The 144,179-nt window shown below is 40.1% G+C and overlaps 1 protein-coding gene and 1 pseudogene across 2 annotated transcripts; one reads left to right on the top strand and one right to left on the bottom strand.

The window, feature by feature from the left end:
- Positions 1–24,637: 24,637 nt before the first annotated feature.
- SDHAF3 (succinate dehydrogenase complex assembly factor 3) lies at positions 24,638–102,038 on the top strand. The gene is made up of 2 exons (XM_033193058.1): positions 24,638–24,903; positions 101,268–102,038. The coding sequence occupies exons 1-2, from the start codon at positions 24,730–24,732 to the stop codon at positions 101,469–101,471; spliced, it is 378 nt and encodes a 125-aa protein (XP_033048949.1). The 5' UTR covers positions 24,638–24,729; the 3' UTR covers positions 101,472–102,038.
- LOC117072683 lies at positions 50,075–51,091 on the bottom strand (annotated as a pseudogene). The gene has a single exon (XR_004432904.1). The product of XR_004432904.1 is annotated as a 40S ribosomal protein S3-like (transcript).
- Positions 102,039–144,179: the final 42,141 nt, after the last annotated feature.

The following is a 144,179-nucleotide window of genomic DNA, read 5'->3' on the forward strand; positions in this document are numbered from 1 at the left end:
CCCAGGCAAAATTGGGTAGTGGCCTCTGTACTTCTGGTGACTGTTCTGATTATCTAGGTTGTGAAGCAAACTACCCCAAAACTTAGGGACTTAAAACAATAACAGGTATTTCAGCATCTTTAATTATTTTTATGGGACTGCAATTCAGGAACAGCTCAGCTTGACAGTTTTAGCTCTGGCATTTCTCATCTGATTACAGTCAGAGAGTGGTTTGAGGTGGAGCAGGAGGGAAGCAAGGACAGCTGGGAGCTGGCTAGGCATCTCTCTTTATACAGCTCAGGGTCTTTCCATGTGGACTCTCTGTGGGGCTTGGTTTGGGCTTCCGCACAGCAAGGTAGCCGCAGGGTAAGAGGGCTTTTCACATTGGCGTCCTAGGGCTCACACAGGAGTGTTTCAGCAAGCAGAGGGAAGCTGTATCTGAAGTTGGGACTTAGAGAGATGCAGCTTTGGCTTCTCTAATTGGAATGCTCCTTTGTAGAACCCACTTAGGAATCCCCCCTATACAACTGCCTTTTAAATAGACTGTTTTTAGGCAGTTTTAGGTTCACAACAAAAGAGCAGAAAATACAGCGATTTCCACTATACTCCTGCCAACCCCCGACCTCTGAAATTGTTTAGCATTCCCCACTACCAACATCTGGCACCAGAGTGGCACATTTGTTACAGTCAATGAACCTACAAGGATATATCATTATCACCCAAAATCCATAGTTTATATTAGGATTCAGTATTATACATTTAATAGGTTTTGACAAATGTATAATGACATGTATTCACCATTATAGCACCATACAGAGTAGTTTCACTGCCATAAAAATCCTCTGTGCTCTATTCATCTCTCCCTTCCCCTAACCCCTGAAAATCACTAATGTTTTTACTGTCTCCAAAGTTTTGGCTTTTCCAGAGTGTCATATAGTTGGAATCATACAGTATATAGCCTTTCCATACTGGCTTCCTTCACTTAGTAATACACATTTAAGTTTCCTCCATGTTGTTTCATGGCTTGATAGCTCATTTCTTTCTGGTGCTGAATAATATTTCATTGTCTGAATATATCAGTTTATTTATTAATTCACCTACTGAAGGATATCTTGGTTGCTTCCAAGTTTTGGCAGTAATGAATAGAGTTGATAAAAACATACCACTGAGGGGTTTTGTGTGTACATAATTTTTAACACATTTGGGAGGGAGTGCAACTGCTGAATCATGTGGTAAGAGTACGTTTAACTTCATAAGACAGTTCCAAACTGTCTTCCAAAGTGGTCATACCATTTTGAATTCTCAACAGCAATAAACGAGAGTTAGGAGAGTTTCTGTTGCTCCACATCTCGCCAGTGTTTGTTATCAGTATTGTAGATTTCAGCTATTCTAACATGTGTATTAATTAATATACACCCAAACTATAAAAGGAGTCTGGCTAAGAATACATAGAGGGTGGAGCTGGAGAGCTGACCAGCTCCAGATTTATAAGATACATTTTTTGCTTTGAGGTATTTCTATGGGAACACTTTGTTATTGATAGTGTTGAATATGAAATACATCAACAAACACATATTTATTAAGCACCTAACATGTGAAAAGCATTGCACTGGGAGCTCTAAGAGATGAAAGAAGAATGAGATGGTCCTTGCCTCCAGAAAGTACAAAGTCTATTTGGATAGACTCAATCTTGAAAAGTTGAGCAATTATATCATTAAAAAATGATTTAATGTTTAATTACCTATTATGTACTCTGCAATACAAGAGGGGCTTATGGCTCATTGAAGACCTATCTAAGTTCTGTATTAGATTGGCTGGCTGTCTAATGGCTAAGACAGCAAAATCAAGGTGCCAGTACTGAATGGTAAGAAGCTAGAGAGAGAAGACACTCTTAAGAGTGTGCAGACTGCACCCCACTCAATTCAAACCATCTGCCTCTGTACACCTATTCATGGCCCAATGAAGCCCACAGAGAGAAGCACAGTGGAGTCCAAGGATGGAGACATGCTGGGGGTTGAAGTCCTCTCAGGAAGTTTCCTGAAGAAGTGAATGTTATCTATTATTGGATAATAGATAAAAGGGAGAAAAGAAAGGATGGCTTTTTGGATTAAGAGACAAAAATGGGAAAGCGGGAGGAACTTTCCAGGACTGGCTAGTTATCCCAGTTAACTGAAGTGAAAGTCTATGCAGGAATGAAGTGGGAGGAACAAAGCCTAGGATCAGTTTATCAAAAACCTTGAATATGCAGTCAAGGAACCTTTGAAATGTGCTGCCTATTGTGGAAAGCAATAGGATGGCTTGGCTGGAGATATTTTTAAATAACATGCTACACCTAGACATTGAAGAAGTACCACTTAGCTACATTAGAATTTAAATGTTAGATGGATGGAACTTGTTAATTACAGAGATTTCTTCTGGAACCTGGGGCATATACAAAAGTTCCATTATGAAGATCTATATTTAACTAGCTAAGCATCTTTTACAGACTTTGATCTTTGACTGTTTGATCACTTTTTGTTTATTCTGTTTGGTGAGCCTGGTCCCACACAGCTTTCTCTGGGGCTTCCTAAATACAGTATAAGTGTCTTCAGAAGGGAGAGGGAAGTGGGTCACTGCCACCTCCCCAGGCCTGTCCCTTCCTCAGAGGAGTGTGGGGCCTGCTCTTTCATTACAGGTTCTTGGCACAAAGCTCTGAAAAGATGGACACAAGACTTGCACATTTGTGTTTTCATGGTCGAAGGCAGTTACCATTAGGTGACATTTTTTTTTCACTCACGATAAAAACAAAGTGATAAAAAAGCATGCTTAGTCAGAATAATTTTACTCTCAGTTCCATTAAGGAAAGATAAAGAATAAGGGGTAATTTCGAAGAAGATCAGTGTACCTTGGAGCCTGCATTTCTAGTATCCTTCTGTAAGCCAATGGAGAGTATTTGGTAAAATATTTGATGAAAATATGTAATGTATGTATATTCATGCATTTGCAATGCCCGAGCACAGTGCCTGGTACATAGGAGATTATTAATAAATTGTGCTGAATGACTGAATTAAGTAATCTATGTAAAATAGTTGTGGAACAAATATCAAGAAAAATCATTAACATACTTCTGCTTGTAATACAGTATTTTTCATTTGTTTTTTTTTTTAAAGCACTTAGAAATTTTGGAAGGGGTGAGGAGAAGAAAAACAATTTTTTAAAATTAAAAACCACCTCTAATTTTACTTTTTAGATATAATCACTGTTAACATTTAGGTGTATTTCTTCCAGTGTTTTTTCTATGCATATCTTTGTTCATATATAAATTTTAATGTATTTAAACCAAGTACCTAACCTGAAGAAGAGAAGCTAAGTTAAAACATACTACATGGATTTACTAAACTTTTTTCCTTGATGTAGTCTTAGCACATAAAAGGGATATACAAATATATACCTATATTTTATATGAGTCATCATTAGCTTAATTACACATTTGGAGCCAGCTGTATCAACATACACAGGTCATATTATGCATATGCTACTTTTTGTTCTCAATTTTAGCAGCATTCAGTTATGGTTTAATTAATATTAAACTAAAAACAAAATTTAAAAAGGTAGATGAAAAACACACAGTTTTGAAACCATTCAGCTTTCTAATTTAAACAGCATTCAGTAGCGTGTGCCATTTGTCAACCCTGGCTTTCTTCACTAAGGCTTTAACAAAATAAGAGAGAAACCAGAGGCCTCTATGTTGCCCCATGTTAGTTATTTTGCTAGCACATGGTTTCAGCCCCGATCTAGGAGCCTCCAGTCCAGAGATCTATGCTGAAGATAGCACTTGGGCCAGCGGCATATTTTAATACATTTGCATTTTGTATTTGGACACTGTCCTTGTTTTCCATAAGCCTTGGAAAGCCATCCAGATACTTGGAGAAGTGAAAGCTTTCGAGTAGCGTCCCTCCTCCCACCATCAATGTGCTAGATAAAATAATGGGCTTTTCTTAAGCATGACAGGGGATTTATATGACAATCATCTATTGTTTGGTTGGGATGTCTTCCCCTCCAATTTCTTCTACTTTCCTATCTAGTTGTACAAGGGGTGTGATTAGGAGGGGTGAGGGGAGGCTGGTATGTGCTCTCCCAATCCTTCACCACAAACCCAGCTGCTAGAGCTGAAGCAGCCACACAGAGAGCTAAGGAAACTTAAAAAACTTAATTAAGGGGGAAAAAAAGCAAACAAAATAGTATTAAAGTGGATTTACTTAGTTCCTTAGCCTTGCCAGGGAAACCACAGAGTCTGCATTTATATATTTCTTATATAAGACATATCTAATTAAAACAGGGGACAACAAGCTTTCTTCCAAGTTCATTTATATACATGTTTATGTTGTGTTTAAATTCCTTGTGGGGTAATGTAATGATGATCCAACAGCATAAAAGCAATTAGATTAGGCAACTGTAGACTTTCATTAACACTTTTAGCTTTAGGTACTTAGGATTCAGTTGCCCTGCCATACCCTATATAAAAGCTATCTACCCTGGCTGGGCAGTCCCCAAACCTGAAGACCATGCTTCCAAGGTGAGACTGATTGGCCTTCACCCTTGTAGTATCCTTCTCCTACCTTAGCTCTTTAACTCCAAGAATATACTGGAGGCCAGGCGTGGTGGCTCATGCATGTAATCCTAGCACTTTGGGAGGCCAAGGCTGGCAGATCACTTAAGGCTAGGAGTTCGAGACCAGCCTGGCCAAAGTGGTGAAACCCTGCCTCTACAAAAAATGAAAACATTAGCCTGGTGTGTAGGCACAAGCTTGTAATGCCAGCTACTTGGAGGCTGAGGCATGAGAATCGCTTTTGGGAGGCGGAGGGTCTAGTGAGCTGAGATGGCACCACTACACTCCAGCCTGGCGATAGAGCGAGACTCTGTCTCAAAAACAAACAAACAAACAAACAACAACAAGAATATACTGAAGCTTTATTTTAGCTCCTTTGTTTAATGATTTTATTTTATTGTATTTGTTTTCTACATATTTTTTGAGATGGAGTCTTGCTCTGTCTCCCAGGCTGGAGTACAGTGGTGCGATCTTTGCTCAATGCAATCTTTGCCTCCTGGGTTCCAGCGATTCTTCCACCTCAGCCTCCCGAGTAGCTGGGATTATAGGCACGTGCCACCATACCCTGCTAAATTTTTAAAGTATTTTTAGTAGAGACGGGGTTTCACCATGTTGGCCAGGCTGATCTCGAACTCCTGACCTCAAGTGATCTGCCCGCCTCAGCCTCCCAAAGTGCTGGGATTACAGTTGTGAGCCATCACACCCGGCCTGTTTAATGATTTTAAATTACACGTCAGTTTAGAGAAATTATAATTGTTTACAAGTCACCTAAAGTATCTACATTATACAAACTATAATAAAAAGAATTTAATTGGAGGAAGCAAAATGTCATTCTGTTAGCTTATAAAACAGACTGTGTTTTAGGATTGTGCTTCTCAAAGTATGGTCTATGGTTCAGCGGCATGGGCATCACCTGAGAGCTTGTTAGAGATGTAAGATCTCAGTTTCCTCACTGAACCAACTGAATCTGCATCTGCATTTAAAGGAGATACCCAGATGACTGGTGAGCACATTACAGTTTGAGAAGCATCAATTCAGGGTGAAGGCATTCTAGGAAAATCCTTCTTTTCTCAGGCCATCTTCTTGAGACATTAGGTAGCTTCTCCAGTAGGAGTACTATGGAAAACATTCTGTGTGCTCAAGAATCCCTTAGGAATATTGGCAGCCCTTTTTGATCTGATGGGCTCATTAGGAGCCTGATAAAGAAATTAAAAATGAAGAATAGGCCTGGCGCGGTGGCTCACGCCTGTAATCCCAACACTTTGGGAGTCCAAGTCGGGCGGATCACGAGGTCAGGAGATTGAGATCATCCTGGCTAACACGGTGAAACCCAGTCTCTACTAAAAATACAAAAAATAAGCGGGGCGTGGTGGCGGGCGCCTGTAGTCCCAGCTACTCCGGAGGCTGAGGCAGGAGAATGGCGTGAACCTGGGAGGCGGAGCTTGCAGTGAGCCGAGATCGCGCCCGCTTCGGCTCACTGCACTCCAGCTTGGGCGACAGAGCGAGACTCTGTCCCCTCAAAGAAAATAATAATAAAAAATAAAATAAAATAAAATAAAAATGATAGTAGCGTATAGTAAATACATAAACCAGTAAGTCACTTATTATCATTATCAAGTATTATGCACTATACCTAACTGCATGTGCTGTATTTTTATAGGCCTGGCAGCACAATGGGTTTCTTTAGTAGAGACGGGGTTTCACCATGTTAGCCAGGATGGTCTTGAGCTCCTGACCTCGTGATCCGCCCATCTCAGCCTCCCAAAGTGCTGGGATTACAGGCTTGAGCCACCACGCCCGGCCCACAATGGGTTTCTTTACACGAGCATCACCACAAACAGGTGAGTAACATGTTACTCTATGATATTATGACTGCTACTATGCCACTAGGCAATAAGAATGTTTCAGCTCCATTATAATCTTTTAGGACCACTGTTGTATATGTGGCCCATTGTTGACTCAAAGATTGTTATGCAGGGCATGATTGTATTTAAATTTGGTACCTGTGAACAAAAAATTTTCTTTAATATTATATTCTTATATATGGCAAAATAGATTCTCTATAGACTGTTTATTCCGCTACAGTTATTGAAAAGGCTATAATTCCGTCATACATCCATAAAGGAAGAATACATCTGTGTTCTGTTTGTTTGTTTTTGTTAGTATAGATGGCATTTGACATAACTTTGAAATGTATATTTCATGACTGGATGCATATGTTGTGACATTGTTACATTTTAAAATAATCTCATCGATTAAGAACATTATTATACTATCCAAAAGGCCATTTGGAGTTCAAGTAAATAAGATAATTAAAATGAATGAAATAATTTTGCGATTTGCTCTAAGCATAATTCTAAGATCTGTGTTACATTTGCTAATATGTTTGTAAAGAAATACTATAGCCATTAATTGTCAAAGTCTTATTTTATTGGGGAGGAACAAGTGTTTGTTTGTTTAAACACTCTTAGCTCAGCCTTGAAAATATTTAAGGGCCGGGCACAGTGGCTTACATCTATAATCCCAGCACTTTGGGAGGCAAGGAGGGCAGATCACTTAAGGCTATGAGTTCAAGACCAGCCTGGCCAACATGGCGAAACCTCCTCTCTATTAAAAATACAAAAAATTAGCTGGGCATGGTGGCGCACACTTGTAATCCCAGCTACTCCAGAGCTGAGTTGGGAGGATTGCTTGAGCCCAGAGATGGAGGTTGCAGTGAGCAGAGATCATGCCACTGCACTCCAGCCTGGATGACAAAGTGAGAGACTATTAAAAAAAAAAATTTAGACAGCCATATACAGTTATATCATATCATTATTTCAGTTAATTTAAGTTGTATATATCTAACAATGTCATGGTCTAAAGTGAAAATTAGGTTTAAAAAACGTATTTTTTAAAAATAGTGGATAAAGTTTCTACTGACTACCAATTTATATCATCATGATCATCATCATCATTACCATTGTTAACTCGAATCATCACTTTTTATGTGCTAGTCCCTAACTATTCTCAATGTTTTGTTTTGTTTTGTTTTGTTTTTGTGATAGGGTCTCACTCCGTTTGCCCAGGTTGGGGTACAGTGGTACAATCTCAGTTCACTGCAGCCTCAATCTCTCTAGCTCAGGTGATCCTCCCACCTTAGGTTCCCAAGTAGCTGGGGTTACAGGCATGCACCACCAGGCCTGGCCAATTAAAAAATTTTTTTTGTAGAGATGGTGCCTTGCCATGTTGCCCAGGCTGGTCTCGAACTCCCAGGCTCAAGAGATCCTTCTGCTTTGACCCCCCAAAGTGCTGGGGTTACAGACATAAGCCACTATGCCTGGGCTTCTAAATGCTTTTTACATATTAAATAGCTAAATTCACAGACGCTTTTTTTTTTTTTTTTTTTTTGACAGTCTCGCTCTGTCGCCCAGGCTGGATTGCAGTGGCGAGATCTTGGCTCACTGCAACCTCCACCTCCTGGGTTCAAGTGATTCTCCTGCCTCAGCCTTCTGAGTAACTTGGGTTACAGGCGCCCACCACCACGCCTGGTTAATTTTTGTGTTTTTAGTAGAGATGAGGTTTTACCACGTTGGCCAGGATGGTCTCAAACTCCTGACCTCAGGTGATCCTTCCATCTCTGCCTCCCAAAGTGCTGGGATTACAGGCATGAGCCACCACGCCCAGTCTCAGACGCTTTGTAAGTACCTAACAACATTTTCATTTTAAGAGGAGGAAACTGAAGTCCAGAGAGGTTAAACAACTAGCCCAAGGCATAGGCTTCAAAAGTGGCAGAGCTGGAATCTAGCTGAATATGACTTAGTCACCCTAAATTTGTAATAATGAAGGATCGCTTCTCGGCCTTTTGGCTAAGATCAAGTGTAATAATGAAGGATAGATACTGTATTCTTATATAGACAAAACAGACTTCAAAGCAACAACAGTTTAAAAAGACAAAGAAGAACATTACATAATGATAAAAGGATTAGTCCAGCAGGAAAATATCACAATCCTAAATATATATGCACCTAACATGGGAGCTCCCAAATTTATAATACAAGTATTACTAGACATAAGAAATGAAATAGATGGCAACAAAATAATAGTGGGGAACTTCAGTACTATACTGACAGCACTAGACAGGTCATCAAGACAAAGTCAACAAAGAAACAATGAACTTAAATTAAACCCTAGAACAAATGGACTTAACAGATATTTACAGAACATTCTACCCAAGAACTGCAGAATATACATTCTTTTCATCAGCATACGGAACATTCTCCAAAACAGACCATATCATGGGCCACAAAACAAGTCTCAATAAATTTAAGAAAATTGAAATTATATCAAATAGCCTCTCAGACCACAGTGGAATAAAATTGGATATTAACTCCAAAAGAAATCCTCAAAACTATACAAATACATGGAAATTAAATAATTGCTCCTGAATGATCTTTGGATCAATAATGAAATCAAGATGGAAATTTTAAAATTCTTTGAGCTGAATGATAATAGTTACACAACTTATCAAAACCTCTGGGACACAGCAAAAACAGTGCTAAGAGGAAAGTTCATAGCATTAAATCCTTGCATCAAACAGCCTGAAAGAGCACAAATTGACAACCTAAGGTCACACCTCAAGGAACCAGAGAAACAAGAACCCAAACCCAGCAGCAGAAAATAAATAACAAAGATTAGAACAGAACTAAATGAAATTGAAACAAAAATAAAATACAAAAGATAAATGAAACAAAAAGCTGGTTCTTTGAAAAGATAAATAAAATCGATAAGCCAGTAGCGACAGTAACCAAGAAAAGAAGAGAGAAGATCCAAAGAAGCTCAATTAGAAATGAAATGTGAAATACTACAGCTGATACCACAGAAATACAAGAGATCATTCAAGGCTACTATGAACACCTTATGCACACAAACTAGAAAATCTAAAGGAGATGGATAAATTCCTGGGAATATACAACCCTCCTAAATTAAATCCGGGAGAAATAGAAACTCTGAATAGACCAGTAACAAGTAGTGATATTGAAACAGTAATAAAAAAAAATACCAATCAAAAAAAGTCCAGGACCAGTTGGATTCACAGCTGAATTCTATCAGCATTCAAAGAAGAGTTGGTACCTATCTTACGGAAACTATTTCACAAGATAAACAGGAATTCCTCCCTAAATCATTCTATGAAGTCAGTATCACCCTAATACCAAAGCCAGAAAATGACATAAGAAAAAAAGAAAACTACAGACCAATATCCCTGATGAACACAGATGCAAAAATCTTCAACAAAAATACTAGCTAATCAAATCCAATAGCATATCAAAAAGATAATACACCATGATCAAGTGGGTTTCATAACAGGGATGCAGGGATGGTTTAACATACACACGTCAATAAATGTGATACACTACACAAACAAAAACAAAAATCACATGTTCATCTCAATAGATGCAGAAAAAGCATCTGACAAAATTTGGCATCCCTTTATGATGAAAACCCTCAGCAAAATTGGCATAGAAGAGACATACCTTAAGGTAATAAAAGTCATCTATGACAAACCCACAGCCAACATTATACTGAATGGGGAAAAGTTGAAAGCATTCTCCCTGAGAACTGGAACAAGACAAGAATGCCCACCTTTACCACTGCTATTCAACATAGTGCTGGAAGTCTTAGTCAGAGCAATCAGACAAGAGAAAGAAACAAAAAGCATCCAAATCGGTAACGAGGAACTCAAACTGACACTGTTCGCCAATTACAAGATTGTATACCTAGAAAACCCAAAAAACTCATCCAGAAAGCTCCTAGATCTGATAAACGAATTCAGTAGTTTCAGGATACAAAATCAATGTACACAAATCAGTAGCACTGCTATACACCAACAATGACTAAGCTGAGAATCAAATCAAGAACTCAAACCCTTTTACAACAGGTGAAAAAAAAGAAATATTTAGGAATATTAGGAATAAGGAGATGAAAGCTCTCTAAAAGGAAAACTATAAAACACTGCTGAAAGAAATCACAGACGACACAAACAAATAGAAACACATCCCATGCTCATAGGTAGGTAGAATCAACATTGTGAAAATGATCATACTGCCAAAAGCAATCTACAAATTCAATGCAATTCCCATCAGAATACCACCATCATTCCTCACCGAACTAGAAAAAACAATCCTAAAATTCATATGGAACCCCCCAAAAAAGCCTGCATAGCCTAGCCAAAGCAAGACTAAGCAAGAAGAACAAATCTGGAGGCATCACATTACCCAACTTCAAACTATACAACAAGTCTATAGTTACCAAAAGCGCAAGGTACTGGTATAAAAATAGGCACACAGACCAATGGAACATAATACAGAACCCAGAAACAAAGTCAAATACTTATAGACAACTGACCTTTTTTTTTTTTTTTTTTTTTTTTGAGATGGAGTCTTGCTCTGTCACCCAGGCTGGAGTGCAGTGGCGCGATCTCGGCTCACTGCAAGCTCTGCCTCCCGGGTTCACGCAATTTTCCTGCTTCAGCTTCCTGAGTAGCTAGGACTACAGGCGCCCCCCGCCACACCCGGCTAATTTTTTGTATTTTTAGTAGAGACCGACTTTCACCGTGTTAGCCAGGATGGTCTCTATCTCCTGACCTCCTAATCCGCCGGCCTCGGCCTCCCAAAGTTCTGGGATTACAGGCATGAGCCACCGCGCCCGGCTGACAACTGACCTTTAACAAAGCAAACAAAAACATAAAGTGGGGAAAGGACCCTGTATTCAACAAATGATATTGGGGTACTTGGCAAGCCACATGTGGAAGAAGGAAGCTGGATCCTCATCTCTCACCTTATACAAAAATCAGCTCAAAATGGATCAAAGACTTAAATCTAAGACCTGAAACCATAAAAATTCTAGAAGATAACCTCAGAAAAACTCTTCTAGATATTGACTTAGGCAAAGACTTCATGACCAAGAACCCAAAAGCAAATGCAACAAAAAGAAATAGATGGGACCTAATTAAACTAAAAGGCTTCTGCACAGCAAAAGAAATAATCAGCAAACAGACAACCCACAGAGTGGGAGAGTATCTTTGCCAGCTATGTATCTGATGAAAGACTCATATCCAGAATCTACAAGGAATTCAAAAAAATCAGCAAGAAAGAAACAACCCCATTAAAAAGTGGGCAAAGGACGTGAATAGACAATTCTCCAAAGAAGATATACAAATGGCCAACAAACATGAAAAAATGCTCAACATCACTAATGATCAGGGAAATGCAGATCGAAACTGCAATGCAAAACCATCTTACTTCTGCAAGAATGGCCATAATTTTTTAAAAAATAAAAACAAATAAAAGATTTTGGCATGGATGTAGTAAAAAGGGAGCACTTTTACACTGCTTTTGGGAATGTAAACTAGTACAGCCACAATGGAAAACAGTATGGAGAGTCCTTAAAGAACTAAAAGTAGAACTACCACTTGATCCAGCAATCCTACTACTGAGTATTTACCCAGAGGAACAGAAGTCATCATCCAAAAAAGACACTTGCTCGTGCATGTTTATAGCAGCACAATCTGCAATTGCAAAAACATAGAACCAGCCTAAATGCCCTTCAATCAATGAGTGGATAAACTGTGGTGTATATATACACACACCTTGGTATTTTATATATGTATACATATATATATATAAATTGTATCAGTTTTCTCCAAAGACTTTTCCCTCTCCATGCATCTGTGACATGTTTCCTTCTCTTGATATATGTCATTGTCAAGGAATCCTTGTTTTGACACTTTTTTGTAAATCAGTTGCTTTTTCTCCTTGCCATTGCCTACCTGCTTAGACTCTGTATCTCTCAGTGAAAGGACTGCAACAGTCTTCTGATTGCATTTCCTTTCTTTAGCTTTTTTTCTACCTCCAATTAATAGGACATAACATATATAGTATTCCATGGAATACTACTCAGCCATAAAAAGGAACAAAATAATGGCATTCACAGCAACCTGGATAGAGTTGGTGATCATTATCTAAGTGAAGTAACTCAGGAATGGAAAACCAAACATCTTATGCTCTTACTTATAAGTGAGAGCTAAGCTATGAGGATACAAAGGCATAAGAATGATATAATAGACTTTGGGTACTCGAGTGGAGGGGTGGGAGGAGGGTGAAAAACAAAAGACTGCACATTGCATACAGTGTACACTGCTCAGGTGATGGGTGCACCAAATCTCAGAAATCACCACTAAAGATCTTTTTCGTGCAGCCAAACACCATTTGTCCCCCCAAAACTATTGAAATAAACAATAACAACAAAACAGAATAGATACTGTAAATTCATTCTAATTTGAGGAGGACAGAGAGAAGGCAGATAACGTCCCTTGTCAATTTTTTTGCATTTGTTTATATATTTACTGACTTTTGCTTTCTGTAGGTTAAATGACAATGGCATTCTGAAGTTGACATATTTGTCTGAATTATTATTTAAATTTTTTTTCTTCAATTTTAAGAGTGCTATGTACCATGAAAGTACAGTGCTATGAAAAAGTGAGTTAGTAATAGTGTGGCTGCCAGTGTTGCCTTTGATTACAATGTGACTTTATATCCTGGGGGCACAGGTTGTACTCTGAGGACAATGGGAAAGCTTTGGAAGATGGTGGGCTGTGGAAGACACCTGAGTGAAGCCATTTTTTTTTTTTTTTTTTTGAGACGGAGTCTCGCTCTGTCGCCGGGGCTGGAGTGCAGTGGCCGGATCTCAGCTCACTGCAAGCTCCGCCTCCCGGGTTTACGCCATTCTCCTGCCTCAGCCTCCCGAGTAGCTGGGACTACAGGCACCCGCCACGTCGCCCGGCTAGTTTTTTGTATTTTTTAGAAGAGACGGGGTTTCACTGTGTTAGCCAGGATGGTCTCGATCTCCTGACCTCGTGATCCGCCCGTCTCGGCCTCCCAAAGTGCTGGGATTACAGGCTTGAGCCACCGCGCCCGGCCAGTGAAGCCATTTTTTAAAAAGATCATTTTGAATATGTTATGTCCTATTAATTGGAGGTAGAAAAAAGCTAAAGAAAGGAAATGCAATTGGGAGATTGTTGAAATCCTTTAACGGAGAGATACAGAGTCTAGGCAGGTGGGGCAATGGCAAGGAGAAAAAGCAACTGATTTACAAAAGTAGCATCAAAACAAGGATTCCTCGACAATGACATGTATCAAGAGAAGGAAAGATGTCACAGGTGCGTGGAGACAGAAAAGCCTTTGGAGAAAACTGATGAGTTTAGCTTGGAACAGAGACACTGAAAGGATGACAGGACACCCAATTTGGACTTACCCCGTGGTTATATAGAGAGGAAGACTCTAAATGTGGAGAGGTCAGAGGTGTGTGTATGAGGCTTGGAACGGCTTTTTGAGAAGCTTTGCTGGCGGTTTTCCAGATAAGGGTCCAGTGAGGCCTTTGAAGTACTTACAATGGGCTTGGCCAGATGAGGGCAGCAGAGCATCAGTAATTGCTGGGGACAGCTGGCCAGGACAAGAGCGCTGACACGGAGTCATGTTTGGATTGAGCCTTCAAATGTGTTCACATTTGTGGGCTGGAAGAACTACAGCCAGTTAAGGAGACAGAGGGAGTGGGGTCCTGAAGGTAGGATCGCCTGGGCAGTACAAATGTGTGGAAGGCAAAGATGCAAAGGCTTCTAGGAAGTCAGGAGGGGGTAGGAGTGTGAACAGAAGCAAATGACTAGTGACTTTGAAGAAAGCGATTTCAGAGGAATAGTGAGGCCAACACCAGGTTAAAAGGGATCAAATGGGCTGGGCACGGTGGCTCAATGCCTGTAATCCCAACACTTTGGGAGGCCAAGGCGGGTGGATCACTTGAGGTCAGGAGTTCGGGACCAGCCTGGCCAATATGGTGAAATTCCGTCTCTACTAAAAATACAAAAAGTAGCCTGCAATCCGAGCTACTTGGGAGGCTGAGGCAGGAGAATCACTTGAACCTGGGGAGGCAGAGGTTGCAGTGAGCCGATACCGCACAACTGCACTCCAGCCTGGGCGACAAAGGCCAGACTCTGTCTCAAAAAAAAAAAAGGAGGTGGGGGATTAAGTGAGGAATAGGTATGGAGATGGAGAAAGTGGGAACAGGAATGTATATTTTCAAGTCAGTCAGTGAAAAAAAGCTGAGTAACAGGATGATCTTTTAAAGGGGAGGCAGAATAGACGAAGAGCTTTTCTTTTAACCTGAAGTATTCTCATGAGTGTTGATGAGCTCAATGAAATAATATCATGAAGAAAATAACTGAAAACGCCTGTGAGAGAAAGAACAAGGGAATGGTTATGAAGACACTCTTCAGAAGAGCTGGGATATAATCAAGAGTTCTGGTGGAAGGTTTGGGTTGAAGGAGAGTAGGAAGGAAGAAGATATAGATAATGGAGATCTTATGGATCAAAGATTGCCAACATTGTATAGTCAGCCCTTCATATCCATGTGTTCTGCATCATGGATTTAACCAACTCAGGATCGAAAATATTCAGAAAAACAATTGCATCTGTACTGACATATACAGACTTTTCTTTCTCATTATTCCCTAAACAATATAGTACAACAACTATTTACATAGCATTTATATTGTATTAGGTATTATAAGTAATCTAGAGATTATTTAAGGTATATGGGAGGATGTGTATAGGTTATATGCAAATAACTATGCCATTTCATATCACAGACTTGAACATTTGCAGATTTTGGTACCTGGGGAGCATAGGAGAAGCACTGGAACCAATTCCCCATGTATATCAAGAGATGATTGTATAAGTAAGCTGTATTCCAAATGTTCATTAGTTATCTGGAAAAGTTAAATCGTTTTCCCAGAGAAACATGTGGTATTGCTGATGTGGCATGTGGAAAGATTCTAGGGTGTGCTCTTCAGACCGTGACATTATAATCACCTCCCCCTACTTTATAAATGCAGATATAACTCAAAGTTATGTTTTTGCTGTTTTCACTTTGCTTTCTCCTCCTCAGAGAGAAGTTTCACTTTTATGGTTTAAAATATTGTTAACTATATAACAATATTTTCCCCCATTGTTGCAAAGACTCTTTAGTACAGAAAAGGCTGAACATTTAATAATTAGTTTTTAACACAGTGCCTTAATATCTTGTGTACTTTCCCAGAACTCAAATGTCTCCAAGATGGGAATTCAGATCACTGGTTCTGAATCCTGGCTCCACATTAGAATCACCTTGCCTGGAGCTTCTAAGCAATATCAATGTCTAAGCCCACCCTTGGAGGTTTGAATTGAGGTCTCATTCAAGCAGTTGAGAATGAGGCCTAAGAACCAGTATTTTTTTAACCCGTTTCACAGGTGAATGTAATATACAACAGATGTTGAGAGCCACTGACTTAGACCATTAAAGGAACTGCACTGACACTATTAGGTAAATTTTCAATGCATCATTTAGGGTAGGCTATCCCATTCAAACTCAGTGTGATTAAAGTAAAATGTATTTCCACAGCAGTTTTCTCTCCAGACTTTCTGTCTTCACTTGTACATCCACAAAGGAAAACATGAAGACCTCTTAGATTCAGCCTTTTTTCCATTTCCTCATATCCGGTCAGTCCTTAAATCCAATGTCCTTCATAGAAGTCTCATGCCCATGCTCCCAGAGCTCTGCCTGCCTCTAGGTTATGAACTCCTGGCAATCTCTTGCTGTCTTTTTTGGCTCAAGTGCAGACAGCTGAGTTAATCATGTTCTTCAGGCATGTTGTCATCATGGATTCATGCAAGGCCCTTTGTTTAAATGAAGGTATTTATTCGTTCAATAGTCTATTTTGCACATGGCTGCCAGATTGTTTTTAAAAGACTGCTTTCATCAATTCTCTTGGCTCACATCTCCCAGTAACTCCTCATTTCCTACTCTGTAAATGGTGAACTACTTTGTGTGCCTTTTAAGGCTTTGTATAATTGGTATTGAAACTCCAGGGATTCAGTCTAGGTCCTGCTGCTCACCACACAGGAAGCCACTCACTGAGAGAGTATTGCCAGGGAAGAAGGCTTTATTCAGGTGCTATAGCTGAGGAGATCAGAGATCAGTCTCAAATCCACCTGACCAACTAAAATTGAAAGTTTATATATTAGGAAAGAAAAGTAACTACGTGTGGGAAAACAGGACTTAGGGAGGGGTAAGGAAGAGAAATTGGTCAACAGGAAGCAGGTGGTCAGTTAGGCAATGATAATGGCTAAGGGATCTGGCATCTCATTGTCCAAATGCAGTGATTTAGTAAGTTTCAGTTCCTTGATACTATGTGGAAGGCCTGATGTTTGGTTTCCTGAGAAACTAACTCAGATAAGAAAAATGTAACTTTCTTAAGTCTTAAGAATCTCCCAGACATTTTTTTTCTTGCCATTATCCCTTAAGCAATATAGGGAATAACTAAAAAAGTCTTGTGAGGGTCAATTTCTATGTTTATTCAAAAGAAACCATAAACATCAGTTTTATGGGACAATTGGGCCAGTTACATAATCAACACCCATTCAACTTAGGATGTCGCTTAACTTCTCTGGCCCATTTTACCACCTGTAAAATTATACATTAATAAATATATAAAGACATGTAATTATATAATACTATATATTATACATGTATAATTCTTTTTGGATCCAAATAAATATTCCTATTTTTTAAAGGACTATTTTCTACTCTGCTTGCAATAGGCTATTCATTATTCTAATCAGTTTGGTTTCTTCACTGTTCTAACAACACAAGCTCAGTGTTGCTTTTCATGTTGTTTTTCTCTTTTGAAAAACCCTCAGGTCTTTTCTTAACCTGTCTATACGGTATCATTATTCAAGGCACAGCTTAGATTCCACTCATCTATAATGTCTTTCTAGATGAGTGCGTGAGTATATGATCACACAATTTGAAATATAATCCATTTTGTTTGTGTTGTTCCTAGTCCTTAAGTATCTCTTTTTAATATTTTCTAAATATTCTGTTTTTATGTTCCTTTTCTTTGTTCTAACATTTATGTAGAAGGATGCTTTAGAATTTTTGAGTGGTTGTACTTTTCTTTTGTGTTAAGTTTTAATTTTTGTGGGTACATAGTAAGCATTATGATTTTCTAATGTTGTGCATTGTGGTCAGAGAATAAGATCTGTAAAATTCCTGGTTTTTAAAAAATTCATTTACATTTTTCTTTGTGATATCATCTAATTTTTGATCAGCTTTTGTCAAGATTTTTATTGAAACTCGAAAGTAATATAAATTCTTTGTTTTCAAGTTTTTAAGCCAGTAATGTAAAATATCTTTTTACATGTAAAAGAGATATAACTTATTGTTCAAAATTGGGAACTACATCCATAATCTTACCAGTATTTTAGCATATTTGCTTCTAGAGTTTCTATTTTTAAAAAATGACTAAAATCCACATGTATTATATATATTTGTATCCTGCTCTTGGTTATTAACAATAATTTGATGTGTTTTGTCATTAAAATATCATAATTAACATCATTTTTAAAGCATATTTAATATTCTATTATATGGCTATATCATAATTTACTTAATTCCTTGGTTTTAGACATTTACATTTCATTCTTTTTTTTTGCAACTATAAATATCATTCTTCAAATGTTAAAATAAACACTGGAAACACACCTCAACCTCCCATTCCTACTAATCTTTAGAAATGAGATAATGTATATTTTATTTTATTTTATTTTATTTTTTTGAGACGGAGTCTTGCTCTCTCGCCCAGGCTGGAGTGCGGTGGCCGGATCTCGGCTCACTGCAAGCTCCGCCTCCCAGGTTTACGCCATTCTCCTGCCTCAGCCTCCTGAGTAGCTGGGACTACAGGCGCCGGCCACCTCGCCCGGCTAGTTTTTTTGTATTTTTTAGTAGAGACGGGGTTTCACCGTGTTAGCCAGGATGGTCTCGATCTCCTGACCTCGTGATCCGCCCGCCTCGGCCTCCCAAAGTGCTGGGATTACAGGCTTGAGCCACCGCGCCCGGCCGAGATAATGTGTATTTTAAAAAGCAGTAACTGGATTGGAAAAGATGGGGAATTTAATATTAATAATTTAATAGTAATTGAATTCTGTTTTAAACAGTTTTTAAACAAATTATGTAAAATATCTTTTTATATGTAAGAGATAACGTGTTGTTCACAATTGGGAACTACATTAGTAATCTTACGATAATAACAGTACTGTAAGAATTGAAACTTCAGAAACTGTGAAGATTCCCTGAGTGATGGAGAATAGATCTCATTGAAAAAGAAAGCTCAGCCCAAAAGGTGAGTACATGAGTACTGCTAGAAGCAGGTAAGAGTGATTACCAGAATGTACCACACCTGGAAGAGATAAACACTATGAGCAGGGAGGGTCTTGGCAGCCAACAGGGTGATTAATTAGGGTGCCACAGCAGGAGCAGCCAGGTGGCTGCCTTCAGGTGAAGGCAATAGGTATGGGAGATTGGGTCAGAGAGATGAGAATGCGCCCTTAAGTGGATGACAAGGGCACACAAGGGGATAGGAATTTCCACAAGTGTAAGACTAAGATACCCACTAAGATACTCAGACTGGCAAGGTATCCTAGTGGCACATTGTCTCTACTCCCTTACGCTTACTGAAAATTGACAGACATACAATCCTTGGTAGCCTGTCTTTCCCTTGAGAGAAGAGACACACGAATTGGGCATCTGAAATACAAAAGTAAGTACCTGGTCAGAATTGTTCATATTTGTGGAAAGCCAATACCAGGAAATACAATGAACTCAACGAATATAAGTACTCACACCTCAGGAAACAGTTAACAGAGCAAGCAGAACAGGATGAGAACAGAGGATAGTGTATCACTAACTACGATTAGGGAAACTAAATTTGAACAATAATCTGAACCTACAGTTGGAATTGACATCAATACAGGACACTGCAGAAGGCAGGCAGGGAGGGAAATAAAATCATGCTAATGTTCCTCTTATTTGGAGGAGCATATAGGAACTGATTAACCTTAGATATTGTTTGAATAATATGATATTATGGATACATGTTGAAAATGCAAGGGTGATGAGTAGAACAACAGAAATAGAATTTAAAAGTTTCCAACTGGTAGTTCAATAAAAGGCAATACAGTCGAAAAAAATCTGGAAATTGTGGTTAGTAGAAAACACAAAACATGACAGCAGGGAGTAATCCAAACAGACCATGAAACACAATAGGCTAAATTGATCAACTGAGAGACTGCATAAAACCCAGTTATAGTAAAGAGGAGAAAAACAAAATGACATATGATAGTTGAACATAAAAAAACAATTGAAGCAAATGCTAACAAAACAAAAGCAATTGTAACTATACTAATATCAGATAAAAAATAATTTTTTGTTTGTTTGTTTGAGATCGAGTCTCGCTCTGTCATCCAGGATGGAGTGCAGTGGCACGATCTTGACTCACTGCAACCTCCATCCCCCAGGTTCAAGCAATTCCCCTGCCTCGCCCTCCTGAGTAGTTGGAATTACAGGCAAGTGTCACCATACCCGGCTAATTTTTTGTATTTTTAGTAGAGATGGGGTTTCACCATGTTGGCCAGACTGGTCTGGAACTCCTGACCTTATGATCCGCCCACCTCGGACTCCCAAAGTGCTGGGATTACAGGCATGAGCCACCATGCCTGGCCAGATAAAATACAATTTATGACAAAAATACTGAAAGGAACTTGAACTATTTCATGTTATTGAAAGGTATAATAAAGTGTAACAATCATATACATAAGTCTTAATTTGTCTAACAACATAGTTCCCCAAACCACAAACCAAAAACAAATACATTCATGTGGAGAAACTGACAAATCCACAGTCATACTGGGTGAATCCAAAGCTCTACTTACTGAAATGAAAAGATCGAGGAGGCAAAAAAAAAAAAAAGAGAAAGTATAGAAAATTTGAATAATATAATCAACTGAACCAGATAATGCAGTTTTTAGTTTATTCTTTTTGCACAGCTAAGGAAATACAGTTGACCCTTGAACAACATGAGTTTGAACTGCACGGTCCACTTACATGTGGATTAAAAAGAAAATATATTGAAAAATTTTTGGAGATTTGTGACAGTGACAAAACTCACAAATTGCATAGCCTACAAATATTTTAAAAATTAAGAAAATGTGAGGTATGTCATAAATTCATAAAATACAATGCAAATACTAGTTTATTTTTATCATTTCTTACCATAAAATATATGCACATCTATTAGAAAAAGCTAAAATTTATCAAAACTGACACATACGAACGGACAGGATATGGGGCCATTCACAGTATAGAGAAATGTAAACAAAGGTGTAGTATTAAATCATAACTGCACAAAATTAATGGTGGTTCATACTGTTATACTGTAATAATTTCATAGCCACCTCCTGTTGCTATTTTGGTGAGCTCAGGTTTGCAAGTATCTGCTTAAAACACTGTGTGATGCTAGGACCAGGTGTAGTGGCTCATGCCTGTAATCCCAGCACTTGGGGAGGCCGAGGTGGGTGGATCACGTTGTCAGGAGATCAAGAACATCCTGGATAACACGGTGAAACCCCATCTCTACTAAAAATACAAAAATTAGCTGGGTGTGGTGGCACACGTCTGTAGTCCCAGCTACTGGGGAGGCTGAGGCAGGAGAATCGCTTGAACCCGGGAGGCGGAGATTGCAGTGAGCCGAGATCATGCCATTGGACTTCAGCCTGGGTGACAGAGGGAGACTCCATCTCAAAAAAACAGAAACAAAAAACAAACAAAAAAATCTCTGTGTGATGCTAATAATCTCTGTGTGAACAGTTCATCTCTCCAGTAAACTGCATATCCCAGTAAAAAAAGATTTGTCACAGTTCTTGCATATTTTTTTATTGCATCCAGTGCAGTACAGTAAACCTTGAATAACACCAAGGGACCCATGTGAAGTGCCACTAGCAATGCTGGAAGTACTCCCAAGAAGCAGAAAAAAGTCATGACATTAAAATAAAAAGTTAAATTGCTTGATATATACCATAGATTGAGGGCTGCACCTCTGGTTGCCAGCCATTTCTGACATACAATTCATCTTGGAAACAGATGACATAAACTTATGGTATTAATAAATATACTACAGTACTGTAAATATATTTTCTCTTCCTTGTGATTTTCTTAACATTTTCTTCTCTGTAGCTTACTTTATCATAAGAACACAGTATATAACACACATACAGTATGTGTTAATCAACTGTTTACGGAATTAATAAGGCTTCTGATCAACAGTGGGTGAATCCAAAGCTCTACTTACTGAAATGGAAAGATCGAGGAGGCAAAAGAGAAAGTATAGAAAATTTGAATAATATAATCAACTGAACAAGATAATGCAGTTTAAGTTTATCATTTTTGCACAGTAGTTATGTTTTGGGGGAGTCAGAAGTTATATGCGAATTTTTAACTGGCATCCCTAACCCTTGCATTCTTTAAGGGTCAGCTGTATATTGATTTTTTTTCCATTCCCTTTTAATACAAAATTTTGCCTGCTTTGTCAGATGTTTTTCTATCAACTAAGATGCTGGCTTTTGTGTTGCAGAATTCATTGATTTCTATTTTTTTACTATTATTATTATTCTTATTATTATTTTTGGAGACAGAGTCTTACTCTGTCGCCGGGGCTGGAGTGCAGTGGTGAGATCTTGGCTCATTGCAAGCTCCGCCTCCCAGATTCACGCCATTCTCTTGCCTCAGCCTCTCAAATAACTGGGACTACAGGTGCCCGCCACCACACCCGGCTAATTTTTTGTATTTTTAGTATAGACGGGGTTTCACTGTGTTAGCCAGGATGGTCTTGATCTCATGACCTCGTGATCCGCCCACCTCAGCCTCCCAAAGTGCTGGGATTACAGGTGTGAGCCACCGCGCCCGGCTATTATCATTATTTTAAAATCAGGAATGGGTGTTGAATTTGTCAAATGTTTTTCAACTTCTGAAGCAATGGTCATTTTTTTTCCTATAGTATATCATTAATACTTTAAATTATAACATTTTATTTGGACTTTCAGTTGATTTTCTGTTCTCAATAATCAACAATTATAAACATTTAAAAACATTCCTTATGGTTTGATTTTTCTCTCCAGATACAAACACATTAAGTTTCTCTTTGATATTTTTTATGTAACTTGTTTCAGAAATTCAGAAAAATACTAAAGACTATCATGCTTTCTAAATTGACTTTCAGAGAATGGACTTTCCATGAATGTATTTGCTTTTCTAATTCCTTGAACAGTATGTTTAAGCTTGAAATTTTGGTTTTAAGACTATCTTCTATCTTACCACTGCATTTCAATAATTAGACATATCAGATACCATATAAAAACGTTAAATAACACCTTCCTTTTATAGTTTTCATCGTCACACAATGATGTACCTAAAGCTGAGACTCCAAGGTAAGGTGGGAAATGAAAGACAATTTCTGGTGTTGTTTTGGGGGACTATGGGTAGTCACAATGGCTAGATCCAGTTTGTACATCTCTCTAGGCCTCTAAGCATGTGAGAGCTGTTTGGGTTAAAGATGTATCTTGTCCCAGACTTTTCATTGTTCTCAATAATTTAGAACTTGAAATTTGAGTAACTATAATTTGAAAACTGAGCCACTTATGCAACTGAATTCAAGACCATAAAAACGTTGTGTTCTTATCTAATGATGTAAAGCAGTTTCCAAATCTTTTGTTATCAGTTTCTCCCCCTCCCCACTCCTTTCTCACTTCCGTTTGAGAGAAAAATGCTTTAGCATTATTTGCAAGCAAGACTTATTTTCAACGTTTTAGTCAAGACAAGAGTATAATACAAAGTAACAAGTCAGTACACTATATGCAGGTGTTTCTTCTTCTTTAATTTACATTTCCTTATTTACCAATTCTCTCCATCTCTTTTGACCTCAAAATTCTTTATCTGCTTGTCAAAAATTGTCCCTAGCCGTCTCCTTCCATTTCTAGTTTTGTGTGAGGTAGTCCACAGAAGCAGTACGCTGAATAGTGCAGTTGCTGTGTTGATCATTCCTATGGCTATAGGTGGTTATTATATTTTGTGTGCCCTGAAAGGCTTAGGCGATGTGTTACATATATAATTTTAAGGCATTTACCCCACTTTTTTTAAACAAAAAATTTTAAAGCAATTATTTACGAGTGGATACATGTTCTCTTTCACTTTACAAAACATTTTGGAGGGAATCTGAGAGAAGTCATGGTTAGAGATTAGTAAAGTTGGAAAGCACTGCAAATTACCTAACCCAGCTCATTTACATGTGAGAAAATCTGGGCACAGAGCGGTTAAATCACTTGCAGAGTAACATATAAAAAAAAGAAACACATGAAGGAAGGATAAAGGAAAGGTCTGCATGAAGTGTAGTGATCTAGATTGGTGGCCAGAAATACAACTGTGATCTTATTTTCAGTTCATGGCTACACAAGAGCAACACCGATCAGCCTAAATTGGTCAGGGAAACAGAGGAAGTTTTGTCCTGAAAATGTAGCTCACTGTTCAGCTTGTAAAAAAATAAAATAAAGGTTAACTGTCATTATTCTCACTGTTATTGCTTGATTCCACTTTTCAAGGGCTAACCACTTGTCTTGGCTTCTCTTTCACCCATCATCTGCTATTTTTGAGCATTGATTATCCAATGCTTTGTGGACCCTTTCTACTCTCTTTTGGCTCAATTAATTCCTTTTTTAATTAATTCATTGGCAGAATGTTTTCTCACATTTCCACAAGTGTTGGCTCTTGAAAGAGGTATTTATTACACATGTTCCTTGACTCCAAAGGAAACGAGAAAAAAACAAACTGGAACAAGAAATTTGGTAGGAGGAACAGAAACGAAGTTGCATGAAAAAGACAGTGGAGTGGGACTGAGAAGTGACAACTGCCCACGACTGACCTCCCTCTTTCAAGGTCTGTGTTGCCAGGACGCTGCCCAGAAGAAGCCACAACGAGGCGCAGGCGCGATTCCACGAGGGCCACGCCCCTCCTAGAGAAGGACCGACCCGTTTTCCGCCCGCATCGGAGCTTGGGTTTCCGGAAGGACCTGATTCCGGAAGGGACCAAACCGGATAGAGGTCGCGCGCCCTCTTTCGTCTGCCTTCCGGTTCACTAATAAGCGATTTCGCAAAGGGCTGGAACGGCTCGTCCCTCTGCGCAGGCGCAGTCGTCGCTTGACCCGCGGCGCTATGCCGGGGCGGCACGTTTTTCGAGTCCGGGCATTGTACAAGCGCGTCTTGCAGCTGCACCGTGTTCTGCCTCCGGACCTCAAAGCCCTGGGCGACCAGTACGTGAAAGACGAATTTAGGAGACATAAGATCGTTGGTTCTGACGAGGCCCAGCGTTTCTTGCAGGAATGGGAGGCAAGTGACGCCCCCTTTTCTCTGCCCAAGACCTTTGGGGTCCCTCGGTGTCCAGGTTTCTCGTTCCAGTCCCCCATGCGGGGTTAAACAGAGCAGCAACCTGTTCTGTTTGAATTAAACAGCGTAATGCTGTTCGATAACACTTTCCAAAATTTCTCCCACGGGTGTCTCACTGGAGCATATCCTGTTACTTCAGCGTCCCCAATTCAGCTCAACTTTTCAGCTCCTGCAGATGCCAGGTGCTGGAAGGGTGAGGATAGGAGGTCACAAAAATGAGCAAGTCGTCGTTAAGTGCTCAAAGACTTCAGGAGCTTTTTGTTCTTTTAAGTGCCTTTGCACATAGTAAGCGCCCATTAATAAATTAGTGCTTCTCTTATTAGTTTTCAAATTTAAAGGCTTATTTCCGTAACTTATTATTTCTTTAATCTCAGCTGTTTTGGTTTGGTTTAAATAATTTTCTCACTTGGCTGATATAGAAATCAGTAACATGAAAAAGACCATAGATTACAAAAGGCAGGAGATTACAAACTGTGAAGGAGAAAAATGCGGGTGCCAGTTAAGTCAGGTGAAAGTTGTTTCCTCCGGGGCTCAAGTCAGTGTTACATCGCCCTGCACCATTGCGGTAAATGTTAAACAGACACATGCATTAGCAATAAGTCGTTTGACTTTTTTTTTGGTATTTTTGAGTGAAGGACAAAAGATATTCAGAGTATTTCGTGGGGCTCGGGGCCCTGCAGGATTGCCCCAAGTTTTCATTTGCAAATGTAAAGAAATGAATGGAATTAGAGATTGGAATGACAGCTCAGATATTTGAAAGCATGAGTTGGAGCTGGTATGAAAATAGAGGTAAGCGATTCTTCGGCCTAAAAAGTTGAAGGGGAGTTGACTAAAGTCTGCTTTTTTAAAAAAAATCAAAAGAATGGTTAGGGTGAGCACAAAATTTGCACTGATTTCCAGAATTCTTATTTGAATAATTATTGAAGCTTTTAAGAGCGACATTTAGAACAATCGGGAAATTTAGAACTTTCTTGAAAATCATGGTGTATTTGATGTAATTCGCTTGCCTGAAGCCAAGGAAGTTGAAGCTTTTCAGGTACAGAGCACTTTATTTTAATAAGGTAATTTGGTTTTGGAGCCTGAAGAACTGGATTCAGATTCAGTCTCTGACATTTATTAATATTAAGTGTCAATCACTTAATTTTTCTGGTCTTATTTTCTCATCTATAAAATAATAAGTGTTTATGCATCTCAAAATTTACGTATGTAAATGTATTTACAAGCACTTGTTTATTGCTAATTGTTACGAAGCTATAAGATACTGTATTAAAGTATTTTACATCTTCTAAGGTAGGTCATTTTGTGGCCGTACAGGAAGGAGAGTAGCTCTCTGTTGGGAGGAAATAAGGTTTTTTTGAGAAGTCTTAAAATGTAAGCACTTGGAAGCCTTTTAGGGAAAAAGTAGGAAAGAGTAGCAACTCAGAAAAAAATTTGATAAATAGGTTGTAGGAGAGAAAGAGGGTATAAAAAAGAACTGCATAAATAAAAAATGTGTTAGTTGACCTAGTAGGCTTGGTAACTGGAATTGAGCTTTTTAAAACTCTTGGAATAATTTTAAACATACAGGAGAGTTAGAAAGACAGTACAGAGTTCCCTACATCCTGTTTCCCCCTATGTTAGCATCTTACATTATCAGGGTACAGTGATCAAAAGCAAGAAATTAACATTGCTACAATATGCTGTTAACTACAGGCTTTATTTACAATTTGCCAGCCCTTTCACTAATGTCCTTTTTCTGTTCCAGGATCCAATGGGGATTCTACAATGCATTTAGTCATTCTTTTTCCTTAATCTCCATTCTGTGAGAGTTCCTCGTCTTCAAGACTATCTTTCATTACCTTGATAATTTTTTGAAAAGTACTGGTCTGTTAACTTTGTGGAATGCCTCTCAATTTGGGTTTGTCTGATGTTTTCTCATGGTTTAATTGATGTTACGCATTACTGAGAATACCACAGGGGCTGAAGTGTTCTTCTCAACACTTAATGTCAGAGGTCATGTGATATTAACATGACTTCTTACTGGTAACGATAACTGTGATCACTTGGTTAAAGTAATAGTCCGCCTGGTATCTCTACTGTAAACTTACTATTTCCCTTTTGAAATTAATACATATCTGGGGGTAGGTACTCTCAGGCTTTCAGATGACTACTAATCTTAGCATTCATTGATGGGTTTTGCCATTGGGTTCCCTCATTCCTTTTGGACTTATTAGTTGACATACGTCTGTAGAGAACAGTTTTCCTGTCTTCCCGGACCATTGTTGATCTACTGGAATTAATGAATTGGCAGCTGGGTAAAGAGAAATTTAAACATAGTGATCTCTTTGGATAACATAATTATCACAGTTGCAAGGCAGCTTAACCTAAGCCTGGGAGTTAGACGTGGTAGGTTGGATCCTACCAAGAAAGATACTTGAAGAACTAGTCTTTTTTCAAGAGTAGGGCTAGAGAAGAGCTAATGATTGGAGGGGGAAAAAAACCTGGCTAGAAAAGTTTTATCACCAGAGAGTAATATATTTAAGACTTCCAAGTCTTTTTTTCCCCCACATGTTCTTCAAAACATCTAATTTATGACTGTTATACTAGATACTGCTAGATATGACATGGATTTGTATGCCTTTATTTTTCAGTTAGTGCTTATTACAAACTTGGCACCTGTTGTTTGAATATTACTTAATGGTTACGTTTACATCAAACTAAGAGTAACTGTTGTGGATTTCTAACTTTATACGTTATGTAGAGTCTGGTCTACACAATCCCAATCCCTCACACATATCTCAACTTAATTGTGAACTTGAATGGATTCTGAATTTGTTTTACATCAGTGGGCAACGTTGGGTAAGTTACCACTGAAGAAAAGAAAGGGATCAAGAACACTAGAGGCCCCGTATTTGGAAGAGAGTTCTCTAGTTCCTTTCATTTGTGATCCTGGAAAACTGGCAATATAATAGTAGAGAGAATTCAGCTGGGGGAAGTTTTTGTTCAAGGACCAACTGGGGCAACGTGGAAGGAAAGTATTTTAAGTATATAAATGTAAAAGCATGTTTACAGAGTAAATAGTGAATTTGTATAATTTCTCTCCATAAGAGAAAAAATAAAGTTCAGGAAGAGTTTTTGGGAATCTATTCAGGGAGAGTGTACGATAACTGGTTTGTAAAATGTGCATTGTAATCTCAACTCTTAGGAGGTAACTATTAGAAGTGAAATTGAGACTCCATAGATCAGGGGTCTTACTATGGCATTTTAAAAGTTCTGACTGCTCAATTTTGAGGAATAGTTGATTTAAGTAAGGCTTTCTATTTTTCTCTCTGTGCCTACCACTTATTTTCTAGGAAATCAGAATAAGCATTGAAGATTAAATAGATAAAACATGTTGGTGAGAGAATATGAAACAAAGAGCACGCAAGAGTGTGCTCTCAGGAGCTACCTGAAGAGACTTCATGTGTTTAATTTTTCTTTTTCTGTCCCGTTTATTTTTCTCAGTTGCCTCTTGCCTAGTTCCTGTTGTTTTTCTTAAGTACCTGTTTTGTTCTGTGTCTGTTGGGGAATGTTTTTTAAGTGTTTTGTTTCTAGAAAAAGGCATAAACATTTTTCAGATAGTTTTGATCAATTGCTATTTCCAGACAATGTGCTAGGCATTTAGGACACAAAAATGAATAATAAATGTATTTTTACTTTCACAGTGTTCAAAGTTTAGTAGAAAAGGATAGACAATTGTAATATAGTATGAAAGAGAGTCTATTAAATGCTGTGGGATCAAGGAGGAATGGAGGAAGTCGAAAGCTATACAAGATGGTTAAGTCTTGAGTAGGTCAAATTTACCATGTCAAAAAGAGAACCTTTTAGAAAGAGGGAATAACATATGCAGAGGCATCGAGGTAAGAAACAGTATGACTTTTTTCCAGGAACTGCAGTATTGTGTTTGGGATTTAGTGTTTTACATGGAAGATGAGGAAGAAATAAAGCTAAAGAGGTGGCAGGAGACAGGATATTCTCCTAAGGGTTTTAAGTTTTTATTTTGAATCATTGAAAGCTTCTTAAATGGTGGAAATGATATAAATTGTATTCTAGAAAGATGATGTTGGCAGCAACATAGAGGAATAATTGAAGTAAAAGCCAGATTGAAAGTAGGGAGAACTGTTAGTAGATGGATGTAGTAATCCCAGTCTCAAATAGGTATATGCCTAAACCAAGACAGAGGCCTTGAAAATGGAGGATATAGATGTATGAAATTTTTTTTTTTTTCCTTTTAAAGTAGATTGGAACTTGACTTGTTGACTAATACAGTATTAGTGAAGGAGAAGAAAACAGAATGGATAACTCTCAGGTTTGGAGCATGATACCAGTAACCAGAATAGTCATATAGGAGGAACAGATTGGGAATGAGTTCAATTTGGTGTGCTTTGTGCTAAACATTCTCATGGAACAGTTACGTGAAGATGTTTAGAGAGATATATGTTGGTATGATACTCAGGAGACAGATTGTGGCTGGAGATACAGATTTGGAAGTTACTACCTGTAGTTGGTGGACCAAAGATGTGGGTGGAAGTGCCCCTTTTGGTTATAGTGTTGGGGAAGTTGGTCAAAGATAGAACATTAACATTTAGGAGTTAAGAGAATGAAAGTAGTCATATAGTGCTAGAATTTTTCTTTTTTATCTTTTATCTTTTTTTTTTCCATCTATATTTGTTCCTAGTTACTGCTACAAAGGAAGTACTTTTTTGCTTTTTTAAATTTTATTTTAAGTTCTGGGATACATGTGCTGAACGTGCAGGTTTGTTACATAGGTATACATGTACGATGGTGGTTTACTATACCTATCAACCCATCATGTGGGTTTTAAGCCCTGCATGCATTTGATATTTGTCCTAATGCTCCTACCTCCTCTTTTCCCCCACCCCCTGAAAGGCCTGGGTGTGTGATGTTCCCCTCCCTGTATCCATGTGTTCTCGTTGTTCAATTCTCACTTATGAGTGAGAACATGCGGTGTTAGTTTTCTGTTCTTGTATTAGTTTGCTGAGGATGATGGTTTCCAGCTTCATCCATGTCCCAGCAAAGGACATAAACTCATGCTTTTTTATGGCTGCATAGTATTCCATGATGTATATGTTCCACATTTTCTCTATCCAGCCTATCATTGATGGGCATTTGGGTTGGTTGCAAGTCTTTGCTATTGTAAATAGTGCTGCAGTAAACATATATGTGCATGTGTCTTTATAGTAGAATGATTTATAATCCTTTGGGTATATACCCAGTAGTGGAATTGCTGGGTCAAATGGTATTTCCGGTTCCAGATCCTTGAGGAATCACCACACTGTCTTCCACAATGGTTGAAGTAATTTACGCTCCCACCAGCAGTGTAAAAGTGTTTATATTTCTCCACATTCTCTCCAGCATCTGTTGTTTCCTGACTTTTTAATGACTGCCATTCTTTTTTTTGTTTTGTTTTGTTTTTTTGAGACGGAGTCTCGCTCTGTCACCCAGGCTGGAGTGCTGTGGCCGGATCTCAGCTCACTGCAAGCTCCATCTCCTGGGTTCACGCCATTCTCCTGCCTCAGCCTCCCGGGTAGCTGGGACTACAGGCGCCGCCACGTCACCCGGCTAGTTTTTTGTAGTTTTTAGTAGAGACGGGGTTTCACCGTGTTAGCCAGGATGGTCTCGATCTCCTGACCTCATGATCCGCCCGTCTCGGCCTCCCAAAGTGCTGGGATTACAGGCTTGAGCCACCGCGCCCGGCCAATGACTGCCATTCTAATTGGCATGAGATGGTATATCATTGTGGTTTTGATTTGCATTTCTCTAATGACCAGTGATGATGAGCTTTTTTTCATGTTTGTTGGCAGCATAAATGTCTTTTTTTTTGTGTGTGTGAAGTGTGTGTTCATATCCTTTGCCCACTTTTTGATGGTTTTTTTTTCTTGTAAATTTAAGTTCCTTTTGTAGATTCAGTATATTAGCCCTTTGTCAGATGGATATATTGCAAAAATTTTCTCCCATTCTGTAGGTTGCCTATTCACTCTGATGATAGTTTCTTTTGCTGAGCAGAAGCTCTTTAAGTAGATCCCATTTGTCAGTTTTGGTTTTTGTTACCATTGCTTTTGGTGTTTTAATCATGAAGTCTTTGCCCATGCCTGTGTCCTGAATGGTATTGCCTAGGTTTTCTTCTAGGGTTTTTTGATTTTAGGTTTTACATTTTAGTCTTTAATCCATCTTGAGTTGGTCGTAAGGCGTAAGGAAGGGGTCCAGTTTCTGTTTTCTGCATATGGCTAGCCAGTTTTCCCAGCACCATTTATTAAATAGGGAATCCTTCCCCCATTGCATGTTTTTGTCAGGTTTGTCAAAGATGAGATGGTTGTAGATGTGTGGTGTTATTTCTGAGGCCTCTGTTTTGTTCCATTCATCTATATGTCTGTTTTGGTACCAGTACCAAGCTCTTTTAGCCTTGTAGTGTAGTTTGAAGTCAGGTAGCGTGATGCCTTCAGGCTTGTTATTTTTGCTTAGGATTGTTTTGGCTATGTGGGCTCTTTCTTGGTTCCATATGAAATTTAAAGTAATTTTTTTTCTAGTTATATGAAGAAAGTCAATGGTAGCTTGATGGGAATAGCATTGAATGTATAAATTACTTTCAGCAGTATGGCCATTTTCACAATATTGATTATTCCAATCCATGAGCATGGAAGGTTTTTCCATTTGTTTTCTCTCTTACTTCTTTGAGCAGTGGTTTGTAGTTCTCCTTGAAGAGGTCCTTTGTGTCTCTTGTTTGTATTCCTAGGTATTTTATTTTCTTTGTAGCAATTGTGAATGGGAGTTCACTCCTGATTTGGCTCCCTGCTTATCTATTATTGGTGTATAGGAATGCTTGCAATTTTTGCACGTTGATTTCATATCCTGAGACTTTGCTAAAGTTGTTTATCAGCTTAAGGAGTTTTTGGGCTGAGATGGGATTTTCTAAATATACAATCATATCATTTACAAACAGACAATTTGACTTCCTCTCTTCCTATTTGGATACCCTTTATTTCTTTCTTTTGTTTGATTGCTCTGGCCAGAACTTCCAATACTACGTTGAATAGGAGTGGTGAGAGAGGTCATCGTTGTCTAGTACTGGTTTTCAAAGGGAATGCTTTATCATTTTTATTGTGTCTATTTGATTCTTCTCTTCTTCTTTGTTAGTCTGGTCAGCAGTCTATTTAATTAGTCTTTTCAAAAAATCAGCTCCAATTCATTGATTTTTTTTGAAGGGTTTTTCAGGTCTCTGTCTCCTTCAGTTCTGCTCTGATCTTAGTTATTTCTTGTCTTCTGCTAGCTTTTGAATTTGTTTGCTGTTGCTTCTCTAGTTCTTTTCATTGTGACAGTAGGGTGTTGATTTTAGGTCTTTCCCACTTTCTGATGTGGGCATTTAGTGCTATAAATTTCCCTCTAAACACTGCTTTAGCTGTGTCCCAGAGATTCCGGCACATTGTCTCCTTGTTCTCGTGGTTTCAAAGAAACCACTTTCAGGAACCTCAGTCAATCATAGTCTTGGTCTTGTCACATAGTCCCATATATTTCTTGAAGTCTTTGTTCATTCCTTTTCATTCTTTTTTCTCTAATATCGTCTCCACGCCTTATTTCAGTAAGTTGATCTTCAGTCTCTGATATCCTTTCTTACTCTTTATCGATTTGGCTCTTGATACTTGTGTATGCTTCATGAAGTTTTCGTGCTGTGTTTTTCATCTCCATCAGGTCATTTATGTTCTTCTCCAAACTGGTTGCTTTAGTTAGCAGTTCCTGTAACCTTTTGTCAGAGTTCTTAGCTTCCTTGCATTGGGTTAGAACATGCTCCTTTAGCCTAGAGGAGTTTGTTATTACCCACCTTCTGAAGCCTACTTATGTCAATTCATCAAAGTCATTCTCCATTCAGTTTTGTGTCCTTGCTGGAGAGGAGTTGCGATCGTTTGGAGGAGAAGAGGCATTCTGGTTTTTGAAATTTTCAGCATTTTTGTGCTGGTGTTTCCTCATCTTCATGGATTTACTTTGGATGGGGTTTTGTGTGAGGGTCTTTTTTGTTGATGTTCATGTTGCTGCCTTCTGTTTGTTAGTTTTTCTTCTAACAGGCCCCTCTTCTGCAGGTCTGCTGCAGTTTGCTGGAGGTCTACTCCAGACCCTATTTGCCTGGGTAAAACCAGCAGAGGTTGCAGAACAGCGAAGATTGCTGCCTGCTCCTTTCTCCTGAAGCTTCGTCCCAGAGGGGCACCAGCCTGATGCCAGCCAGAGCTCTCTTGTATGAGGTGTCTGTCAACCCTTGTTGGGAGGACTCTTCCAGTCAGGAGGCATGGAGGTCAGGGACCCAGTTGAGGAGGCAGTTTGTCCCTTAGTGGAGCTCAAACACCATCCTGGGAAAGCCCTCCTTGTCTGCATCCACTGCTCTCTTCAGAGCCGGCAGGCAGGAACGTTTAAGTCTGCTGAAGCTGTGCCCACAGGTGCTGCTTCCCCCAGGTGCTCTATCCCAGGGAGATGGGAGGTTTATCTGTAAGCCCCTGACTGGGGCTGCTGTCTTTCTTTCAGAGATGCCCTGCCCAGAGAGGAGGAATCTAGAGAGGCAGTCTGGCCACAGCCGCTTTGTTGCATTATGTTGAGTTCCTCCCAGTCCTTAGTACTGTCAGAGGAAAAGAGCCTACTTAAGCCTCAGTAATGGTGGATGCCCCTCCCCCCACCAAGCTCTGTTGGCCCAGGTCAACTTCAGACTTGTGCTGGCAGCGAGAATTTCAAGCCAGTGGTTCTTAGCTTGCTGGCCTTCATGGGAGTGGGACCTACTGAGCGAGACCACTTGGTTCCCTGGCTTCAGCCCCCTTTCCAGGCGAGTGAACGGTTCTGTCTCGCCCGGATTCCAGGCACCACTGGAGTACGGAAATAAAAAAACAAACCTGCAGCTAACTCGGTGTCTGCCTGAATAGTCGCCCAGCTTTGAGCTTGAAACCCAGGGCCTTGGTGGTGTAGGCACACGAGGGAATCTCCTAGTCTTCAGATTACAAAAAACCATGGGAAAAGCATAGTATCTGGGTCGGATAGCACAGTCCCTCATGGCTTCCCTTGACTGGGAAAGAGAGCCCCCTCACTTCTCCCCGCTCTTTGCACTTCCCTGGTGAGGCAACACCCCACCCTGCTTCTGCTTGCCCTACACACATGGGCTGCACCCACTGCCTAACCAGTCCCAGTGAGATGATTTCTACATTTCTACATTAGTTGGAAATGTAGAAATCACCTGCCTTCTGTGTTGGTCTCACTTGGAGCTGCCAACCGGAGCTGTACCTATTTGGCCATCTTGCCACATCCAAGAGAATCCATTTTCTTTTTCTTCCCTTCAAGTAAAGACAATGATCCCGGTATCATGGACTGACTGTAACTGCTCTTACTTGATTATGTTCAATTCTTTATATTTGTGTGATAATTTAGATATCATAACATTTTCTTTCTCATTTTATTTTGTCGCATTTGTTCGACAGGAGGAAATGCTTCAGACTTCAGGTAGCCATTCCTTTGTAACTCTCATGGGGTGTCTTTTTCTTATATATGATTTTGAAGTGGATCATCATTTGTATGTATGTATCACACATACAAATGTATTATTAAGTGGCATGTCACCTATATTTAGAGTTTTCTTAATATAATTAGGATTGGATGGATATTTGGCTAGTTTTTATAAATGTACGCTTCTCTTACCTAATTTGTGGACCTCATTTTGTTGCTTTTGAACATCTTGATTTATAGTTTTAGCTTGCAGGAAAAAAGGAATGAATTGCTTCTCTGTTTAGTGAATGGATTGGATGTGTCAGGGATATGTCTCTCAAGTATGAGTGGGTCATTTGGGTCTCAGTCAAATTGTTAATTCTGCATTTTACTCGTCGGTGTTTTTGTGATGGTTTATTCAATGGTGATTTGTCACACATACATGTTTTCTACATCAAGTTTTTTTTCTTTGTGAAAGGCTGAGTCTCCCTCTGTGGCCAAGACTGGAGTGCAGTGGCACTGTGTGGGCTCACTGAACCCTCCTTCTCCTGGGTTCAAGCAGTTCTCCTGCCTCAGCCTCCTGAGTAGCTGGGATTACAGGCATCCACCACCATACCCAGCTAGTTTTTATATTTTTAGTAAAGACGAGGTTTCACACACTGTAACGCCCCCTTTGGGGCTACACAGTTGCTGGCATCTCCAAGTTTTCAGGCACCACTGCCTTCCCCTCATCCTGATGCTGGCACCCAAGGTGAAAGCCACTGTAGTATGCCTGGTCCAGCCACAGCCTCGCACGAAGCCAGTGCCTGGAGCTGCCCACCCCACCACAGCAGCCGGCACACCTGGCTGTGCACCATGGCTGGATCCCACACTCGCTTGTTCACGTATCCCTTGCTGCTCTGTGCCTGGCTCGCCCTCAGTAGACATGGGATCCAGGCTGGCAGCGTGAACCGAGTGTAGCCTGCCAGCCTGGGTGGGCAGAGCAAGCCTAGTGGCCAGCTCAGAACTAAGTGAGGCCTGGGCAGGGGTGCTACCCGCCAGAGAAGATTTCCGGCTGGCAATAGGACACTAGAAAAATCCTGCATCAATATCAAACAAGTCATTTTACTTCCATAGGCCTTAGTTTCTTCATCTTTAACATGAAAGGATTTCCAAGTAAAGATGGCAGACTGGGGATATCACAAGAGCTTATTTTTTATCTCCTCTCCCTTCCAAAGCCAGACTAAACTAGTAGTAAAGCAATTTTTAAAAGGAATAATCCATAATGACTAGAGAACAAGAATGGAGCCAGCCATTAGCAGCCAAGCTATTTCAACAGATTTTCTGAAGATGGAAAGCAGAAGAACAGTGTAAATAATGAAGCAAAGCAGACAGAGGAGGCCACAGTTCAGAATACAGAGAATACACCTAAAGAGATAGCCAAGCTGCCAAAACCAAGTGAACTCAAACACCAGGTTAGGTAGGAAATCAGGAGCGGGAAGCAAATACAGGCAAGATTAACCCTAAAACTAATTTCCCAATCAACAAGCCTATCTATATGTATAGTTCTTGGTTAGTTTCTTATTGCTTTATTCATAAATGTGGACAGATAACCAAAATTCTCGAGACATTTGAAACATGAAAGAGACCAAAATAAAACAAAAAATGTCCCCAGAGGAGATACACAGAAAAGAGGACATTGCTTTTTATTATAAGCCCTTCTACACTGTTAGCCTGAAGTGCTAATTGCCTGATATTTCTATTTGAAAGATTGTTTTCAGTAATGAGATGAGAATGGAAATTGCTGGGCTGTAACTGTTAAACTTTCTTAATAATCAGGCACACACTCTTTTTTGAAAGGTTTCTTTGGGCCTTAGTTGTCTCAAGAGGGAAAATAATATTTTGCCTCTGAATTAGGGATGGACCAAAAGTTCCTTTTTACTAAACTCTTAAGATGTGATTATGTTATGAGGTGAGTTAAACTATTGAATCAAATGGCTTGGTTAAAGTATAAAGACAAATAGAATGTTTAGGATTAATATGTGATTGGCCACATTAATATGAAAAGAACTTATTTAGCTCAATAGGAAAAAACTTAAAGCTTTACTAAAAGAAATGGGCAAAAGAGACTCTTAGAGGTCATTCTGTGGTTTATGTACAAAGATGTTAAATTGCTGTGTTGCATATCTATAGTAAAGTGAGAATTTTAAATGACTGTAAATATCCAATGATAGAATAATGAAATTATAGCCACATGATGGATGGGTTAGTATGCAGTTATTAGAAATGGTGTTTCAGAAGAACTAATAACATGGAAAAACTGTAACGTAATTTCATATAAACTTTATCTTTGGATGATAAGATTAAGAATGATTGTAATTTTCTTCTGTGTACCTCAGATTTTCTTGATTCTCTGCAAATATCAGGTGTTACTTTAGTAATTATAAGAAAGTTATTAAGGACAATTTTTAAAATGCACTGAATATAGTTAATATTTTTACCAGTCGTATTTCACAGAGGACTTGAGGCAGACATGCTCAGTGAGTCAGCTACTAGCACCTTATATATACATTTCCTAATTTTGCTTTTAAAATTTTGTAGGTTCAACTCAGACTTCTTCATGTTTAATAAATGCTAATGTCATCTATATATTTTGTATGATTTCTTGTTGAGTTTTCTAAGTGAAATAAATGAAAATCTAAATGTGTAGATTCAAAATTTATCTAAATATTTCTTTTTTACTTAACCATTAGAAAAAATATTTGGAATCTTTAGGACTCTAAACCGAGATCAGAAAATCATCATGATTATCTATTTGGTACCTGTCATCAGTGTCATCTATCTGGTCTAGTATTATGTCTTGTTAAGCAACGTGAAGAATCTTACGTTTAATTTCTTAGAGATCATACTTAAATATTCAATGATTTTCCACTAACTTAATTTGATAAAAATTAAGTTACCAGGTAGTAACTGTATTCTATTTTAATTTTTTACCTTTTTCCCCTATGTTTTGTGGAAGGTGAATGAAGGCTGTCAGTGAGGTAGGATTGAGAGGGGATATAGATTAACTGTTGGTTTGTCTTCTGACACATCAGTCAGGGAGGGTGGAAGACAAACAGGCTTCCCTTGGCTTAGAAATCAGAAGGCTTCAGAAAGAGATTCTAGGTAGGTATGTGCCACCTTGATTGTGATCATATAGGGTCTGGTAATTGATCTTGTAGTCTGGAGTTGGGCTTTACCAACATAACCAGAAATGATCAGATTCTTGGCAGCAGACTCACATTACTTAAATTTATATAACATTGAAGTATAAAGAAGAATACTGATTTATTTTTTCTGCTGCTAGGGGACTGGGGGCTAGTGAAGAGGGCTCTCATTTCCAGGAGTTAGAATATTTATATTTACTTCCAGGGGTAGGGGGGACACCTTTTCAGATATGTCTCAGAATCACGTATTTGTTTAGATTTTAGAAAGTGAAGAAATAGTATTTAGTGAATTTTAAGAAACATCGAGTGGGATCTAGGGTGGTACTGTAATCAAATACATTAGTATATCTGCAGAAAAAATTTGAATATTCACAGTAAGTGGAGTAAATAAAGACTTCATGTACATTTATGTCAGGATTTGCTGCCAGATAAGTTCTGAAAGAGCTTTTGTTTTTAAGAACTTCTTTGACTTCAGGGAATTGTGGACCTCTATTAAGCTTTCTGGAAAACTGAATTAGTGTTTAGAAGGTTGCCTGGTAAACATGGAATTAAAATGACAGGGAGTGGGTAGGCATGAGAGCTTTTTTCATCAGGCCTCACTGTGTCTGCAGTAGAAAACATCCCTTTAGTGATTATTTTTGTGGGTTCTACAGCTTCATTGCCCTTTTTTCCTGAACAGTACTGAATGCATATTATAAGTTTGCCCTCAGTCCTTTATTTTTATGTTAACCACCTTCTTTCTGTTGAAGTATCATTGTTACTCTTACACATGTTAATGGATTAAACTACTTCTTGCTTTTTTTTCCTAGGCCCGAAAAATTTCAGATTCTTCTCTTTGTGTGTAAATTTAATTAGCTTAACCCCAGAGGAGGGAGAATGATATTTGCCTCACTTACAAGTTGTTGTTCTTTACTCCTAAGTCAGTGTAACTCAAAGCATTTCTAAAGTAAATTGCACTTTGCTTTCAGAGCTCTAAAACACTAAAATGTTCATGTTTTATTCAAAAAATTTAAAAATTATAGTATGGTTTATTTTCCTTTAAAAGACATTTCATTGTTATAAACACACAAAAACCTAAGACCAAAACCAGAGTATTATTGTACATATCAGAGGTTAAGTAGGAACGGTTTCTGGACTTTGGTGCAGTGACTCTTTACTGATGAAGAGGTCTATAGTTTGTTTAAAAACTATCCCACTTAAAAACAAATCCATACACTTTTCATGCAGCTGACTCCATGCCCCCTTTCCAAAGCTCAAAATGGCAGTAGATGATATAGCAAACACATACCTGCAGAAACAGCTACAGCAGCTACCTGGGTGAGATAGCTGCCAGCTGCAGCCTCAGCGGATCTGACTTCACAGCATATGCCTTGAATGTGGCCCCTCCAAAAAGTAACGTGTTTATTGCCTCACACTTCCAATCATAGGCCTCAAGAGTTTGTCTATGTGATTTATTTATTTTATAAGCTATAGATATATATAACTGATAACTGGATTACTGATGAATAACCAGAATGAACACCGTTTGAAAAGAAAAATGCTGTGAATATCATTAAATGCTTTTATAAGGCAAAGAGAAAGATGCATAGCGTGAAAAGAACTTCTTTTGTTTTTGAGGCAGAGTCTTGCTGTGTTGCCCAGGCTGGAGTGCAGTGGCATGATCTCGGCTCACTGCAACCTCCACCTCCCAGGTTCATGTGATTCTCCTGCCTCAGCCCTGCAAGTAGCTGGTATTACAAGTACCTGCCACCATGCCCGGCTAATTTTTGTATTTTTAGGAGACAGGGTTTCACCATGTTGGCCAGGCTGGTCTTGAATTCCTGACCTCAGATGACCCACCTGCCTTGGCCTCTCAAAGTGCTGGGATTACAAGTGTGAGCCACCTCACCCAGCTGAGAAGATGTTCTTACTTTAAAATGTTTGGAAATTTTTCCAAGTTTGATACAGTTTCTGGGTGCTTATAACACCCCTACTGTTTAATGTACATACTTTAGATTTTCAGAACACTTTTAGAAACTGCCATGTGATCATATTCTAATTTGTAATTAAATCTAGTAAGGGCAGAGACACATTCTCAGAGAGGTGTATTATGATGTTTTCCCTGCTCTGGAATTTACATGGAAAGAGATGCTCAGTTTTATTTCTTCTTCATATCCCCTTGCTTAAACCTTTCTTTCTCCTATCTGTCACCCTGTTCATCCTACTCCTCTTCTCCCCCGTCCCCCCAGGAACTTTTAGCTTTCTTCTTTGCACTGTCTAATTTTCCTGAAGTGGCTACATCCTTGTCATATTTCTCATTCAGCTTTACCCCCTTATTATTGTAAGGCTGCTTTTTGTTATCAGTAAGATTACTCTACATCATAGCTAATTTTGGTCTTCAGTTAAGAGGCCAGTGTTTGTGGATTTGTTCTTAGGATACAACTCTAGACAGAGCAAGAAGCTAGCCGGCAGTGATAGTTTGTGGACATTAGGATCCTTCTTCCTGCCTCTCTTAGCTGCTCCAAAATGCTTCATTTCCAGATCATCAAATTTAGATTTCCTTTCTTAGACGTAGTCTCCGACCTGTGAGAGCACTTCTTAAAAACCTGCAACAATTAGGCCAGGTGCGGTGGTTCACACCTGTAATCCCAGCACTTTGGGAGGTGGAGGCGGGTGAATCACGAGGTCAGGAGATCGAGACCATCCTGGGTAATACGTGAAACCCCGTCTCTACTAAAAATAGAAAAATTAGCTGGGCGTGGTGGCGGGCGCCTGTAGTCCCAGCTACTGGGGAGGCTGAGACAGGAGAATGGCATGAACCCAGGAGGCGGAGCTTGCAGTGAGCCAAGATTGCCACTGCACTCCAGCCTGGGCGACAGAGCGAGACTCCCTCTCAAAAAAAAAAAAAAAAAAATACCTGCAACACTAATGGGGATCTCTGGATTTTTCTTTTTGTACTTACGGCTTGTACAAAGAAGGGAAAGTAACTCTTAGCCCATTGGTTTCTTGGGGTCACCTTTAGTCATATTAACTGCATTATTTGCTAGTTCCTGTATATATGTGTGTGTGTGTGTGTGTATATATATATTTTTTTTGAGATGGAATCTCACTCTGTGGCTCAGACTGGAGTGCAGTGGCTCAATCTCGGCTCATGGCAAGCTCCGCCTCCCGGGTTCACACCATTCTCCTGCCTCAGCCTCCCGAGTAGCTGGGACTACAGGCGCCCGCCACCACGCCCGGCTAATTTTTTGTATTTTTAGTAGAGACGGGGTTTCACCATGTTACCCAGGATGGTCTCGATCTCCTGACCTCATGATCTGCCCGCCTCGGCCTCCCAAAGTGCTGGGATTACAGGCGTGAGCCACCTTGCCTGGCCTAGTCCCTGTGTGTATTTTTAAAGAAGAATTTGGTAGATTCATGATTGTTAGGATAGATATAAATGTATTTATCAGAGACTATCTTAAATATGCGTTTCTATGCCATTTTCAGTGAATGTATTTGGTTTCACCTGTCATAATTTGTCCAGCTATTGAGACAAAGACTGATAGGAGTTTCTGAAGCTTGATGCTCTTATGACTAACTGTAATTAATACCTTGAGTGTATTTCTGAAGAGTTGTTTATAAACTGATTTTTTTTTTAATATAACTTTTAGATATATTGGCAAACTTACTAATTAAAAGAGTTCTTTTGTGAATCCTTTTGAAAAGTGAATTATCAACCTGTAATTTGTTTCTTTGTATAAACCTGTATTTGCATAAATCAAATTTGTTTTAAATAGGGTATGTCTAGAAATCTTGATGCATGTATCTGAAAAGAAAATTTGTTTCATGTGAAGAATTCAGATTTGGTACATTCAATAAGTAAGACCTGCCATATTATTTTATTTTAGTTCCACTCTTTTTAACAAAATGCTATCAAAATATTTACAGCCTAAATTAAGGTGGTGGCAAGAGTTTGTGTAAGATTGAACTACAGTACATTTTTAAACTGTATTTTCTTAAATAGTAACAGGTAGTGTGAAGTTTTGCAAAGTTTAAAAAGTTATTCAGTATTTTTTTTCGCTTTTAAAAGCATAACTGGAATCTGAAATTATTTTGCTTTAGCTTAGTCTGTAGTTATAGAAGTAGATGTATATTGTGCATTTAAATATAATGTTTGTTCACTTACTACTTACTATAGTTTAATACCCAGCAATTTATTGCTCTGCTTAATACTTGGAAGATAGTAATGATAATTCATCTTAGTTTGAATGCTTGAATTAACCATAAACAGTGATCTAGTCCTTAATATAAAATGGTAGATTTATACTGAAAATATTAAATAGAATGTGATTCCTATTGTGTAATATTTAACTGCACCGTTTTCTTTAAATATAGGGTTTTTTGTTGTTGGTGGTGGTGGTTTGTTTTTCAGGGCTGTCTGGGAGCCTCACTACTATTTATTACATTCTTTCTTTGGGAAAGTATATACAAACTGAAGCTGAGAACATTGGGAACTTGTCTACATCTCTCATATCCTCTGCATAGCCTACTAGATTTAGATTGTCAGTCAAAGGAGAACCCTTTCATGATCTAACATGGTTCTGTTAGAGCCCATGGAAATTAAATCCTTTCCCTGATAACTGAGAAGGGAGTCTGTGGGTTAGGGAACTCTTGGAAATTTCCTAGGAACTAGGAGAAACACTTGTGATATAAATCAGGCCAGCTATATTTGTCCATGACCTTAACAAGTTGAGAGTCAAGGATAATGCACAGGACATTATTAAGTTCAAAACTAGAAAGGAAACAACAGGTCAGGAGCAGAGATTTCAGGATGAAGTTCAAGTCAAGGACATGGAGAAATTATTCAAAATGTAGGCCTTGAACTGTGTGAGGGTTTTCACACTATGTCGGAGAGGACTAGACAGAAGCAGCCCAACTGAGTTCAGTTGTTTGCTCAGTTATTCAATGTCTACTCTTTTTTAGGGGTTACAGATATTAATACAGTCAGGATCTTTAAGGACTTTGTGAGCCTGCCACATATCAATATATGAGAGGGTGAGACCCATTGTGTCTTAAAGAATAATTGTTGTGAATGCTGGTCTTTTGGCAATGTGACAGTGATTTGGAGTGTGAGCACAAGAGGGAAAGCATATCTTTTTCTTAGCTATTGAATTTATGATTATCTATTCACTATATCTACCATGTCACTTGCCATTCCTTCATATACCCTCATTCCATTTGCTTTTTTTTTTTTTTTTTTAATAGATGGAGTTTTGTTTTGTTGCCCAGGCTGGAGTGCAGTGGCGCCATCTTGGCTCACCACAACCTCTGTCTCCTGGCTCTGAGCAATTCTCCTGCCTCAGCCTCCCGAGTAGCTGGGATTACAGGCAAGTGGCACCACACCCAGCTCATTTTGTATTTTTAGTAGGTTTCACCGTGTTGGCCAGGCTAGTCGCGAACTCCTGACCTCAAGTGATCCACCTGCCTTGGCCTCCCGAAGTACAGGATCACAGGTGTGAGCCACTGTGCCAAGCCCCACTGGCTTTTTTTTTTTTTTTTTAATGGAGTCTTTCTTTGTTTCCCAGGCTGGAGTGCAGTGGCACGATCTCAGCTCACTGCAACATCTGCCTCCCAGGTTTAAGCAATTCTCCTGCCTCAGCCTCCTGAGTAGATGGGGTTATAGGTGCCTGCCACCACACCCAGCTAATTTTTTTTTGTATTTTTAGTAGAGATAGGGTTTCACCATGTTGACCAGGCTGGTTTCAAACTCCTCACCTCAGGTGATCCACCTGTCTTGGCCTCCCAAAGTTCTAGGATTACGGACATGAGCCACCACTGCCCAGCCCTCGTTGGCTTTTGAAGATCATTTTATCTTTGAGTTTATTTTAAAAATATGTATACCCATGTGAGATTACATTTTAAATTTAATATGACTAACACTTTTAATAATTATCTGACACTGGTTAGCATCTAGCCACTTACTCTGTGACCTTGGGTAATTTGATTAACCATTCTAAGCCTTGGTTTCCTCATCAGTAAAATGGGCATAGCAACAGTACTTACCTCTAAGGTTAAGGATTAAATAAGATAGTATATGCATAATAGTTGCCCAGTGCCTTACACATAGTAAGTGCTCAATAAATGTTAGATATTTTAGCTTTAATGTTGACACAGTATTTTTTTCGTGCTGCTTTGCCAGCTGGAGACCTCTGTGGCTAGCGACACCTGCATCTGGTCCTCGCTTATGCCCAGGCTCGCTGCAGGAGGCGCCTACCCACTAGGCCCATTGGACCACACCTGGCTTTCACTCCGGCCCAGATCCTGTGCTTGCCACAGGATCCACACTCAGCCTGTGTCTGGGCCAAGTGTTCCCCAGCCTGCCTGTGTTACAGCTCATTCAGTCCCACTGCCCTGCTCTGCCAGTGCCTCCGGGGCTGGCCTGGCCATGCCGCTGCTTCCCACTGCATGGGGTGGCTGCCCAGTGCCGGCTGAAGTTCACAGTGTTACAGCCTTTTTCCTACCTGTGTTCGGTGGTTCCTGAGTTCTTGTCCTGTGTCCAGGAAGAATGAGGTTACACTGACAACTAAAGGGTGAGAAGAGCAGAGAAGAGTTTTGTTGAACAACAGAACAGTTCTCAGCAGAGAGGGGACTCAAAGTGAGTGGTCCTCCACCTGAAGGTGGGTAGTCCCCGACACCTGGAGATGGGCATTTCCAAAATATGGCTGAGTCTGGGGCTTTTATGGGCTCAGAATGGGGGAGTGTATGCTGATTGGTTTGTGAGTATGCAAAAAAGGCTAAAACAAAGGCACCACTCTAAGGTAGGCCTGACAGTATAAAAAAAGCCAATTAGGGTAGGGTGGGTATATGTAAAATAGGTGAAGGGTAAGGATCAATCAGAGGAAAGGGCACCAGACAGGAAGAGAGGTTCTCAGTCTGGCCTGTAGATTTATCTGAGACTCATAGCTTGACTTTTAGGCTTTAAACTGTCTTTGGTTTGAAATTAAGGTTTCACTGTGGACCTGCCCCTATCTGCCTAGGCATTTGTCTGCCTCCTGCTGCTGTCAATGTGGGGTAGGAAGTAGGTTGACAGGAAGGAGACAAGAATTCCAGATAAGAGTGCTCTGAAAACAAATTTTGTAATTTTATTATTCTTAAGTCTTTCTTCTTTCTTCTGTATGCTGTTAGTTGCCAAATCCTGTTGATTCTGTTTTCCTTTACAGTATCAGAACTCTGACCTGTTATCTCCATTTCAGTGGTCAGTACCTCTGGATGTTTGTAGTTATTTCATAAATAATCTTGCCTTTAGTCTCTTTTAACTGTCACCTTATAAAGTACAACTTTGATCATTTTATTACCCTTGTCAAAACTGATCAGTGTTTTCCCATTGACCTCTCTTTAATGTGACATTCAAAACTGCAAAATCTGGCCTGAATGCATTTTTTCTACCTTTATCTCAATGTTCTTTGTCATGAGTTCTATGTTCTAGTCATTTAACTGAGCATTGCTCTCTGAAAGTGGCCTCAGGTTGTTTTGACTCTGACTGTTCATTTGGCTGAAATGTTTTACTGTCTTTTTCTGCATGGCCAAACCCTAAAGTGTCTTTCAAAACAACCTTCATATGGTGCTGTCAATTCTTAACTGATTAATTCTTCAAATGGAAAGAAATCTCTATGTCTTTTAATTTCCCTCAAATTGTATTTTTCTGTTTTGGTACTTTTTTTTTTTTTTTTTGAGACAGAGTCTTGCTATGTCACCCAGGCTAGAGGGCAGTGGCGCAATCTCAGCTCACTACCAGCTCCGCCTCCCGGGTTCACGCCATTCTGCTGCCTCAGCCTCCCGATTAGCTGAGACTACAGGTGCCTGCCACCATGCCTGGCTAACTTTTTGTATTTTTAATAGAGACATGGTTTCACCGTGTTAGCCAGGACGGTCTTGATTTCCCGCACTCGTGATCTGCCTGCCTCGGCCTCCCAAAGTGCTGGAATTAGTCTATTTTGGTACTTAATGTTATCTACATTATATTATAGTTACTTATGTACATCTTTTTGCCACTAGTTGATGGTAAGTTCATTGAGGACACAAACAATGTTCTACTTATCTTTGTAAAATTACTGGGAGAGTAGTATGTTATAACAGGTGTTCAGTAAGTCTTTTTCCCCCCAAAAGAAAAATGAGTGATTATTTTTTGACAAAGACCAAATATACTAATTACCACAGCTGGATAAAAACTTAAGCAAAGGCGGGGCGCGGTGGCTCAAGCCTGTAATCCCAACACTTTGGGAGGCCGAGATGGGCGGATCACGAGGTCAGGAGATCGAGACCATCCTGGCTAACACCGTGAAACCCCGTCTCTACTAAAAACTTACAAAAAAAACTAGCCGGGCGATGTGGCGGGCGCCTGTAGTCTTAGTTACTCGGGAGACTGAGGCAGGAGAATGGCGTAAACCCGGGAGGCGGAGCTTGCAGTGAGCCGAGATCACGCCACTGTACTCCAGCCTGGGTGACAGAGCGAGACTCCATCTCAAAAAAAAAGTTGAGCAATCAAATGTGTGAACTGTAGTCTTTTTTTTTTTTTTTGAGAGAGAATCTTGCACTATTGCCTGGGCTGGAGTGCAGTGGCGCTATCTCGGCTCACTCCAACCTCTGCCTCCCGAGTTCAAGTGATTCTCCTGCCTCAGCCTCCCGAGTAGCTGGGATTACAGGCGCATATCACCACGCCTGGCTAATTTTTTGTGTTTTTAGTAGAGATACTGTTTCACTATATTGGCCAGGCTGGTCTCAAGCTCCTGACCTCGTGATCCACCTATCTCGACCTCCTCAAGTGCTAGGATTACAGGCGTGAGCCACTGCGCCTGGCCCGAATTGTAGCGTTTATAAAGATTAATAATTTAAACAAAGTGTTAAATTCTGAAATTGTGTTTCATAAATATATGAGAATTTAGGGCATTAGGCTTATTCCAAGCACTTTAATTCATGTCTCTATGTAGATAATACTGTCAACCCATTAGGCATATATGATCGTATGCATAGCTGGTTCAGTTTTTACTGTTTTTTTTTTTTTGCTATTTGGCTATTAATAAGCTTTTTGTCTTTATAAAACTAGTATCAAGCATCTCTAGTTTCTAATTATTCAGGACAAGTTAAAGTAGCTTAATACTCCTGTTTCTTTTCCCATTTAATGTAGTGTTTTAAGTGCCTAAAGTAGGGGAGAGAAAAGGAGAGAGTATTTAAGGAATTTAAGATCTTGAAGTGGAAAAGACCTAGAAGAGTCGTAACTGCTGAGTCTTATAAAGAAAATGAAATGGAGTGTCTGCATGCAATTTCCTTAAGGTACAAATGAACACCTCTATCTTCTCTTAGGAAGAAGGAGCAACTTTTCAGAATTATTTTCTTCTTAAATTCTTTTTTTTTTTTTTTGGCAGAGCCTCACTGTCACCCAGGCTGGAGTGCAGTGGCATGATCTTAACTCACTGCTGCAAACTTTCCCTCCTGGGTTCAAGCGATTCTCCCACCTCAGTCTCCTGAGTAGCTGGGATTACAGGCGCACGCCACCACATCTGGCTAATTTTTGTATTTTTAGTAGAAAGGGGTTTCACCATGTTGACCAGGCTGGTCTTGAACTCCTGACCTCAAGTGATCCACCCACCTCGGCCTTCCAAAGTGCTGGGATTACAGGCATCGGCCACCGCTCCCGGCCCCTTCTTAAATTCTTCTAAGAATATTTACTTTGTTTAAAAACTGGATTAATCTTTTCAAATATTAGAGACTATTAGGGTAAACTAATATCCTAGTCTGATACTTTTTTTTTCTTTTTCCATAAGTTATTGATATACAGGTGGTATTTGGTTACATGAGTAAGTTCTTTAGTGGTGATTTGTCACATTTTGGTCCACCCATCACCCGAGCAGTATACACTGCACCATATTTGTAGTCTTTTATTCCTCACCCTCATCCCACTCTTTGCTGCAAGTCCCCCAAAGTCCATTGTATCATTCTTAGGCCTTTGCATCCTCACAGCTTAGCTCCTACATATCAGTGAGAACATACAATATTTGGTTTTCCATTTGTGAGTTACATCACTTGGTATGATAGTCTCCAGTCTCATCCAGGTCACTGCAAATGCTGTTAATTCATTCCTTTTTAGGGCTGAGAAGTGTTCCACTGTGTGTGTGTGTGTGTGTGTGTGTGTGTGTGTGTACACCAGTTTCTTTATCCACTCATTGATTGATGGCCATTTGGGTTGGTTCCATGATTTTGCAATTGTGAATTGTGCTGCTATAAACATGCGTGTGCAAGTATCTTCTTCAAATAATGAAAAAGATTTATCTTTTCCTCTGGGTAGGTACCCATTAGTACCTGGATCAAATGGTAGTTCTACTTTTAGTTCTTTAAGGAATCTCCACACTGTTTTTCGTAGTGGCCGTACTGGTTTACATTCCCACCAGCAGTGTAGAAGTGTCCCCTGAGCACTGCATCCACGCCAACATCTATTATTTATTTTTTTATTTTTTTATTATGGCCATTCCTGCAGGAGCAAGACAGTATCATGTTGTGGTTTTGATTTGCATTTCCCTGATCATTAGTGATGTTGAGCATTTTTTCATACGTTCATTGGACTTTTGTATTTCTTCTTTAGAGAATTGTCTACTTAGGTTCTTTGCCCACTTTTTGATGGGATCGTTTGTTTTTTCTTACTGATTTGTTTGAGTTCATTGTTGATTCTGGTTATTAGTCCTTTGTCAGATGTACAGATTGTGAAGATTTTCTCCCACTCTGTGTGTTGTCTGTTTACTCTGCTGACTGTCCTTTTCTCTTTAGTTTAATTCAGTCCCAGCTATTTATCTTTGTTCTTATTGCATTTGCTTTTGGGTTCTTGGTCATGAAATCCTTGCCGAAGCCAATGTCTAGAAAGGTTTTTCCAGTGTTGTCTTCTAGAGTTTTTGTAGTTTCAGGTCTTAGGTTTAAGTCCTTGATCCATCTTGAGTTGATTTTTATATTATGCGAGAGATGAGGATCCAGTTTCATTCTCTTACATGTGGCTACCCAATTATTCTAACACCGTTTGTTGAAAAGGTTGTCCTTTCCCCACTTTACTTTTTTGTTTGCTTTGTCAAAGATCAGTTGGCTCTAAGTATTTAGGTTTATTGCTGGGTTCCCTATTCTGTTCCATTGGTCTGTGTGCCTATTTTTATACCAGTGTCATGCTGTTTTGGTGACTATTGTCTTATAGTTTGAAATCAGGTAGTGTGATGCCTCCAGATTTGTTCTTTTTGCTTAGTTTACTTTGGCTTTGTGGGCTCTTCTTTGGTTTCATGTAGATTTTAGAATTGTTTTTTGTAATTCTATGAAGAATGATGCTGATATTTTGATGGGGATTGCACTGAATTTGTAGATTGCTTTTGGCAGTATGGTGATTTTCAAAATATTGATGTTACCCATCCATGTGCATGGGATGTGTTTCCATTTGTTTGTGTGATCTATGATTTCTTTCAGCAGTGTTTTGTAGTTTTCCTTGTAGAGGTCTTTCAACTCCTTGGTTAGGTATATTCCTAAGTATTTTATTTTTTTTGCAGCTGTTGTAAAAGGAGTTGAGTTCTTGATTTGATTCTCTGCTTGGTTGCTATTGGTGTATTGAAGAGCTACTGATTTGTGTACATTAATCTAGTATCTGGAAACTTGGCTGAATTCCTTTGTCAGTTCTAGGAGCTTGATAAAATTAATTTTGTGTGTATATACATGTAATTTCAGAAATTTCCACATGATGGCAGAAGATACTTATGTCTGAGAAGGCGTAACCAAATGAAAACTTTACATTTAAATTTTATCTGAAGTAATATTTGTCTTTTTACGTTCTAACTAGTGCATTTCATATTTGAATTGTCTGATACAAATTTGTTGCCACTTTAAATATTTTATATATGTTTTAACTAATTTTAAAAGGGAGTACATATTTTTTCTACTATATACAATGTTAATCCATTTTTGAAAGCTTCATGGGTAATCACTGAATAGTGTTTAAATAATTGGTTTGGTAAAAGTCATTTTTCTTAGTAAGTTTAGGGGATATTGAGGGCATTTATTTACCAGTTATAGATGAATATATGAAACCCAACATGTGAATTTTTTTTTTTTTTTTTTTTTTTTTTTTTGAGACGGAGTCTCGCTCTGTCACCCAGGCTGGACAGTGGCGGGATCTCGGCTCACTGCAAGCTCCCCCTCCCAGGTTAATGCCATTCTCCTGCCTCAGCCTCTGAGTAGCTGGAACTACAGGAGGCCACCATCATGCCCGGCTAATTTTTTTTTTGTATTTTTAGTGGAGATGGGGTTTCACTGCGTTAGCCATGATGGTCTTAATCTCCTGACCTTGTGATCCACCCGTCTCGGCCTCCCAAAGTGCTGGGATTACAGGCGTGAGCCACTGCGCCCGGCCTCAAATTGTATTTTTATTTTATTTATTTTTTATTTATTTATTTTTTGATTTTGTACAAGATTTTATTAAAGGTCTTTACAGAGCAACATCCAGATTCCAGAATACAGCTGCCAAGGAGACCCTGTTATGCTGTGGGGACTGACTGGGGCATGGCAGGTGGCTCTGGCTTCCCACCCTTCTGTTCTGAGATGGGAGTGGTGGGAAGTGTCTCATCTTTGGGTTCCAGGATGCTTCCTTTGTCAGGCAGGGGCTTCTTAGGGCCAGTCTTACCAGTTGGGTCCCAGGGCAGCATGATCTTCACCTTAATGCCCAGCACACCCTGTCTGAGCAACACATGGCGCACAGCAGCATCAATGTAGTAGTTAACAGGGTCTCTCCTGTGGATCATCAGGCCATGCACAAACTTCATGGATTTAAAGCCCTCTGTCCTCGGAGTTTCCCAGACACCACGACCTCGCAGCCTTTGGCCCCGCTCGCCATGATGAACCGCAGCACACCATAGCAAGCCCTCCGCACAGCAGGCCCTCCTAGGAGTTTGTAACGCAGAGACTGGGCAATGGCACACAGACCTCTAGTGGCCACCTTTTCAGCATAAAGCTCTACACTGCTCTCTGGAAAGCCAAACCTTTTCTGAACGACAGCAGTCAATTCCGGAATCCGCGGACCCTTCTCACCAAGAACATTTTGTGTTCTGGTGGCTAAGATAATGATTTCTGTCCTGGTTGGTGTAACTCACACCTCACTCCAGAGTAGCATTCTTCAGCCAGCTCCCGAGTAAGAAACTCATTCAGTTCAGCTTTGAAGATGCCATCAGCGACAAACTTCCTCTTCTTGGAAATTTGCACAGCCATCTTGCTGCTGCGCTCCACCGAAAGAAAAGCCAGAATATATTTTTAAAATGAGACTTGAAAGTCAAAATTACTTCTTGATCCATGGGGCTACATAATGGATGTTGTGTTAGTAGGCATGGAAACATTATTAATCTCCTTGTATAGCTCCATCAGAGCTCTTGGGTGACCAGGTGCATTGTCAGTGAGCAGTAATATTTTGAAAGGAATCCTTTTTTCTTTTTTTTTTTTTTTTGAGAAGGAGTCTCGCTCTGTCCCCTAGGCTGGAGTGCAGTGGCGCGATCTCCACTAACTGTAAGCTCTGCCTCCTGGGTTCACGCCATTCTCCTGCCTCAGCCTCCGGAGTAACTGGGACTACAGGCGCCTGCCACCACACCTGGCTAATTTTTTGTATTTTTAGTAGAGACGGGATTTCAACGTGTTAGCCAGGATGGTCTCGATATCCTGACCTCGTGATCTGCCCACTGTGGCCTCCCAAAGTGGTGGGATTACAGGCATGAGCCACCACACCCAGCCTAGGAATCTTTTTTTTCTGAGCAGTAGTCTGAGTAGTGGGGCTAAAATATTCAGTAGCTGGGACTACAGGCATGCACCACTGAGCCTGGCTGTCCGTTGTTTGTTTGACTTAATATTTTAAGATTAGTTTTAGGTTCATGGCAAAATTAAGAGGAAAGCACAGAGATTTTCCATACACCTTCTGCCCCAACATATGCATAGCCTCTCCCATTATTAGCATCCTCCACTGGAGTAGTACATTTGTTACAATAGATGAACAAACTGTAGGGGTGATGGAAACTTTTACTGCACCCTCTGAAGTTTCTGTAGTTGAATCTGTGATAAACTGAAAGCAGACAGATTAATAGGAGAAAGACATACAGATTTATTATGTGCATATACGTATACAAGAGTCTCACAAAATAAAAGACTCAGGCCAGATGATTGGAATTTTTATAGTATCTGTAGCTGCAGAAAGAAATAGGGGCTTGGGACTTCTAGGGAGTGGAGGTGCGGACAGACAGCTTTGGGAGGATGAGAGGAAGAAATCTAGTGAACAAAGGTTGTCTTGTTTTGTAGATTAAAATATCTTGGGGAGCAGCCCTCCAAAGAATGGGTAAAGCTTCTGTGGGTGAGGTTGTTAACCTTTAGTCTCTCTTTCCTGTGGTACGGTCTTTCCACATCCATCTTTAGGCAGATTAGGGGTCCTCAGAGAAAACCAGCTTGCATCCGCTGGTTCCCTGCTGTTCCCCAGTCAGGATACCAAAGAACCTTACTTTGGGGTATCATTTTCTGAGCCCCAACACTACATTGACACATTAAGATCACCCAGAGTTCATCGTTTACATGTAGGGTTTACTCTTGTTTTCTTACTTTCTATGACTTTAGACAAATGTGTAATGACATGTATCCATCTTTATGGTAGTATACAGTATATTTTCACTGCCCTAAAAATTCTCTCTGCCCTGCTGGTTCATCCCCCTCAGCAATCTCTCATAACCCACAACTGTAACCCCCAATGGGTTCTCCTTGCCTTCTGCCAGAGGAAGCCAATTTATCAAGACAAGGGAATTTTTTATAGAGAAACTGTTTAATACACATAGAGCCAATTAAATGGGAGACTGGAATTTTACTGTTACATCAGTCTGGCTGAAAATGTGGAAGCTAGGATTTTTAAAAGATAGTTTTGCAGGCATGGACTAGGGAATGGGGAATGCTGATTGGTTAAGTTAGGGATGAAATCATAGGGAGTTGAATCAGCCCTCTTGCATGGAGTCAGTTCCTGGGTGGGAGATCACAAGACCAGATGTCCCAGTTTATGGGTCTGGCCAGTGGATCCATTAGAATGAAGGGTCTGAAAAATATGTCAAACACCAGTCTTACGTTTTACAGTAGTAATGTTATCCATTGGAGCAATTGAGGAGGTTAGGAAGTTTATGGCCTCTGCATGACTTCTGAGCCATTATTTTATTTGTTTGTTTGTTTGTTTGTTTATTTTGCGATGAAGACTTGCTGTGTCGCCCAGGCTGCGATGCAATGGCACAGTATCGGGTCACTGCAACCCCTGTCTCCCAGGTTCAAGCAATCCTCGTGCCTCAGCCTCCTGAGTAGCTGGGACTACAGATGTGTGCCACCATGCCCAGCAAATTTTTGTAGGCATCGTGGTTTAGTAGAGACAGGGTTTTGCCATGTTGGGCAGTCTTGAACTCCTGACCTCAAGCGATCTGCCCATGATGGCCTCCCAAAGTGCTGGGATTACAGGCATGAACCACTGCTTCTGGCCCTGAGCCATTATTTCTAATTTTGTGGCAAATTTGTTACTTTTACAAAGGTGGTCTAGTCTCCAAGCAAGGAGGATGTTTGTTTTGGGGAGGGACTGTTATTGTCTTTGTTTCAAAGTTAAAAGTGTAAATTCCTCCCAAAGTTAGCTACACCTACTACACCCAGGAACGAACAAGGGCAGTTTGGGGGTTAAAGGCAAGATGGAGTTGGTTAGGTCATATCTCTTTCACTGTCATAATTTTCTTACTTATAATTTTTGCAAAGGTGGTTTCTCCACTGATTTGTGTACTCTTGCCCTAATTTTGCCTTTTCTGGCATGTTATACGTTGGACTCATACAGAATGTAGCCTTTTCAAATAGGCTTCTTGGCTCCTTTTATTTGGTAATATGCATTTAAGTTTCCTACAAGTCTTTTCATGGCTTGATCATTTCTTTTTAGCTCTGATTAATATTTCATTGTCTGGATCTACTACAGTTTGTCCATCTACCTACTGAAGGATATCCTGGTTGCTTCCAAGTTTTGTCAATTATGAATGAGTGCAGGTTTTTGAGTATACATAATTATTCAACTTCTTTGGATAAATACCAAGGAATGCAATTGCTGGATCATATGGTAAGAGTATGTTTAGTTTTGTAAGAAATTGTAAAGTGTCTTCCAAAGTGGCTGTACCATTTTACATTTCCACCAGCAGTGAATGAGGGTTTCTATAGCATATCCTTGCCAGCGTTTTGGTGGTTTCAGTGTTTTGGCTGTTGGCTGTTTTAGTTAAGGTGTATAGTGATACCTCATTGTGTTTTAATTCTCATTTTCCTAATTGTCACATGTGTCCGTGTGAAGAGACCACCAAACAGGCTTTGTGTGAGCAACAAGGCTGTTTATTTCACCTGGGTGCAGGCAGGCTGAGTCTGAAAAGAGTCAGCAAAGGGTAGTGGGATTATCATTAGTTCTTACAGGTTTTGGGATAGGCGTTGGAGTTAGGAGCAATGTTTCGCTGGCAGAGAGGGTGGATCTCCCGAAGTACATTCTCAAGGGTGGGGAGAATTACAAAGAACCTTCTTAAGGGTGGGGGAGATTACAAAGAACTTTCTTAAGGGTGGGAGAGATTACAAAGTACATCAGTTATGGTGGGGCAGAAACAAATCACAATGGTGGAATGTCATCAGTTAAGTCTATTTTCACTTTTGTGAATTTTCAGTTGCTTCAGGCCATCTGGATCTATAGGTGCATGTCACAGGGGATATGATGGTTTAGCTTGGGCTCAGAGGCCTGACATTCCTGTCTTCTTATATTAATAAGAAAAGCAGGTTGGGCGCGGTGTCTCATGCCTGTAATCCCAGCGCTTTGGGAGGCTGAGGTGGGCGGATCACAAGGTCAGGAGATCAAGACCATCCTGGCTGACACGGTGAAACCCCATCTCTACTAAAAATACAAAAAAATTAGCCAGGCGTGGTGGTGGGCACCTGTAGTCCCAGCTACTCGGGAAGCTGAAGCAGGAGAATGGTGTGAACCTAGGAGGCGGAACTTGGAGTGAACTGAAATCGCACCACTGCACTCCAGCCCGGGCAACACAGCGAGACGCTTGTTAAAAAAAAAAAAAAAAAAAAACCCAGAAAAAGGAAAGCAAAACAAAATAGTGGTGAAGTGTTAGAGCAGCAAAAAATTTGGGGGATGGTATGGAGAGATAATGGGCAATGTTTCTCAGGGCTGCTTCGAGTGGGATTAGGGGCAGCGTGGTAACCTACAATGGGAGAGATTCAACTGAAGAAAGATTTCGGGGTAACGGGTGATATTGTGAGGTTTTTAGAAGGAGCATTTGTCATATAGAATTATTGGTGATGGCCTGGATATGGTTTTATATGAATTGAGAAACTAAGTGAAAGACACAAGGTCTGAATAAAAGAGGGAGAAAAATAGGGATTAAAGGACTAAGAATTAGGAGTACCCAGGACATCCAATTAGAGAGTGTCCAAGGGGGTTCAACATTATTTTTTGCTTGGTTGGCGAGTTTTTGGGCTCTATCCTTGAGTTTTTTTATGTTGTCATATAACAGGCCAGATTGATTTAGGTAAAAACAACACTCTTCATTTAAAAATATACAGAGTCGGCCGGGCGCGGTGGCTCAAGCCTGTAATCCTAGCACGTTGGGAGGCCGAGACGGGCGGATCACGAGGTCAGGAGATCGAGACCATCCTGACTAACACGGTGAAACCCCGTCTCTACTAAAAACTACAAAAAACTAGCCGGGCGAGGTGGCGGCGCCTGTAGTCCCAGCTACTCGGGAGGCTGAGGCAGGAGAATGGCGTGAACCGGGAGGCGGAGCTTGCAGTGAGCTGAGATCCGGCCACAGCACTCCAGCCTGGGTGACAGCGCGAGACTCCGTCTCAAAAAAAAAAAAAAAAAAAAAAAAAAATATATATATATATATACAGAGTCCTCCTTTTTCAGCAGTGAGTAAATTGAGGTCCCAGCGGTTCTGGAGGACAACTGCAACTAAAGAGTCAACCTGGATTTGGAGAACAGATAAAGTTTGTGATATGTCTGTAATGCTAGCAGAGAAGTCGTTAGGCTGCGAAATGTTGTGACAGAGGTTGAGACGCCTGCTATTCCAGTTCCAAGTGCAAGAGTGGAGGCAGAAAGTCCTAGACCCACAAGTAAAGGGATTGGTGGGATGACTCTTTTTTTGTCATGTTGGTGTCATGAGGGGGACAAGCAGTTGTTCATTCCCATCTGCAAACTGGATTTGGGGGGTAAGGAAGACTAGAGTACATGTGCCCATCCAGTTGGCAGGTAGGCACATGTAGGTGGAAGAGACACATAAAAAGAAGAGACCTTGTATCAGGCAGAACTGGAAATGTCAAGTGAAAAGGTGAGAGGGTGTACTGAAAGAGGAATCCTGCACCCAAAATCCTAGAGATCCAGCAAGGGCAGCAGCCATTAGAGGTTGTGATGGGCATTGATGGTGCAAGTGCATAGTGGGAGGGGTTCGTCTTTCGTGGTATATGAGAAAGCGCGTAGTGTCTACAAGTAACCTTGCACTGCTATTCATGGGGCTGGGTGTAAGCAAGCAAGAGGAGGGGCTAGGAGGAGATTCAGATCAGCAGGAGGAGGGTAGCCAAGGATGGAGTGAGATGAGGGTAGGTGTCTTCCTAAACCATAGTGACTGCCAGTGTTTTTTAGTTTGTCAGAAATGATAGGAGGCTTATCAGTAACGCGAAGTTGGAATACTCCTATCTGTTTGGTCATGTGTGTGGCTGGGTTCTGGAGATAAAGAGTAAAGGAACATTTGGACAGTGGAAGGTTGCCTAAAGGTTTGCCTTGTGTGAGATTCCAGTAGGCTGTTGTCGGGGGATGCATAAAGGAGCGGCAACAGGGATAGCTGTTTGTGTGGTTAGGGGTCCAAATATGGGGGGTGGGGTGGAATTGACATAAGGAGAAAGGTACCATAAGTAGATGCAGAGAAGTGTGGCAGCTTGTTGGTGTGAAATGTCTGGGGAATTCTCATCAAATTTGTCTAGAAAGTAACAGATATTCCTCAGGCGGGTAAAGATGAGGGCTATTAAAGGAGGTTCTGAGGTGCAGGGAGATGGGAGAGGTAGCCCAGTTGGCCTGTAGAGCGGAGATGGCTGTGTAAGAGCAGGAAGAAAGGGAAACGCATAGCTAACAATTCTTTGCTAGAGAAGGATTGGAGGCAGTGAGGAGAGAGTGGGTGAGATTGATAGTATGCTGGAGGTAACTAGGGAGAGGTAGAGAGTGGCATAAGAATGGGAATGAGATTAAGAGTGAGTATAAAAGTAAAGAATAGAACTTCATCAGGGTGGAAGTATTGGAGGGTGCCCTGTCAGCAAAGATCATCTATCCACTCCAAGAGGGAGTCAAGAGTGGAAGTTAGGGGATAGCCAGGAGAGATCAGCTGTGATGACTTGGAGAAACAATGTAAACCGGCAATGTAAACAAGAGCAGGTCATTTATGAGTAGTTGAGAATGGTGAATAGGAGTATGACTAGACAGAATATGGCAGGGATGACAAGTTTTTGGGGCGCAGTCCAAGTAGTGGGGGTGACTGCATAAAGCCCTGTTGCAACAAGTAGGGCAAGGATGGATAGACCTAATAGAATGAAAAGATATATTATGCTCGTAAGGGTTATTGTTCTTCAGAAATGTGAATGAGTTTAAGGGAAGTAGGGGAGAGTACTTGCAACTTCCAGGAGGAAGAGGAAATATCAGGCTGACTGTCTGATGGAGACAGCTTTATTCTGGAACAGCGAACCCAGTGGGGAGGGTCCTGCAGGCGGACGGCGGTTGGGGTACTCTAGATGATTAAGTAGGGTTCATTCCATCTAGGTTGTAGAGTTTAAGGGGTCAGATTCTTCTTCTTTTTTTTTTTTGAGACAGAGTCTCGCTCTGTAGCCCAGGCTGGAGTGCAGTGGCGCAATCTCGGCTCACTGCAAGCTCTGCCTCCTGGTTTCACGCCATTCTCCTGCCTCAGTCTCCCGAGTAGCTGGGACTACAGGCTCCCGCCAGCACGCCCAGCTAATTTTTTTTTTATTTTTAGTAGAGACGGGGTTTCACTGTGTTTGCCAGGATGATCTCAATCTCCTGACCGCGTGATCTGCCCACCTCAGCTTCCCAAAGCGCTGGAATTATAGGCGTGAGCCACCGCTCCCGGCCGAGGGGTCAGATTCTTAACAAGAACTGATCATCTAGCCAGGGTATCTTCATATGGCTGGGAATATGGAGTGTGCAAGAGAAGATTAGCAGCCTGGCAAATTTCCTGTCTAGCCTGCTGGAGGACTGGAAGATAGTCACCTAGAGGGCTGGTGTCTGGGACGAGGTTGGGGCTGAGTAAGAAAGTGCATCCATATAAAAGTTCAAATGGACTGTAACCTGTAGCATCTTGAGGACAGGCTCTAATTCTGAGAAGGGCAAGAGGTAAAAATACTGTCTAATCCTTTTTAAGTTGGAGGCTGAGCTTGGTGAGGGTTGTCTTTAAAAAAGACCATTAGTCCGTTTTACCTTCCCTGAAGATTGAGGATGGTAAGGGGTATGAAGGTTTCACTGAATGCCAAGAGCCTGAGAAACTGCTTGGGTGATTTAACTAATAAAGGCCAGTCCGTTATTGGACTGTATAGAGGTGGGAAGGCCAAACCAAGGAATTATGTCTGACAAAAGAGAAGAAATGACCAAGTGGCCTTCTCAGACCCTGTGGGAAAGGCCTCTACCCATCCAATGAAAGTGTCTACCCAGGCCAAGAGGTATTTTAGTTTCCTGACTTGGGGCATGTGAGTAAAGTCAATTTGCCAGTCCTGGGCAGGGGCAAATCCCCGAGCTTGATGTGTAGGGAAGGGAGGGGGTCTGAACAATCCCTGAGGAGTAGTAGAATAGCAGATGGAACACTGAGAAGTGATTTCCTTGAGAATAGATTTCCACGATGGAAAGGAAATGAGAGGTTCTAAAAGGCGGGCTAGGGGTTTGTAACCTACATGGAAGAGATTATGAAATGACGATAGAATAGAATTGGCCTGTGAGGCTGAAAGGAGATATTTTCCTTGTCCAAGAACCATTTGCCTTGTGTGGGAAGAGATTGGTAGGTGGAAGTTTCAGTGGGAGAGTAGTTGGGAGTGACCAATGATAAGGAGAAAAACTGGCCATGAGGGACAGAAGTTGGAATGCTAGCATGCAGCATAAGTGTTGCCCTGAGCGATGGGATCTGATGCCTTTTGATGACCCTTGCAGTGTATGACTCCAGCTTCCTTTGGAAGTAAAGCAGCCTTGAGAAGAGTTTTTATTAAAGAGGCATTAATGATGGAGGACCTTGCGTAGTGAGGAAACTTCTTTCAGCCTGTATAACAGCATGGTGGTACAGGATATGGAAGGCATATTTAGAGTCAGCATAAATATTGACGTGTAATTCCTTTGCAAGAGTGAGGGCTTGAGTTAAAGCAATGAGTTTGGCTTGCTGAAAGGTAGTGGTGGGGGGGCAGAGTGGTAGCCTCAATGATAGATGTGGAGGATACTATAGTACAGCCTGCCTTTGCTGGTGTATGGTGATTAGGCCTGGTGGAACTGCCATCAATAAACCAGGTGTGATCAGGGTGAGGAACAGGAAAGAAGGAAATATGGGGAAATGGAGTGAATGCCAGGTGTATAAGAGAGATACAATCATAGGGGTCAGGTGTGGTATCAGGAATAATGTGGAAGGACGGATTGAAGTCTGGGCCAGGAACAGTGGTAACTGTGGGAGACTCAATAAAGAGTGAGTACAGCTGAAGGAGCTGGGAAGCAGAATGCATTTGTGTCAGGTGTGAGGAAGAAAATCGATTTTGGAAGTTTTGAAAACTGTAGAGAGTGAGTTGAGCATAGTTTGTGATTTTGAAGGCCTCTAAAAGTATCAGGGCGGTGGCAGCCACCACATGGAGACATGATGGCCAGCCTAAAACAGTAAGGTCAAGTTGTTTAGACAAAAAGGCTACAGGGCACGGTCCCGGTCTTTGTGTAAGAATTCCAACTGCATGACCCTGCACTTCGGCTGTGTGTAATGAAAAGGGTTGGGATGAGTCAGGGAGAGCTAGTGTGGGAGCAGTCGCTAAAGCTGTCTTCAAGGAACGGAAAGAGGAGTGGGGAAAGGATTTAGGATCTATGGGGTCAGCTAGATTTCCTTTTGTGAGTTTATATAATGGTTTTGTTAGGATGGCAAAACCAGGTATCTAAAGGGGAAAGTATCCAGCCATGCCTAGGAAGGAAAGGAGTGTGTTTTGTAGAAGGGGTTGGGGTTTGAGAGATCAGTCAGACACGATTGGCAGGGAGAGCACATGTGTTTTTATGAAGAATTATGCTGAGGTAGTTAATGGATGGAGAAGAAATTTGAGCTTTGGAGGGGGATAACCAATATCCGTTGGAGAATAAATGTTGAAGGAGCAGGAGGGTGTCTTGTTGAGAAGATTCCAAGGAGGGGCTACAAAGTAGAAGGTCATCAATATATTGAATAAGGTAAGAAGCACAGGGGTGGAAAGAAAGTAAATCATGAGAAAGAGCTTGGCTGAAGTAATGAGGGCTGTCCCTGAAGCCTTGCAGCAGTCCGCCCAGGTAAGCTGCTGGGACTCATGGGTGTCAGGGTCAGTCCAGGTAAAAGCAAAGAGAGATTGGGATGAGGGGTGTAGGGGAATAGTGAAAAAAGCATCTTTAAGATCAAGAATAGAATAGTGAGTTGTGGAGGAAGGTATTGAGGACAAAAGAGTGTACGGGTTGGGCACCACAGGGTGGATAGGCAAAACAATTTGGTTGATAAGATGCAGATCCTGAACTAACCTGTAAGACTTGTCCAGTTTTTGGACAGGTAAAATGGGAGAATTGCAACGAGAATTTGTAGGTTTTAGAAGCCCATGCTGTAGCAGGCAAGTGATAGGAGGCTTTAATCCCCTTAAAGCCTGTTGTGGGATGGGATACTGGCGTTGAGCAGGGTAAGGGTGATTAGGTTTTAATGGGATAGTAATGGGCGTGTGATTGGTTGCCAGGGGGTGAGCGGAGGTGTCCCATTCTTGTGGGTTAAGGTGGGGGAATACGAGAGGAAGACACAAAGGAGGCTTTTGGTTGGGAAGAAAGGTGGCAATGAGATGTGGCTGTAGTCCAGGAATAATCAGGGAAGCAGATAATTTGGTTAAAATGTCTCAGCCTAATAAGGGAACTGGGCAGGTGGGGATAGCTAAAGAGTGCATAAAAGAATATTGTCCACGTTGGCACCAGAGTGGGGGAGTTTTAATGGGTTTTGAAGCTTGGCTATCAATACCCACAACAGTTATGGGGGCAAGGGAAACAGGCCCTTGAAAAGAAGGTCATATGGAGTGGGTAGCCCCCATATCGATTGAACAGGGGACGGACTTACCCTTCATTGTAAGAGTGACCCGAATCTCGGTGTCCGTGATAGTCCAGGGGGCTTCCAAGGCAATCGGGCAGCATCAGTCTTCAGCTGCTAAGCCGAGGAGATCTGGGAAGGAGTCGGCCAAGGAATGTTGGGTTGGGGCTTCAGGGGCTTTAGGAGCAGTGGCAGTGTAAGTTGGATAGTCCGACCTCCAGTGAGGGCCCGCACAGATGAGGCATGGCTTAGGAGGAATCCCGGGCCGCAGGCATTCTGAGGCCCAGTGGCCAGGCTTTTGGCATTTGAAGCAAGGTCCATGAGGATGTTTTGAAGGAGCCCCTGGGAGCTGTGGCTTGGACGTTCTGAAGTTCTTGTATGCTGGAGACGTGGTTGTGGGTTGTCTTACAGCGGAGGCAAGTAGGTGTAACTCAGAAGTGCGATGGTGTCTGCCTACCTCCTCTGTATTATTGTACACCTTGAAGGCGAGGTTGATTAATTCCTGTTGTGGGGTTTGAGGGCCACATTCCAATTTTTGAAGCTTTTTTTCTAATATCAGGAGCTGACTGGCTGATAAAATGCATGTTAAGAATAAGGCGGCCTTCTGGCCCCTCTGGGTCTAGGGCGGTAAAGTGTCTTAAGGTTTGCTGCTAAGCGGGCCATGAACTGGGCTGGGTTTTCATCTTTACCTTGGGTAGTTTAATTTTGTCATAATTAACAGCTTTGTAAGCTGCCTTTTTAAGCCCTTCAACTAGGCAGGAAACCATGTAATCTCGCCTAGCTCTACCTGTGGAATCTGCCTGATAGTTACATTGGGGATCTTCTCGGGGAACTGCTCTAATGCTTTCCTGGAGGTCTAGCTTCTGAAGCCGGCAGTTAATCTTTGCGAGACTGGGCTAGAGAAGAAACTCTTTCCCATTCATCTGGGAAGAGGATAGAAGTTAGCATGACCTTTAAGTCACTCTGGGTTAAATTGTAGGACAGAGTTAGATATCGGAATTCTTGTATATATTTAGTGAGGTCTGATGAGAAAGAGCCCAATGCTGGCTGATTTGGGAAAGGTCTGATAGAGAAAAAGGCCTATGTACCCTGACTATGCCTTCAGCTGCAGCCACCTCTCTGTAAGAGGAAATTGTTGGGCAGGTGGGGGAGAGCTAGTCGCAGAACGAAACTGTAAACCAGACCAGGTGTGGGGAGGGGAGGTAATAGAAGGGTTACAGAGGGGGGGAGCAGAGGCTGAAGAAGAGTTGGAGCCTGATTCAGCCTGGCGGGGAGCAACCTGAGGAGGAGCAGTCTGGGGAGGAGGTGAGAGGTCAGATGGATCAGTAGAAAAGGAAGACACAAGACTCAGCGACACTTGGGGTTGGGACCGAAGGGACAGGCAGGAGGGAAAGAAGAAGGATGTGGGATGAGTCACATTGGGAACAGATACTAGGGAGGGACTGAAGTGTGAAAAATGCTTGGACGTAAGTCACCTCAGACCATTTGCCCATTTTTCAACAAAAATTATCTAGGTCTCTTGGGATGGAGAAATCAAAAGTGCTATTTTCTGGCCATTTAGAACCATTGTGGAGTTTGTATTGGGGCCAAGCAGTGTTGCAGAAGAAAATCAGATGCTTAGATTTTAGGTCAGGTGAGAGTTGAAGAGGTTTTAAGTTCTTGAGAACACAGGCTAAGGGAGAAGAAGGAGGAATGGAGGGTGGAAGGTTGCTCATAGTAAAGGAAGCAAGTTTAAAGAGAAGGGTAGAGACACAGAGAAGGGGGTGGGGAGCAGCCAAAGGAGATGTCCCCACAGTTGACTTGCCACCAAGGGAATGTGGGTGAATAATCAGGCAGGCATCCCCGCAGTGATTAAACACCAAGGGAAGACTGTCTTCCCGAGTTCCTGACTGGTGCCGGAGTTTTGGGTCCACAGATAAACTGTGTCTCCTTTGTCTCTACTAGAGAGGAAAAAGAACTGGAATTGGAAGGACAGGGAGATTGACAGGTAGCGAGAGAGTCTGGAGAAGAGAGTGAAAAGACCGCTTACACGATTTGAAATTGGTGAGATGTTCCTTGGGCTGGTGGGTCTGAGAACCCGAGGTCGTAGGTGGATCTTTTCACGGAATGAGGGTGAGGACAGGGGACCGGTCTCCCGAAGGAGTCCCTCTGACCCGGGTGTTCGGCACCAATTGTCACACAAGTCCGTGTGAAGAGACCACCAAACAGGCTTTGTGTGAGCAACAAGGCTGTTTATTTCACCTGGGTGCTGGCAGGCTGAGTCCGAAAAGAGAGTCAACAAAGGATGGTGGGATTATCATTAGTTCTTACAGGTTTTGGGATTGGCGATGGAGTTAGGAGCAAATTTTTGCAGGCAGGATGTGGATCTCCCAAAGTACATTCTCAAGGGTGGAGAGAATTACAAAGAACCTTCTTAAGGGTGGGGGAGATTACAAAGTACATTGATGAGTGAGGGTGGGACAGAAACAAATCACAATGGTGGATTGTCATCAGTTAAGGCTATTTTCACTTCTTTTGTGGATCTTCAGTTGCTTCAGGCCATCCAGATGTATACATGCAGGTCACAGGGGATATGGTGGCTTAGCTTGGGTGAAGAGGACTGACACTAATGACTACAGTTGAGGATGAACATCTTGTGCTTATTTTTCACCTTTATATTGTCTTTGGTGAAATGTCTGCTCATTTTGCCCATTTTCCAATTGGATTTTTTTTTTTCCTATTTTGAGAATTTTTGATACATTCTAAATACTAGTCCTTTGTCAGTTATGTGGTTTGCAAATATTTTCTCCTAGTCTGTAGTTTTGTTGTTGTTGTTGTTGTTTTTATCCTTTTAAGTCTTTTTCAGAGCAGAAGTTTTAAATTTTGATGAAACGCAGTTTATCGTTTTTTCCTTTTTGGGGTTATTCTTTTGGTGTCAAGTATAAGAACTCTTTACCTACTTCTAGGTCCTGAAGATTTGCTCCTGTTTTGTTTTTTGTTTTGTTTTAATTTTTGATAATTTTATGTTTTACCTTTAAGCCCACGATCTATTTTGAATTAACTTTTCCACATGATTCGAAGTTTTAGGTCAAGGTTTGTTTATTTATTTAGTTTTGCTTAGGGATATCCAGTTGCTTCAGCATAATTTGTTAAAAGACTATTTCTCCTGCATTTAATTACTTGGGTACCTTAGTAAAAAATCAGTTAGGCGTATTTGTCAGCCTAGTGTTTTCTTTCTATTCCATGTCTATTAGCTGTCACACTGTCTTGTTTCCTGTGGCAATACATTAATCCTTAACATCAGAGTTACTCCTTTCACTTAATTCATCTATTTCAGAATTGTTTTGGCTATATTAGAACCTTTATTTTCCACTATATATTTTATAATAAGCTTGTCTTTATCTACAAAAAACATATCTGGGATTTTGATTGGAATTAAACTATAGAGGTCAATTTGGGGAGCATTAATATATTTTCTGTGCTGAATTGCTTCAGTTTTAAAATTTAAATTTAAATTAACATGAAATCAAATCAAGAATTGAGTTCCTCGTTCAGTCTCAGTAATCATGTTTCAAGTGCTCAGTAGTCATCTTGGTTTGTGGTTTCTCCATTGGACAGTGTAGCTCTGGACTCCTGTGCCTACTGGTCCTTGTTTCTTGAACACCTTCCTTTGATTTAGCTTGGCCAACTTCTTATCCTTTTAGACTCAGCTTAGATGGCACATTTTCCTGGAAACCTGTTCTGCCCCATGCCTCATTTCTCAGCCCAAGTGCTCCCATTGAACTCTGTTCATTTCTATTTGTGGCAGTTATTATGCACTTGCTGCTCTTCATTATGTTGTGTGGTGATTAACTACCTTATTACTTGTGTGTTTTTCCACTAAATTATAAGCTACTTTAAATCAGAAATTGTGAGATCGTCTTTATTTCCCAGCACTTGATATTTAGTGTATATACAATAAGTAACTGGGGATATATGGACACAGTAGTATCACATCTAGTTATTTATATGGTGACTACTTATTTTCTAGAATTGTAGTCTCTAAACTTTTGGAGCATATATTATTCATGTGTATATTATAAATTCTGAACTGTCTTATCATTAGCTGATATCTGAAGCATGATACATTACCTAGTGGGGAGTATTCATTAATAACAGTAGATATCAGTTTGCATTCCAAGTAGTCTTCTTGATATTTTTGAAAGTTTTAGGTTGTTTTTAGACTTAATTATATTGCCACTTTTTTAAAAAGTATGGTACATTTGTCATAACTAATGGACTAATATTGACACATTATTACTAACTGAAGTCCATTCTTGTTCACATTTAGTCTTTTATTCACATTAACTTAGGTCATTAGCCTAATGACCTTTTTCTGTTCCCAGATTCCACCCAGGAGATCACATTATATTTAGTTGTCATGTCACCTTAGCCCTCTAGGCAGTGACAGTTTCTCAGTCTTTCCCTGTTTTTGATGACCTTGACAGTTTTGAAGGTACACATAGTATTTTGTAGAATGTCCCCCAATTGGGATTTGTCTAATGTCTTTCTCATGAAAAAATTGGGGTTATAAATTGTTGGGAGGAAAACCATAGAGGTAAAGTGCCATTCCCACCATATCAGGTGTACATGATTGCCATTGTTTTTACCTCATTAATGTGGCTGATGCGCTTGCACTAATAGTTGGAAAAGTATTCTCCACTATTTTCTTCTTTTGCTTGTGCTTGCATTATTAATATTGTCTTCAGAACATTCCTTATGGGCATCTTTTGAAGTTATCTGTCCATTTTAGGGGTCAGTTTAATTAAACTAGATAATATAAAGTTAAATCCATTTAACCGACATATCAAACAGTAGCACATATAAATACCATACATCAAAAGCAAATACAGGGGTATAGGTGGAGGTTTCTTCAGTGCAGGGGAACAGGAGAACTTCTGTTCTTCCCTCATACTATTTATTGCATGTATTCTACATGACCTAGACGGTATGTTACACAGTCATAAGGATGTTAAAGATAATCTATAAATATTAATAGAAATTCCTCTTTTTTAATGTTGTTTATATATACATATATTTTGGAGTGAATTTTTTTAAAATTATACTTTAAGTTCTGGAGCACATGCACACAACATGCAGGTTTGTTACATAGGTATACATGTGCCATGTTGATTTGTTGTGCCCATCAACTCATCATTTACATTAGGTATTTCTCTTAATGCCATCCCTCCCCCATCCCCCCACCCCCCAGCAGGCCCCTCCCTGTGTCCATGTGTTCTCATTGTTCACCTCCCACTTTTAAGTGAGAACATTCAGTGTTTGGTTTTCTAACCAGAAATTTTAAATAGGAATTCTATTATTTTTCCCCTTACCCTAGTGGATTGCCTTGCTGTATGTAATCTCTATCCCTGGGGTACTGACATTTGACTCTGGACACTAATTGTCTAGTAGAGAACTAGAAGAATTTCAAAAGTCATCATTTTCCTAGCTTCCTAAGTTGATTATTTTTACATTCTCTAGACTTTTTCAAGTTAGACTTCTGTACATGGTATCCTTGCTATGACAGTTCCCTTCTATTTCCTGACAAACAAGATGGGTTGTATATTGGGGTTCTGACCTTGTAGTTAGTCAGAACCCTGGGAATCCTTATAGAAATACAACCATTGCTAGGTTACTTGTCTTAAAATTTTCTTTTGGGGGCTAGGTTAATTGAGAGAGCGCTTTTAGCAGGCTAACAGTTTTATTTCCACAAATATAGAATATAAAAGCTTTTACCCATGAACCTTTTTTGTTGTTGTTTAATGTTTCTATTTCTTCTGATCCTATAAACATCTTAGTTTCCCCATGTTTTTTGTTTGTTTTTTGAGACGAAGTCTCACTCTGTTGCCCAGGTTGGAGTGCAGTGGCGCAATCTTGGCTCACTGCAGTCTTTGTCTCCCGGGTTCAAGCGATTCTCGTGCCCCAGCCTCCTGAGTAGCTAGGATTACAGGCACCTGCCACCACGCCTGGCTAATTTTTGTATTTTTAATAGAGATGGGGTTTCACCATGTTGGCCAGGCTAGTCTCAGACTGACCTCGGGTGATCTACCCGCCTCAGCCTCTCAAAGTGCTGGGATTACAGATGTGAGCCACTGCACCCAGCGAGTTTCCCCATGTTTATGAGTAATTCTTTGAAATGGAAATATACATGACCAATGTCATTGGAAAAAATGATTAAAAAATAATATAGACCAGGATCACTATAAGAAACCCAGTGTATAGAATATGACCTTAAACTGTGATAAAATAGAACTAATAGGAGATTTTTAACTTTAGCAGGCTTTTTAGGAATAAACTATTTCATTCTGTAGTTAATTTAAAATACTTCAACTTATAAAAATTTGATTCGTGCAGCTTTAAAATTATTACAGTGTAAGGCTCAAAGTAAATTATTGAAAAATATATACACATATGTAAACAACCTGCTTTTTTTCTTTTTTCTGTTTACTGTTGTTAGCAATTCAATGATATAAGGAAAGTATACTTGCTGAGATCCTAATTGAACAGAACATAGTATAAAGTTACACGTTTTTCTTTAAATAAGTTCCCTATTATTTTCCAGCAAAATGGCATACATGTCTTTTAGATTGCTTCAAGTCTGTATTATTCATGTAATTAGTGGCAGCTTCTATAACAAATAATTCCAAAGTCTTAGTGGCTTAATATAAAAATGTATGTCTTGTTCTTAAAACATAGTTTGTAGATGTTCCTGTTGAGGCAGCTCTCCTGGGGGGAATTTCCTCTAAGCAGTGAGGCTAGAATCTCAACTTCCTTAACATTGTAGACATGTAGCCGTGTGTATGACTTTAGATTTCCAGAAATATGTGGGTGCTTTTCAAAGCCCTTATTTGCCAGAGCATCTTATTCACCAGGCCTTCCTCCCAGATCTTTTGGTTAGTCTGTTGTTTTCCCCCATTATCCCTTGCCCCAGGCAGCACTGACTAATGTATTTGCCTTACATATTTTTGTTGAAGTTTCCCAAATAGCCCCCTCAGCACTGGGAGAGTTCTGAGTCAAGCAGGAGAAAGGCAGTCCCTTTGAGCTGTTCCTCCAGGAAATCACCAAATCAGTCATAACAAACAACCCCAATTTTTTTTTTCTTTTTATTAAAGAATAAGGCCTATTCAGTTCCCTCTGGTACTGAGTATGTCTACCAAGAGTATGGGCTGATGTCTTCAAGGCCCCTGCCAGGCCCTTTGAGCTGTCCCTCCAGGAAAGCACCAAATAAGTCATAACAACCCCATTTTGTTTTAATTTTTATTAAGGAATAAGGCCTATTCAGTTCCCTCTGGTACTGAGTATGTCTACCAGGAGTATGGGCTGATGTCTTCAAGAGCACTGCTCATCTGGGGAACATGGAAGTAGATAAGAGTGAGTTAAAAAGCCACAAGTTCTTTTCTTGGCTAAACATTTACCTGGTTGCTGTAAGCGTTCCATTAGTTTCTGGAGTTTCAAGAAAGTTGATTCTGACAATTTTTGCTAGTTTATTTGTTGCTTTTTGGAGAGTTAGACCATTGGCGTTCTCTACTCTGTCATATTTGCTGCCATCTGATTTCTATGATTGTTGTCTGAGGATGGTAGTATCCTGATGACATTAGGAAAGGAAAGATAATGACAAGCATTTGTTAAGAATAGACCAATGGAAAAGTGTCCAGATGGAGATGCGCTGTAGGCAATTGTAAATATGTGACTGTGGTGAAAGGCAGAGGTGGTCAGACTTGAGATTAGGTTTTGAATTTGGCAATGCTGAAGCTCTGAAACATAGAGTATTTGTGGAAGGAATGACAAATGGCTGCTGAAGTCTGAGCTTTGGAGAACAGTCAGTGTAGGTGCAATAAGACTTCTCTTTTTTTTAAGTAGGAAAATTATTTTTGGAATTTAGTATAAACATGAATTTCTGCTTGTTTCAATTTCTTCGTCATCTCTTTTTAAAAAAAGGACAGATGGTCCCCCACTTCATGATGGTTGGACTTAAGATATGTTTACTTTTACAGGGGTGCAAAAGTGAAACACATTTAGTAGAAACTGTGCTTTGCATTGTAATGTTTTCCTAGGCTAGTGATATACAGTGCGATAGCCTCTTGTGATGCTGGGCAGTGGCTGGGTCCCAGTCAGCCACTCAGTCACAGTACTCTACAGTATACTGTGTTGCCAGTGTTTATTTTGTTTGTCTGTAGGCTAATGTGAGTGTTCTGAGTATGTTTAAGGTAGGATAGGCTAAGCTATGATCTTGGGTAGGTGAAGTGTATTAAATTATTTTCCACTAATGGTATTTTTACCTTACAATGGATTTGTCAAGACGCTACCCCATAGTAAGTCAGCGAGCATCTATATAGCCTATGGGACTTGACTTCACAATTAGCTGCTGTTTGGTTGGGATTACATGAAGAATGATTACAACAATAAGTTTCTCTGCTAGTTTCTTATTTACTTATTTATTTTATTATACTTTAAGTTCTGGGGTACATGTGCAGAATGTGCAGTTTTGTTACATAGGTATACACGTGCCATGGTGGTTTACTGCACCCATCAGCACGTCACCTACATTAGGTATTTCTCCTAATGCTATTCCTCCCCTAGCCACCCACTCTCCAACAGGCCCCGGTGTGTGCTGTTCCCCTCCATTTGTCCATGTGTTCTCCTTGTTCAGCTCCCACTTATGAGTGAGAACATGCAGTGTTTGGTTTTCTGTTCTTGTGTTAATTTGCTGAGAATGATGGTTTCCAGCTTCATGTCACTACAAAGGACATGAACTCATCCTTTGATATGACTGCATAGTATTCCATGGTGTATATGTGCCACATTTTCTTTATCCAGTGTATCATTGATGGACATTTGGGTTGGTTCCAAGTCTTTGCTATTGTGAATAGTGCTGCAGTAAACATACATGTGCATGTGTCTTTATAGTAGCATGATTTATAATCCTTTGGGTATATACCCAGTAATAGGATTGCTGAGTCAAATGGTATTTCTAGTTCTAGATCCTTGAGGACTTGCTACACTGTCTTCCACAATAGTTGAACTAGTTTACACTCCCACCAACAGTGTAAAAGTGTTCCTATTTCTCCACACATCCTCTCCAGCATCTATTGTTTCCTGACTTTTTAATGATTGTCATTCCAACTGGCATGAGATGGTGTCTCATTGTGGTTTTGATTTGCATTTCTCTAATGACCAGTGATGATGAGCATTTTTTCATAGTCTTTTGGCTGCATAAATGTCTTCTTTTGAGAAGTATGTGTTCATATCCTTTGCCCACTTTTTGATGGGGTTGTTTTTTTCTTGTAAATGTGTTTAAGTTCTTTGTAGATTCTGGATATTAGCCCTTTGTCAGATGGATAGATTGCAAAAGTTTTCTCCTATTCTATAGGTTGCCTATTCACTCTGATGGTGGTTTCTTTTGCTATCCTGAAGCTCTTTCGTTTAATTAGATCCCATTTGTCAATCTTGGCTTTTGTTGCCATTGCTTTTGGTGTTTTAGACATGAAGTGCTTGCTTATGCCTATGTCCTGAATGGTATTGCCCAGGTTTTCTTCTAGGATTCTTTATGGTTTTGGGTCTTAGTTTAAGTCTTTAATCCATCTTTAATTGATTTTTGTATAAGGTGTAAGGAAAGGGTCCAGTTTCACTTTTCTGTATATGGCTAGCCAGTTTTCCTAACACCATTTATTAAATAGGGAATCTTTTCCCCATTGCTTGTTTGTGTCAGGTTTGTCAGAGATCAGATGGTTGTAGATGTGTAGTGTTATTTCTGAGGCCTCTGTTCTGTTCCATTCGTCTATGTATCTGTTTTGGTACCAGTACCATGCTGTTTTGGTTGCTGTAGCCTTGTAGTATAGTTTGAAGTTAGGTAGTTTGATGTCTCCAGCTTTGTTCTTTTTACTTAAGATGGTCTTTGCTATAACGGCTCTTTTTTGGTTCCATATGAAGCTTAAAGTAGTTTTTTCGAATTCTGTGAAGAAAGTCAGTGGTAGCTTGATGGGGATAGCATTGAATCTGTAAATTACTTTGGGCAGTATGGCCATTTTCATGGTATTGATTCTTCCTATCTATGAGCATGGAATGTTTTTCCATTTGTTTATGTCCTCTCTTATTTCCTTGAGCAGTGGTTTGTAGTTCTCCTTAAAGAGGTCCTTCACATCCCTTGTAAGTTGGATTCCTAGGTATTTTATTCTCTTTGTAGCAGTTGTGAATGGGAGTTCATTCATGATTTGACTCTCTGTTTGTTACTGGTGTATAGGAATGCTTATGATTTTTGCACACTGATTCTGTATCATGAGACTTTGCTGAAGTTGCTTATCAGCTTAAGGAGATTTTGGGCTGAGACGATGGGGTTTTCTCAATATACAATCATCTCATCTGCAGACAGGGACAATTTGACTTTCTCTTTTCCTGTTTGAATACTCTATTTCTTCCTCTTGCCTGATTGCCCTGACCAGAACTTCCAATACTGTGTTGAACAGGAGTGGTGAGAGAGGGCATCCTTGTCTTGTGCTGGTTTTTGAAGGGAATGCTTCCAGGTTTTGCCCACTCAGTATGATACTGGCTGTGGGTTTGTCATAAATAGCTCTTATTATTTTGAGATACATTTCATCGATACCTAGTTTATTGAGAGTTTTTAGCATGAAGAGGTGTTGAATTTTGTCAAAGGCCTTTTTTTGCAGCTATTGAGATAATCATGTGGTTTTTGTCATTGGTTATGTTTATGTGATGGAATCCACTTATTGATTTGCATATGTTGAGCCAGCCCTGCATTCCAGGTATAAAGCTGACTTGATCTTGCTGGATAAGCTTTTTGATGTGCTGCTTGATTCGGTTTCCCAGTATTTTATTGGGTGTTTTGCATCGATGTTTGTCAGGGATATTGGCCTGAAATTTTCTTTTTTTGTTGTGTCTCTGCCAGGTTTTGGTGTCAGGATGATGCTGGCCTCATAAAATGAGTTAGGGAGGATTCCCACTTCTTCTGTTGTTTGGAATAGTTTCAGAAGCATTGGTACCAGCTCGTTTTTGTACCTCTGGTAGAATTCGGCTGTGAATCCCTCTGGTCCTAGACATTTTTTGGTTGGCAGGCTGTTAATAACTGCCTCAATTTCAGAACTTATTATTGGTGTATTCAGGAATTTGACTGCTTCCTGGTTTAGACTTGGGAGGGTGGATGTGTCCAGGAATGGATCCATTTCTTCTAGATTTTCTAGTTTGTGTAGCGGTGTTTATAGTATTCACTGATGCTAGTTGGTATTTCTGTGGGATTAGTGGTGTAATCCCCTTTATCTTTTTTTTTTTTTTGCACCCATTTGACTCTTTTATCCTTTCTTCTTTAGTAGTCTAGCTAGTGGCCTGTTTTGTTGATCTTTTCAAAAAACCAGCTCCTAGCTTCATTGATTTTTTTGAAGTGTTTTTTGTGTCTCTATCTCCTTCAGTTCTGCTTTGATCTTAGTTATTTCTTGTCTTCTGCTAGCTTTCAAATTTGTTTGCTGTTGCTTCCCTAGTTCTTTTAATTTTGATAATAGGGTGTCAATTTTATATCTTTCCTGCTTTCTTTTTTGGGCATTTAGTGCCATAAATTTCCCTCTACACACTGCTTTAAATGTGGTCCAGAGATTCTGGGACATTGTGTCTTCGTTCTCATTGGTTTCAAAGAACATATTTATTTCTGCCTTCATTTTATTTACCCAGTAGTCATTCCAGCAGCAAGTTGTTCAGTTTCCATGTAGTTGTGCGGTTTTGAGTGAGTTTCTTAATCCTGAGTTCTAATTTGATTGCACTGTGGTCTGAGAGACTGTTATGATTTCCATTCTTTTGCATTTACTGAGGAGGGTTTTACTTCCAATTATGTGGTCAATTTTAGAATAATTGTGATGAGGTGCTCTGAAAAATGTATATTGTGTTGATTTGGGGGTGGAGAGTTCTGTAGATGTTTATTAGATCTTCTTGGTGCAGAGCTGAGTTCAAGTCCTGAATATCCTTGTTAATTTTCTGTTTCATTGATCTGTCCAATATTGACAGTGGGGAGTTAAAGTCTCCCACTATTATTGTGTGGGAGTCTAAGTCTCTTTATAGGTCTCTGACAACTTGCTTTATGAATTTGGGTGCTCCTGTATTGAGTGCATATATATTTAAGATAATCAGCTCTTCTTGCTGCATTGATCCCTTTACCATTATGTAATGACCTTCTTTGTCTCTTTTGACCTTTGTTGGTTTAAAAGTCTTGTTTTTTTTTTTTTAATTTTTAGTGCAGTGCAGTCTCGGCTCACTGCAACCTCAGCCTTCCGGTTTCAAGCGATTCTCCTGCCTCAGCCTCCTGAGTAGCTGGGATTACAGGTGCCCGCCACCATGCCCAGCTAATTTTCGTGTTTTTAGTAGAGATAGGGTTTCACCATATTGGCCATGCTGGTCTCAAACTCCTGACCTTGTGATCCACCTGCCTCGGCCTCCCAACGTGCTAGGATAACAGGCGTGAGCCATGGTGCCCGGCCTAAAGTCTGTTTTATAAGAGATTAAGATTGCAACTGCTTTTTTTTTGCTTCCCATTTCCTTGATAAATATTCCTCCATCCCTTTATTTTGAGCTTATGTGTGTCTTTGCATGTGAGATGGATTTCCTGAATACAACACACTGATGGGTCTTGACTCTTTGTCCAATCTGCCAGTCTGTGTCTTTTAACCGGGCCATTTAGCCCATTAACATTTGAGGTTAATATATTTGTGTGTTAATTTAATCCTGTCATTATTACACTAGCTGGTTATTTTGCCCGTTAGTTGATGCAGTTTCTTCATAGTGTTGATGTTCTTTACAATTTAGTATGTTTTTTCAGTGGCTGGTACCAATTGTTCCTTTCCATGTTATGTTTAGTGCTTCCTTTGGGAGCTCTCATAAAGCAGGCCTGGTGGTGACAGAATCTCTCAGCATTTGGTTGTCTGTAAGGATTTTATTTCTCCTCTGCTTACAAAGCTTAGTTTGGCTGTATATGAAATTCAGGGTTGAAAATTATTTTTTTTTGATACACGGTCTTGCTCTGTTGCCAGGCTGGAATGCAGTGGCGTGATCTCAGGTCACTGCAACCTCCGCCTCCCGGGTTCAAGCAGTTGCCCTGCTTCAGCCTCCCAAGTAGCTGGGATTATAGGCATGTGCCACCACCGGGCTGTTTTGTTTTTTTTTTTAATTTTAGTGGAGACGAGGTTTCACCATGTTGGCCAAGATGGTCTCAAGCTCCTCGCCCGCCTCAGCCTCCCAAAGTGCTGGGATCATAGGGATGAGCCCCTGCACAAGGCAAGGCCCCCCCCTTTTTTTTTTTTTGGAGACAGAGTGTTGCTCTGTCACCCAGGCTGGAGTGCTGTGGCGCCATCTCGGCTCACTGCAACCTCCACCTCCCGAGTTCAAGGAATTCTCCTGCCTCAGCCTCCCGAGTAGGTGAGATTACAAGCAAGCGCCACCACACCCGGCTGATTTTTTTGTATTTTTAGTGGAGACTGGGTTTGACCGTTTAGCCAGGATGGTCTTGACCTCCTGACCTCGTGATCCGCCTGCCTTAGCCTCCCAAAGTGCTGGGATTACAGGCATGAGCCACCGCACCCGGCCCGGCCTCTTTTCTTTAAGAATATTGAATATTGTCCCCTACTCACTTCGGCTTGTAGGGTTTCTGCAGAGAGATCTGCTCTTCGTCTCATAGGCTTCCCTTTGTGGGTAACCTTACCTTTGTCTCTGACTGCCCTGAACATTTTTTCCTTCGTTTCAGCCTTGGTGAATCTGACAATTATGTGTCTTGGGGTTGTTCTTCTTGAGGAATATCTTTGTGGTGTTCTCTGTATTTCCTGAATTTGAATGTTGACCTGTCTTGCTAGGTTGGCGAAGTTCTCCTGGATAATATCGTGAAGAGTGTTTTCCAACTTGGTTCCATTCTCGCCATCACTTTCAAGTACACCAAACGTAGGTTTGGTATTTTCACATAGTCCTTTATTTATTGGAGGCTTTGTTTGTTCCTTTTTATTCTTTGTTTTCTAATCTTGTCTTACTTTATTTCATTAAGTTGATCTTCAGTCTCTGATATCCCTTCTTCTGCTTGATCAATTCAGCTATTGATACTTGTGTATGCTTCACGAAATTCTCATGCAGTTTTCAGTTCCATCAGGTCATTTATTTTCTTCTCTAAACTGGTTATTCTAGTTAGCAATTCATCCAACCTTTTCTCAAGGTTCTTAGCTTCCTTGCATTGGGTTAGAACATGCTCCTTTAGCTCAGAAGAGTTTGTTATTACCCACCTTCTGAAGCCTATTTCTGATTCATCAAACTCGTTCTCTGTCCAGTTTTGTTCCCTTGCTGGCGAGGAGTTGTGATCCTTTGGAGGAGAAGAGGCTTTCTGGTTTTTGCAATGTTCAGCCTTTTTGCGCTTGTTTCTCCCCATCTTCCTGGGCTATTGTAAATCTGATTTTAACAGTTTTGATTTAAAATATATTTGATTTTAAAAAACAATTTAAAAATAATCCTTAGAAGCTTTGTTTTGATTTATTAGTGTTTATGGACATGTACCACAGAAAGCCTTCTGTGGTTTTATTTGATTGTAAGAATTAAGAGAGCATGAATCAAAGCAGTCAAAAGTGAGTGGTATTGTAAGTACACCCATCTTTTTAGTGTTAAGATAGATATCTTTGTTTTACCTTGCAGGTAAGAAAGAGAATGATTCTTATTTGTTGAAAAGGACTCAGGGACATCCCTTCCGCGCTATTTCTTTTCATTAACCACTTAAAACATTTCAGATTTGTTATTAAACATCTAGAAATTCATGGCATTTGAGAGCAGAACAAAGAGTAGTGTTTATGATAATTGCCCCCTTTCCCCAGGCATTTATGGTATTTATTTTACACAGACTGTATCTTCTGCATGGGCTCTGCACTTTCATAGGTGTTTGTGTGGAAATTGAGAGGATGTAGCCTTTGTGGAAGAAATCAGGAAAAGAAGAATGTTAAACCATTATAGCAGTAGTTCTCAAATTTTAAGTTACACCAGAAAAATCTGGAGAGCTTCTAATAACACAGATTCCTGGCCCCCCAATCCTATTGTCTCATTCAGTAGATCTCAAGATGAAACCTGAGAATATGCATTTCTTGCAAATTCCAGGTAATGCTGATACTGACTGACTTCTCTCTTAGAAAGTTAAACAGCAGAGATAAGGATGAACCAAGAAAACCAGAAGAAAGACTTCATCAGGAGGTGAAGGCAGGTTAGAAATGTATGAAACAGGGAATAGGACCCTGGCAAAATGGGGCCTAGTTCAGGAACTCCTATCCTACCTCCCAAAAAATACAATCATAAAGCATTCTTTTTAATTTTTTTTAAGTTTTATGTTTACATAGTCTCAAAAATCAGGTTGTATCAAAGCATTAAAAGCATCATTGCCTTGTCTCATCCCTTCCCATTTTTGTGTGTTTGCTTCCCAGAGGCAGTCATTTTATAAAACTAAGTCTTAAATCCCATGTTCAGGCCGGGCGCGGTGGCTCAAGCCTGTAATCCCAGCACTTTGGGAGGCCGAGACGGGCGGATCACGCGGTCAGGAGATCGAGACCATCCTGGCTAACACGGTGAAACCCCGTCTCTACTAAAAAAAATACAAAAAACTAGCCGGGCGAGGTGGCGGGCGCCTGCAGTCCCAGCTACTCCGGAGGCTGAGGCAGGAGAATGGCATAAACCTGGGAGGCGGAGCTTGCAGTGAGCTGAGATCCGGCCACTGCACTCCAGCCTGGGCGACAGAGCAAGACTCTGTCTCAAAAAAAAAAAAAAAAATCCCATGTTCAGATATTCAGGTGGGTACATCAGACACAGGAAGTATTTGGGCATGGTGGCATGTTAGCTGCTTGTGATTGGTTAAAGCTTGACTGTGATTGGTTGAAACTGCTATTTGTTACAAAATTAGCTTGCAGTTTGTTACTTAGGACAGCCTCAGGCTAATGGCCTCCTGCTTATTTAACAGACTATGTGGTGGCAAGGTAATTATTATCTCTGAACTAAAGGTGTATTGGTTCATAGTTACTTTTTTTTTTTTTTTTTTTTTTTTGAGATGGAGTCTTGCTCTGTCGCCCAGGCTGGAGTGCAGTGGCCGGATCTCAGCTCACTGCAAGTTCCGCCTCCCGGGTTCACGCCATTCTCCTGCCTCAGCCTCCCGAGTAGCTGGGACTACAGGCGCCCGCCACCACGCCCGGCTAGATTTTTGTATTTTTAGTAGAGACGGGGTTTCACCGTGTTAGCCAGGATGGTCTCTCGATCTCCTGACCTCGTGATCCACCCGTCTCGGCCTCCCAAAGTGCTGGGATTACAGGCTTGAGCCACCGCACCCGGCCTGGTTCCTAGTTCTTAGAGGTGTATGGTTCTTTTTTTTTTAGGTGTAATAATTCATTTTTTTTTTTTTTTGGAGATGGAGTTTCACTCTTGTTGCCCAGGCTGGAGTGCTATGGCGCAATCTCAGCTCACCACAACCTCCACCTCCTGGATTTAAGCGATTCTCCTGCCTCTGCCTCCTGGGTAGCTGAGATTACAGGTGTGCACCACCACACCCAGCTAATTTTGTATTTTTAGTAGAGACGGGGATTTCTCCATGTTGATCAGGCTGGTCTCGAACTCCCAACCCCAGGTGATCCACCCCTCTCGGCCTCCCAAAGTGCTGGGATTACAGGCATGAGCCACTGCGCCTGGCCGGTTCATAGTTCTTTTATACAGCTATGATACATTCATGCCCCAAGTCATCTTGAATAGTTGTGTGAACCGCGCACACATCACAGACACAGTGAATAACTAGTGGTAGAGATTTGAAGTGAAACTGATCTACCAATGTGGGGATGGAGGGATGATAGACTAACGTAATTTCTCATCATTTGCCACATAATTGATTTGTTTTTCTAAAACCAGCCGAGAGGGCACAAAAGAACCAGCGGGTAGGCAAGGGTAGGAGCAAAACTGCAAATTTATTTTGGTCACCTAGCTTCAGGGAAGTAGGTGGGTAGGGAGAGGTCTGTCGGCCTCCGGCAAAGAAGGCCGACAGAGTCCCCCGGTGGGGCTCTCGGGCGGGGTTCCTGATACAGTCCCGGCATCCCGACAGGAGTGGGGCTGGGAAGTCCGCACGTGGCATCCGTCCGGAGTGGCTTTTCTAGGAGTGGGAGGGCAATAGGCGGGGCACGGGCGTGTCGGGGGGCGTTCTGCAGGTGCAACCAGGTAAATCTTAGTCTCTTCGGATTGACGTCACCTGGCGCATGCCCAATTGGTCTGCACCTTCCTGGGCGCCGACTGCATTTTCGCACACGTGGGAAAAGTTGGTGATGAAGAACCCGGAAGTGCGCCATCTTGCCTCCGTTCGTCCAAACAGTCCAACCTTTTATTGATAATAGTGATAAGGGGCGCCGTGGTCTGTCTGGCTACTTCCTGCTGTTAAGGGGCATCGTTAAGGTCGGGGCCCATGGTTGGCATTTGGACGTACAGAATCTTGGCATGGAGAAATTTGATCAAAATGGGGACAAAACATAAAATAAGGCACAGTATTAATATAAGAATGAAGAATGGAAGCATTGTTGGAATATGGGCAAAACCCAGAAGGATGGTCCTGGCAAGGCTGGGGAGTATGAGAGAGTTAAGAAAATTTAGTAAGTTTGAGGCGAGTGGGGGAAAGTTGAACTGATTTCTCGGCCTAGTAAGGGGATAGGGCATGAGGGTATAATGAGGAACGAGTGTGCAAAGTAGTTGTTGGCCAGGCAGCAATTAAGGAGTGGAGTTTTTCATGGAGTGGATGGCTTTCCGCTTACTCCTACTACAGAGATATTGGATGGAAGGCTAGGTCCAGAGAAGGACGGCAAAACAGGATAGGTAGCCTCGCTGTTGATTAAAAAATTAATTGTCTTACCCGCTACCAGGACAGTTACCCGCGGCTCGGCGAGGGTGATGGGGGTCCCTGAGTCTCGGCACCTTCAGTTGTCGTCGTCCAGATGTAGAGCTGGAAGGAGCTCCCAGGATCCTGGGAAAGGGGGTCACGTGGAGGCACGGCACCTGTTCTCAGGGTGGGGCAATCAGACTTCCAGTGTCCTCCCTGCTGGCAAGCAGGGCAGGGGGTTGCTGGTGGACGAGGGTTAGGACATTCACTGGCCCAATGTCCTGATGCCTTGCACTTACAGCAAGGCTGCATTGGGGCTCGGGGACCTTGCGGACACCTGTTGGCATAGTGTCCTGCCTTGCCACACTTATAGCAGGCTCCTTTTGTAGCCTTGGAGTCTGCGGGGTGCGTGCTCTCTGGCCTGGGGTTACGACTGGGCTGTAAAGCCGCTGCTAGGAGCTGTAACTTCTGTTCGAGGCGAGCCTGCCGTCTCCTTTCTGGAGTTATAGACCTTAAAGGCTAATTTAACTAGGTCTTGTATTGGTGCCTGAGGACCATCCTCTACCTTTTGAAGTTTTTTACGAATGTCAGGAGCTGATTGAGAAATGAAATAAGATGCCAAAATGGTGGCCCCTGTGGGGGAGGCCGGATCTAACCGGGTATATTGGGTTAGAACCTCAGTCAGCCTATTTAAGAATGTGGCTGGATTTTCTTCTGGATTTTGAACTAAATTCCTTTATGTATATGGTAGGATTAGCTGAGAAATCACCTAAACGCTTCTCAATTTTGGAAAGATCGGCCAGTGAAAAAGGGACATGTACTCTGACTACCCCCTCCGCCCCAGCTACCTCTCGCAAAGTCGCTAACACTGTAGGAGGGTGTGGGCAGAGATAGGGGACTCTAGGTGGCCGGCTGAGGACATGGAAGGGGGCACGGGTGCGAGCGGGCTACCAGTTGATGAGGAGCAAGGAGGAGGAGTCTGGGCAGGAAGGGAGGGGGTGGAGGGAGTGGGGAGAGAAGGAGGAGCATAGGGCAGATCGGGACGAGAGCGTAAGGCCCAAAAGCCTTGTATGTAATTAATTTCAGACCACTTGCCTAGCCACTGGCAGAAATTGCTGAGGTCGATCACGCCACAGTGGAAAGGAAAATTAACCTCTTCCTCCTAAGGTCTTGTTCGAGCTGTAAGGTTTTCAAATTGGCTAGGAGGCACCCTAAGGGGGTGCTCTTTGGAAATTTGGACTGGGGGGTTTCCCATTTGTTTCCTGTTTACTTATACAATGGACACAATGGAAATGGAAGTGGATCTCTGCCTGGCTTCAAAGTGTCCTTTGGAACCAGCAGAGACAGACTGGAGGCTCATGGAGCCAAAGTGGAGATTACCTTCAGGCGGGCGTCTCTGTCCTGAACGGGTCTCCCGAGCCACTTGGTGGCTCAAAAGTGGACCTCGGACCTGCGCAGGATTTTTGGCCGAGGGAGGTAAAGAGGAGACAAGGGCACTTACCCCAGAGAGGCCGTGAGAGTGAGGGAAGCGGGTCTCAGGTCCTGGTCCGTCTGCAGCGTGGGAGCAGAAGGAGGTTCCTCAACCCTTAGAGGCCTGAGGAGGGGGTCTCCTCCCGGGTTTCGGCACCAACTGATTTGTTTTTCTAAAACCAGCCGAGAGGGCACAAAAGAACCAGTGGGTAGGCAAGGGTAGGAGCAAAACTGCAAATTTATTTTGGTCACCTAGCTTCAGGGAAGTAGGTGGGTAGGGAGAGGTCTGTCGGCCTCCGGCAAAGAAAGCCGACAGAGTCCCCCGGTGGGGCTCTCGGGCGGGGTTCCTGATACAGTCCCGGCATCCCGACAGGAGTGGGGCTGGGAAGTCCGCGCATGGTGTCTGTCCCAAGTGGCTTTTCTAGGAGTGGGAGGGCAATAGGCGGGGCACGGGCGTGTCGGGGGGCGTTCCACAGGTGCGACCAGGCAAATCTTAGTCTCTTCAGGATTGACATCACCTGGCGCATGCCCGGTTGGTCTGCACCTTCCCGGGTGCCAGCTGCATTTTCGCGCGCGCGGGAAAAGTTGGTGATGAACCCGGAAGTGCGCCATCTTACCTCCGTTCGTCCAAACAATAATGAAGCAATATTTATTATATAAACAAAATTACATAGTGAACTGAAACTATAGGAAAGATGGCAAGATAAACCTATTAGGGAACACAGTTTGAAATGATGTGTCATGGCTGTGATGAAACTTAATGGAAAACAATAGCTTGGAGTTCTTTGAATATAACTCGCTCTTTGAAAGATTAAACCCCCAGCACTTTGGGAGGCCAAGGCGGGTGGATCACGAGGTCAGGAGATCGAGACCATCCTGGCTAACATGGTGAAACCCCATCTCTACTAAAAAAAATACAAAAAAAATTAGCCAGGCCTGGTGGCGGGCGCCTCTAGTCCCAGCTACTTGGGAGGCTGAGGCAGGGCGATGGCGTGAACCTGGGAGGCAGAGCTTGCAGTGAGCCGAGATCATGCCACTGCACTCCAGCCTGGGAAACAGAGCGAGACTCCCTCCCCAAGAAAAAGAAAAAATTAAACCATAGCTGGTTGAAAAGCAAAGAGACAGTGTTGCCTTGAGAATCATTTTCTAAAAGCAACAGTTTTTGTTAACAGTTTTGTTAGATTTATCATCTTTTGAGAAAGTGTACACATATATGATAGCTGCATTTTATTCTTTCAATAAAAATAAAAGTTAAAAAGTCGATGTAATTTTAATGGTGCAGTTTTTACATGTGTACAGAGAAAGGAACAGAAGAAGGTATAGACAGCCTCAGAACGCCTTTCAGGTTAAATTTTTTAAGAGACCAGATTACACTTGTGTTTATACTGACAAATTTATTGACTTCAGATCAATTAGGGTATCTCAAAGGATTTTCCTTTTTTTTTTTTTTTTTTGGTTGTTTTCATTTTGATTACCAGTTAGCATTCCCTTAGCATGTTTTTTAGAGGTATTTACTTGAAAATCAACATTTGACTTTCAAATGTGGGATTAAAGGGACTTTGCTGCCTTTTTAATAATACTTTTTTTGGGATTGAAGAATTTAAATGACTAGGTGAGATTTTGTAAAATGGTATAAAGGAGAAATAAACACCTGCAGATAATCATGTTTATACTAATCCTCACTGAGTATCCTCATTTTCTTGGGATAAACCCGGATCTGAATTCTGGTATTTAAATTTGCAAGCTCATCCATTCAAACTTGTTGAAGTTGTATGTGTTTTTGTGAAATTGAAGAGGTTAATATGCAGACTCCAAGGCTAAATTGGCAGTTTGCCTTGTAAAACAAAAATTGTCAGATGAATTGTGAATACAGGTTGTAGCTGGTCAGCACAGATTACACCTTTTATTCTCTTCCTTTTTTCTTTAATAAGTAGATATCAATGCCTGGTATTGTTAGACAGTGAAGGCATGTGGGTGTCTTGGCATGATCCTATGTCTTTAGGACTTTGCTGTCAACATCAACAATAAGCACTCTATAAAAAACTGCGTAGACTGCTAAGGGAGCATAGAGGCAAAACTGGGGCAGGGGTACAGTTGTCCTCAAGAAAATGACACTTGAACTGAGTCTCGAAATCTTATTCCATGAAGTAAATAAGGACATTCCAAATAGAGGGAATATATGGCTGCTGATGCATGGATGGGTATAGAATATTTGGGAATGTAAACCAGCAACTATCTTGAGACAAGTCTCAACCAATCAATTTAGCAGTTTTTTGTCAGTTTTTTGTTAAGGACATGCTCGTGAAACAAGCCTCAGGAGGTCCTGACATCGTATGCCCTAGGTGGTTGGGCAACAACTTGGCCTTACACATTTTAGGGGACATAAGACATCCGTAAATACATGTAAGACGTACACTGGTTCAGTCTGGAAAGCTGGGAGAACTCAAATTGGGGAGGGTGGGAGTTCCAGGTCATAGGGGGATTCAGAGATTTTCTGATGGGCAGTTGGTTGAAAGAGTTTATTTAAAGACCTGAAATGAATAAAAGGGAGTGTCTGGGTTAAGATAAGGGGTTGTGGAGAGGAAGGTTCTTGTTATGCAGATGAAGTCTCCTGATAGCAGCTTTTGGAGAGAATAGATTGTAAGATAGTCTGTTCTGTTAGTTTTAAGGTTTCTGTTTTAATGTTAATGCTGGTCAGCTGTGCCTGAATTCCAAAGGGAAGAAGGTATGATGAGGCATGTCTGACCACCCTTTCCCATCATGGCCTGAACTAATGTTTCAGGTTTACTTTAGAATGCCCTTGGCCAAGAGAAGGGGCCAGTTAGTTGGCAGGGAGCTTAGAATTTTATTTTGGGTTTACAGGAGTTATAGGTAGTTTGTAATGATGCTGGTGACATAAGGAGCCAGATGAGAGACCTTATAGAATAGTAGAAATAATAATCACCATCTAAAAGTTATTCATTCAGCATAGAACAATGCATAATGGATTTTATGACTAAACTTAAAATGGATTTTATGTACTTTTTCCACTATAGTGTCTCGCGCAGGACATCAAAATACTAATTTGATCTAGGCACTTTCTTTCTTGAGAATGCTTGATAAAATTTTATAACTTTCAGTGATTTTTTTTTCTTTTCATGCCAAGGCAGTTAAAGAGGAGTTGGGGGATTTACATGTAACCACCTGATACGGTTTGGATTTGTGTCCCCACCCAAATCTCATGTCGAATTGGAGGAGGGGCCTGGTGGGAGGTGACTGGATTATAGGGGCAGATTTCCCCCTTGCTGTTGTCATGATAGTGAGTTCTCACAAGATCTGATGGTTTAAAAGTGTGTAGCACTTCCCCCCTTGGCTTGCTGTCTCACCTATGTGAGACGTGAAAAAGGTGCTTGCTTTTTGTTCATCTTCTGCTATGATTGTACATTTCCTGCAGCCTCCCAGTCATGTTTCCTGTTAAGGCTACCAAACTGTGAATCAATTAAACCTCTTTTCTTCAAAAATTACCCAGTCTCAGGTAGTTTTTTTAATAGAAGTGTGAGAACAGACTAATACACTACCCAATGTGTTCACCAGGCCTACTGCCTAGACAGAGCCAATTTATCAAGACAGGGGAATTGCCATAGAGAAAGAGTAATTCACACATAGTCGGCTGTATAGGAGATTAGTTTATTATTATTCAAATCAATCTCTCCAAGCATTTGGGATCAGGGTTTTTAAGAAAAATTTATTGGGTTGGAGACAGTGAGTCTGGAGTGCCGATTGGCTGGGTCAGAGATAAAATCATACAGAGTTGAAGCTATCCTCTTGCACTGGGTTGGGGGCCCACAGATCAAATGAGCCAGTTTATCTGTTTGGGTGGTGCCAGCTGATTCAAGTGCAGGGTCTGCAAAACAAGCACTGATGTTGATAGAGGCAGGAGGCAGACAAATGCCTAGGTAGATAAGGAAGGGTCCCTGGAGAATCTCTGATCCACCCACAAGTGTTTACACTGGACTTTTTTGTGCAGGTAAGGGAATACCTGCACAAGGTCTTCCCTGGGCATGCCCACAGTGAACTAGAGGCCCACATGCACTGGGGGGAATGGGGTAGAGCTACCACGAATTCGTGCTTTATGCAGGGGAGGAGCGTGGTCTCTTCAGCTCATGTGTGAGAGTCCTGGTATTCAGTCTGTGAGGCGGGAGCTTGCTGGTGGGACCCCCTCTTTTTACCTAATGAATTCTGCCCTTGTCCCCCTTCAGTGTATTCACCTGCCTAATTTTTCCTGGTCATGATACAAGAATCTGGATTTAGCTGAACTAAGCTTAGAGCAAAAACTCCTGCGTCAATCTTAAGTTTCACAGTAGTGATATTATCCAAAGGAGCAATTTGGGGAAGGTCAGAATTGTGTAGCCTCCAGCTGCATGAGTCTTAAATCATAATCTTTTGGCTAATTTGTTGTCCTACAAGAGCAGTCTAGTTCCCAGGCAAGAAGGGGGTTTGTTTTGGGAAAGATCTGTTATCTTTGTTTCAAACTATAAACTAAATTCTCCCAAAGTTAATTCAATCCTGTGCCCTGGAAAGAAATAAGGACAGCTTGGATGTGAGAAGCAAGATGGAGTTGGTTAGGTCACATCTCTTTCACTGTCCCAGTTATAATTTTTCAATGATGATTTCAATCCCTTCCTTTGGGTTTTATAACACCTTAAGATGTGGGCCAATGAAGATGGAAAAAGTGTGACAACTGCTCTAACTTCTTCCTGCTAACTGGGGGTGTAATTGGGATAGGGGTTGACTCCAAGGTGAGAGGTTTCATACACTTGGCTTTTGTGTTTTCTTCATGCCTTTTACATTTTTTATTATGTTACTTTGTTAACTAATTTTTGTTTCCTCTTCTTTAGCCCATAAATAAATATCCTGTTCATTTCTTACGTACTTATATTCTCCTTTAGTGAGTGAGCTATCTTATTTGTTTGATATTTTAGTTTGATTACGGATGTGTAGATTCTGGGTAACGTGAAATGTGATTGTGATAATGCTACACTCTTTCATTTGGTTAATTAGAATAACAAACAGAAGATAACTTGTAAGATATTAGAATATATTTAAATTTTCTGTTAAAATTTGCCTTTCAGGGCTAGGTGCAGTGGTTCATGCCTGTAATCCCAGCACTTTGGGAGGCTGAGGCAGAAGGATCACCTGAGGTCAGGAGTTCAAGAGCAGCCTGGCCAACATGGAGAAACCCTGCCTCTACTAAAAATACAGAAATTAGCTGGGCATGGTGGTGGGTGCCTATAATCCCAGGTACTTGGGAGACTGAGGCGGGAGGATTGCTTGAACCTAGTGAGCTGAGATCACCTCACTGCACTCCAGCCTGGGAAACAAGAGCGAAACTGTCTCAAAAAAAAAAAAAAAAAAAGTATTAATATCATGATTGTCTGCTTTGGATCAGTATTACTCCAAATTGAACTGCGAAAGTACTGTCAATTTAATATATAACTTTAAAAATATTTGATTTGATGTAACTCACTTGATGTTAGATTCCCTTGGAGATAGAAGAATTATGCAGATTGCTATACATTTTTTTGATGCCAGCTATAATGTAAATAATTTGTTATAAAACATACTGATTTTATTTTCTCAATAAATTGGGAATTTTCTAAACAGATTACATCAAAATAGAATTTGAATGCATCATGTCCTTTAGTTTATATAATTGTTTTTTTAAAAAAATATAGAATTAACCTGCATTACAGATGAACAGGTAGTTAAAAATCTATTGCTAAATGCAGTTTTTCTGTAGAGTGAAAAGAAAAAGCCTGATTATAAAAAATGTAAAAAAAAGAAAAAGAAAATTACAGTTTTGAACTCTTTACGTTTTTAATGTCTAGGAGTGAACTTTTTTGTTCTGTTCTTAACTATTACAATTTAGTTGTTTTTAATGACTGATAGTAAAATATTTGGAAGATTTTTTCAAAAGCTTTTTTTGAGTTTTGTATGTTAGCTTTATAAGCTGTTTTTTGTTCCCCATCAATTTTTAAATCAGTAGTGTATATACATTCTTATCTAACTGGATCGTTGTCACCCTTAGGTATTATATTAAGCTTATTTTCTTGCTCCTTTCCTAGAACCCATCCTCATCTCCATTGAGGTATAAGTGAGTAAGGTAAGGAGTTGGCCAGTTACTTTTTTTTTTTTTTTTGATATAACAGCTTTAGTGTGGCGTCATTGATGCACAGTGAACCACACATATTAATGTGTACACTTGGGTGAGTTTTGAAATATGTATACACCCATGAAACTGTCACCACATTCAAGGTAACAAAAATCTATTACTCCAGAAAGTTTCCTTGTGCCTCACTGTATTCTAATATTACTAAAGAATAAATTAAAGGTTATATATAAAACATAAAATGTACAAATAGTCCATTCACCTAAATGATCAGGAGAATGTATTTTTAAAATTAGTTTCATGAATACATTTTTAGATGAAGTAAAATAAGTTATGTAATATTACCTTAAGTACAATGCTATTATTGTTTCTGGGAACTTCTGGATGAATTTCATAACAAGAATGTGCTTATTTTCTATGCTGACTTCTCATTTCTGACATTTTGACATTTGATTTGTAAGTTTCCAATATCACGGACATACAGAGTTTATAGTAGACAAATGTAAAGAATATTTCTGAACTAGGTTTTCTGTAACATTTCCTTATTGCTTCCTTAGCCAAAAACTTTCTATATTCTTGTTTGTTTTGTTTTTTTTTCTTTGCTGTGCTGTGTCACAACTAACACCTTTTTTGCTCATCTCTGGGAGTCACAGGTGAATCTTGAGTTTGGTTTACAGAGGAACCTGGGGAATTTGACTTCACAGAGGCTAAGCTTCATGGCACCTGAGAAATTCACTTGTTAGTGACACTAATGTTACTTTCTATTCTTTGCACTCTGTGAATCAAAGTGTTATATATTACTAGTGTTTGTGGGCTAAGAAATAACATGTATAATCTATCATCTTTGACTCGAAAATCATAAAACCTCGTCAGAATGAGCCCAAGAAACCAAATTTATTGTCATTGCCATGTAGGTTCTTTTTTTTTTCTTTCTTTCTATAATATATTGTGTATTAATGACTTGGGCAGATGTGCTTCAGATCCCCAAAGTGTCTTTGAATTTAGCTCTTGTAATTCAGGTAACTTTCAGGCTTCTTGTGGAGAGGGGTGTTTTGGTTTTTGCTCCTCTAGGAGGCATGATATTTTTCATAAGTTCTCTAGGGAAAGCTTGACCAAATGCTCCTGACTTAAGTTTGTTGGTTCAGTGTTGCTACATGAAATCTTACAATAATTGAATAAATTTTGGGGGAAAGTTACCTTTTTCTTTCCTAGATAATAGTTGGATGTCTCTTTGGTTGTTTACATTGAAGAATACAAATAATTGTTCAAAACTATAAAAAATTACTGTCATTTTAGCTGTCCAGGAAGTTGTGAGAACAGTAGCACAATTACGCCTATTTTAAAGGGAATTTAAAATTCTTGTAATTCAAAAGAAAGGCATCAGGCTAATTCTGATTGTGACGGCATTTTTATGATTTAACCTAAAAGCTTTTTTTATGCTATTAAGGAAATTCTTTGTATATAAAGTATTTAAAAAGTCAAGTTTTTAATGGGATAGATGTTATATAGTTTGGTATTTTCTTGAACTCTATACAGTCGATAAGTATCTTAAAAATGCTATTTTCATAAAATGTTTTAAACCATTTGGTTTTAGTATTAAAGGAGGCCCGTGATACATGCTTTTCTACATAAGAATAGCCTTTTGTGAGGCAACTAATTGTCTTTATTTACAGAGCTTGACAGTTTAGATTTTCATATATCATTAGTACTTTTGGGCCATTTAGTTTGAATTTTGTTTTAAAAAACACAGATAAGCAAATACTAGATATGTGATTAAAGCTTTGTGTTCAAATTACATTAATTACAGTCTGCAAAATCGCTTTGATCTCTGCTGTTAAGGACAAATGAAACACTGGAGCTGTAATTTCCTTATCCCCCAATTTTTCCTATAGCTATTCTTTAATTTCTTTCCCTTTCATTTAGTTAGTTACATAATATTTATTATAAAATATCAAAACAGTACAGAGTTGAGGTATTCAGAACAAAATATGAAAAACTATTCAGAAGTTTCTGGTCATCCTTTCAGCCTCTGTTTAAATTTGTACATGTTTTGAAGCATATACAAATGGCATCTATACATATTTTGCAAGTTGATTATTTCACGTGGGAAGCTTTTCATGTCAGTACATGTTTGACCTTGTTCTTTTTAACTATCGCATGCTTTTTTGTAGTCTAGATGAACTAGATAGTTAATGTGAGCAATCCTTATACCTCTTTCTATATGCATGTATTTTTTCAGGGATGAATGGGTCCAGTATCTTTTCTGCCTTCACAGTCCTGTTACTCAGAGTCCTCAACTCTCCAAAATCCATTGTTTTCTTGGTTCTTGTCTTTCTGTGACTCTATCACCATTCCATATTCAAATCCCATTCTCTTCTTCCAACACTGTTCATTGTTGGAATCTTTTTTTTTTTTTTTTTTTGAGGCGGAGTCTCGCTCTGTTGCCCGGACTGGAGTGCAGTGGCCGGATCTCAGCTCACTGCAAGCTCCGCCTCCCGGGTTTACGCCATTCTCCTGCCTCAGCCTCCCGAGTAGCTGGGACTACAGGCGCCTGCCACCTCGCCCGGCTAGTTTTTGTATTTTTAGTAGAGACGGGGTTTCACTGTGTTAGCCAGGATGGTCTCGATTTCCTGACCTCGTGATCCGCCCGTCTCGGCCTCCCAAAGTGCTGGGATTACAGGCTTGAGCCACCGTGCCCGGTCCATTGTTGGAATCTTAAACTGTGGCCCAGATTTGTTTGTTGAACCAGTCTCAATTTTTGTATGTCAGTTATATAAGGAATTTCATGCCACTTTGGTTCTAGCCTGTGGGGAAATTAAATTATTTACATTATAAATAAAAATATTAATGGTACACAAAGTGAATTATTTAATAAAGGTTCACCAGCTATGTGCTAAAGTGACAGTTCTGAAATCCCATTGTTTTGGTGAGGAAATTACTGAATCTATTTAAAAATGATTTTGCTATGTTTTGGATTTTAAAAATGTATATTGTAAAAAATTATTATAATAAGATGTTTAAGAAATATTTTTAGAAACAGAAGAAAAACTACTGGTAAATCAAGGCTTTATCAAAGAACTTTAAGTGGTCCCCTTTTGGGGATTGGTTTTGTGGAAGACAATTTTTCTACAGGTTGTGGGGGATAGTTTTGGAATGAAATGGCTCCACCTCAGATCATCAAGCATTATATTCTCATGAGGTGCACATAACCTAGATCCTTTGCATAAGCAGTTCACAATAGGGTTCATGCTTCTGTAAGAATCTAATGCCACTGCTGACCTGACACGAGGCAGAGCTCAGGTGGTCATGCTTGCCTGCTTCCTAACAGGCTATGGACTGCACCAGTACCTGGGAAGCTTTGTTGGAAAGAAATATCAAACCCATAGTTGAAAGTGAGAAGTTACTGAAATAGTTTTAGTTGAATGTTTTTAATTTTAAGTTATATATGAATGTGTGTATGCATGTGTATATATGCATTTTTTTATTAGAGAAATCTCAACCATATACAAATGTAGAGAAAATATAATGAACCACCTTGTACCTGTCACTCGACTTCAACAGTTATCAACTCATGGCCAGTCAGGTTTCATCTGTACCTCCACTTACTTCTCTTTCTCCCAGATTATTTTTAAATCACAAACATAAAATTTGCCTTCAGTATTTTAATGTAGACTCTTTAAAGTCATGACCATGCTATTATGTCACTTCCAAAATTAGAAATATTTTTTTTTTTTTTTGAGATGGAATCTCGCTGCAAGCTCCGCGTCCTGGGTTCACGCCATTCTCCTGCCTCAGCCTCCAAGTAGCTGGGAGGACTGCAGGCGCCTGCCACCACACCAGGCTAATTTTTTGTGTTTTTAGCAGAGACAGGGTTTCACCATGTTAGCCAAGATGATCTCGATCTCCTCCTGACCTTGTGATCCGCCTGCCTCAGCCTCCCAAAGTGCTGGGATTACAGGTGTGAGCCACCGCGCCTGGCCGAAATAATTCTTAATACCAAACATCCAGTTTTTAAAGTTTCCTGATTCTTTTTGTTAGCAGCTTTTTTTTTTTTTTTTTTTTTTTTTAGATGGGGTCTTTCTCTGTTGCCAGGCTGGAGTGCAGTGGCACAGTCTTGGCTCACTGCAACCTCCAACTCCTGGTTTCAAGCAATTCTCCTGCCTCAGCCTTCTAAGTAGCTAGGATTACAGGCACATGCCACCACACCGGCTAAGTTTTGTATTTTTAGTAGGGACAGGGTTTCACCATGTTGGCCAGGCTGGTCTCGAACTCCTGACTTCAAGTGATCCACCCAGCTCAGCCTCCCAAAATGCTGGGATTACAGTCATGAGCCACTGTGAGCATTTTTGTTCAAGTAAGAAATAAATAAATGTATTATAATTAGTTGATACACCTGTTAAATCTAAAATTCTTTTTTCTTTTTTTTTTTTAGCTGAGTTAATTTTAGACTTACTGAAGAGAGTTGCAAAGATAGTACAGGTTCCCTATACCTTTCTGTGCTACTTCCCCTGTTAATAGTCTACGTAACCATAGTACTGTTATAAAAACTGAGAAGCTAACATGGATGCAATGTTATTAACTAAACTACAGAGTATATATTCAGTTTCACCAGCTTTTATAGGAATTTTTTTTTTTTCTGTTCCAGGGCCTAATGCAAGATCCTGCATCACATTTAGTCATCAGAGCTCCTTAGTTTCCTCTAATCTGTAATAGTTCCTTCCTTTTTCCTTGTCATTGATGGCCTTAAAACTTTTGAAGGGTACTGATCAGTTATTTTATAGAGTGTCCCTTAATTGAGGTTTATCTGATGTTTTCTTATGATTAGATTGAGGTTGTGCATTATTGGGAAGAATACCACCAAGGTGATACATCCTCTCAGTGCCTAATTATCGGGAAGTACATGAGGGCAGTGTGACTTATTACTGGTGATGTTTACCTTGATCATTTCATTGAGGTGGTATCTTTCAGCTTTCATCACTGTAAAGTTGCTATTTTTCCTTTATTACTTCTGAGACTGGGGTTGTTATGTAGTTTTTCATAGTCTGAATCATGCTGATTGCATTCCCATGGTGATGTTTAACACTTAGGTCTCTTGTGTTTCCTGTAAATTGATAATAGATGTAGAGGCTTATTAGGTGTATGTTTTGTTTTTTTGTTTTTTGTTTTTGGTAATATGTACTTCTATCAAGGAGGCACATAATATCTGGTTGTTTCTCTTTTTATGTTATTTATGTTTTTTAAGGGATGAATGGGTCCAGTAGCTTTTCTGCCTTCATAGTCCTGTTACTCAGAAATGTTTACTTGAAATGGTTTATTTAGTTTGATTCTAAATGCTGTTAAGAAGCAATCTACAGCCGGGTGAGGTGGCGGGCACCTGTAGTCCCAGCTACTCGGGAGGCTGAGGCAGGAGAATGGCATGAACCCGGGAGGCGGAGCTTGCAGTGAGCTAAGATCCGGCCACTGCACTCCAGCCTGGGTGACAGAGTGAGACTCCATCTCAAAAAAAAAGAAGCAATCTAATATAGTTCATTTCTATTCTTTAAAAACATCTGTATAATAGATAAATGATTTTTAAAATTTAATTTATTTAAGTTAGAGTTTGTTTTCTTAATGTTATTAAACTGGCAAGTTTTGTATATTTTAATTTTAGGTTTGGGGGTACATGTGAAGGTTTGTTGCACAGGTAAACTTGTGTCACGGGGGTTTGTTGTACAGATTGGTTCATCACGCAGTCATGAAGCCCAGTACCCAATAGTTATCTTCTCTGGTCCTTCTCCCACCCTCATGTAGGTGTCTGTGGTTCCCTTCTTTGTGTTCATGAGTTCTCATCATTTAGCTCCCACTTAGAAGTGAGAATGGGTGATGTTTGCTTTACTAAAAACTAAGCGCTCCTCTTGCCTCGGCCTCCCAAAGCTGTGGGATTACAGGTGTGAGCCAGTGTGCTCGACCATACTAGTAATTTAATAGTATCAATTTGATTCAGACTATCAACAAGTTTAATATACAGGTAGAGAATTAAAGTACAGTGAAGGCACAGCTGGGCCTCAAAATATTTGATTCTTCTATCCCGACAAACTGGTACTATAGCTTCTCTGCCTTTTCAAAAACTAGTGGGAAACAGTATAGCATGAAAGTTAGTTTTTTTCTACTAGGAGACTTTAAGACTGTTTCTGTAGTTCACTGCTGTATTAATTTCCTGTGTCTGCTGTAATGAACTACCACAGCCTGACTTAAAACAATGGTAGCGTATTCTGGAGAGGCCTAATTAAAGAGTGAGAGACTCTAGGGAAGAAATCCACATCTTTTAGCTTCTGGTGGATCCAGGACTCCCTTGAATTATGGCCATATCACTCCAAACTGATTTTTTCTTCATATCAGGTTCTCCTCTGTATGCCTAATTTATCATCCCCTCTAAGAATACTTTTCGGGACCATCAGTATAATCTCATCTCAGAATCCTTAATCACACTTGCAAAACCTGTAATATACATATAAGGTAACACAGTTCCAAAGATTAGGACTTGACATCTTTTGGGGACACCATTCAGCCCGCTGCACCTGCTCTCAACATACTCTTAAGTGTTTCTCTTCGATGGCTTTGTGCTACTTAAAGCAGCTGCTTAACTTATCCTGAGGAAGCACTGCACATTCTCTTTGGTTCAAGAGAGCAATCATAGGAATTTTCTAACTTTCAGGATAGCTTTATTCCTAGAAGCCAGCATGATAACAGTTTGAAACCAAAGGATGCTGTTAATGTGTAGTGTAGTATTTTTCTGTTCTGAGTCTCTTCCCTCCAGGTAGATATGCTTGGCAGGGTGACCTAGTCAAATTCACATTTTATTGCTGCTTCTTACCTATGTCTGGACCACCTCCAAATTGTGGTCCTGAAGTTATTTTTATGTTGGCCATTCTTCTGTCTTGCCCGGAAAAGAATGCTGTTGCAAGTACATGGAATCAAAGACTAGTAGGTAAATGGGTGGTGTATAGGGGGACGGTTGGGATTTTTTTCTGTTTCCTTTTCGTGACAGTCTTTCTAGAACCCAAGATGTTCATTCATTGATCATTTCTCACACATGAAATGTATTTCTACTTTCCATAAGAAACATTATTCCCATAATTATTATAAATTATACCCTAAGTGAAATGTGTTCTGAAATTATATACAAAGTTATAAAAATTTTCAAAAATGGGAAAGTTATGTATTCACCACTCAGATTTAACCAATATTAATATTTTGAAATATTTAGATCACTTTTTGAAAGTAAATAATATTAAAAGGTACAGCTAAAATTGCATTCCCCTTTTTACTCCTCAGAGGTAATCAGGATCCTGATGTTGGTTGTTTCCATGCTTGTTTTTATGTTTTTTATTTTATTTTCTTTATTTATTTTGAGACGGAGTCTCGCTCTAGCCCGGGCTGGAGTGCAGTGGCCAGATCTCAGCTCACTGCAAGCTCCGCCTCCCGGGTTTACGCCATTCTCCTGCCTCAGCCTCCGGAGTAGCTGGGACTACAGGCGCCCGCCACCTCGCCCTGCTAGTTTTTTGTATTTTTTAGTAGAGACAGGGTTTCACCGTGTTAGCCAGGATGGTCTCGATCTCCTGACCTCGTGATCCGCCCGTCTCGGCCTCCCAAAGTGCTGGGATTACAGGCTTGAGCCACCGCGCCCGGCCTTTTTTAACTTTTAAAAAAAATTTTGCTTTATTTTTCAACAATTTATCATATGCTTAGATATAGTATTTTGTATTCTCCTTGGAACTTGCTAAGCTTCTTGAATTTATGTTTCCTTAAAATACTCATTAAAATTCATAAAAATTTATAAAAATAAGATACCCTCCTGGGCGCAGTGGCTCAGACTTGTAATCCCAGCACTTAGGGAGGCCGAGGCAGGTGGATCATGAGGTCAGGAGATCGAGACCATCCTACCTAACATGGTGAAACCCCGTCTCTACTAAAAGTACAAAAAAAATTAGCCGGGCGTGATGGCGGGCGCCTGTATTCCCAGCTACTTGGGAGGCTGAGGCAGGAGAATGGCCTGAACCCAGGAGGCGGAGCTTGCAGTGAGTGGAGATCACACCTCTGCACTCCAACCTGGGTAACAGAGCAAGACTCCATCTCAAAAAAAAAAAAAAGATACCGATTGAAATTTATTTTTCTTCTAAGGTAGTTACCTCTTTTCTTGGATTCCACTTAAACTTTTGATAAATCTTTTGGCATTGTTTAAAACTGAATAATTTCTGTTGCTGTATTTTCAAGTTCATGAATCTTCCCTTCATCTCCAGTCTATTAAGTGACACTTTAAAAATTCTAGATATTGCATTTTTGAGTTTTCAAATGTATTTGGTTCTTATAATTCCTCATTCTCTGCTGAGATTTATCTGCCCATTTATGATTACCATATTGTCTTTTACATACATTTATGGTACCTGCTTTATTATTTTTTTTTTTTTTTTTTTTTTTTAATTATACTTTAAGTTCTAGGGTACATGTGCATGACGTTTATATCATGTATAACTCCCCAATGCAATCCCTCCCTCCTCCCCCCTCCCCATGATAGGCCCCAGTGTGTGATGTTCCCCTTCCCGAGTCCAAGTGATCTCATTGTTCAGTTCCCACCTATGAGTGAGAACATGCGGTGTTTGGTTTTCTCTTCTTGTGATAGTTTGCTAAGAATGATGGTTTCCAGCTGCATCCATGTCCCTACAAAGGACGCAAACTCATCCTTTTTGATGGCTGCATAGTATTCCATGGTGTATATGTGCCACATTTTCTTAATCCAGTCTGTCACAGATGGACATTTGGGTTGATTCCAAGTCTTTGCTATTGTGAATAGTGCCGCAATAAACAAACGCGTGCATGTGTCTTTGTAGTAGAGTAATTTATAATCCTTTGGGTATATACCCAGTAGTGGGATGGCTGGGTCATATGGTACATCTAGTTCTAGATCCTTGAGGAATCGCCATACTGTTTTCCATAATGGTTGAACTAGTTTACAATCCCACCAACAGTGTAAAAGTGTTCCTATTTCTCCACATCCTCTCCAACACCTGTTGTTCCTGACTTCTTAATGATTGCCATTCTAACTGGTGTGAGATGGTATCTCATTGTGGTTTTGATTTGCATTTCTCTGATGGCCAGTGATGATGAGCATTTTTTCATGTGTCTGTTGGCTGTATGGATGTCTTCTTTTGAGAAATGTCTGTTCATATCCTTTCCCCACTTTTTGATGGGTTGTTTGCTTTTTTCTTGTATATTTGTTTGAGTTCTTGGTAGATTCTGGATATTAGCCCTTTGTCAGATGAGTAGGTTGCAAAAATTTTTTCCCATTCTGTAGGTTGCCTGTTCACTCTGATGGTAGTTTCTTTGGCTGTGCAAAAGCTCTTTAGTTTAATTAGATCCCATGTGTCAATTTTTGCTTTTGCTGCCGTTGCTTTTGGTGTTTTAGACATGAAGTCCTTGCCCATGCCTATGTCCTGAATGGTACTACCTAGATTTTCTTCTAGGGTTTTTATGGTATTAGGTCTAACATTTAAGTCTGTAATCCATCTTGAATAATTTTCGTATAAGGGGTAAGGAAAGGATCCAGTTTCAGCTTTCTACTTATGGCTAGCCAATTTTCCCAGCACCATTTATTAATAGGGAATCCTTTCCCCATTTCTTGTTTCTCTCAGGTTTGTCAAAGATCAGATGGCTGTAGATGTGTGGTATTATTTCTGAGGACTCTGTTCTGTTCCATTGGTCTATATCTCTGTTGTGGTACCAGTACCATGCTGTTTTGGTTACTGTAGCCTTGTAGTATAGTTTGAAGTCAGGTAGCGTGACGCCTCCAGCTTTGTCCTTTTGACTTAGGATTGTCTTGGCAATGCGGGCTCTTTTTTGGTTCCATATGAACTTTAAAGCTGTTTTTTCCAATTCTGTGAAGAAAGTCATTGGTAGCTTGATGGGGATGGCATTGAATCTATAAATCACCTTGGGCAGTATGGCCATTTTCACGATATTGATTCTTCCTATCCATGAGCATGGTATGTTCTTCCATTTGTTTGTGTCCTCTTTGATTTCACTGAGCAGTGGTTTGTATTCTCCTTGAAGAGGTCCTTTACATCCCTTGTAAGCTGGATTCCTAGGTATTTGATTCTCTTTGAAGCAATTGTGAATGGAAGTTGATTCCTGATTTGGCTCTCTGCTTGTCTGTTACTGGTGTATAAGAATGCTTGGGATTTAATTGGACTAAATGCTCCAATTAAAAGACACAGACTGGCAAACTGGATCAAGAGTCAAGACCCATCAGTCTGCTGTATTCAGGAGACCCATCTCACATGCAGAGACATACATAGGCTCAAAATAAAGGGATGGAGGAAGATCTACCAAGCAAATGGAGAACAAAAAAAAGCAGGGGTTGCAATCCTAGTCTCTGATAAAACAGACTTTAAACCATCAAAGATCAAAAGAGACAAAGAAGGCCATTACATCATGGTAAAGGGATCAATTCAACAGGAAGAGCTAACTCTCCTAAATATATATGCACCCAATACAGGAGCACCCAGATTCATAAAGCAAGTCCTTAGAGACCTACAAAGAGACTTAGACTCCCATACAATAATAATGGGAGACTTCAACACTCCACTGTCAACATTAGACAGATCAACGAGACAGAAAGTTAACAAGGATATCCAGGAATTGAACTCATCTCTGCACCAAGCGGACCTAATAGACATCTATAGAACTCTCCACCCCAAATCAACAGAATATACATTCTTCTCAGCACCACATCGCACTTATTCCAAAATTGACCACATAATTGGAAGTAAAGCACTCCTCAGCAAATGTACAAGAACAGAAATTATAACAAACTGTCTCTCAGACCACAGTGCAATCAAACTAGAACTCAGGACTAAGAAACTCAATCAAAACCGCTCAACTACATGGAAACTGAACAACCTGCTCCTGAATGACTACTGGGTACATAACGAAATGAAAGCAGAAATAAAGATGTTCTTTGAAACCAATGAGAACAAAGATACAACATACCAGAATCTCTGGGACACATTTAAAGCAGTGTGTAGAGGGAAATTTATAGCACTAAATGCCCACAAGAGAAAGCAGGAGAGATCTAAAATTGACACTCTAACATCACAATTAAAAGAACTAGAGAGGCAAGAGCAAACACATTCAAAAGCTAGCAGAAGGCAAGAATAACTAAGATCAGAGCAGAACTGAAGGAGATAGAGACACAAAAAACCCTCCAAAAATCAATGAATCCAGGAGTTGGTTTTTTGAAAAGATCAACAAAATTGACAGACCGCTAGCTAGACTAATAAAGAAGAAAAGAGAGAGGAATCAAATAGACGCAATAAAAAATGATAAAGGGGATATCACCACCGACCCCACAGAAATACAAACTACCATCAGAGAATACTATAAACACCTCTACGCAAATCAACTAGAAAATCTAGAAGAAATGGATAATTTCCTGGACACTTACACTCTCCCAAGACTAAACCAGGAAGAAGTTGAATCCCTGAATAGACCAATAGCAGGCTCTGAAATTGAGGCAACAATTAATAGCCTACCCACCAAAAAAAGTCCAGGACCAGATGGATTCACAGCTGAATTCTACCAGAGGTACAAGGTGGAGCTGGTACCATTCCTTCTGAAACTATTTCAATCAATAGAAAAAGAGGGAATCCTCCCTAACTCTTTTTATATGGTACCTGCTTTAAAATCTGTTTCTGCTAATTCTAATGTCTGAATAATCTCAGGCACTGGTCTGCATTGATTGCCCTTTGTCTTGACTGTTTGTAATAATTTTGAATTTTTTTCCTGGACACTGTAAATGATACATTGTAGAGACATTATTCTAGATTTTTCTTCACTCAAACGGAAACTCAGTGGCCATTAAATAACACTCTGTCCTACCTCCCCCAGCCCTTAGTATTCTCCATTCGTTCTATGAATTTGCCTATTCTAGATATTTCATGTAAGTGGAATCATACAATGTCTTTTTATGTTTGGCTTCTTAGCATAATGTTTTCAAGGTTTACCCATGTTGTATGGATCAGAACTTCATTCTAAGAGTGATAAATATTCTACTGTATGTCTATACCACATTTTGTTTATCTACTTGCTGGTGGACATCTAGGTTATTTTCTGAATGTCATCTATTTGTGAATATTGCTGCTGTGAACATGGGTATACAAGTATGTGTTTGAGTTCCTGCTGTCAGTTATTTTGGTATATACCTATGTGTGCATTTGCTGGATCATATGGTAATTCTGTGTTTAACTTTCTGAGGAACTGCCAATCTTTTCTGCAGTGGCTATGCCATTTTATATTCTCATTATCAATGTATGAGGATTCCAGTTTATTCATAGCCTTGCCAACAACTTATTTTTCTGGGGTTTAAAAAAATTATTATAGGAGACAACTTGGTGTGAAGTGGCATCTCATTGTGGTTTTGATTTACACTTTTCTAATGACGAATGATTTTGAGCATCTTTTCATGTACTTGTCCATCTGTATATCTTCTTTGGAGAAATGTCTATTCATATGCTTTACCCATTTTTACATTGGGCTATTTGTCTTTTAGTTGTGGTTCTTTATATATTCTAGATAATAAACCCTTTTCAGATATGATTTGCAATTTTTTTCTCATTCTGTAATTGTCTTTTCACTCAAGTGTCCTTTGATGCACAGAAGTATTTAATTTTGATACTGTCCAATTTATCTATTGTTGTTGCTTGGGCTTTTGGTGTCATATCTAAGAACCTATTGCCAAGTCAAAGGTCATAAAGATTTACCTCTATGTTCTCTTCTAGGATTCTCATGATTTTCACTCTTGTGTTTAGGTCTTTGATTCACTGTGAGTTAATTTTTGTATATGGTAGAAGATGGGGGTCCAACTTCACTCTTTTGCATGTGGAAATTTAGTTTTCCCAGCACCAGTTGTTGACCAGACTATTCTTTCCTCCATTGAATGGATTTGCCGTCTTTGTCAAAAACCAGTTGGCTATACATGTAAGGATTTAATTCTGGACTCTCCATTCTATTGGTGTTACATATCTATTCTAATGCCAGTACCACACTGTTTTGTTTGATATTGGGAGTTGTGAGTCCTCTAATTTTGTTCTTGTTCAAGATTGTTTTTGCTATTTAGAGTTCCTTATCAACTTTTCCATTTTTGCAAATGAATACTTTCTTAAAGCCTGCTTTTTAGATTTTATTTTTTGGAGATTCATCCATGTTGATACGTAGACTTACAGCTTATTTGTTGTGGCTTATCATCTGAGTAAATTTCAGTGTATTTGACTTTTCTCCTATTGAAGTACAATTGTTTCCATTTTTTTTGTTTGTTTGTTTTGCTTTTAACAATGAACATTGTTGTGCATGATACTTGCTCACGTGTTTGGAGACATTTTAGATTATCAGGACTGGGAGAGGAGCATTACTGCCATCTGGTGGTCAGAGACAAGAGATGCTACTAAACATCCTACTATGCAGACTCCCACAGACCCATCCCCACCCCTACCCCCAACACACACACAAAATAGTGCCAAGGTTGAAAAACCCTGCTTGCTCTGAAGCGTATAGAAGTGGAATTGATAAAACTTGAGGTGTTTTGGTCTTAATAAGTGGATTTCTGTAAATCATGGAAAAATATTTTCTCCATAGGTTTGGAATGTTTGGAATTAAAGTTGCTCTGTCTATGCTGCCATTCCAGCAATTACAAGCAATTTAGATATCTCAAGACAGATTAGGTAGCAGCATTATCCAGAGTTAGCCAGTTCATTCACTTTAACTTCATGAACTAAAATACACTGGTACTTTGTCTAATTAAAAGATTAATTTTAGAGTGAGTTTCAAAACAGTGGCACTTGTGCAGATGGGGATAGTTGGAATATTAGGCTGAATGTACTTAGTTTTTCTTGACACAGATGGTTGTTAAATATTGAAGGCTTAAAGGTTTAAGAAGTTTCTCTCTAGTATGTTTTGAATTAAAATGGTAACTGAAGACATAGGAATGAATTTAGACTCACTTGAAAAGATGTATTACATGTCACAGTAGAATACTGTGCTGACATAAATAGGATGAAAGCATGTCCTTTGCAGCAGCATAGATGCCATAATCCTAAGCAAATTAACACAGGCACAGAAAAATAAAATTTTAAGTGGGAGCTAAACATTGAGCACACATGGATGTAAATAGGGAACAATTGACAGCATGGACTACTGGAGGGAGGTATGGGTTGAAAAACTATCTGTTGGGTACTGGGCTTACTCTCTGGGTGACAGGATCTGTACCCAAAACTTCAGCATCATGCAGTTATTCCCATGTAAGAAACCTGCACATGTACCCCCTTGTATCTAGGGGGTACATGTGCAGGTTTAAAATAAAAGTTGGGGGGAAAAAGACCCATGGTTCCTATTTGAGAATCTATTGAAAGCTATGGCCCCAGAAATGTCCATACTTGTGTAAATACAATTTTGCATATGGTTTAAGGTGGTTTATGCATGCTCCTGAAGCCCATCCATGGACTCACCACTCTTTACTTATGTCCAGGTTAAACATTTTGCTAAAAGTTGATTAAATCGTTTAAAGTGCTAAAAATAGATATATATGAAATTGTCAATGAATTGTATCTTCACAACTATATTTATGTTTTCCTAACCAAATGCTTCTACATTTAGTGATGAGGAAAAATAGGTGACTAAGAATTAGACTTCAGGTCCTCTAATGTTAAATATTATTTAAACTTTACATCTATAACATTCATTCCTTGTCTTTTTAGGTATATGCAACAGTGTTATCGCAACAAGCTAACGAAAACAGACAAAATTCAACTGGAAAAGCATGTTTTGGCACCTTCCTCCCAGAAGAAAAACTTAATGACTTTCGTGATGAACAGATTGGACAGTTGCAGGAGCTGATGCAAGAAGCCACAAAACCCAATAGGCAATTTAGTATTTCTGAGTCTACAAAACCAAAATTTTAGTTCATACGACAAAGCTTAACAAGACATGCAAAAATTTAGAACCCTTACTTTAACTGTCATTGGTTTTTGAAATGTATTATTTAAGCTTTGAAAATGCTTGTTATTAATGAAATATTCTCTTATTTTGGATATTGTGAATGCAACAATAGATGAATCAAGATCACTAGTGACAATTGAAAAAATTATTGGAATAATAGCACTTGCTGTATGAAATTCGATTTTGGAACTAAACGGGAAATAATGGATCTAAAATGGACAAATTTCTAGAATTTTGCTGAAAACATTTTAAAATGCTGTTCTCATCCAACCATATTAGCCTTCTGTCTTTTCTTTAGCTTCATCAAGTAAGTATGTTGTGATAATGATAGATACAGAATTCCAATCAGGTTTTTTTTTAAATACACTGTCATTTTGAACATTTCATCACTTCTACTTTAATAATACATACATGATTTTTCTTCTGAATGTCTCTTCTCCCTGCATCACTGTTCATTCACAATGAAAGGTTAGGGAGAAGCTTTAAAATTCACTCTTTTACTATCATTTGTATAATAGACTATACAAAGTCTAATACATTTCCTCCAGTGTTTGTTTGTTAATAACAACCCCTGAAATAATGTGTACCTTGAGACTCTGATTTATCAGCTAATAGTTGAGGACATTACAAATCAACTTAACTATAAGAAACTTCCCTAAGATCTTACATTTAAAAAATGGTAAACCCATTTACAACATAAAATGTGGATTTTCAAAAATATTATGCTAAATGACTTATATCTGTAGTTATTGAAACCTGATTCCCAGTGTGATACTATTAGGTGGTAGAGTCCTTATGAATGGGATTGTTGGCCTATAAAACAAAGCCCCAGAGAGATCTCTTGCCCCTTCTACCGTATGAGGATACAGTGAGATGATGTTAAAGCAAACATGGCCCCTCATCAGACACTGAATCTGCTGGTGCCCTGATCTTGTACTTTGCAGTCTCCAAAACGTGAGAAACAGATTTCTATCTATGAGCCACCCAGTTTATGGTAATTTGTTATAGCAGCCCAAGGAGACTAAGACAGTTAGGGAGGCTTACTCCAAGATTCTGAAATGGTCATTTTTTTAAGATGCACTTGCAATTTATGTCATCTCTTTAGAAACTGATACATGTTTTCTCTGGTTTGGTGTCTCATGTGTTCTCTCTTTGTATATAGCTGCTTTTTTTTTTGAGTCAGTCTGATCTGTTGGTCTTTCTTATTGAGAAAGATAATCAGTTATTCTACTGTCTGTGTTATAACAGGCTTCAGGGATAAGACAAAGCTCCTGCTCCCAAAAAGGTTAAAATCTAGTTGTGCCTTCAGGAGCTCTCTTTCATAATGAACAAATACGTCTGCAAACTCTTTACAGCATTATCCTTTTCATCTTGCCTAATAGAAACCTAGTAATTATGAAGACACTGCTTCACTGTAGTCTTGTAAAGTGGGCCACAACTCCCACTTTACAAGAGACCCATCCTATATGTCCCTTTCAACCCATCACTCTGCCACCCTCGCTTAAGAACTCTTCCCTCTGTGGCTTTCTTTTAGGGTATACTTCCCTTCTGTTCATTGGCACTTGACTTACCTCAAATCTTGTCATTATTTTGGTGACTTAGTATTTATGTCGTTTACTTATCCAGTAGACTGAGAGTTATCTGGCATTATTCATTTTCAATCATTCAACCACTCACTCATGCCATGGCTACACTTAAACCTTCACTCTGTTCAGAACTGTTCTGCATCTGAAATTATGAATTTAAATATCCTGTGCTTTTGACACTGTCTGTTAACAATATAATCAGTTTCTGACTCCCACCACACAATTCATTCCACAGATACTTATTAAAAGCCTGCATTTTCCCGATGTCATTCTAGGGACTAGGGATACAGCACTTATCAAAGACAAAAAGTCTACTACCACCATGGAACTCACATTCTAAAGGAGAGAAATAAAATATATAGGGTGATAAGTACTATTGAGAAAAATAAAAGCAAGGATAGGGAATAGGGCTGTGGTTCCCAAATTATAAACTGAGATTCCCTGGGCATCACAGAGAACTCAGGGGTGCTGCAGGATATTTTAACTTTGAGGAAATCACAGCCACGTTTGTGTTTGCTGGACACCACACACATGACTAGTACAAGGTTTTTCACTTTTACAGTTATATTGCCATTCTTTTTAATGACAGATCTTTGTGAAGCTGGGCTTTTAGTGGTTTCCGTGATAAAAATGCAAATATCACAGAAGATGAGTAACAGAAAATATAGGTAGTGTTGGTCAATATGATTCCAGTGTAAGTTGTATAGTATCCAACAGGTGCTAAATTGTTATGGCATAAATAAGTTGTTTGGACTACTTAATAAACAAAACTAAGTTTTGTTTGCTGTTTTGCCTAGATGCACTGTGCAAATACTGGGACACCAAGTTTGTAAACTAAAAGTTTGGGAAATAGGGAGTGGTCTTTTAACAGTAGACTGATACATAAACTTATCAGTCCTTTGACTACTTGGTGCCTTCAGTGTTATTCTACTAGTGCTTTTATTTCCATTACAGACTGCCTAGTTTCTGTGATCCTTCGCTTCAACCAGCCACTGAGTAGTACCTTCCATGTCTCCTTTTTCTTTTACTTCATCTGCTGCTCTAGCCAGGGTAACCACTCACTTGCCAAAATCAATGGGATATTAATCACTGTAAGATGGATATGTTGAAAGATTTGATAGTGTTACTCTCTTCTGCTTTTAAATCATTTCTGCTTTTTATACTGCCTTACTCTCCTTTCGATTATAAATTTTCTCCCCACCCCCACTTTAAAAATATGATGTTCTCGGGGATTTCATCCTCAGGACTCTCATGTTACATATCTGTTGCTTCAAATATTAGCTCTACTCTTAAATCACTAACACTAACCTAAATCTCTTTTAAATTTTTAATTTTTGTGGGTACATAGATGTATATATTTATGGGATACATGAGATAATTTTAATACAGGCATGCAAGGTGTAATAATCACCTCATGGAAAATGGGTTATCCATCCCCTCAAACATTTATCTTTTATGTTACAAACAATCCAGTTATACTTAGTTACTTTAAAATGTACAATCACTGACTATAGTCACCTTGTGCTATGAAATACTAGGTATTGTTCATTCCTTATTTCACTTAACATACTGACTTCCAGTTCTATCCATGTTGTTGCAAATGATAGGATCTCATTCTTTTTTATATCTAAATGGTAGTTTATTGTATACTACATTTTCTTTATCCATTCATCTGTTGATGGACACTTAGGCTGATTCCATAACTTTGCTATTGTGACTTGCTGCGGGAAGTCAGGGATCCCAAATGGAGGGACTGACTGAAGCCATAGCTGAAGAACATAAATTGTGAAGATTTCATGGACATCTATCCCTTCCACAATCAATACTCTTGTGATTTCCTATGCCTGTCTTTAATCTCTTAATCCTATCATCTTTGTAAGCTGAGGATGAATGTCACCTCAGGACCCTGTGATGATTGCGTTAACTGCACAAGTTGTTTGTAGAGCATGTGTATTTGAACAATATGAAATCTGAGCACCTTAAGAACAGGATAACAGCAATTTTCAGGGAACAAGGGAGATTAAAGTCTGACTGTCTGTGGGCCGGGCAGAACAGAGCCATATTTCTCTTATTACCAAAAAATGGGTAAGATAAATATATCACTGAATTCTTTCCCCAGTAAGGAATATTAATTAACAGCCCTGGGAAAAGAATGCATTTCCCAGAGGAGGTCTCTGAATGGCTGCTTTGGGGGTGTGTCTGCCTTATGCAGATGTAAATAGGGATGAAACACACCCTAGTCTCCTGCAGCACCCCCAGGCTTGCTATTGATTAGGAAATTCCAGCCTGGCAAATTCTAGTCAGACCAGTTCTCTGCTCTTGAACCTTGTTTATCAATGACAATGTGTGCACAGCTGGACATGGAAGTTCATTAGTGATTCTAGTTTCGCCCTGACCTTATGATCTTTTGTTGCCCTTAAAGCATGTGGTCTCTGTGACCCACTCCCTATTCGTGTGCTCCCCTCCCCTTTGAAAATTGCTAATAAAAACTTGCTGGTTTTACAACTGAGGGAGCATCACGGAACCTGCTGACAAGTGATGTCTCCCCCGGACACCCAACTTTAAAATTTCTCTCTTTTGTACTCTTTCCCTTTATTTCTCAGACCAGGTGACACTTATGGAAATAGAAAAGAACCTATGTGAATTATTGGGGGCGAATTTTCCCCGACAGTGAAGAGTGCTGCAACTTGAGCGTGCAGATATCTCTGTAGTGTACTTCTCAGGCCTCTGAGCCCAAGCCAAGCCATTGCATCCCCTGTGACTTGCACGTATATATGCCCAGATGGCCTGAAGTAACTGAAGAGTCACAAAAGAAGTGAAAATGCCCTGCCCTGCCTTAACTGATGACATTCCACCACAAAAGAAGTAAAAATGGCGAGTCCTTGCCTTAACTGATGACAACATTCCACTACAAACAGACGGACAGGAACAGAGCATGGGCTGTTCTGGAAAATTCTTTATTATCTTAGGATGTTGTATTCCTGGCACATTTTTACAAGAACTACAAGTGAGAAAGTGGAGAACAGCTGGGTCACCAAACCTATCCATGGACTTTCCTGTACTAGCTGAGGTTCCTTTGTGACTTTTGTTTTGGCTGCTTTTACAAGATTTTGGCATTCTGCTGCTTCAGTACAGTATGTCTAAGAGTGAGGATTTTATATCTATCCTGCTTAGGATAAATCTGTAGACTAATGTGTTTCATTGATTTCAAAAAGTCTCAGGAATTATAGCTTCAAATATTGGTTCTGCTGCAGTATCTGTCTGAAACTATTAGATATACATTAGACTCTTGTGTCTTAACCACCTCTCATATTCTCAAGTTTGCTTTTTGTGCTGAATTCTGGATAATTTCTTTTGGTTCTATGTAACAGTCACTAATTCTCATCATTTCAAATCCATCTAGTCTTTTAAACTTGTCCATTAGGGTTTATTTTTTAATTTCAGTTATTCTATTTTCTACAAGTTCTACTTGGTTCTTTTTCAAATATGCCAGGTTACTTTTTATAATGCCTTGCTTCTTGTAGATATTTCCAAATAACTTTTAAGTTTAAACACGTGAACGTTTTATATTATACATGTGTTAATTCCAATATCTGAGTTTTCTGGTGGTCTCTTAGTCATGGTGCTACCTTTCCATGTGGAGTCTGCTTGTTTACTGAAACTTGAGGATTCACTTTCCTTGAAATTATTTGTGACCCAAGTGTCCTCAAAAACTTGTTTACATTTGTCACCCCGTCTCTGCTAAAAATACAAAAATTAGTTGGGTGTGGTGGTGCATGCCTGTAATCCCAGCTATTTGGGATGCTGACTGAAGCAGGAGAGTTGCTTGGACCCAGGAGGCGGAGGTTGCAGTGAGCTGAGATCGTGCCACTGCACTCCAGCCTGGGTGACAAAGCAAGACTTGTCTCAAATAAATAAATAGTTTGGCATTACCTGGTAAGTAAATGATTAAGCAGCCCCATATTTGAGGATGTTAACACAATTCAAAGTAACCCATACTACAAGGCTACAGTAACCAAAACAGCATGGTACTGGTACCAACGCAGTACATAGACCAATGCAACAGAACAGAGGCCTCAGAAATAACACCACACCTCTACAACCATCTGATCTTTGATAAAAACCAGCAATGGGGAAAGGATTCCCTATTTAATAAATGGTGTTGGGAAAACTGGCTAGCCATATGCAGAAAACTGAAACTGGACCCCTTCTTTACACCTTATACAAAAATTAACTCAAGATGGATTAAAGACTTAAACGTAAGACCTAAAACCATAAAAACCCTAGAAGAAATCCTAGGCAATACCATTCACGACATAGGCATGGGTGTCATGACTAAAACACCAAAAACAATGGCAACAAAAGCCAAAATTGACAATTGGGATCTAATTAAACTAAAAAGTTCTTTTGCTGTGCAGCAGTTCATCATCAATGTGAACAGACAACCTACAGAATGGGGAAAAATTTTTGTAATCTATCCATCTGAAAAGGGCTAATATCCAGAATCTACCAAGAACTTAAATTTATGAGGAAAAAAACAACCCCATCAAAAAAATGGGCAAAGGATATGAACACACACTTCTCAAAAGATGACATTTATGCAGACAACATATGAAAGCTTATCATCACTGGTCATTAGGGAAATGCAAATCAAAACCACAATGAGATACCTTCTCACTCCAGTTAGAATGGAGATCATTAAAAACTCAGGAAACAGATGCTGGAGAGGATGTGGAGAAATAGGAACACTGTTACACTGTTGGTGGGAGTATAAGCTAATTCAACCATTGTGGAAGACAGTGGCAATTGCTCAAGGATCTAGAACCAGAAATACTATTTGACCCAGCAATCCCATTACTAGGTATATACCCAAAGGATTATAAATTATTCTACTATAAAGACACATGCACATGTATGTTTACTGTGGCACTGTTCACAATAGCAAAGACTTGGAAACAACCCAGATGCCCATCAGTGATACACTGGATAAAGAAAATGTGGCACATATATACCATGGAATACTGTGCAGCCATAAAGGATGAGTTTATGGCCTTTGCAGGGACATGGATGAAGCTGGAAACCATCATTCTCACCAAACTAACACAAGAACAGAAGACCAAACACTGCATGTTCTCATAAGTGGGAGTTGAACAATGAGAACACATGGACCCAGGGAGGGGAACATCACACACCAGGGGCGTGTCTGATGGTGGGAGGCTGTGGGAGGGATAGCATTAGGAGACATACCTGATATAGATCACGGGTTGATGGGTGCAGCACACCACCATGGCATGAGTATACCTATGTAACAAACCTGCACGTTCTGCCCATGTACCCCAGAACTTAAAGTATAATTTAAAAAATAATAATAATTGGAATTAACTATACTAAAAAAATTTTCTGGAGGAAATTGTGAACGTTTTACTTAAAGACCTAAAGAACTCTTAAAGGAAGTGGCACTCCACAGTCAAGGATTAGAATATTTAATATTGTAAATTCCTTGTTTCCAAGTGGTCTGTAGTTTCAACGCAGTCTTCATCTAATTTCTAAATGTTTTTATTTTTAATTGGCAAACTTATTTTAAAATTGATACGGAATTGTAAAGGGCCAAGGATAACCAAGTCGCCCTTAAGAGCAATGTAATCAGACTTACCCTACCCGATGTCAAAATATAACTTTAGTTATTAAGATAGTAGAGCCTTTTATTATAGGGTGCCTTGACTTATGGCAATGATGTCCTGCAGTATAATGGAGAAATGACTACTTTCCAATAAACTGTTGTGGAAAGTGGTATTTTTCTACGAAAAAAAAAAAGACTTTGGTGTCTCAAATTGCTTATAGGTTTCTTAAAGATCAAAATATGAAAGGCAGTATTACAACACTGCAAGAAAATAATACAGAGAATATCTTCAAAATACTGGAGTAGGAGAGAACTTTTAAAATAAGACAAGTTCTAAAGAACAAAATGAATACATCTGCTTAACATACAGCTTATTATTAAAGTAGTAAAGAATGCAGACACAAGCCTCAGTATAAAAAGATCATTGCTACACATATTAATGACAGAACATCTGAAGAACTCCTATAAATCAATGAGAAAGGGGTACATTCCAATAGAATAAGGGCAAAAATATTGAACAGTAAATTCACAAATAAAAGAAATTTACATGGTCAGTCAACAAAAAAATCCTTGGCCTCTGCCAAGTGCAGTGGCTCACATCTGTAATCCCAGCACTTTGGGAGACCATGGCGGGCGGATCACGAGGTCAGGAGATGGAGACCATCTTGACAAACATGGTGAAACCCCATCTTGACTAAAAATACAAAAATAATTAGCCGGGCGTGGTGGTAGGCACCTGTAGTACCAGCTACTCGGGAAGCTGAGGCAGGAGAATGGCATGAACCTGGGGGGCGGAGCTTGCAGTGAGCTGAGATCAGGCCACTGCACTCCAGCCTGAGCCACAGAGGGAGACTCCGTCTCAAAAAAAAAAAAAATCCTTGGCCTCATTTGTAATAGGGAAATTTAAATATAAATTACAATGATTACATTACACAACTTCCAGATTTAATAAAATAAAGTCTGACAATAACAAGTGTTGAAAAAGATAAGGAAATATTAAAAACTCTTATCCTGCTCTTGGGAGTGTAGATTAGTATAATGTCTTTGGAATAGATTTTGATATTCTCTAGTAAATTTGAAGATTATTATGCATAATACTATTGCATTTTCATGTTACTGCATTAATGGTATTGCACTGTAGTATGATGGTTGAGTACAGACACTTCTGCCAACTACATGGATTTTGAATCCCATTTTCCTAGTCTTTTGACCTTGAACATGTGACTTGATTCATAAAAGTAAGGTTTGTCTCCCCACCAAAACCAATTTTTGCTTTCATAGTGTTCTGAGCATTAAATGAGTTAGTCTGTGTGAAATGTTCAGAACAGTACCTGGAATGTAATAAACACTGCAAAGCATTTATTATTGTTACTGCTGTTACCGTTATTACTTTGCAACCCACAAAACCAGTTCTAGACAATTTTGTGCATGTTTGAATTACGATACTATACAAGAATGTTCATATAAGAATTATTTTAGCAGCTTCAGTTTTCTAGAGTTTTTATGGTTTTAGGTCTTATGTTTAAGTCTTTAATCCATCTTGAGTTAATTTTTGTATACGGTATAAGGAAGGGGTCCAGTTTCAGTTTTCTGTGTAGGGCTAGCCAGTTTTCCCAACACCATTTATTAAATAGGGAATCCTTTTCCCATTGCTTTTGTGAAGCTAGAAACAATGCTAATGTCCCTCAATAGGAGAATGGAAAAAAAGTTATGATATAGTCATATAGCAGCAAACCTGAATGAACTATTATTTTCATATACACTGATTGAAGAAAGAAGTCAAATAAATATGGTGTGAATGCATTAGTACAAAATTGAAAAACAGACAAAACAAAACAATATTGTGAGGGATGCAAGTATTCATAGTAAAATGTTAAAGAAAAGCAAGCGAATTACAATCACAAAAATGAAATAGTGGTTAACTCCACTAACAAGGTTGTGATTGGAAATGGGCACATGGCGTCTTCTCGGATCCTGGGGGGCTATGTTTCACATTTTAAGTTGTATTATGTTTATGTGAGTGTTCATAATTATTCTTCAAATTGTATGTGTACGTCATTGACTTCCATTTTTAAGCTAGTAAAAACGTCTGGAGTGGGAAAGATAATTGTTCAAAGTGTGCGCATATAAAAGAGAAAGTGTAATCTCTAAATGGACAGTCCAAAGACGTGGAAACATTTGAAGAGTGGACATGATATGGAACCCCATCCTTCTCCCAAGGCACATTGAGCCTTATAAATGAGAGTGTTTCACCATTGAGTACAATGGTGGATTTTTTAAAAATACAAATTACTGGGTGGCCACCCTGAAGAAACTGTGTAGGATAGAGCCTGGGCATTTGTAGTTTTAAAAAAAGCTCTCTAGGAAATTCTAAAGAGTTTCTGGGCTTGACTTTCAGTGCTATGTTAAAAACAAACTAAACCAACAACATACCTTGAGTAAAACTAAAAAAATAGTAAAATAATTATTTCAATTAAAGATCAACCACAGGTTCTTTCATTTACAGTGATTAGCTCCCTTTCAATGTAATCCAACTCCCCCCAATTTTGAATTATTCATAACACTTCAAGAATTTGGTTAATATGTAATGTAGGAATATATCTGCTTAAGAGGGAAAATTGACCTAATGGTTATTTTGTGTTTGTATTTGTTGCTTTCATTTTTTATAAAGCTCCTTATTTTCTAGCTCTTGGCATTTTATGTTGATGTGTTTCAAAAAATGGGTTTTACAATGAGTAACACTTGAGGGTTGTTTGCATTTTCCTTTTGGTAAGATACCTGATAGAGGAAAGACTACAGGACCTTTGTTATATCAATTTGATTCCTATAAAATTATGGAATTTCAAGAGGCTGATAAATGTACCTAGTTTAACCACATTTTTTACCCTTTTATTTTCAGACCTTATTTGATCAAGGAATGCATTTTGACTCTGGAGATTAATGAATTTGAAAGATAAATTCACTTATTCCACCTACTTGAGTATTTTAGACATCTTTAAGTCTGACTTACAGAAACATGCAGAAATGCTGGGGTCAGTTGACAGTTATGGGCTTTAGGAAATGTATTATTTTTGTACAAATTGTAAGATTAGCTTATAATGTTTTAGCAAAGAAACAATAAAGTTCAATGCTAGATACCTGAAATAGTACACCCTTTTCAGGATTTCAAAATGTATCAGTGCAAAAGCTGAAAGGAGCTGAATGTTGAATAACTGTTGCTAAGCAACATTAAAAGAATAACTATCTGCATAGTAATGGCATATCTAATGAATGCTGCCACTCACATTAGATGACTGAAAGGAGAACAAAGCACCAGGGTACAAGAATAGTAAAATTTTACATTTAAAATGTATATCATAATGATCTTGTAAGACAAGCTTACTCAATAGCAATTTTATTTTAAAATATGACTAAACAAAAAGATTATGGTAAAAACATTTGAATGAATGGGAGTTGGAATAGATAATATTTTAAACCAACTAATCTCAAGTAGGGAGAAAGGCAACATTGTAACACTTCAATAAAATAGTACAGTGAATATCTTCAAAATATTGGATTTGTTCTCAAAGCATAGCTTTATGAAACATGTGAGGGTACCTTTGTGTCTTCTAGACCTAAAGACACATCTCACATTGTTTAACTCTGTCGTCACAATCTGTCTTTTTTTTAAAGGATAATTTGTATTATTTTAATTACTTTTATGTACAGAATACTCAACAGTGTACATTTAACCATTTGGCGGCAAGTTCTTTCGCCTTTGGCTTTTCCAGCTGGGCAGTGCGAGCCAGACTTGGGACTCAGGATGTTGTCTCCCCAGTGATGGGGAATCTCATCATTTCTGTCGTTGTAATTGGTCCTGATAGCTTCCAACAGTTTAGCCAGAGCTCCTTTGTTGTCCAAGTTAAGCTGTGTGAAGGCTACAGTGGTGCAGGTCTTCCTGTGGACTAGATGCCCCAGTCTTACCTTTCCCTTGATAATGCAGTAAGGGGCCCCCATATTATGACACAGGGCAGGCAGGAAGACACCAGCTCAATGGGATCCATGTCCTTTACAGCCACCACCAACTGAGCCTTCTTGTTCTCCACCAAGGTGGTGATGGTGTTAATTCCTGTTTGAAGGACAGGTGATCTCTTAGTGGAGACTTACCCTTTGCCAGCAGCTTTCTTCTCAGCCCAGGCCAACAGCCTCTGCTTCTCTGGTCAGTGGGCCAGCTTAAGAAGCTGAGTAGCTGTTTGGCGGTCCAAGACCTGGGTGAACTGGTTAATCGCCGGAGGTGCTTTCAGTCACTTATAGAGGATGGCTCTCTGGTGCTGCAATCTGATACAATGGGGCCATTTCATAAAGTAGGTGAGCTCCCTTTTGGGCTGGATGTCCTGTCCAGTGCCAAAATTCTTAACTATTTTCTCAAACAGGGGATTCACCACTTTCTTGGCCATCTGCTTCTTCCCATTGCCTTTTCTTTTTGGCATCTTGGGTGGTAAGAGGAGACAGCCCAATCTCAGTCTTTCTATAGAGAATGCAAGTTCCATAAGGCAGAAATTTTGTTTTGTTCTCTGATGTTTGACCAATAGTTATAAAGTGCCAGCCAAATTGTAGGGACTCAATAAACATTAGTTGAATAAGATAATATCTAAAAATAGTATAGCAGTCAGGGTTCATTCTGGAAACAAACGATCAATTTGAATATGGAAAATTTAACATAAAAAGTATTAAGTAGGGTAGTAACTGTAAAGCTGTTGTAAAGCTGTAAAGAGAACTCAAAGGAATACCCTAGGGATAAGGCAGAGTGCCCACAGAACAAACTTGGAAAGAGAGGCCCTTCCCAAGGTTAGAACTCAGAGCCTAGTAAATAGCAGAGGCATTTGCTGTGTTGCCCAGGCTAGAGCTAGTGTATACTTGCTAAGCAAGCAGGAAACTACCCTCTGGCAGGTGTGATGGTGCTGGCAGGCAGGCAGGCTTACAGAGGAATTGGGAGTTTGGGGATTCTGCTCATTGGTAAGGCCGTGTACAGACGGATATGCAGTGTGGATATCTGGGCATCTTAACAAACAACCTTATGCAATGCAGACAGGTTGAGGATGGTAACAGGCACACAGAGGGTATGAGGCCTAAGGAAATGTGTGGCTTAGAGTGCACAGTGTGTGTGTGTGTCTAGAGTTACATAATAAGCAACTCAGGTACGGATGGGCAGAGCTGATAACCAGGTAGGCACAAAGAGGGAGTCAGGGCATCTGGAGTTTACTTGTGAGCAGGGTGCCCCATAGCACGAAATGTTCATTGATCATGTCCTGAGTGCCAGGTGAGGTGATCACCAGTCCAGTCCAAGCTACAAGCTTGGCAAGAGACTTTACATCCTGGACATGCAGGTAGGCCGAGTATGCCAGTGTCCCGACATACATGCTGCTGGCATCTGTGCAATAGGAGCAAAGGAGAAGCAAAAATGGCAGCACACTAGATAAATCCCTGCTTTTGCAATGATCCTCCAGCACTCTCCACTGATAAAGCTAGATATTTTCTCACTACAAAGGAAAAATATTCAAATCTCCATCATCACAGAGCTGGTAAGGCAGAATCACTTTGGAGAAGAGAGGCAATAAACTGACACCAAGCATAGATAGTTAACATAGAATGTATGCCAGATACTGAGATTTATATTGATTATTAGATTACATATAGTATACAGCTATTCATCTATTATATAGATCATGTTATAAAAATTATTTAAACCTCAACTTCCCTATGATTTGCTATTTGTTTTATAGATGAATAATTGGAAGCTTAGAGGAATGAAATAACTTGCTAGGTGTCAAATAGCTGATAAGAGCAAGAAGTGGGATTTCAACCTTTTTAGTTTTCCTAGCACCTATGCCTTTAACTTACCATTACACTTCCTCCGAGAGGAAAATGTAATTGAATTTTTAAAGGTGACCTATTGGGTCAGCACCTATTGGTCGTGTCCCCATCAAGTGACCCTTTAGACACTTGCTTTTCAGTGGTCTTACCCACTCAAAGGTTCTCATGTTGCTCGTAGGATGCTAGGCATTCCTTTAGGTACCTCTGCATCAGTTCCTCACAGACAAGCACCCCATACTGGTCATCAAATAGTGATGCCAATAGGGTAGTCCCACTAGAGTCCCCTGTGCAAGGAGACAGTGCAGGCATGACAGTCAACACTAGATGATAGTAACTCTTCCAAAAAGACTGCGAGGCAAATTTCCTGAGATCATGTAAATGGGCCCTAACTCTGGACACAGTTAATAGTACCTTTCAAATTCAGGAATGGAAAGAAACACCTGCTTACTCAAAGTACCACACCAAACATCCTCACAGTTTATTCTTAGGATTTTGGTCTTAGATCTCTTCTTACTCCATTCCCTCCCTGGGCACTCCATCAACTCCTTTGGCTCTCTGAACCATGTATTTGATGATATCCAGATCTCTTCCCAGACTACATCTCTCTCATGAGCTCCATACCTCTGAATCCAAGCATTCCTTAGATATCTACCCCTAGCTATCCTAAGACCCAAGACAACAATTCAAAACTCCATTCATTCAATTGCCCTAAACCTGATCACCCTCTCTGGGCTTCTTTTTATGAACAATCACCCAGCTGTCATTACCCGAAACTGAGTATCATCTTTGATGTGTTTCTCTTCCTTACCTCTGCATGAAATACATTCCTTTTGTTCCCTCCCCACCTTTATCCAACCTATCACCAAGTCTTGTTTATTCTATTTAATAACCCTTACATTCACTCAGTTTTTTTCTATCCACACTTTCACTCTAGTTCAACCCATTATCTCATCTGGATTTCTACAATATCTTCCCAACTTCCTCTAGTATTGGCCTCTCCAATCTGTTCTCTAGAGTGTCATGAGGGTAATTTTTCTCAAATTCAAATCTGATTATGTCACTTCCTTGCTTTAAAAAGCCTTCAATGCTATCTTGTTCAAGGTAAGTCCAAACTCCTCAATGTGTATTGTTAGATGCTTTACGATCTAGCCTGAGTTTACTTCTTGAATCACTTAGAGTTGCTAAAAGGAACAACCGTAGACAAATTAAACAGTTTAATTGAACTAAGAAGGACTGGCAAATCAGTCAGTCCCCAAAGCAAAATAGGTTCAGAGGGACTTCAACACAGCTCTCTGGTAGAAGATGATTTATGGACAGGAAAAGGAAAGTGACATACAGAAAATGGAAGTTGAGGTACAGAAACAGCTGGACTGATTACATCTTTGTGTTTGCTTTATTTGAACATGGTTTGAACAGCTGGCTGCCTTCAATTGGCCAAAACTTCTTGATTGAAACAAGATTAGGTTATAATTTGTTTACAGCTCTGGTTTACAGTATTTCTCTGTATGGAGAAACCTTTAAGCTGAACTTAAAATAGGTGAGAAGGCAGTTTTAGGCTCAACTTGCGTCCAGTCCGAAGACCAAAACTACTCTCAGAGACAGAAACTACACCAGTCATTTTTATTGAATTTAACATGCAAAGTTGTTTATTACTTATTAAGAACTGGTAAAGCAAAAGAGAACAATAAGATGTCATAGAGGTGGCAATTGCAGGAAGAAGCTATCAATTCTAGGGCTGAGGGAATAATGGGAAGAGGTTAAAATTGTTAAACTTTAAAAGAAGTGTGCCCCAAGCAGCTGAAACTCAGGCCTCTGAGAGGGGCAGTGGACAGCTGGTGTGTCTTAGGTGGAGTATGATGCAGCTAGTTTTGCAAATGTTAGAAAGTGTAAATTTGCTTCAACTGCTGCTACTAGAATGGGCTGCAGCTTCTAGAGTGAAAAGAGACTGGAGGACACTGGTAGGAATAGGAATAAGAAGCAAATAGGAAGTAATAAGGCTTTTCCTTCTCTCCAATCCAGTAGTTTTCCTCTAGTATCCCCTTTTGGCAGAGCCTAAGGAAACCATCTGGCAAAGCAGGAATGTAGTTTGTAGAGTCCTAACACCAGCATCACAAAGCTGAGTTAGAAAAGTAGGTTTGAAGCTAAAGGACAATAACTCAGAAACTGGCAAAATCCATCCTTTTAGCTACTCAGCATGCTCGCATCCTTATATGTGTATTCGTCTTACAAACAACAAAAACAACTCTGTTTTCACTTAGAAATGCAACTATCCTTTGTACAATGAAGATGTTCTCATCTTTTTCTCAAAATGAGTAGCCTAAAGTTACAACAATAAAAGCATCCACATCCATAAATGATTTATCTCTGGGCTATGATAACTACTCCCCAAATTCAGTCACAGTTCCATGTAAATATTTGGTCACCTAAAGACCAAATTGTAAACTTACCTGCCAACAGAATTTGTGAAAATTAATAAGGGGAAGCATATGAAAGAAAAATTTGTATTTACATGTACAGAGATGAACACCCACTTATACAATAAACAGAAAACACATACATTATTTAGTCATTACTTCTATAACTAGTCCCAAGGTAATAGTTTATAACTTTCTTCTTTCACTACAAATCCTGTCTGTTTTGTTCTCAGCCATAACTTCACCAGATCAAAGTTGTCTTTACTGTTGTTTTTAACCTGGTGAGATGTCTCAAACCCTCATTCTGAAGGACCTGAATCTTCAGTGGACCTGCCCTTTTGAGGTGGAAAAATTTCTGGGTTCCAAACAGTCCTCCTGGCTCCGGCTTAGGCAGCAACCCCATTTCCTCTTAGTAATCAGAGTCTATCATCCCAGCCAGTTTATTAACCCCATCTTTGCCTGCTGGATCAGTAGCATGAAGAACCCCAAATGGCCAGGTGGTAGCCCTAACTTCTAATTCAATAGAAGCATCATTGTGTCCCCCCGTAGAAACATTTTTCCCTTGGAACCATGCCTTCTAAATTGGCAAAGTTCAAAGCAAAAATTCTGCAAGTATATTACTAATAGTGAGGAGAATGATATTCAGTTCTGTATGTTAATTTCTGGGTCCATCATCCTGACTTTGGGAGAGACAGCACCAAATATTGGTCACTAATTCAAACTATAAACTTCATCCTGTAAAATAGAATCCCATACTTTCAGGGCATTGTCTCCAAACTGGCATCATAACTGAGTCTTCACTAGGTTATTCTAGCATTCTACTAGATCAACTGCTTCTAGGTGATTGGTGCTGGGAGAGGAACGAACTCCATGGACATGAGCCCATCGTGCACTTCTTTTGCTCTGAAATGAGTTCCCTGGTTACCAGCAACATTTGTATTATCACATAATGATGAGTGAGGCAATCCACAGGTTCACAAATTGTGACGCTGGCAGTGTATTATCAACAGGGAAGCCCGATTCATATCCAGAATACATACCTATTCCAATGAGGGTAAATCCCTGCCCTTTCCTCATGAAGAGACTGATGTAATTAATTTGCTACCAGATATCTATCTAGTCCCCTAGGGGGTACTGGCACATCAAAATGCTCAGCATTGATCTCTGATGTTGATAGATTAGGCTCAATAACAGTGGTATCCATGTCAGCCTTGCTGAGGGCAAGTCCATGTTGTCTAGCCCATGCATAGCATCCTGCCACCATATCCCTGCTGCCATGGCCACTTTGTACATAGGCCCATCAAGCACTAGAATGGTTGGAGAAAGAAGCCGAAAGATATTCACAAATCACGTCAATTTATTCACCTGATTACTGGGAATCTCCTCTGCCATAGATGTTTGTTTTTTGAGACGGAGTCTCTGTCACCCAGGCTGGAGTGCAGTGGCACAATCTCGGCTCACTGCAACGTCTGTTTCCCGGTTCAAGTGATTCTCCTGCCTCAGCCTCCCCAGTAGCTGGGACTACAGGTGCGTGCCACCATGCCCAGCTAATTTTTTTGTATTTTTAGTAGAGACGGGATTTCACCATGTTAGCCAAGATGGTCTATATCTCCCTGAGACCCCATGATCCACCCACCTTGGCCTCTCAAAGTGATGGGATTACAGGCGTGAGCCACCATGCCCAGCCCATAGATATTTTTATTAGTTTTTATTTTTTTAGTACAGATGAGGTATCACTGTTGCCCAGGCTGGTCTCAAACTCCTGAGCTCAAACAATCCTCTCATCTCAGCCCCCAAAATGCTGAGATAGGCATGAGCCACCATGCCAGGCCTATTGAAAAACTTTTAATTGTAATTGACAAGTTATAATTGCATGCAATTATGGGGTTCAAAGTGGTTTTTTTTTTTTTTTTTTTTTTTTTGAGAGATGGAGTCTTACTCTGTAGCCCAGGCTGGAATGCATTGGTGCGATCTTGGCTCACTGCAACCTCTGCCTCTTGGGTTCAAGCGATTCTCCTGTCTCAGCCTCCTGAGTAGCTGGGATTACAGGCGTGTGCCACCACAGCTGGCTAATTTTTTTTTATTTTTAGTAGAGATGGGGTTTCACCATGTTAGGTTGGTCTCGAACTCCTGACCTGGTGATCCAACTGCCTCCGCCTTCCAAAGTGCTGAGATTACAGGTGTGAGCCACCATGCCTGGCCCAAAGTGATATTTATGAATATAATATGGAATAATTAAATCAAGCTAATTAATATGTTCATTACCTTTAATACTTATTTTTTTGTGGTGAGAACATTTGAAATTAACTCTCAGTGATTTTGAAATGTACAATAGGTTATTTTGCTATATTCACTCTGCAATGCAATATATCTAAAGAAAAAAGAAATACTTCTTTTAATTGAGGCTTTGTTTTCCTTGACCATCATTTCCTCATTCCTCCTGTACCACCCCCCAACCTTCACACCCTGGTAACTACCATTCTATTCTGTGCTGCTTTGCATTTGAGTGTTTTATATTCTACATATAGTGAGAACATGCAATCTTCATCTGTGTCTGGCTTATTTAGTTTAGCATGTTTTTTACTTCCATCCATATTGCCACAAATGACAATTTTTTAAGTGAATAGTATTCCATCATGTGTAATATATTTTATCTATTCCTCTGATGGACACTTAGGCTGACTCCATAACTTTCCCACTGTGAACAGTGCTGCAGTGAACATAGGAATGCAGACATCTCTTCAGTGTATTGATTTCAAGTATTTTGAGTAAATATTCAGAAGTGGGAATGCTGAATCATATGTAATTCTATGTTTAGTTTTTTGAGAAATCTCTATACAGTTTTCCATAATGGCTGTACTAATTTATACTTCCACCAACAGTGTACAAGGGTTCCCTTTTCTATACATTCTCATTAATACTCATTATCTTTCATCTCTTGAATAGCCATTCTGACACGTGTATGGGGATATTTCATTGTGGTTTTAATTTGCATTTCTCTAGTATTGGAAATATTGAGCATTTTTGCATATATCTCTTGGCCATTTATAGATCTTCTTTGGATAAATGTCTATTCAGTTCCCTTACCTATTTTTAAATCTGATTTGTTTTCTTTCTATAGAATTGACTCTCATATATTTTACCTATTGACCCCTAATCAGATGCATGGCTTGCAGGTATTTTTTCCTGATCTTTAGGTTGTCTCTTCACTCTGTTTCCTTTGTTGTCTGGAGGATTTTTATTTTTAGGTAATCCTGTTTGTCTCTTTTTGCTTTTATTGAGTGTGCTTTTGGGGTTAAATCTAAAAAATAATTGCCCAGACCAGTGTCTTGTAGTTTTTCCAGAATGTTTTCCCCTAGTAGTTTTATAGTGTCAGGTCTTATGTTTAAGTCTTTAATCCATTTTGAGGTAATTTTTACATATGGTGCGAGATAAGGGTCTAATCTCATTCTTCTGCATATGGATACCCATTTTTTTCCCCAACAGAATTCATGAAAGACTGTCCCTTTCCTGTATTCATGGCACCTTTCTTGAAAATCAGTTGTCCATATATGCATGGGTTCATTTTCAGGCTATTTTTCCCCATTAGTCAATGAGTCTATTTTTAGGCCAGTACCATGCTGCTTTATGATTGCTTCAGGTGGTATGATGCCTCCAGTTTTTTTCCCTCATGATTCCCTTGGCTATTTGGGGTTTTTGTGGTTCTGTATGAATTTTAGGATTTTTTTTTCTTTTCCATGAAAAATGACATTGAAATTTTGACAGGGATTGCATTGAATCTGTAGATCACTTCAGGTATTATGGATATTTAAACAATATCAATTCTTCCAATCCATAAACATGGGATATTTTTTCCATTTATTTGTGTCTTTTTCAATTTATTAACATTTTATAGTTTTTAGTGTGCAGGTCTCTTTATCTCCTTGATTAAATTTATTTCTAAATTATTTGTATAGCTATTATAAATAGGATTGTTCTCTTTTGGGATGTTCATTGTTAGTGTACATAAAGACCTCCCATTTTTGTATGTTGATTTTGTATTCTACAACTTTACTATTTTCTTAAATTAACTCTAACAGTTTTTGGTGAAATCTTTATAGTTTTTCTATATATAAGCTCTTGCCATCAAACAGTAATATCACTACTTCCTTTCTTATTTCAATGCCTTTTAGTTCTTTCTCTTGTCTAATTGCTTTGGCAAGGACTTCCCACACTACAATGAATAGAAATAATGAGAGTAGGCTTTCTTGTCTTTTTGACATCTTAGAGAAAAGGGTTTCAGTTTTTCACTGTTGAGTATGTTTACTGTGGTCTTATCATATATGGCCTTTATTGTGTTGAGGTATATTCCTTCTATATCTAATGTGTTGAGAGTGTTTAATCACAAAAGATGTTGACTTTTTTTGAAAGTCACTGGTTTTATTGATTCTATTTTTTTAATTATATTTTAAGTTGTAAGGTACATGTGCACAACATGCAGGTTTGATACATAGGCATACATGGGCCATGTTGATTTGCTGCACCCATCAACTCATCGTTTACATTAGGTATTTCTCCTAATGCTATTGCTTCCTCAGGCCCCCACCCCATGACAGGCCCCAGTGTGTGATATTCCTCACACTGTGTCCAAGTGATCTCATTGTTCAATTCCCACCTATGAGTGAGAACATGCAGTGTTTGGTTTTCTGTCCTTCTGATAGTTTGCTGAGAATGAAGGTTTCCAGCTTCATCCATGCCCCTGCAAAGGACATGAACTCATCCTTTTTATGGCTGCATAGTATTCCATGGTGTATATGTGCCACATTTTCTTAATCCACTCTATCATTGATGGACATTTGGGTTGGTTCCAAGTCTTTACTATTGTGAATAGTGCCTCAGTAAACATACATGTGCATATGTATTTATAGTAGCATGATTTATAATCCTTTGAATATATACCCAGTAATGGGATGGCTGGGTCAAATGGTAATTCTAGTTCTAGATACTTGAGGAAATGCCACACTGTCTTCCACAATGGTTGAACTAATTTACGCTCCCACCAACAGTGTAAAAGTGTTCCTATTTCTCCACATCCTCTCTAGCATCTGTTGTTTCCTGACTTTTTAATGATTGTCATTCTAACTGGTGTGAGATGGTATCTGTGGTTTTGATGTGCATTTCTCTGATGACCGGTGATGAGCGTTTTTTGATATGTCTGTTGGCTGCATAGATGTCTTTTGAGAAGTGTCTGTTGATATCCTTTGTCCACTTTTTGATGGGGTTATTTTCTTGTAAATTTGAGTTCTTTGTAGATTCTGGATATTAGCCCTTTGTCAGATGGGTAGATTGCAAACATTTTCTCCCATTCTGTAGGTTTCCTGTTCACTCTGATGGTAGTTTCTTTTGCCGTGCAGAAGTTATTTATTTTAATTAGATCTCATTTGTCTATTTTGGCTTTTGTTGCTATTGCTTTTGGTGTTTGAGTCATGAAGTCCTTGCCCATGCCTATGTCCTGAATGATATTGCCTAGGTTTTCTTCTAGGGTTTTTATGGTTTTAGGTCTAACATTTTAGTCTTTAATCCATCTTGAATTAATTTTTGTATAAGGTGTAAGGAAGGGATCCAGTTTCAGCTTTCTACATATGGCTAGCCAGTTTTCCCAGCACCATTTATTAAATAGGGAATCCTTTCTCCATTGCTTGTTTTTGTCAGATTTGTCAAAGGTCAGATGATTATAGATGTGTGGTGTTATTTCTGAGGCCTCTGTTCTGTTCCCTTGGTCTGTATCTCTGTTTTGGTACCAGTATCGTGCTGTTTTGGTTACTGTAGCCTTGTAGTATAGTTTGAAGTCAGGTAGCATGATGCCTCCAGGTTTGTTCTTTTGGCTTAGGATTGTCTTGGCAATGCAGACTTTTTTTGGTTCCATATGAACTTTAATTTTTTCCAATTCTGTGAAGAAAGTCATTGGTATCTTGATGGGGATGGCATTGAATCTATAAATAACTTTGGGCAGTATGGCCATTTTCACAATACTGATTCTTCCTATCCGTGAGCATGGAATGTTCTTCCATTGTTTTTGTCCTCTTTTATTTCGTTGAGCAGTGGTTTGTAGTTCTCCTTGAAGAGGTCCTTCACATCCCTTGTAAGTTGGATTCCTAGGTATTTTATTCTCTTTGTAGCAATTGTGAATGGGAGTTCACTCATGATTTGGCTCTCTATTATTGGCATACAGGAATGGCTATGATTTTTGAACATTGATTTTGTATGCTGAGATTTTGTTAAAGTTGCTTATCAGTTTAAGGAGATTTGGAGCTGAGACCATGGAGTTTACTAAATATGCAATTATGTCACCTGCAAACAGGGACAATTTGACTTCCTCATTTCCTAATTGAATACCCTTTATTTCTTACTCTTGCCTGATTGCCCTGGCCAGAAATTCCAACAATATGTTGAATAAGAGTGGTGAGAGGGCATCCCTGTCTTATGCTGGTTTTTTCATTTTATTTAATTTATTATTATTATTATACTTTAAGTTCTAGGGTAAATGTGCACAGCATGCAGGTTTGTTACATATGTATACTTGTGACATGTTGGTGTGCTGCAACCATCAACTCATCAGCACCCATCAACTCGTCATTTACATGAGGTATAACTCCCAATGCCATCCTTCCCCCCCACCCCCTCCCCATAATAGGCCCCCGTGTGTGATGTTCCCCTTCCTGAGTCCAAGTGATCTCATTGTTCAGTTCCCACCTATGAGTGAGAACATGCGGTGTTTGGTTTTCTCTTCTTGTGATAGTTTGCTGAGAATGATGGTTTCCAGCTGCATCCATGTCCCTACAAAGGACACAAACTCATTCTTTTTTATGGCTGCATAGTATTCCCTGGTGTATATGTGCCACATTTTCTTAATCCAGTCTGTCACTGATGGACATTTGGGTTGATTCCAAGTCTTTGCTATTGTGAATAGTGCCGCAAATCATGCTGCTATAAAGACACATGCACACGTATCTTTATGCTGGTTTTCAAAGGGAATGCTTCCAGTTTTTGCCCACTTGATATGGTATTGGCTATGGGTTTGTCATAAATAGCTCTTATTACTTTGAGATACATTCCATCGATACCTAGTTTATTGAGTTTAGCATGAAGGGCTGTTGAATTTTGTTGAAGGCCTTTTCTGCATCTATTGAGATAATCATGTGGTTTTTGTCATTGGTTCTGTTTATGTGATGGATTATGTTTATTGATTTGTGTATGTTGAACCAGCCTTGCATCCCAGGGATGAAGCTGACTAGATCGAGGTGGATAAGCTTTTTCAGTTTGGATTCAGTTTGCCAGTATTGAGGATTTTCACATCAATGTTCATCAGGTATATTGGTCTAAAATTCTCATTTTTGGTTTTGTCTCTGCCAGGCTTTGGTATCAGGATGATGTTGGCCTCATAAAATGATTTAGGGAGGATTCCCTCTTTTTCTATTGATTGGAATAGTTTCAGAAGGAATGTTACCAGCTCGTCTTCGTACCTCTGGTATAATTCAGCTGTGACTCCATCTGGTCCTGGACTTTTGGTTGGTAGGCTGTTAATTATTGCCTCAATTTCAAAGCCTGTTATTGGTCTATTCAGAGATTCAACTTCTTCCTGCTTTAGGCTTGGGAGGGTGTATGTGTCCAGGAATTTATCCATTTCTTCTAGATTTTCTAGTTTATTTGCATAGAAGTATTTATATATTCTGTGATGGTAGTTTCTATTTCTGTGGTATCAGTGGTGATATCCTCTATCATTTTTTATTGAGTCTATTTGATTCCTCTCTCTTTTCTTCTTTATTCGTCTTGCTAGTGGCCTATCCATTTTGTTGATTTTTCAAAAACCAGCTCCTGGATTCATTGATTTTTTGAAGGGTTTTTGTCTCTGTCTCCTTCAGTTCTGCTTTGATCATAGTTATTTCTTGCCTTCTGCTAGCTTTCAAATTTGTTTGCTCTTGCTTCTCTAGTTCTTTTAATTGTGATGTGAGGGTGTCACTTTTAGATCTTTCCTGCTTTCTCTTGTGGGCATTTAGTGCTATAAATTTCCCTTTACACACTGCTTTAAATGTGTCTCAAAGATTCCAGTATGTTGTGTATTTGTTCTCCTTGGTTTCAAAGAACATCTTTATTTCTGCCTTCATTTCATTATTTACCCAGCTGTCCTTCAGGAGCAAGTTGTTCAGTTTCCATGTAGTCATGTGGCTTTGAGTGAGTTTCTTAGTCCTGAGTTCTAATTAGATTGCACTGTGTTGTGAGAGACAGTTTGTTGTGACTTCTGTTCTTTTACATTTGCTGAGAAGTGCTTTACTTCCAATTATGTGGTCAATTTTAGAATAAGTGCTATGTGGTGCTGAGAAGAATGTATATTCTGTTGATTTTGGGTGGAGAGTTCTGTAGATGTCTGTTAGGTCTGCTTGATGCAGATCTGAGTTCATGTCCTGGATATCCTTGTTAACCTTCTGTCTTGTTGATCTGTCTAATATTGACAGTGGGGTGTTAAAGTCTCCCGTTATTATTGTATGGGAGTCTAAGTCTCTTTGTAGGTCTTTAAGGACTTTGCTTTATGATTCTGGGTGCTCCTGTATTGAGTGCATATATATTTAGGATAGTTATCTCTTCTTGTTGAATTGATCCCTTTACCATTATGTAATGGCCTTGTCTCTTTTGATCTTTGTTGGCTTAAAGTCTGTTACATCAGAGACTAGGATTGCAACCCCTGCTGGTTTTTTTTTTTTTTTGCCTTCCATTTGCTTGGTAGATCTTCCTCCATCCCTGTATTTTGAGCCTATGTGCATCTTTGCACGTGAGATGGGTCTCCTGAATACAGCACACTGATGGGTCTTGACTCTTTATCCAGTTTGCCAGTCTGTTTTTTAATTGGGGCATATAGCCCATTTACATTTAAGGTTAATATTGTTATGTGAATTTGATCCGGTCATTATGATGGTTGCTGGTTATTTTGCCTATTAATTGATGCAGTTTCTTCATAACATCAATGGTCTTTACAATTTGGCATGTTTTTGCAGTGGCTGGTACTGGTTGTTTCTTTCTACGTGTAGTGCTTCCTTCAGGAGCTCTTGTACGGCAGGCCTGGTGGTGACAAAATCTCTCAGCATTTGCTTGTCTGTAAAGGATTTTATTTCTCCTTCACTTATGAAACTTAGTTTGGCTGGACATGAAATTCTGGGTTGAATATTCTTTTCTTTAAGATGGTTGAATATTGGCCCCCACTCTCTTCTGGATTGTTGGGTTTCTGCTGAGAGATCCACTGTTAGTTGGATGGGCTTCCCTTTGTGGGTAACTCGACCTTTCTCTCTAGGTGCACTTAACACTTCTTCCTTCATTTCAACCTTGGTGAATCTGGCAATTATGTGTCTTGGGGTTGCTATTCTTGAGGAGTATCCTTGTAGTGTTCTCTGTATTTCCTGAATTTGAATGTTAGCCTGCCTTGGTAGGTTTGGTAAGTTCTTGTGGATAATATCCTGAAGAGTGTTCTCCAACTTGGTTCCATTCTCCCCATCACTTTCATGTACGCCAATCAAACGTAGATTTGGTGTTTTCACATAGTCCCATATTTCTTGGAAGCTTTGTTTATTTTTACTTTTTTTTCCTAAACTTCTCTTCTCCCTTCATTTCATTAATTTGATCTCCAATCATTGATACCCTTTCTTTCACTTGATCAAATCGGCTATTGAAGCTTGTGCATGTGTCACGAAGTTCTTGCGCCATGATTTTCAGCTCCATCAGGTCATTTAAGGTTTTCTCTACACTGTTTATTCTAGTTAGCCATTCATCTAATCTTTTTTCAAGGTTTTTAGCTTCCTTGGGATAGGTTTTAACATCTTCCTTTAGCTCAGAGAAGTTTGTTATTACGACCTTCTGAAGCCTACTTCTGTCAAGTCCTTAAAGTCATTCTCTGTCCAGCTCTGTTCCATTGCTGATGAGGAGATGTGACCCTTTGGAGGAGAAGAGGTGCTCTGATTTTTAGAATTTTCAGCTTTTCTGCTCTGGTTTCTCCCCATCTTTGTTGTTTTATCTACATTTGGTCTTTGATGTTGGTGACCTACAGATGGAGTTTTGGTGTAGCTGGCCTTTTGGTTGATGCTATTCCTATCTGTTTGTTAGTTTTCCTTCTAACAGGTCCCTCAGCTGGAGGTCTGTTGGAATTTGCTGGAGTTCCACTCCAGACCCTATTTGCCTGGGTATCACCAGCAGAGGCTGCAGAACAGCAAAGATTGCAGAACAGCAAATATTGCTGCCTGGTCCTTCCTCTGGAAGATTTGTCCAAGAGGGGCAGCCACCCATATGATGTGTCTGTTGGTCCCTACTGGGAGGTGTATCCCAGTTAGGGTAAACAGGAGTCACGGACCCACTTGAGGAGGCAGTCTGTCCATTCTCAGAGCTCAAATGCCATGCTGGGAGAACCACTGCTCTCTTCGGAGCTGTCAGACAGGGACATTTAAGTCTGCAAAAGTCTGCTGCGTTTTGTTCAGCTATGCTCTGCCCACAGGGGTGGAGTCTAGAGGCAGTAGGCCTTGTTGAGCTGTGGTGCACTCCACCCAGTTCGAGCTTCCTAGCAACTTTACCTACTCAAGCCTCAGCAATGGCAGACGCCCCTCCCCCAACCAGGGTGCCGTCTTGCAGATCCATCTCAGACTGCTGTGCTAGCGGTAAGCAAGGCTCCGTGGGCATGGCACGGGAGAGAATCAGGCACAGGAGAGCCTTGCACAAGCCAGGCACGGGAGAGAATCACCTTGTCTGCTGGTTGCTAAGACCTTGGGAAAAGCACAGTATTTGGGCGGGAGTGTCCTGTTTTTCCAGGTAGTCTGTCACAGGTTCCCTTGGCTAGGAAAGGGAAATACCCTGACCCCTTGTGCTTCCCAGGTGAGGCAATGCCCTGCTCTGCTTTAGTTCGCCCTCTGTGGGCTGCACCCGCTGTCCAACCAGTCCCATTGAGATGAACTGAGTTGGAAATGCAGAAATCACCCGCCTTCTGCGTTGATCACGCTGGGAGCTGCAGACTGGAGCTGTTCCTATTTGGCCATCTTGGAACATCAAAGATGTTGAATTTTGTCAAATATTCTTTCTACATCTAATGAGATGACCATATGGTTTTTGTCTTTTATTCTGTTAACATGATGTATCACTTACAGATTTGTGTATGTTGAAACATCGTTGTATCCCTGGGGTAAATCCCCTTGATCATGGTAAATTATTTTAATATGTTGTTGAAATTAGCTAATATTTTGTTGAGGATTTTTACATCGATATATATCAAAGACATTGACCTGCAGTTTTTTTAATGTGTTTTTTTCCTTGTAGTGTCCTCTGGTTTCATTATCAGGGTAATGCTGGCCTCATAAAAAGAGTTTGGAAGTATTCCTGCCTCTTCCATTTTTTGCAAGGATTTGTGAAGAGTTGGTATCAGTTTTTTAAGTATTTGGTAGGATTCTGCATTAAAGCCATCACGTCCTAGGATTTTCTGTGATGGAAGACTTTTAATTACTGATTCAATCTGCTGCTCATTATTGGTCCGTTTAGATTTTCTATTTCTTCCTGGTTCTGCCCTGGTATATGTGTGTAGAAATTTGTTTTCTGAGTTATCCAATTTATTGGCATGTAATTGTTCATAAGTCTCTCATGATCTTTTTTGTTTTGGTGTTATTAGTTGCAATGTCTTTTTCAGTTCCCATTTTGAGTTCTCTCTTTTTCTTAGTCAATTATTCTTTTCAAAAAAAATTTATTTTCACTGATCTTTTGTATTCTTTCAGTCTCTTTCATTTATGCTCTAATCTCTTTGTTTCCTTCTGCTGACATTGGGCTTAGTTCTTTTTTATTTCCTTGAGGCATAACATTGCTTCTTTGATATCTTTTTTGATATGTTTTTTGCTATGAATTTTTTGCTTAGCACTGCTTTTGCACATCCCATAAGTCTTAGTATGTTGTGTTTACATTTTTCTTATTGATTTCTAGTTTCTTACCATTGTGGTCAGAAAAGGTGCTTGATATTATTTTTAACCTTCTTAAATTTGCTAAGGCTTGTCTTTTGGCTTAACATATGATCTACCCTGGAGAATGTTCCATGTGCAGTTGAGAACAATGTGTATTCTGTTGCCGTTGGAGGGGATGTTCTGTATGTCACTGTTAGGTTCATTTGGTCTAAAGGATTTTTCAAATCCAATGTTTTCCTGTTTTCTGTCTGGATGTGTCCATTATTGAAGTCCCATACTATTATTGTGCTGTAATCTCTCTCTCACTTCAGATCCTTTAATAATTTTATATATTTAGGTGTTCTGATGTTGTGTACATATACATTTACAATTATTTTGTCTTCCTGATGAATTGACTGACCCCCTTGTAGAATGTTGTCTTTATCTTTTTACAGTTTTTGATTTAAAGTCTAGTTTGTCTGCTAAGTATAGCTACCCCTGGTCTTTGTGGTTTCTATTTGCATGAAATGTTTTTTCATCTTTTTACTTTCAGCTTATGTGTCCTTAAAACTGATATGAATTCCTTGAATGCAGCATATAGTTGGGTCTTGTTGTTTGTCTATTCAGTCATTATGACTTTTTATTGGATAATTTTATCTATTTATTTTCAAGAAAATGATAGGTAAGAACTTATTCCTGCCATTTTGTTAATTGTTTTCTGGTTGTTTTGTAGACTTTTTTCTTTTTTCCTCTTTTTTCTTTTTTACTCTCTTGCTGACTTTATAGTGTGATTATTTTTTGGAGTGGCATGCTTTAAATCCTTTATATTTTTGTTTTGTGCATCAAATATAGGTTTTTGCTTTGTGATTGACATGCTTTGGATATTTTTTGATAAGCCATCAGTTGAAATACAAATATTTTCACACTGTGCCCATTCTGAGAGGTCTACCCTCATATTTCTCCAGACCTTGCTGTCACCAATCTTCTAATCTTGTTCTTTCCAAATCCCTGATCATCAGGCCCAAGTGTTAACAAATCCCCATAAATCAATATAGACACATTCTTTTGTCCACCTTCTGAGGCAAAGTGATCAAACGAACTGGTTGAAGTTTTGCCCATTGAGATAAATTTCTATTACTACTGCCCTTCATTGCCAGTCCTCTCAAGAGGGATTATAATGCTATAGCCACTCACTTCTGGTGGGTACTAGTATATGATATAGAAACATCTATAAACCAGTACTGACTTTTTTTCCTTCTCAGTTAGTCATAGGAACTCCCATGGGGCCGTAAGTGTGGATTGACAAAAAAAAAAAAAAAAAAAAAGAGGGAATGCAACGGAAGTATCAAAGAAATCTGAGCCATCTAGTTATAGAACTTGAAAATAGATGGCTGCTGTATATATTCAAATTATGGCTCAGCAAATCAGGTAACACCCAGTTTTTTATAGACATCCCAGGTTGCATGCTCACTTGATATAGTTAGCATTTAGTCTATATCATTGCCTCATAGAAAAGATTGTTTCTCAAAATGAGGATAGTTATCTGCTGAAGGGAGTGCGAGTTTGCTTCAACCCTAGAAGCCTATGTTGTGATTTTTCATATTTTGTCTGTCAGAGACTCCATACGTCATTTCTATTTGCTACAGACATTTTATGTCTCAATGGATCTGCTAATCATAAGTCCCAAGTGGAAGAGTAGCTTGTTCTGCAGTCTTGACTTGCTACCGAGCCCTTTATTGCTTTGGACGACACTCAAAGGTGGCACCCTTTTGCAATACCCTTAAACATTTTGGACAATATAAATTTAATAGAATTTATTTGAGCAAAGAATGATTCATTAATCTGGTAGAACTCAGGAGAGGTTCAGAGTGCACCACCACAGCAGCATGGGCAGCGAGGTTTTATGTGGAGGGAAGACAAAGACATTGATTAGTTTCACATGGAAACAATCTCAGAAGTTAGTTGGCAGTTTCTGATTGGCTAAGTCTCTTGTTTCATTTTACTGTTTACATTGGGCTTTGGTCTGCTCACATAGAAACCTAAAGCACAGTGGCTCTCTCAGCCAAGTGGCCTATTAGAATTTTTAAAAAAACAGTTATTGAATAAGAGTAGAAGCCTCCTATCATCTCTTTCCCTTTCAAACTTGAACTTCATGGTGAAGTTTGTACCATTAGTGCAGCATGCTTTCTTTCTCAACCCTAGAACTTTGCATATACTGCTCCATGTATCTAGAATACATTTTTATCCCTTTTCTGGTCCGTGTGTGCTTTTTGACCTTAGATACTGCCTGCTAAGCAGTCTTTCCTGTCTTCCGAAGCCTGGGTAAGGTGTCCTTTCCTTGTGCTCCCACAGCCCACCTGACTTATTCTTATCACAGCATTTAGCACATTATGTTGAAATTCCTTGGTGGATTGTTTATATCAGTGTTTCTCAGCCCTTTTTATTATCACCCATCTAAAGAGTCTTTTTAGACATTTTGTTCCTAATCACCGTTCCCCTCCTCTTTGAAAATTTAATGAGCTGTATATGCTATATATCTTTGTACTGCATGTATATCTGTGTCTTATATGTTTTTTAAAAAGATTTTCTTCCAGCCAGGCGCGGTGGCTCACGCCTGTAATCCCAGCACTTTGGGAGGCCGAGGCAGGCAGATCACGAGGTCAGGAGATCGAGACCATCCTGGCTAACACGATGAAACCCCATCTGTACTTAAAAAGTACAAAAAATTAGCCAGGCATGGTGGCAGGCACCTGTAGTCCCAGCTGCTCAGGAGGCTGAGGCAGGAGAACGGCGTGAACCTGGGAGGCAGAGCTTGCAGTGAGCCGAGATCATGCCACTGCACTCCAGCTTGGGTGACAGAGCAAGACTCCCGCCTCAAAAATACAAAAAAAAAAGATTTTCTTCCACCTCCACCAAGAGCCAACTTTCATCCGCTCTGTGGGTGGTATTACTTTCCCCCACTCCGACGCCCCTTCTCGGGAATGCCTGGTTTCTAAGCACTCCTGAGGCATACGTTGTGTCTTGTTCTTTGTTGACTTACCAGAGCTTAGCATGGTACTTATCTAGTAAAGACCCAATAAAAATTTTAACAAATGAGTTAGTAAATGAATGAATCAACTTTTAAAGGAGACCAAAGACCACAGATGAAAGCAGATTGGTATTCCTACTTTTACCTTTGATTCCCCTTACAGAATTTGCTAGGCTATGATTTTTATGCCTTTAATTTTTTATACTTTTTCTTCTAAACATTTTGAAGGCTATAACCATTCCTCATCCATTTGTCAACCCCTTGGAGAAACATAAATCACGGTGCTTTGCACACAGAAGGTATTGAATGAATATTCATTGAAATATTCAAGTGAATAAGTTAAGACTTCCCAGAAAATCATCCGTTTTCAATTAAACCCTAAGGACGGGGGTCAAAAAAGAAAGGTGAGTTAATGGGTGCAGCACACCAACATGGCACATGTATAGATATATAGCAAACCTGCACGTTGTGCACATGTACCCTAGAACTTAAAGTATAATAATAATAATAAAGAAAGGTGATTTCACTGGGACTTCGCTTCAAGGATTGTAAGATTTTTTTTTTTCTGAGACGGAGTCTCGCTCTGTCGCCCAGGATGCAGTGCAGTGTGTCATCTCGGCTCACTGCAAGTTCTGCCCCCCAGGTTCACGTCACTCTCCTGCCTCAGCCTCCCAAGTAGCTGGGACTACAGGCGCCCGCCACCACACCCAGCTAATTTTTTGTATTTTTAGTAGAGACAGGGTTTCACCGTGTTAACCTGACCTCGTGATTCGCTCGCCTCACCCTCCCAAAGTGCTGGGATAATAGGCGTGAGCCACTACGCCCGGCCTGTAAGAGACTTTTCTATAAACCATTGCCTATTTGTTTGTTTCTTCCTCTATGCTCTCTTAGTATCATTTATTTGTGTTTACTGTATATCAAGCTACCAGATAGACTGAGAAATCCCCTAAGGCAAGAACCACTTTTTACCCGGTCTTGTATCTCCTGTGCCACACATGGTTTCAGACATCAAAGGAAATAGTAGAGTAGTAGAGGCATACCCATATTTGAGTTTTCCCTTCGCCTTTGACCAGTTGTGATCTGTGGCAAATTACTTAAATTATTGGTCTCGTTTATCGTATGATAAATGGAAATAATAGTAACTATCTCAAAGGAGTAGACGTCCCACTTCTAAAGTGGAATGTACATCCATACTCCTGGGTCTCTGGTCTATGCCAGACTAGGATAATAAAAGGGGACCTTTGGTAATACAGAGAAGAGTACACATTCTGTTAGCCGGGAAATGCAATTGATTATACTAAGAGGGGACAATCTTACAATTAAAATGTTTGTTATAAATGCTTTATCATCAAACTGACCCATAAAGGACTGATTTCCTCCCAAGTCTGATTTTCCTACATTCAGAATCTCAGGATTCGGCTCAAGCTTTTTTCCTTTTTCATTATCCCCCCTCCTTTGTCCATATCGATCCTCTCTCACTAAGCAAACGGGGGTCACTCACAGTTCCCTCCCCATTCCTATTTTTTCTGAACTTTGTTTATCCCATTTTTTCCTGCTTAGAGGGCTCTTCACCTGATCCCATTTCCCCCTCAGTTCCTGACCCCCAACCTCTTCTCCCTACTCTAACCCCATTCCAGCTTGGCCAAAGTGCAAAGCAGAGAACTCAGAATGACCAGCTCTAGGGGAACAGAGTCAGAAAAGAAGTGGAACCCTAGGGGAAGAGATAAGAGATTAAAAGATGAATTGACAATACTTGAATGAAGAAAAGAAAAAGGTGGGATTTATGTTTGCTCGTATAAGAAGTGAGTATGGACTGACAGGTGACTAAGAGACAAAACTTTTTTCTTCTTTCTTGGGTTCTGTGAATGAACTTAACTCTCAGATACTAAGGTTTGTTGTTTGCTTGTAATGGATTCTCCTGCTCTTACATATGTTAAGGGCATAGGGTGATGAATACTAAATGAGATAACATCAGTTAGGAATTGTGGTCAGTTTAAAAAAGACAAGTAGGCATTCATTTTTATCTTGTACAATAAGAAAAGGAGGGCTGGGCGCGGTGGCTCACGCCTGTAATCCCAGCACTTTGGGAGGCCAAGGCTGGCGGATCACAAGGTCAGGAGATTGAGACCATCCTGGCTAATACGGTGAAACCCCGACTCTACTAAAAAAAAAAAAATACAAAAAAGTTAGCCAGGCATGGTGGCGGGCACCTGTAGTCCCAGCTACTTTGGAGGCTGAGTCAGGAGAATGGCATGAACCTGGGAGGTGGAGTTTGCAGTGAGCCGAGATCGTGCCAATGCACTCCAGCCTGGGTGACAGAGCAAGACTCTGTCTCAAAAAAAAAAAAAAGGAGAAGTGGGTGGTAAAGACCTAGTATGGCTGCTTCACGTTGTCATTAGAGTCCCAGGCTGACTGTGGCTTCCTTATGCTACCATGATGCAGCAGGAGAAGGTCCATTAACATAGTCATGTTTCAGGCAACAGAAAGGAGGGTGGATCAAGGACTGAGTCTACATCCCTTCTTTTTTTTTTTTTTTTTTTTTTGAGACGGAGTCTCGCTCTGTAGCCCAGGCTGGAGTGCAGTGGCCGGATCTCAGCTCACTGCAAGCTCCGCCTCCCGGGTTTACGCCATTCTCCTGCCTCAGCCTCCCGAGTAGCTGGGACTACAGGCGCCCGCCAACTCGCCCGGCTAGTTTTTTGTATTTTTTTTTAGTAGAGACGGGGTTTCGCCGTGTTAGCTAGGTTGGTCTCGATCTCCTGACCTCGCGATCCACCCGTCTCGGCCTCCCAAAGTGCTGGGATTACAGGCTTGAGCCACCGCGCCCGGCCGAGTCTACATCCCTTCTAAGGAGTTTTCTCAGAAGCCCTGTATCCAACTCCTCCTAGCCCCATCTGAGCCACACACCCACATCCACAAAGGAGGCTGAGGAATACAGTCTTTTAGCTGAATTCACTGTCATTTCTAATACAAAAAGCGTTAAGTCCTGGATTCTGTTAAATGAGAAACAATTGTCTGTCTCTGCTATTAATGCATTGAGCCAGAAACAGGTAATGCTCAGTTGTAATTAATACTTAATTATTGGGTACTTAATGCTTATTGAATAAGTAAGCAAATGGATGGAAACATTTCCCTACACACATCAGAATTAGAGATAGCCGGTAGTTCCTTATTTCATTTGAAAGCTTATAGGCTTTGCTTACATATTTGTAGCCACTCAATTTGAATCCTAAGTTCAGAAGACATAAAGGAGGCAGCTGCACACTGAAAAGAGCCTTGCTACTTGCTGCAGTATTGCATTTCTCTATCTGAGGGCAGGCAGAGCAAAAGAATGAAAGTCTTAGGACTCTATTCTAGCCACTGTCCTTCATTTCATTTTTTTTCCTGCTTCATCCGTGTAATCATCTCTCTGTAAGCAAATAAGGCCACTGAGTTTCAGTTCTGTCTCTGTTTCTGTTTCCTCTGGTACTTTGTTCAAACCATTTTACCCCTGTATAGAAAGCCTTCTGCCTTCCTCCTCTCCTCTCCATCAATGCCTCTTCATTTTTAGAGACCTGCAGCTTCAGTGTCCTTACCATGGGCCAACCCATTCTGCTTTCTCTGTCTCCATCTGTCTCCATGCTGATCTCTGTCTCCTTCCTTGGAATTTTTCTAACACTGCCAAACACACTGAAAGAGACTTTAATTCTTATACATAAGTTTCTTGTGTGTCTTTCTTTTTGTAGCTTTCACAATGTCTCAATACCTACCAGATGGTCCATAAACATATTTTGGCCAATTATTCCACTGGCTATTAAAGCCTAAGCCTTGTTGATGTGATAAGTGGTGGCCAATGAGAGTCAGAGTGAAGCATTTTTACTTTGGCGAGATGCATAGGGACTGCTCCATTGCACTGGTTGTCTTCGCTCCTCTGTTGTGTAAGGCAGGCCCTTGTGCAACATTTTTCCCCCCAAAGCTTCCTTGTTTTTGACTGTTTTAATGTTCACGAGGCCAGGGAGGTCTCCCAAATTATCCAAACATCTTATAGCAGTCGGGCCCCAAGAAAGAGTTAACCATGGGCCTCAGTTTCCTTTCCTCTTCCAGTGGTTGTCTGACTGCCTCATTGAAAACCTCGGAGAGATCAAAGAATCATAAACAAGTCGTAGGCAGCTTTGTGGGAGTTTGAATTTCAGGCAGAAGCCTTTAGAAACAAGTCTTGAACCTTACAGTGTGTAGGTGAACAGCTTTTATTCAGACCTGGGTTTTACATAGGAGTTAAAGCCAAACTGAAGTAAAATGTTCAGAACAATCCCTTCAATGTGATAGAGAAAAGGTTCTAATTTTATTAACCAGGGTTCTTTTTTTTCTTTGAGATGGAGTCTCGCTCTGTCATCCAGGCTGGAGTGCCGTGGTGCGATCTCAGCTCACTGCAAGCTCTGCCTCCCGGGTTCACACCATTCTCCTGCCTCAGCTTCCTGAGCAGCTGGGACTACAGGTGCCAGCCACCTCGCCTGGCTAATTTTTGGTATTTTTAGTAGAGACGGGGTTTCACCATATTAGCCAGGATGGTCTCGATCTCCTGACCTCGTGATCCGCCCGCCTCGGCCTCCCAAAGAGCTGGGATTACAGGCATGAGCCACCGCGCCCAGCCGACCAGGGTTCTTAATGCAGAAAGAGTCCCTTCTACCTAATAGAAAGATGCATATTTAAAGGAATTGATTCGCCCACAGAATTTAAGTAGTCAGGAGCCAAGAGTCAGGAAAAGTATCCCATCATACCTGAGTTAGTTATAACGGAAAAAAATCCCTGCTGCAGTAGCTTGCTGCTTGTACTTATGATGCTAGAGACTGGACGATAGACACTGGAGTTGCCACAGAAAAAACAAATACTTTTGTCATGCCCACTAAAACATCTGATGGCTTTTCCTGTGGGCTTCATCACCTGGTCACCTCGTGCTCACTTCTGCCTCCAAGTCTCATGCAGGTGGATCTGCTTGGCAGACCCTAAGTGCATGGTCATTAGAGTGGGTTCCTAGTTTGGATTGTTAGTCAAACTTTCAAGGCACAAACTTACCACCACAACATTTAACTAGCTCTTAGAAAGGATACAGAAGAGACAGCATCCAGAACAACAGTGTCTCAGAAGCCTTGGGTGCAGTTTCTGATGTCCGCAAGCACATACACTGGGGCATGTTTTGGTCACAACAAATGACAAGCTGAAGTGAATGGGGATCACATCAGCATAGGAAAGTCATAGAGTTTAGGATCCCTGAAGCCTGAAGTCGCTGCCAGTCCTCAGCATCCCAAAGGCTGCATGCCATGCTTCCATTCTTTAATGCAGCTACAAGTCCACAAACCACAGGTTCCACGATGAACCATCTTGACAACTAGGTACAGTACTTAGGAATATCTTACAAAGGCTTATTTAGCCACAGTGGATATGTCAAGAAGTTCAACTAAAGATCAAACTATGTTCAAGCATCCCTGAGACTCTAAGAGTGACAGTCCAGCTGTTAATTCTTATCTTTCACCAGGTCACTTGTGGAATTCTGGCTGAAAGGGAGTCTGGGAATTGCAGTTTTGAGCTTTTCTGACATCAGTGGTCCAGGAAATCAAATAAGGAGGTTAGAAAAGATGTTGTGTGAACCAAAATACCACTTAAAAGCAAAAACAAGGTAACCTAAAAATTCTCCAGACTTGGTGTCTGGCGATGGGCCGCTAAAACTATCTGCCCTAAGTTGTGACTTTGGACAAATTACCTGCTCACTTTGTTTTTCAGCTTCCTTAGCTGCCACAAGAGAGATTCAGACTGTCTTGCTTTAGCAGTTCAGCTGTAACATTATTTAATTCCATAATTTGGGGGCAAATGTATTCTATATCTCCGAGCTTCAGCACCACAGAAGACACAAGACCAGACTGGCTGTGTGTAATTGATACTTTTGAATTAAAATATCATGACATGTCAGAACTTGGCTCTAATCTTTGTGCTATTTCCAGATTTGTGAAGTATTTTACTCAGTCTTATTCTAATGTGACTTGTATAGAAGTCAGTTGGTTTTAATTCATATTTATAATATTCAGTTTTACAAACCTAAACTCTGTAAGCATATTTTATCTTCTTTTGAACACATTTAATTTCTGGAAAAATTTTATTAATAGCAATATATACAAAAAATTATGTTGGGTGGCATTTTATCAACTTGAGGCAAAAGTGAAACTGCTTGGGCTGCCATAACAGTGCAGTTAACAGAGTACAGAGTTGTTGGCTTAAACAGCAGAAATTTCTTTTCTCACAGTTCTGAAGGATGGATGTCCAAGATTAATTTTACTTTAATTACTTCCTTAAAGCCCCTTTCTCCAAATACAGTCACATTGGGGGTTAGAGCTTTAATTTTTAAACTTGGGTTGGGGACACAATTCAGTCCACAGCACTGCCTCAGTGGGACCTAAAAAGCAGGATGAAGAGAAGTCCCAGATCATTACACTCTGAGTCAAAATCCCTAAAGCGCCTGGGCATGGCGGTCCACGTGTGTAATCCCAGCAGTTTGGGAGACTGAGGTCGGAGGATTGCTTGAGCCCATAAGTTTGAGACCAGCCTGGGCAACAAGGTGAGGCCTCATGTCTACAAAAACTTTAAAAGTTAGCCACACATGGTGGCATGGGCCCGTAGTCCCAGATGCTTGCAAGTCTGAGGCCAGAGGATCCCTTGGGTTTGAGGCAGCAGTGAGCTGTGATGGCCTGGAGGACAGAATGAGACCCTGTCTCTTAAAAAAAAAAATCCCTAAAGGAACTGTGGTACACAAGTCAAAACAAAACAAAACAAAAATCAATGAATGAGTATCGATGTAACCATTTATTTGTTACTTTGGGATCTATCTGGCTTACCTTTCTTCATCAACTTATTTCTTAAGTCCCTGCCATAGGAATAACCTTACCTACTTAGAATGATATAAAGATTCAGAAAGATGTTGAAGGGGCATAATTATTACAGAAGGAGGACTGGGCAAGATGATTTAAGTAGTTTAGAAATGAAAATCCTCTCACTGATAAGTGGTATTCACCTCCCTGCAGGACGCTCACCAAAAATCTCAGTTCAGTGTGTTTTTATAACCTTAATGAACTGAAACCTAATTGTAACAATTCATTTGGTCCAGATTACAAAGATAACTAAGAAGAAATTAAGAACATAAAACTCTTGGGAGAGCAAGGCGGGTGGATCAAGAGGTCAGGAGTTGGAGACCAGCCTGACCAACATGGTGAAACCCCATCTCTACTGAAAAAAAAAAAAAAAAAAAAAAAAAAATTAGCCAGGTGTGGTGGCACACGCCTGTACTCCCAGCTACTCAGGAGGCTGAGACAGGAGAAATGCTTGAACCCAGGAGGCAGAGGTTGCGGTGAGCCAAGACTGCACCACTGCAATCTAGCCTGGGTGACAGAGCAAGACTCCATCTCGCGGGACAGGGCAGAACATAAATATCCTTGGCAAATTATTCTGAGTATTTCTTAGGGGCTGTTTTTCTTTGAAGATGGGTTCAATTTTGGAAAATAGTAAAGCTTGGCAAATACAGTAGGTGATTAATTGGACAGTATATATAAATTATGCAACATGTTAATGACTGGACTGACTTCCCGTGCAGTTGAAACCAGTTCTTTTGAGGACACAGTTGGTGAAGTTCAACCACTGAGAGTTTTGTGTCCTGAGTTGTGCTTTCACTGTTCTTCATGGGCCATTCTTTTTGTTGTTGTTGTTTTGAGACAGTGTCTTGCTGTCACCCAGACTGTAGTGCAGTGGTGTGATCTCGGCTCACTGTGGCCTCCACCTCCTAGGTTCAAGTAATTCTTCTGCCTCACCTCCTGAGTCGCTGGGACAATAGGTATGCGCCAGCAAGCCCAGCTAATTTTTTGATATTTCTAGTAGAGCTGAGGATTCGTCATGTTGGCCAGGCTGGTCTCCATCTCCTGGGCTCAAGTGATTCACCCACCTAGACCTTCCAAAGTGCTGGGATTCCAGGCCTGAGCCACCGTGCCCGGCCTCAGCTCTCAGTTTTGAAACTAATAAGCTGTGTTATAGATCTTGAGTTACTTCGTTCTCAGAATGACCTCCAGCTCTTTTGGCTTTTTCCCCTTAGTTTTACAGCAATGCGAAAAGACCAGTATATGGTATACTTTTGCCTGAAAAGTTCTGAGAGACTTTATTGACTGGGGAATGGAGAGAATATGGAGAAGCCAGAAGAATGGGGGCTCAGAAGAGCTCTTTGGAACTTTATCAACCCCCGGGGAAAATGAATACAATATGATTCCTTTCGTTTGTTGACCTCAGTGACATGAAAACAAATTGCCAAGCCTTCTTGAGGTCCACAGGTCTTCATTTCACACTTAAAATGTGCCCAAAGATTCAATTGTGATGACTTCATAAAATCTGAAGCTAATCAAATATTTATTATTTTATGACATTGGTTCTAAACTTGTTTTCTCACAAAAATGATTCTAACATATAACAGATTGCAAGTTTAAATTTAAGTAGTGTTTTGTTCCTGATGAATTAAAGAAAGGACTGAGAGGGTGTATTTCAGGATTGGGTAAAATAAAGAGTAGGATGAATAGCAGGAAGTGAAAGAGGCTAAATAAAGATGGGGAAAGACTTCAAAATACAGACTAAGAACCTGAGGTTTTACCTGGGATTATGATGGTATAGAGGAAGGATTTATGGAAAGAACATTCCTCTGCTAATTTAAGGGTTGTCCTAAATGACAGGGGAAAGACAAAAAGGGATGAAAATTAGTAGAGAAGTCTATTAGTAGAGAGGGAGGAATGAATCAGCAGAGCACAAAGGAACAGAAGCTATTTGAAGACTTTAAATTGAACAGGTAGTTTCACAATTTGACTGTCAGCATTCCAGAAAACTGGGATTCTGCTTTTCTTGAAAGAGCAGATTATGCCAGTACATAGCCTAGTGATTCAAAAGGTGGTCTACTGACTTATCACCTGGAACTTGGTAGAAATGCATGATCTCAGGCCTCTCATTTTAAGGGTCTCAGGTGGTTTCCATGCACATTAAGTTTAGGAAGCACTGGGACTGCAATTGGGAAGATGGATTATGATGTTAGAAGGACTGAGTCGAGTCCTACCTGTCATAGTCATTCTTCTAAAGGTGCCACTGTGGGCAAGTTACTCCATATCATTAAGCCTCAATTTTCTTACTTGTAACACAATGGAAGTGTAATACCTACCTCAAAGAGCTATTAGGATGAAATGAAGGATAACTTATAAAGCTCTTAATATGGTGCTTGGCAAATAAAATGTAGTCAATAAATGCTAACAATTGATGTCCCTGACAATGTCACTGTTCCTAACAAAGGCCTAGGAAGAATTTAAACTTATGTTGAGTTTTACCTTTTTAATTTTCAAAATAATTTTCCTAAAGGATGGAAGAAAGGAAAGTAGAAGAATGGGGAGGGAAAGGAAAGAAGAAAGAAACGTCTAATTCCCTAAAGGAATAGGCATGGTAAAGACACTCCCCGAATAGCTGGATTGTTCCTTTCAATTTGTGGAAATAATTGGCATTGTTCCCTTGGAGTTCTGCATAAAAAACATATGAATCAATCTGCCACCTAAATGAACTCATTTAGCTCCCATTTAGTCCAGATGACCCTCTGCTAGTCAGCTAATCAATCTGACAGAAATGCAATGGTCCTCTTCCGGTCTTACTAGCAGCAAAAGCCCTAGTGTGTCTCACCATAGGAACCTGTTATTTGGTACTAGTGACTGTTTTGGATCCCATTATTTCTAGAAGACATGTAATACTAAAATTATTTCTTTAAGGTGAACAGTTTAGGGAGTAGAGTTATACCTTATCTAAGCCAGGTGTTTTAGTTTTTTGTTTTTGAGACAGAGTCTCTGTCTCCTAGGCTAGAGTAGAATGACACGATCTTGGCTCATTGCAACCTCCACCTCCCAGGATCAAGTGATTCTCCTGCCTCAGCCTCCTGAGTAGCTAGGATTACAGACATGTGCTACCATGCCTGGCAAATTTTTCTATTTTCAGTAGAGATGGGTATCACCATGTTGGCCAGGCTGGTCTCGATCTCCCAACCTCAGCCAATTCACCCACCTCAGCCTCTTAAAGTGCTGGGATTACAGGCGTGAGCCACCGCACCTGGCCTAAGCCAGATGTTTCTGAAGGAGTCTATCATTTGACAACAGTTACTTGTTTCGAGCAGTCAAACAAATACTTTAAGATAATTCCCTGTAATATTAAAAGTCAGAGCTCTATGATTGTTTTCCTCAATGCCAATATAGGAGGTTATCCCTGTGGATTTAAATGTAGTTGATAATCGGATCTAACTTGCCATGCCAGCAAAATATCACATTGAATTCCTTTCCTATTGCTGTTCCCTCTGTCTCTGAAAGCCCTTATTCCTTTCACTGTATAGAATTCTTACTCGTTCCTTAGATTGTCACCTCCACGAAGACTTCCTCAGTTGCCTTAGGCATTAAGTTCATATGTTTACTTTTATAGTGTCTGGTACCTGCTTCTGTCTTTTACCATGTATCTCTCTGGATAGTGCTGGCTGCTGGTGTGTCTGCCCCCTGCCCCTGACCCCCCTTCCCTGGGATTGTGAGTTCCTCAAAAGCAGAAACCATGTCATTTATCTCTGTTTTCCTAGCACTTAGCCTAGAGAGCCAGCAGTGAACACCCAATAAGTGGTTGCTGACTAATTCAACAAATGAATTAATGGCAGAGTTATTGCTTGGATGGTGTTTTAGTTTCCTAGAGCTACTGTAACTAAGTATCACCAACTGGGTGGCTTACACAACAGAAATGTATTCTCCTATGGTTCTACAGTCAGCAGGGTCATGCTCCCTCTGAATTCTCTAGGCGATATGAACAGGAGACAGGAAAATACTAGGTAGAAGAGGGTGGTTCCTCAGCAAAGGCCTCCCCTCAGGCCTGGATACCCATGGCCCTAAATAAGGACAGGCATGCCGGTTTTTGTGCCCAAAAAGTTGCCTTTTGGCCTGCCATGCCTCCTATCCTGTCCCCATATCAACCTCAAACCCCAGGCTCCAGAACAGTAGATGAGGAGACAGGCAGACAAATGGCAGAAGAGCACAGCAGAGAAAGAGGAGAGGAAGAATGTCTGAACACCGAGAGGAGTTCAACTTGGGGTGGTCAGAGAGGAGTTCAGCTGCCGGACGGCCAAACTCCAGGGGAAGATAATCTTCCCAATTCCCCATTCCAGCTCCCTATCCATCCTGCTAAGAGCCACCTTTACCACTCAATAAAACCCCTGCATTCATCCTTGAAGTCGTGTGTGACCCTATTCTTCTGGGAAGCTGGACAAGGGCCAAGGTACCACGGGGCCACTGAGCTGGTTAACACTTAAGCTGTCTGCGGATGGCAGACCTAAGAAAGCACTGTAACACTGGGGCTTCAGGAGTTGCAGGCACCCACCCCTAGATGCTGCTGTGGGGCCGGAGCCCAAAAGTGTTCACCCTGGTTCCTGCACCTGCCTGTATGCGTGCTCCCTGTCCTGTAAGGGGTTTGAGCTTGCAGTGGCTGAACAGAGAATCACACCCCTGTCGCACATCCTATGAGGGGTGCCAGGGAACTCTCCCATCTTAAAGCGGAAAATCTATCCTTGTCTTTTTTTTTTTTTTTTTCCCAGATGGAGTCTCGCTCTGTCACCCAGGCTGGAGTACAGTGGTGCTATCTTGGCTTGCTGCAACCTCCGCCTCCCAAGTTCAAGCAATTCTCCTGCCGCCTCAGCCTCCCTAGTAGCTGGGATTACAGGTGCCCACCACCATGCTCAGATAACTTTTTGTAGTTTTAATAAAGACGGGGTTTCACTGTATTGGCCAGGCTGGTCTTGAACTTCTGACCTCAGGTGATCCACCCACCTCAGCCTCCCAAAGTGCTGGGATTACCTTGTCTCTTTCAGCTTCTGGTAGCCTGAGGTATTTTTTGGCTGGTGGCAGCAAATCTTCAGTCTCTACCTCAGTCCTTACATGGCTGTCTCCCTTCTCTGTCCAAATTTTTATCTTCTTATGAGGACACCAGCCATATTTGATTAAGGACCCACCCTATTCCAGTATGATCATGTATTAACTAATTGCCTCTGCAATGATGTCATTCCCAAATAAGCTCACATTCTGAGATACTGAAGGTTAGGGCTTCATCTTTCTGGGGGTACACTTCAATTCAAAACATATAGTAAGGATCTTAGGGGAAATCCCATAGCAGGCGTGGTCTATGCCTTCC

The sequence above is a fragment of the Trachypithecus francoisi genome, unplaced genomic scaffold, assembly GCF_009764315.1.
Source record: "Trachypithecus francoisi isolate TF-2019V2 unplaced genomic scaffold, Tfra_2.0 Lachesis_group4, whole genome shotgun sequence".
In the NCBI taxonomy this organism is placed as follows: Eukaryota; Metazoa; Chordata; class Mammalia; order Primates; family Cercopithecidae; genus Trachypithecus; species Trachypithecus francoisi.

What these genes read in the sequence shown, in the direction of transcription:
- SDHAF3 (XM_033193058.1), top strand. Translation starts at nt 24,730, where the DNA reads ATGCCGGGGCGGCACGTTTTTCGAGTCCGGGCATTGTACAAGCGCGTC. An exon ending in GTTTCTTGCAGGAATGGGAG is followed by an intron (nt 24,904 to 101,267) that starts GCAAGTGACGCC and finishes TTGTCTTTTTAG; the next exon opens with GTATATGCAACAGTGTTATC.